We start from the raw sequence: 144,179 nt of genomic DNA on the forward strand, positions 1-144,179 counted from the left end.
ATTTAAAATGTTTAGGAATTGAGAGCATAAATAGTTGGTTTTGGGCCAAATGAAAGATATGATGTTTATGGCTCATCAGAGAGTTAGGTCAATGGAGCCATACACATTTATTTTTTTGGACATAAGTTACATACATTTATAGTCTAATAATAGGTAACATTTATAGAGTGGTTTCTGTATTCAAGGAACTCTTCTAGTTGCTTCACATATCTTATCATTTGCTCCTCATTGTAATCTTGTGATATAAATACTATCATCATCTCTATTTTACATTTAAGGAAATTGAATATGTACAAGACAAATATCCAATAACTGTTAGAATCAAGGGATTCAAATATACATAGTGTTTCTTCTTAAACCCAGTTTAAATGAGTTCACTCTCAAAGCAGACAAACTGATGTCCAAGTAAAAAAAAAATTATTATCGAAATGCTTACATATTCTAAGGACTCACTCTGAAGCATGAAAACTCGGAAATTTTCTAGGTGGGGAAACCAAAGTGGGGACCCAGACTGAGGCATTCTGAGGATCAAGTGATCTCGTTATCTGGAGGGTGGCAAGGGAGCCCAGGCCCAGGTTGGGATGTCAGTTGGTTAATAGACAGGACAGCACTGATTCCTTTGTCTTATTAATGGGCTTGATCCCTAGCAACTCTGTACCTAATATCAGATGAGCTATCCTAGTTGCAGTTGCATTTTGGGAAGAAGGAGTCACTGCTAATAAACATGTTATGACTTACCAAAGAGACTTGCTATTCAGGAACCGTGTGCATAACAACAGGCAAGAATTCTTTGGACAGTATCAATTCTACATTGTTTCAGCAGGTTGAAGGCAATGGGCCTTTATTCTCTACTCATATTGGAAAGACTTCAAAGTTCAAGAAGCAATGATAATAACTTATGGTATTCATTTGTTTTGAATTTCAAGAGCATTAGTAAGCAATTTTCTGTTTGGCATTCCCAAGAGAATCATGATAGAGACATGACTGGTACTATTACCCCCAAAAATAGAATCTGGTGGGCTAATGTGTGGAACTTTGTTTCCATAGTCATGTTTTTCTGACTTCAGTGTCTCTCATCATATGCTACAGTGATTTATAGAGATTTATCCAAAGTAGTGTCTCAACTGGTAAGGACCCTTTGAAGGAAGGTTTGAATATTTTTTGCCTGTTTTGCTCTCACCCAACATAGCAATCAGTGAAGATTTAGGCAAGAAAATATATTAAACTAGTTACAAGTAAACTTTGGAACACACATTTATTTTTCTCCATGTTTGAAAAAGCAGTAGTTGTTTTGCTCATGCTTGAAATAGAGACGCCCTTTGCATACATTTTGAAATCTCAGTAATGCAGACCAAAGCCTATTGTATGCTCTTCCTGCTTGCTAAAAGGAGATTAATATGTTAACACTAATTGCCAAATATATGATAATCACATCATATATCAAGGGAAATGGGCTCATATGAACAAAGACATCTGAGGCACAATACCTTCCATAAATTCAAAATCTAAACACTCCTACTCTTCATTACATAATTCTCACATATATTCCTCATAACAGCTCTATGAATTAAGTAGTATTATTTTCACTTTTCAGGAAAAAAAGCATATTGATATGTTAAGTAATGTGTAAGAAATTATTTTAGTAAAAACTTTATAGAGCCAGAAAATGAGACCAAATCTCTGTCTTCAGATATTTCATTACCCAAGCCTACCTTCTGTTTGTTAAGCCACAATATAAAGCTAACAAATGCTGAGGACCAAATGCATGACACAGATGAGTCGAAGTTTTATTACTAAGCTCTTGAACACTTAAAAATAGGATTAAAACGGAGAAAAAGAGGATAATACCCTAGGCAAAGTGTTAAACCACATGACAAAAGGTGTTGGGTAGGAAAGTAAAGGCAAGCCATTTTAGAATTCGCACCACATTCTTGTCTAGAATTTGAAAATGAAAAACTTGCTGGGTAGAATTCCATCTTATGACTTCAATAAAGACAGACTTGCTGCACAAAGCATTCCTCCCCACATGTCGACAATCGATTAAGAGAACATTTCCACATCACTATCCCAGAATGAAGTTTGTAGCTCCAGAGGATGTGCTAAATGTGGTTTGACTGTTTGTTTTTCTTGCTTTACCTCGTGCAATAATAGACCGTGAAAAATCACCCTAAAATTGTTGAAGCGAAAGCATTTTTCAAATTTGGTTTATAAGCTGGAGAAGATGAACAATCAATGACACCATTTCACCTTGCAATATCCAATATTCATCCACAGAAAGTGTAGCCCCCTGGAATCAATTTTATGGTCAAGACATTAACCTCTGTGGTCATTTGCCCAGCAGGAAGAGTAGGCTGTTAAAAACACAGAATCAGCCACTATTCACTTCTTTTTATGATTATGAGTGTGATAACAGCTTCCTCTTCAATTACGTGACTGGGATTATTTTTCTGGTAAAGTACCAAAAGGAGTGTGTATTTCAAAAACAAATTTAGTTATTGTCTCTTTTCAGAAATTCCCTGAAATAAGAGAAATAACTCATTACCTGGAGTTTGGATTTTGATTAAAATTAATTTTTACTAAAAATTACAATATTATCTGGACCAAAAAACTTAGGAAAACTCATGCTGTGTCTCTGCCAATTTCACCATGGAGAAGTGAGGGAAGGAAACACTAATTCTCCCTTCTTCATTTGGAAATTCACAATATGCTTAAGCATAATTAAAAACTCTGAAAGGGGAAGAAAGCAAACCTGATTAACTTGGTTAGTCCAATATTCATTGTGTAAATGCAAACACTGTATCTCATCTACTAATATCCCTTAAGAACAGTGTTCCAAGAAATAAACATTGGCAAGTGGGACTTCAGTCATTTGGGATTGATGGGAGTGGAAAGATTTGACTGATTCCATTAGGAAACAAAATAGAGATTCATGGGGAAATCTTACAAATTCTGAAATAGACACGAATGGAACATGGAAGAAAAGAAAAACTCTGGGCAATGTCTAATCCTTTCACTTTATTCCCAAGGCCCACATTCACCCTTAGCAGATTAAGAGCTCTCATACATCAGCGATAACTGCATCCTGTCACTTTAACTGACAGACTTTAGTATGCCTATATGAATCTTCCAGAAACATCCATCATACAACTTATAACACATTTTGCCAATCAATAGCCTACTTATGTTCTCAACATACAGTTAACTTTCATTAAACTTTTTTTAAATAATTAGGTTTTTATTAAAATAAATAGGCTTGCAGAAATTTGCAAAAATAGTTCATAGAATCCCTTTAAACTTCACTCTGCTTCCCCCAAAAGTGACATCTTATCCAACTGTACTACAGTACAAAACCAGGAAATTGACATCACTGAGATACTGTTAGCTAGATTACAGATCTCATTCAGTTTTACCAGTTTAAACACGCACTCATTTGTGTATGTGTATAGTTCTATATAATTATATTTCATGTCTAGATTTCCCGTAACCATGACCACAATCCAGACGAAGAACTGCTTCTTTAATGGTTAACTTTTTAATGTTAGGAAAATTAAAAAGTGTAATGAATCAGAAATATGGACCTCCATTTTGCTCTTCCATATTTAAGTATGTTATTTAAGTTAATTAAATCTGAGGTTTTTAAAGATGAGTAAAGCTGACAGTAGTAGTGTAGGGATTGAGGTGACGTGAGGGATGGAATAGGGCAAGAAGTCAAAATATTGCACCCCTATGTAATCATCTTTTCCTCCAAATTACAAGCAGATGCAGTACCACTAGAAAAGAGTACACTAATAAAATAGACTAGATCCTTCTATGATATCATGTAATTTCTTTTTTCTCCTTAGTTTCTATAATGAAGAAAAAAATGATGTTTACACTGTTGCAATACATCTATTACTATGTTTTACAGTGAGCATTACTGATTTCACATTCTGTTGTCAGACAAAAAAAAAAAAAAAAACTCTGAGACTTTGAAATAAGAGACATTGGAATGAATTACCCTGTGGCCGATCTAGTTCATGTTTTAGGGTATTGCCCCTTTTCATTGTTTTTCATCTCTTGTATAATTCTATACACTGTAGAAAATTGATAATAATGCAAATGATTCTTGTCTGTTAAAATAAAAATGGTTTCTGTCTAGTGGAGTTTTATTGATTTTTTCCTCTGTGTACAGTAACCACTTTGTTTCTGCCTTTGTAAATTTATTTCAGCATCTCTGACAGCCTATATAAGTGTGTTCTGTGAGTTCTCTTTGAACCAGTTGTGGCTTCTTAATGGTGACCCCCTCATTCATTAATGAGTTAAATAAAATATTTAATATGTGTGTTTTTCATTTGCATGAGGATCTTGATTTTACTTTTTTGAAATGTTCTGTCTTAACACTATTATGTTTTACATTGCATCACATTTTAAACATTTTCCTTCTGTTTTTCCCTCCCTGGACGACACAGAAGAATTTAAACTATTACGGGGGACATTAACAGCTCACCTCTCACATGCCACTATTAATCTACTATTATCATATAAAATATGGATATGTCAGTAATGTTGGACTATTAGGAATCACAGATCATCAAGGACCATCTCATTTTACATATAAGGAAGATGATACCCAAAGAAGTTAAGTGATGTGTGTATGATCAAAATCTTTTTTTAAAATATAATGTCTCCATTTCTTTTATTTATTTATTTATTTATGGCTGCACTGGGTCTTCATTGCTGTGTGCAGGCTTTCTCTAGCTGCAGAGATCCGAGGCTACTCTTCAAGTGGGGTCTACTTTTCATTGCGGTGTGCAGGCTTCTCATTGTGGTGGCTTCTCTCATTGCAGAGCACAGGCTCTAGGCACATGTGCTTCAGTAGTTATGACACACAGGCTCAGTAGTTGTGGCTCATGGGCTTAGTTGCTCCACAGCATGTGGGATATTCCCAGACCAGGGCTCGAACCCGTGTACCAGCATTGGCAAGCAGATTCTTAACCACTGGGCCACCAGGGATATCCCTAAGATCAAAATCTTGTTAGCAGAAGAATCAGAAATAGAGCCTAACTCCAAACATATTTTTTACTTTATTTTCCTTTATATGGCATCATAAAAAAGATAGCAAATTAAGAGATTTCAGAACTCTAATCTACCTATAGAAATCCTATATATAACCACATTCTTATAAGTTGAAAATTTAGCATATATTTCACAGGAAAAGAAATATTTATTTAAAACCCAGAGTATTCAAAGAATACACCAGAATACACACACTAATGACAGTTTTGGTGCCAATGAGATAAATCTCCACAATCTCATTTTTCTCTGTCATTTTCTACTTGCTTGTAAGGATCTAATTCATTGCAAAAATAAGCCTTGATATAAAACATTCTAAGATTTAATAATTTTAGTGGATTAATCAAATGGAAGTGTTAAAGGACAAAGGCTACTTTTCTCTAAGTACATGGCTACTTGTCCTATTATAAGGGGGGCTCTTAGAACAAGTACAGTTGATCCAGGAGAAAGACCACAGCCCAGTAAGAGAATGTTCATATTTGACAACAGTTGATTGTGTAGGAAAGGTTTAACATCATTAGAATCTTGTGTAGCCTTTGCATGAAAAATTTGTTGATGGATATATGTATATGTATAACTGATTCACTTTGATGTATAGCAGAAACTAACACAACATTGTAAATCAACTATACTCCAATAAAAATTAATTTTAAAAAATAAATAAATAAAGGGAAAGTAGGTTGGGCAGCAGAAACAGAGTCCACAACCCCCAGTTGGCAACCGTTGTGTCCTTAGACCAAAGACTCCATGTCAGGAGTTTGGTAGGGACTGTAAAATGCAGCAGTTCTCAAGTGGCATGCATGTGACAGCCAACACAGGGCATGATGAGAGAGCAGAGGTATATGCAGACAAGGACCAGGGCTAGGGTGAGGACAGTGGAGAGACTGAGGTGCAACACTGAAGGATGCCATCACTTGCACAACCCTGAAGTGAGTGTCCCCGTAAGAATGAGATGCTCCTGGAAACCAAATTGATAGGATGAGAACAAACATAGCAGGACACTAAGATATCAGAAGATCTCTAAGGGCACAGTTAGGGGAATTCCCAGAGCAGCACTATGTAAGACATCGTGAGAGGTATAATTTCCTGTTGAGTAGCTGGGTAAAGTATTTTAAACTTGAACTGTAACTCACATTCTCTTGGAGTGCACTGTCTCTCAAGTTATAGACTGCATCCCTAAACTCTGCCCTGTGTGTGTTAGCATTTTATTAGACTGCTATTTGCAACTGAATAAGTCCCCACTCACATAAATAATCACATTGATTTTGCAACCTGAGAAAAACATGAGCCCCCAAATCACTCCTTCATATTAAATCTGAAGGTTGATCATCGACTACTTGTCACCCCAGACACAAAGCTCAGGTTTTTTCAGTCATAAGTGTTGCTTCTGTCTCTTTTCCTGGACATGTAGGGTTAGGCAATCGCACTTTTAATGATTATGTAATTTCTTACCTCTCATTGTCCACATCTCACAGTTTAATGAGAAAAAGATCTTGCAGTTTTCCTCCCTAAACCCCACATCATATTCTTTCAAGCAACTGTGCCATAGCTTATGTAGTTGGCTCTTCTTAAAGGTCTCTTCACACTCACCCTTCACACACACCCTTCCCACCAAGATAATGGGAGTAAATTTGTCTCTCTCACTAGATGTGAACTAACTCTTGGAAGACAAAGGTCTTGGTTTTTTCTAAGTTCCCTTGTGCATTTTTCAGAGAAGAACTCTAGGTAAGGTTAAAGTTCAAAACATATCTAGTGAGCTGAGTTCAGAACAAAGAGCTGATGTTAAAGGGCATTAGACTTGGGGTAGTTGTGAACGACCAGAGTGAGCTGGAGAGTCAAGTGCCCTATGTCACTCTGAGCATTTTTGTAACGTCTGATAGATCCCAGTCTTCCCTTACACTCTCTGTCACCATCATCCAAGTCAGTCACCCACCTAATGTTAGCTGGTACCTAGAGGGGGAATGTGGAGAAAAACAGAGTATACATAGGTGATGGAAAATCACTGGGAGAGAGAGAGAGAGATGGGAATGGGGAGGGTGGGAGGGATAGATAAGACAAGAAAAATGGGAAATATAGAGAGATATTAGCAGTGATGTGATACTAAGAAGATATTGCAATGCAGAAAATGAAGGATGCAAAGAGTATTCATCTTGTCTGATCCCTGCAATCTTCACACTATACTTTGAAAAGTTTAAATATTGAGACATTCTAATGTATGTATTTCCTCTCCTAAGCTTTGGCTCCTTGTTTCTATTTTTGACCTCTCACCTCAAAGATTCCTTTAGAATGGGAAATTCTCCAAGTCATTCCAGAACTAGATCCTCTATGTCACTGGGTATCCCTTCCTTCCATCTTGGGTTGTTCTCAGTTTTAAACTTTCCTCTCTACTCATCACTCCTTGGTGGGCCTGGGGCCTTACTTTACTTGAAGTTAGAAGCTTCTAGTTCCATTAGGTTTGCTGAATGTGTTCCCAGGACTTTCTCATGGGCCATGCTAGTATGACCCCTTTGAATTCATTTTCCCAGTGGTTTCTTTAGTCCACATGTTACTCATTCCACATTACTTCGAGAAGAATTCTTGCTCAATGCTAATGGCAATAATGCAGACACACAGGATCTTTTCATCTTACTAATAAAAAATTTAACTGCTTATTTATACAAAAGTCAATGAGTAACTCTGCACCTAGATGACACGTTACTATTAATTATAATAATAATTATGTAATTATAATTATTACATTAAATGTATGTAACAGAAATCTTATTTTATTTTAATTAGTTTAAACCAAAAGAAGACTTTATTGGTCCATATAATCAAAGTGCATGAAGGACTAGTAAAACTGGCTTAAAGGATGCTGGGAACCAGAGACTCCTGGATCAGCAGGAACCTTTGTGTCCCTCTTCTCTATTTCTTTATTTTCTGTCTCTTGAGCAGATTTCTGTACACAGGGGACCTGGTTCCCACACCCCTATGCTGAGCCATGATTGTCTTTGAGTATAAGTGAAAAGAGGCCCTCTTTTCTCAAATTCACTTAGAAAAAGCTTGAGGACGAAGGAAGGCAAATTAATAAACATTCATAGCACATGATTGGAGCAAATGGTAATCTTTTTTGTTTGTGTGTTTTTGTTTTTGTTTTGCAGTACACGGGCCTCTCACTGTTGTGGTCTCTCCCATTGTGGAGCACAGGCTCCGGACGCGCAGGCTCAGTGGCCATGGCTTACGGGCCCAGCCGCCCACCCGCGGCATGTGGGATCCTCCTGGACCGGGGCACGAACCTGTGTCCTCTGCATCGGCAGGCGGACTCTCAACCACTGCGCCACCAGGGAAGCCCGCAAATGGTAATCTTTGATATTTATTTTCCCACTCATGAAGAGTTATTACTAAGTATGCTATGAAAAAGTTTTAATTGAATTCTGGCCACACATTTAGCTGCTGAGACAAATAACTTGTTCAAATGAAAAAAAACCCAAAGTGTATCCTGTCTCAGATCTGAATAGATCTCCCTCTCTCTCACACGCACACACACACACTTAATAATCCATTTCCTGTATATTTAAAGACAACCATAATGCCCTTCAACCCATGGTACTTCATATTTTGTCTTTTTCATACCAATATATACAATTTATACAAATATTTGTTATACTATAACTATTTCATCACCAGAAGTGACATCTTCTGCACAAACTCTAACTCAATACTGTTTTGAAAATGTAAAATCAAAATAATATATGGTTGTCGGCACAAGGTGTCCTTCTTGAAAACATAATGAGAATATTGACTTAATTATGGGCATACTCAATAATAAAAATCCTACCAGTTTTGTTGGTGGAAGACACACACACTTGTTAGCCCTTAGGCAATGGAGTGCCCAGAAAATTTCCCATACACCAGACTTGACACCATTTCCTGAAGAAATCCAAACTCATTCCTAGAAAGAAGTACTCTGAAGGCCTGTAGACTCAGAGATAGATTATAAATCAAACTTAAAACCAATAAAGAACAATGAGAACATATCAGTTGCAAGAGTGAATGAGTTTATTAGGTCAAACAAAACTGAATTTCCATGTATCTTGTAAGAAAATATTTATGTAATTCTGAACCAATTGTTTCAATAAAATTACAGACATGGACTCAATATTTTGGTCATTCATTAATCTCACTGAAAGAACTAGTCTGTCAGCCAGTGCTTGATGCTAGAGAAGGGATGAAGGCCTGATGGAGAGAGGAGTTAGCTAACATTTCTGAAAAAGGCTACGATAACAGTTTTAAATAGAGACAAACATTTTGCTCACAGGGTCTGGAAACTCAGAAAGTTGACCTACAGAAGGCTGATCTATAGGTTGCCCTATAACCAGAAGATTGAAAGCTCCTAGAAGCCAAGTATGTTGGGTAGTAAAATCTGGATCCATAGATCAGGGAAGGGAAACCATGAACTCCATAACACAGGGGTCTGAATACACTGGATCCACAGCCCAGTGAGGAGGAACTTCTGGATCCATAATCCAGGGAGTAGGAGCTTCTAGATCCATAACCCAGGGAACAGCCTCTGATGGACCCACAGTCCAGAGACCCATAATAAGTTATCTGGAAGTGTCTGCAGAGCATGGAGGTCCTCAGGCTGTAGCAGGACATCAGGCGGGGACTGAACACCACACAGGAGGGCTGGCAGGTGCTGGGGGAGCAGCAGTCAGTGCTGTACACAAGGTTGCTGGGGTAGGAAGAGCCACAGGAGGAGCCTGGGTAGCTCAGGTGGTCCCCAAGGGAGTGGGAGAAGTTTCCAGAGCAGCAGTTGTAGGACATGGTGACAAGAAATTTGAGTTCAGCTGAGTTACTCTGAGGAGACTCTCTGAGTTTTAACGTCATGATCTGGACTTCAAGTATATATTACTCTTAGACCTGGATGCATCACTGTCCAGACAGATGTTCCCTCCTCCTTGCTCACCGTTTTAGACGAGCATACCTCTCTAGGTTATTGCTTCAATTTAATTTATCACATCATCACATACTTAATTATGCTTTAAGCACTCAGATAAACTAAGAAAGAAACTACTCAGTTTCTTTTCCTTGGAATTTGCTGTGATTTGATCTTCAGAGTTATAGGTGATAACATTTTCAGATATCCTCCCCTTCTTATCCATGTGTGCAGTGTGTTCTGGTATTACCAGGTAGAGTTACATAAATTTTCCTTCACTTCCATTAGGTATTAAGAGCATCAGTAGTTATTATTCAAAATAGTTTAGTGTTTCTTCAAAAGGGTATGATAATGGATTTCTCCAAATACTAACTATATTCAGTAGTCTCAACAATCTATCAATTGAACATTTTACTCTTTTACTATTTGGATAAATTCATACAATTCCTGAGGAATCTGAAAAATTATATACATTTGTATATATATATACATATACGTACAACTGAATCACTTTTCTGCACACTTAAAACTAACAGAACATTCTGAATTAACTATGCTTCAATAAAATATCCATATAATTTTTTAACATCTTTATTGGAGTATAATTGCTTTACAATGGTGTGTTAGTTTCTGCTGTATAACAAAGGGAATCAGCTATATGTATACATATATGCCCATATCTCCTTCCTCTTGCGTCTCCCTCCCATCTTCCTTATCCCACCTCTCTAGGTGGTCACAAACCACCAAGCTGATCTCCCTGTGCTATGTGGCTGCTTCCCAGTAGCTATCGATTTTACATTTGGTAGTGTATATACGTCAATGCCACTCTTTCACTTCATCCCAGCTTACCCTTCCCTCTCCCCATGTGCTCTAGTCCATTCTCTACGTCTCTGTCTTTATTCCTGTCCTGCCCCAGCTTCTTCAGAACATTTTGGGGTGTTGTTTTTTGTTGTTGTTGTTGTTGTTGTTTTAGATTCCATATATATGTGTTAGCATACAATATTTGTTTTTCTCTTTCTGACTTACTTCATTATGTATGACAGACTCTAGGTCCATCCACCTCACTATAAATAACTCAATTTCATTTCTTTCTATGTCTGAGTAATCTTCCATTGTATATATGTGCCACATCTTCTTTATTCATTCATCTGTCAATGGATACTTAGATAGCTTCCATGTCCTGGCTATTGTAAATAGAGCTGCAAAAACATTCTGGTACATGACTCTTTTTGAATTATGGTTTTCTCAGGGTATATGCCCAGTAATGGGATTGCTGGGTCATATGGTAGTTCTATTTTTAATTTCTTAAGGAACCTCCATACTGTTTTCCATAGTGACTGTATCGATTTACATCCCCACCAACAGTGCAAGAGGGTTCCCTTTGCACCACACACTCTCCAGCATTTATTGTTTGTAGATTTTTTGATGATGGCCATTCTGACTGGTGTGAGATGATATCTCATTGTAGTTTTTTGGGGTTTGTTTTGTTTGTTTGTTTGTTTGTTTTGTGGTACACAGACCTCTCACTGTTGTGGCCTCTCCCGTTGAGGAGTACAGGCTCTGGATGCACAGGCTCAGCGGCAATGGCTCACTGGCCCAGCCACTCTGCGACATGTGGGGTATTCCCAGACCGGGGCACAAACCCGTGTCCCCTGCATCGGCAGGTGGACTCTCAACCACTGTGCCACCAGGGAAACCCTCATTGTAGTTTTGATTTGCATTTCTCTAATGATTAATGATGTTGAGCATTCTTTCATGTGTTTATTGGCAATCTATGTATATTCTTGGAGAAATGTCTATTTAGGTCTTCTGCCATTTTTTTGATTGGGTTATTTATTTCTTTGATATTGATTTGCATGAGCTGCTTGTAAATTTTGGAGATTAATCCTTTGTCAGTTGTTTCATATGCAAATATTTCCTCCCATTCTGATGGTCGGCTGTTCATCTTGTTTATGTTTTCCCTTTCTGTGCAAAAGCTTTTAAGTTTCATTAGGTTCCATTTGTTTATTTTTGCTTTTCTTTCTCTAGGAGGTGAGTCAAAAACGATCTTGTTGTGATTTATGTCATACAGTGTTCTGCCTATGTTTTCCTCTAAGTGGTTTATAGTGTCTGCCCTTACATTACAGTCTTTAATCCATTTTGAGTTTATTTTTGTGTATGGTGTTAGAGTGTTCTAATTTCATTCTTTTACATGTAGCTGTCCAGTTTTCCCAGCACCACTTACTAAAGAGGCTGTCTTTTCTCCATTGCATATTCTTGCCTTCTTTATCAATGATAAGATGACCATATGTGCGTGGGTTTATCTCGGGGCTTTCTATCCTGTTCAATTGATCTATATTTCTGTTTCTGTGCCAGTACCATATTGTCTTGATTACCGTAGCTTTGTAGTATAGTCTGAAATCAGGGAGGCTGTTCCCTCCAACTCCGTTTCTCTTTCTCAAGATTGCTTTGGCTATTTGGGATCTTTTGTGTTTCCATACAAATTGTGATTTTTTTTGTTCTAGTTCTGTGATAAATGCCAGTGGTAGTTTGATAGAGATTGCCTTGAATCTGTAGATTGCTTTGGGTAGTAGAGTCATTTTCACAATGTTGATTCTTCCAATCCAAGGACATGGTATATCTCTCCATCTGTTTGTATCATCTTTAATCTCTTTCATCAGTGTCTTAGTTTTTTGCATACAGGTCTTTTGTCTCCTTCGGTAGGTTTATTCCTAGGTATATTCTTTTTGTTGTAATGGTAAATGGGAGTGTTTCCTTAATTTCTGTTTCAGATTGTTCATCATTAGTGTGTAGGAATGCAAGAGATTTCTGTGCATTAATTTTGTATCCTGCTACTTTACCAAATTCATTGATTAGCTCTAGTAGTTTTCTGGTAGCATCTTTAGGATTCTCTATGTAGAGTATTGTGTCAGCTGCATACAGTAACAGTTTTACTTCTTCTTCTCTGATTTGGATTCCTTTTATTTCTTTTTCTTATCTGATTGCTGTGGCTAGAACTTCCAAAGCTATGTTGAGTAATAGTGGTGAGAGTGGGCAACCTTGTCTTCTTCCTAACCTTAGTGGAAATTGTTTCAGTTTTTCACCATTGAGAATGATGTTGGCTGTGGGTTTGTCATATATGGCCTTTATTCTGTTGAAGTATGTTCCCTCTATGCCTACTTTCTGGAGGGTTTTTTTGTTTTGTTTTGTTTTGTTTTATAAATGGGTGTTGTATTTTGTCAAAAGCTTTTTCTGCATCTATTGAGATTTTCATATGATTTTTCTCCTTCAATTTGTTAATATGGTTTATCACATAGATTAATTTGTGTATATTGAAGAATCCTTGCATTCCTGGGATAAACCCCACTTGATCATGGTGTATGATCCTTTTAATGTGCTGTTGGATTCTGTTTGCTAGTATTTTGTTGAGGACTTTTGCATCTATGTTCATCGTGATATTGGTCTGTAGTTTTCTTCCTTGTGATATCTTTGTCTGGTTTTGGTATCGGGGTGATGGTGGCCTCATACAATGAGTTTGGGAGTGCTCCTCTGTCTGCTATACTTTGGAAGAGTTTGAGAAGGATAGGTGTTAGCTCTTCTCTAAATGTTTGGTAGAACTCTACTGTGAAGCCATCTGGTCTTGGGCTTTTGTTTGTTGGAAGATTATTAATCACAGTCTCAATTTCAGTGCTTGTGATTTGTCTGTTTTTATTTTCTATTTCTTCCTGGGTCAGTCTTGGAAGGTTGTGCCATTCTAAGAATTTGTCCATTTCTTCCAGGTTGTCCATTTTATTGACATATAGTTGCTTGTAGTAATCTCTGATGATCCTTTGTATTTCTGCAGTGTCAGTTGTTACTTCTCCTTTTTCATATCTAATTCTGTTGATTTAATTCTTCTTTTTTTCTTGATGAGTCTGGCTGTTTATCAATTTTGTTTATCTTCTCAAAAAAAAACAGCTTTTTGTTTTATTGATCTTTGCTATTATTTCCTTCATTTCTTTTTCATTTATTTCTGATCTGATCTTTATGATCTCTTTCCTCTGCTAACTTTCAGGGTTTTTTTTTTGTTTGTTTTTCTTTCTCTAATTGCTTTAGGTATAAGGTTAGGTTGTTTATTTGAGACGTTTCTTGTTCCTTGAGGTAGGATTGTATTGCTGTAAACTTCCCTCTTAGAACTGCTTTTGCTGCATCCCACAGGTTTTGGGTCATAATTTTTTCATTGTCATTTGTTTCTAGGTATATTTTGATTCTGTCTTTGATTCCTTCAGTGATCTCCTGGTTATAAAATCCATATAATTATTGATAACCATTAATTTAGCTTAATTAAATTGTGGATTCATTGGCAGAGCACTCATCCTGCTTCTTCTATGATACACTTGGCTTTCTCATGTCTGAGCTCATGATCAGAATTAAGGGGTGCAGATAGCATACTGGAGTTCAGGTCAATGGATTGCCTTAAAAAGAATGGAAGCCTAATATGTTTCCTTGGAGGATGTTCTTTTAAGAAACAATAAATATAACTCTTTGAGAGAGATTTTGAATAGAAGTGTTTGCTAGACTTGAATATCTTCATGTATTTTCTGATACATCTGTCTTGTAGTAGGGATTATTCTCTGCTTATGCCCTAAATCAACTCATAGGTTTGTTTTGTTTTGTTTTTTGATGGAAAGACAGATTCGTAGCAGCAATTATTAATTTTTACCTTAAGAAAATTTTCAGGAATGGTTAACAGTTTCTGAAACAACTAACTTGAAATATTAGATCTACATGGGTCTTTACCATCCTCTGACGAACTTACACATAAAAAAAAAATGTCCCAGAGAATTTTAATAAATTTCCTTTAATTGTTCAGCAAGATTGAAACAAAATTGAAGCTTGAACTATGATTTCCTTATGCAGTCAAGATTCAAATACTCTGCAAAGAAAAAAGCAAATGTAACTTGTCTCAGAAATGAATCTTAAGCTTACTTATACTAAGATACAAATGCCTAATAAAGCTTTATTTACATCTCAGAATATTTGCATTGGATAGTGTTCCAGAGTAGAATTCCATGATTCCATGCATCACTGGTCTTTATACATTTAAAGTATATTTTACTTTATAACCCAAGAAAGAGAAAAAATCCTGTATAATCCATACTTAGATTAATGGGGAAAAAAAGAAGAAGAAAAAGGGCTTTCGAAATCTGGTTTTGTGGCCATCTGTCTTCTTTTATCTTTATTTTTAGTTTTTTTTTGCTGTACACGGGCCTCTCACTGTTGTGGCCTCTCCCATTGCGGAGCACAGGCTCCGGACACGCAGGCTCAGCAGCCATGGCTCATGGGCCTAGCCGCTCCGCGGCATGTGGGATCTTCCCGGACCAGGGCACGAAGCCGTGTCCCCTGCATCGGCAGGCGGACTCTCAACTACTGCGCCACCAGGGAAGCCCTGTCTTCTTTGAAATCTAACATTTTATTTGGTTTAAGTGAAATGACATTCACAATTGTTATTGGAAAGAGAGCTCCTTAACTACCTGAAAATTAAGTTGCTTTATTCCAAAGCACGCTGCTTCAGAGCACTTAGTGACTTTGTTTTATGATTATCTCTCCCATGCAGAATCCAAAGTGTGGCATGCATCACATGAAGTGCCCTTGTGCAATACTTAAACCATCATTCTGACTCACTGAAGTAAAATAAGCTATGCTTTATGAATGGATACCTATTAAATTTACTAAAGATGTATGTGTCACCCCCAGCACAGGGGATTCCTTATAGTGCCAGCTTTTAACTCCTTTAGAATGGATAATATTTATCTCTTCCTATTAATAATTGGCTTCTGCTTAAAAAAAGAAAGATGTTCTAAAATGAAGAAGTCCTTGCTTTTCCAGACCAGCACTCTGTGTCTGGGAATTAATATTAAAATAATTCAGGAATAAGTCAATTCCAATTGACATTCCCCCCAGCCTATTCCTAATAGGTGAACACTTTTCATTAGTCTTTTGTGCACTTTGTACAAATGCTAATTAATAACTTATGAATGCTAATAAATGTGTCCCTCTGAAAGGAAGAAAAAGCAAAACAAAACTAAAGTTGTTATAATAGTTCAGAAGTACATCCTGGAACTAATAAAATACTCTGTGTGCTCTGTACACACAGGCAAAGTGTTTAAGAGAAAAACATATTACTCTTTGGATAAGTCAGAGGAAAAATGCAATACTGGAAAACTTTTTCTTTGAGAAATAGAGGAATACCAACATTACGTAGGATAGAACAAATATTGGAGTACCCACTAGTCATAAGTAGCTTATGATCTGAATGACTTGAATAATGATGTTTTTTCCAGGTCACAATATTAATGTAGCTCAGTCTTAAAGATGACAATCCCCTTTGCAATGAGTTTTCAGAGATTTTTGAAACCTTTCTAATTAGGCAAATACTAGGCAGTAATAGAAAGAGTTGAAATCCATATGCTCCAACCTAGAACTTTTTCCCTTCCTGTTCACTTTTCTCCTGTGTCCTCAAAACTGCCTTGTTTAGACCTACAAAACCCTTGTATTGCCCCTTCCCCAAAGGCTCTTCTTCATAACAACTATTCTTCAATTAGATTTTTTAAAAAAATTATAAATTTTATTTTTATTTCTTTGTTTCCAGTTTTTTACTCATTTTTTTATATTTTATTATTTTTGGGCCAGATCACACAGCATGTGGAATCTTAGTTCCCCAACCAGGGATCGAACCTGGGCCCCCTGCAGTGGAAGTGTGGAGTCTTAACCACTGGGCTGCTGGGGAAATCCATTAATTAACATTTTACTTTCCAAATTTTCTTACTCAGTAGGAGATCCATCTGTTAAGCATTATTGCTAGATATGGGTTGAAAGATCATTTCTCGGTAAAGGACTTGAGATAAACCACTTGACCTTTCTGCTCTGGCCTCTCTCGCAGGCACTCATGGAAGTCTGCCCTTGGCTGCTGCTTTTCCAGAGGTCATCCTGCTTCATTGTTAGAGATTCTTCTTGATACTGGTACTCCACTTGCATAACTGCAGCTTTTTCCTGCTTCAAATTGACCCATTTTACATCTGCAGAACTGCGTCATCCAAAACTTTTATTTGAAGTGAAAAGGCCAGGATAGCTGACTTCTAAAGGGTTCTTCTTACAGACCTCTCTGATCTTACGCTTGCATTTACCCATCAAAAAATGGAAACCATCTTTAAAAAATAACATAATACTAATATACCTGCCCTCTTTCAGATGTTCATTCAAATCAAATTTTATTGCTTATCTTTATTAAAAGTTTTTTAAAGAAACCAAACATCTTTTAAATCCTATTAAATTTTATTGCTTCAAAATAGAATACACACTCCAGCTGAACAGATGCCCCAGTTGTCTTATTGCCATCATTTTTTATGGACATGCCTGGCCACTTTTCTACCTCACTTCCTCTTGCTGTCACATTTAGTGGTGTGTTACTAAGGGGCAGAAGGTGGTGATAGGTTTCACCTTGCGTTTGAAGTGAAGATCCTTTCCTGGGGGATGGATGGATCATTTAACTGGCAGAGGTTAGTGGAAGTCCTCAATCTCCAGTTTGCTGGTCAGTTAATAAACACTTCTGACTCTTCTGAGAGGATTGAAAAATATCTAACTCCTATTTCCAAAACTTAGTTTTCAAATCACCATCTTGAAAAATTTTAAAGATGTGCATAATCTGGAAAAAAATTGTTAAGGGACCAGAAAGGGAGTCCAGTATCATATTCAACTCTAAGTTTTTTTTTTTTAATTTTATTTTGTTTGTTTGAATTCAGTGTCGTGGACAAAACAGAAAAGTGCCTAACTAGGAATTGAGCAAAGCACAAACGTATTTCACAGAATTAGATATTACTGAACCTACCAAGGAAATGCTAGTGTATGAAACCATGGATTATAAAGTCTAATTTCTTACACTGACAAAGATAAGTTTTAGTGTATTGTGATGGGAACAACATTGAGTTACAGCACTGGCTATTACATACATTAGAGACAGGACTAAATGGCTGCTGAAGGTCTTGACAATGGCAAAATTCTATGACTCTAAGGTAAAATTCATGTTCTGATAATTCAATCTACACAAGTTTTTGTATGACTACATTTTGTCCTTTATTTTTTTTCCTTTTTTTTAAATTGAAGTATAGTTGATTTACAATGTTATATTTATTTTAGGTAAACACAATAAAGATTCAAAATTTTTATAAATTATACTGTATTTAAAGTTTTGAAATATTGGTTTTATTCCCTATTCTGACTGTGAAGAAAGGGTACATTCCCTCCCTAGTGAAGTTCAAGCAAGATTTGGGAAGCACATGGTCAATTTGATTAGAGAGGATAAGGATAACAAACATTAAGGAAATCATCTATTTCTTGAAGAGTATATTAGAGTTCTCCAGAGAAACAGAACCATGTGTATGATGTATGTATATAATATATTTATGAGTATATGTGTCTATATATATAATGTGTGTCTTTATACAAGATATGTATACAGTATACACACTTATCTGTAGTGTGTACATGTATGTGAGTGCATGTGGAGACAGAGGGAGGGATTTATTCTTAAAAATTGGCTCATGTGATTGAGTATGAAACCTACAAAACAGACCGAGTTAGAAATTCAGACTGATGAGGAAGTCAAGTCTGAATTCTATACAGCAGGCTGGAAGCTCAGGCAGGGTTTCAATGTTGCAACCTTGATAATTTCTTCTGAATGAAACCTCAGTGTTTGCCCTTAAGGCCTTCAATTCATTGGTCGAGGTTCATCCACATTACGAAAGGTAGTCTGCTTTACTCAGAACCTACTGATTTATATGTTAATCACAGCAATATCTAGATTGGTGTATGGCAAACAACTGGACACCATATACTAGGCAAGTGGAAACATTAAAGTTAACCACTAGAGATGGTTATTAAGGCTTTAAACAACACCTGCAAATCAAGTATTATCAGGAATTAAAGTGTTAGCAAACAATGCTTTCAACAGAAAAATGTAATTATTTGTTGCTGTACCATGTTCTCCTTTTGTTGATTTAGTATTTTTTGTTTGTTTGTTTTAATAATATTGATAATATAGAACTTGTGGAAATCTAAATATCTTTGAGTCAACAGGATGAAGTTATATTTCAAGTTGCAAGTTTTAAAACCTCAACAGCACTTAAAAAAAAATAAGAAGAAGCTCTTGATACAAGTGTTTTGTAAAACTAAAGCACCATCTGGGAAAGACGAATTCATCTTGCTTACATATATAAGAAAGAATGTTTCAGAATATTCATATACCAATGCTATTAAATGTAAACTAAATCTATATATACTCTAAACCTCATCATAAAGTTGATGCTTGTGTATTTATTTACCAAAAATTATAAATTAATTTCCCATAATATTGAAATGTTTATTATAATAGTTTTAAGAACTCTTGACTTTGAAACATGAGACTCTAAATCTTTGTTATATAGAAGACACATTTGTTAAGATATATTTATTCACTTAAAGTTGTAAACTGTATTTGCCATTTGCTGTAGGATGTGAATTTTCCCTCACTATACTTGTGATTATTAACATTTTAACTATGACATTACTGAATTAATTATCATTAACTTGTGTAAGCAGTGGGAAAGCCCTGGAGAGATTTTTGAAACTAGAAACATACAGGAAAACATCCTTAGTTCTTAAAAACAGAAAAGCAGGTAAAATAGATTGGATGGTCTAATGACTAATTTTTTAACACAATGCCTAATCTCAATTTTCTCTCTTAATAAAATAACATTAGTGAATAATATTTAATAAGTGTTTTGTATGGGCCAGACATTGTGCTAAGCATTATACATGGTGAATAAGGAATCCTATTTTACTCACAGTTGTTCTATAATGATTTATATCTTCTCACAGATGAGCAGAGACTATATACCATTATAGATTTATCTGAGTCTACACTCTTAACTGCGTACTGTCTCAATAACAAGGAAGATGGATAAGGATGGTGGGGAGGATCAAGAGTAAAAGATTGGAGGCAGGCTAAAGAATGAGAAAATATTAGAAGAATAAAGTGAGAAATGTTGGAATAATTAGGGTTGAGGAACGCTTAGGATCTATTTTGGTTGCAGTTAACCCAATTCTGTTGAAAATAAATTTTAATTAGACTGTAGTCTGTGTATGACTGAACCAAACCAGAAAAAAACAATACCTAAGATCTAAATACTACAACTTCATGCCACCCTAGGCTTCAATGACACCAAAAATGTTTTATATTCCTTAATAGAAAAAACAAAATCTTCCATCCTGATTCTCTACTTATTACAAATTCTTGAATCTTTCCTGAATATCTTCATCTTCTTTTGATTCAACTTTTGATTCAAAGAGTTGAACTTTAGATCCACTTCAAATAATGGTACTCATGAGGACTTTCTAGCTTTGCTCTGACAAGATCCCCTGGTTCAAATATATTCATCAGTGTTACCCTTTTTTGTCAACTCTGAAAACTTTAGTTTCTAATTTACATGCCATAGATTATAAGCATAGAAAAATCATAAAAAAGACAAGTTCAGGACAACTAATAATCAGAAGCAAGCTCATACAGGAGAAAGCAGAGACACAAATAATAAGAAGTCGAGAAAATTTAATGCAGAAAGTCTTTCTGGGTAGAGAGAGACTAAAAAAGGGGGATATGGAGTAGCATAGAGGTTAGATGGAAAGGAAAGAAAGTCGAAGATTCAATATGTATTAAACAAACAAATAAACAACAAAAAAAGCAACTACATACCAGGAATTTTACATATACAAACTAATTTAATTCCCTTAAGAAATACATGCCATTATAACTCACATTTTCCAGATGTAGAAGCAGAGACAAACAAAATTTAACAACTTATGTAAAGTCATTTCTTATAAGTGATAGAATTAAGATTCAAGTTCAGGTTTATTTTACTCCAAATTCCATTCTTTTCATTCATTCATTAACTTACTTTCTATTCATTTAGTTTGCTCTCATAAGTATGAGTTTCTTACACAGAATAAGTATTTTATTAATTTTGAACAGATGAGTTGATATATAGATACACAAACAATAAAGCAAATGAAGAAAGTCTGAATTATTAGTAGCAAATCCATTCCCACATTCTCCCAAACTCTGACTTTGTTAGGAGCCTGCAATATATTTCTGGATGACAAGAACTGTATTCTGAACTTAGTCTGAATTTTGATTCTACTTCTTTGAGATAACACTTAGGTCTCAAATGGAACAGGTAACATGAAATAAAGATCTTTCCTCAACACATTTCTTAAGTTGTACTCATTGCTTTACATCACAAGGGATGGGGAGAGGTTAATTATTGTTTGGACTTTTAAAAAAATATCTTGCTTGGGACTCCAAGTTTGGATAGATACCAAGAGAGGAAAATAGAGAAAAAGGAGAGATGATTAAGAATCTAACTATAACAATGACTTTAATATCTGGGACACCTGGTTTGCATATTCTTCAGAAACTCTATACCTTGCAGTTACATGGTATTGCTTAGGGGAAGCAGTACCAATGTATGTTCATGCCAAAGAAAACTGACCAAAGGCACACAGAACACACTGAAATACATAAATAGAAACATAAACCTGACTTTTTATCCTAAGTTAAGCAAATTATTGTAAAATAAGCTGGAATCTTTCTATTCTTTTGTGACATCCTAGAAAGAGATGATCCAGAAAGTAGGGAAAATAAAATGTGTTCTGGAGGAGAGGACCTTCAAGAAGGCAGAAGAGTAAGACATGGAGATCACCTTCTGCCCCACAAATACATCAAAAATGGATCTACATGTGGAACAACTGCTACAGAACACCTACTGAACACTGACAGAAGACCTCAGACTTCCCAAAAGGCAAGAAACTCCCCACGTACCGGGGTAAGGCAAAAGAAAAAAGAAAAAACAGAGACAAAAGAATAGGGATGGGACCTGCACCTCTGGGAGGGAACTGTGAAGGAGGAAAGGTTTCCACACACTAAGAAGTCCCTTCACTGGTGGAAACGGGGGGTGGGCAAGGGGGAAGCTTCGGAGCCACAGAGGAGAGCTCAGCAACAGGAGTGCAGAGGGAAAAGTACAGAGATTCTGACACAGGGGATTGGTGCCGACCAGCACTCAGCAGCCTGAGAAGCTTGGTGTGGGCTGGGAGCTGAGGCTTGGACTTTGGAGGTCAGATCCCAGGGAGAGGACTGAGATTGGCTGCATGAACACAGCCTGAAGGGGGCTAGTGCACCACAGCTAGCTGGGAGGGAGTCTGGGAAAAAGTCTGGAACTGCCTAAGAGACAAGAGACCATTGTTTCAGGATGTGCGAGGAGAAGAGATGCAGAGCACCACCTAAACAAGCTCCAGAGATGGGCACAAGATGCGGCTACCAGTGAGACACCAGAGATGGGCATGAGATGCTAAGGCTGCTACTAAAGCCACAAAGGATCCTGTGTACAAGCACAGGTCAATATCCACACCTTCCCGGGAGCCTGTGCAGCCCACTACTGCCAGGATCCCGTGATCCAGGGACAACTTCCCAGAGAGAACACATGGTGCGCCTCAGGCTGTTGCAACGTCACATAGGCCTCTGCCACCTCAGGCTCTCCCCGCATTCCATAGCCCTTCCTCCCACTGGCCTGAGTAAGCCAGAGCCCCTTAATCAGCCACTCCTTTAAAGCCCTACTATCTAGGTGAAGAACAGACGCCAGAGGACGACCTACATGCAGAGGCGAGGCCAAATCCAAAGCTGAACCTCAGGAGCTGTGCAAGCAAAGAAGAGAAAGGGAAATCTCTCCGTGCAGCCTTAGGAGCAGTGGATCAAATGTCCACAATCAACTTGATATACCCTTTCTCTGTGAAATACCTGAATAGACAATGAATCATCCCAAAATTGAGGCAGTGGACTTTGGGAGCAACTGTAGACTTGGGGTTTGCTGTATGCAACTGAATAGTTTCTGATTTATATATTTTTCTTAGTTTAGTTTTCAGTGCTTGTTATCATTGGTGGATTTGGTTATCGGTTTTTTAGCTCTCTTCTTTTTTTAAAATTACTTTTAAATTTTAATAATATATTTTATTAATTTTTATTCTAATAACTAATTTTAATTTTGTTATTCCTTTCTATTTTTCTCCCCTTTCTTCTGAGCCATGTGGCTGACAGGGTTTTTGTGCTCTGGCTGGGTGTCAGGCCTGATCCTCGGAGGTGGGAGAGCCAAGTTCTGAGTTCAGGACATTGGACCACCAGAGCCCTCCTGGCCCCATGTAATATCAGTCAGTGAGAGCTCTCACAGAGATCTCTGTCTCAACACTAAGACCCAGTTCCATTCAACGACCAGCAAGCTCCAGTGCTGGACACCTCATGCCAAACAACTAGCAAGATAGGAACACAAAACCACCCATTAGCAGAGAGGCTGACTAAAATCATAATAAGTTCACAGACACCCCAAAACACACCTCTGGGCTCAGTCCTGCCCACCAGAAAGACAAGATACAGCCTCATCCACCAAAACACAGGCATTAATCCCTCCACCAGGAAACCTACAAAGCCCACTAAATCAACCTTACCCACTGGGGGCAGAAAACAAAAACAACAGGAACTATGAACCTGCAGGCTGTGAAAAGAACACCTCAAACAGAGTAAGTTATGCAAAATGAGAAGAAGAGAAATGTGCAGCAGAAGAAGGAACAAAGTAAAAACCCACCAGACCAAGCAAATGAAGAGGAAATAGGCAGTCTACCTGAAAAAGAATTCAGAGTAATGATAGTAAAGATAACCCAAAATCTTGGAAATAGAATGGAGAAAATACAAGAAACATTTAACAAGGACCTAGAAGAACTATAGAGCAAACAAACAGTAATGAACAACACAATAAATGAAATTAAAAATTCTCTAGAAAGAATCAGTAGCAGAAAAACTGAGGCAGAAGAACAGATGAGTGAGCTGCAAGATAACATAATGGTAATAACTACCACAGAACAGAATAAAGAAGAAAGAATGAAAAGAATTGAGAACAGTCTCAGAGACGTCTGGGACAATGTTAAATGCACCAACATTTGAATTGTATGGGTCCCAGAAGAAGAAGAGAAAAGGAAAGGGACTGAGAAACTATTTGAAGAGATTATAGTTGAAACCTTCCCTAATATGGGAAAGGAAATAGTCAATCAAGTCCAGGAAGCAAAGAGAGTCCCATACAGGATAAATTTAAGGAGAAACATGCCAAGACACATATTAATCAAACTATCAAAAATTAAATACAAAGAAAATATATTAAAAGAAACATGGGAAAAACAAAAAATAGCATACAAAGGAATCCCTAAGGTTAACAGCTGATCTTTCAGCAGAAACTCTGAAAGCCAGAAGAGAGTGGTAGGAAATATTTAAAGTGATGAAAGTGAAAAAGCCTACAACCAAGATTACTCTACCCAGCAAGGATCTCATTCAGATTCGATGGAGAAATTAAAAACTTTACAGACAAGAAAAAGCTAAGAGAATTCAGCACCACCAAACCAGCTTTACAACAAATGCTACAGGAACTTCTCTAGGCAGGAAACACAAGAGAAGTAAAAGACTTACAATAACAAATCCAAAACAATTAATAAAATGGTAATGAGGACATACATACCGATAATTACCTTAAATGTAAATGGATTAAATGTTCCATCCAAAATACATAGACTAGCTGAATGGATAAAAAAAAAATACCCATATATATGCTGTCTATAAGAGACCCACTTCAGTACATAGGGACACATACAGACTGAAAGTGAGGGGATGGAATGAGATATTCCATGAAAATGGAAATCAAAAGAAAGCTGGAGTAGCAAGTCTCATATCGGACAATATAGACTTTAAAATAAAGACTATTACAAGACAGAAAGAAGGACACTACATAATGATCAGGGGATCAACCTAAGAAGAAGATATAAAAATTGTAAAAATTTATGCACCCAACATAGGAGCACCTCAATACATAAGGCAAATGTTAACAGCCATAAAAGGGAAACACAATAATAGTAGGATACTTTAACACCCCACTTTCACCAATGGACAGATCAACCAAAATGAAAATGAATAAGGAAACACAAGTTTAAATGACACATTAAACATGATGGACTTAATTGATATTTATAGGAAATTCCATCCACAAACACCAGAATACAGTTTCTTCTCAAGGACTCATGGAACATTCTCCAGGATAGATCACATCTTGGGTCACAAATCAAGTCTTGGTAAATTTAAGAAATTGAAATAGTATCAAGTATCTTTTGAGACCACAGTGCTATGAGTCTAGATATCAGTTACAGGAAAAAAAAAAAACTGTAAAATATAAAAACACATTGAGGCTAAACATTATGGTACTAAAAAACCAAGAGATCACTGAAAAAATCAAAGAGGCAATTAAAAAATACCTAGAAACAAATGACAATGAAAACATGACATGCAAAACCTATGGGATGCAGTGAAAGCAATTCTAAGAGGGAAGTTTATAACAATACAATCCTACTTCAAGAACTGAGACAAATCGCAAATAAACAACCTAACCTTATACCTAAAGTAATTAGAGAAAGAAGAACAAAAAACCTGCAAAGTTAGCAGAAGGAAAGTAATCATAAAGATCAGATCAGAAGTAAATGAAAAAGAAATGAAGGAAACGATAGTAAGGATCAATAAAACTAAAAGCTGGTTCTTTGAGAAGATAAACAAAATTGATAAAACATTAGCCAGACTCATCAAGAAAAAAAGGGAGAAGACTCAAATCAATAGAATTAGAAAGGAAAAAGAAGTAACAACTGACACTGAAGAAATACAAAGGAGAATGAGAGATTACTACAAGCAACTTTATGCCAATAAAATGGACAACCTGGAAGAAATGGACAAATTCTTAGAAGAGCACAACCTTCTGAGACTGAACCAGGAAGAAATAGAAAGTATAAATGGACCAATCACAAGCACTGAAATTGAAACTGTGATTAAAAAACTTCCAACAAACAAAATTCCAGGACCAGATGGCGTCACAGTAGAATTCTACCAAACATTTAGAGAAGAGCTAACACCAACCCTTCCCAAACTCTTCCAAACTATAGCAAAGGGAGGAGCACTCCCAAACTCATTCTACGAGACCACCATCACCCTGATACCAAAACCAGACAAAGATGTCACAAGGAAGAAAACTACAGACAAATATCACTGATGAACATAGATGCAAAAATCCTCAACAAAATACTAGCAAACAGAATCCAACAGCACATTAAAAGGATCATACACCATGATCAAGTGGCATTTATCCCAGGAATGCAAGGATTCTTCAATATAGGCTAATCAGTCAATGTGGTAAACCCTATTACTAAACTGAAGGAGAAAAACCATATGATAATCTCAATAGATGCAGAAAAAGTTTTCGACAAAATTCAACACCTATTTATGAAAAAAAAACCCTTAGAAAGTAGGCATAGAAGGAACGTACCTCAACAGAATAAAGTCTGTATATAACAAACCTACAGCCAACATCAGTCTCAATGGTGAAAAACTGAAACCATTTCCACTAAGATCAGTAAAAAGACAAGGTTGCCCACTCTCACCATTCTTACTCAACAGAGTTTTGGAAGTTTTAGCCACAGCAATCAGACAAAAAAGAAACAAAAATCATACAAATCAGAAAAGAAGAATTAAAACTGTCACTGTTTGCTGATGACATGATACTATACATAGAGAATCCTAAAGATGCTACCAGAAAACTACTAGAGCTAATCAATGAATTTGGTAAAGTAGCAGGATAAAAAATTAATGCACAGAAATCGCTTGCATTCCTATACACTAATGATGAACAATCTGAAACAGAAATTAAGGGAACACTCCTATTTACTATTACAACAAAAAGAATAAAATACCTAGGAATAAACTTACCTAAGGAGACAAAAGACCTGTATGCAGAAAATTATAAGACACACATAAAAGTAATTAAAGATGATACAAACAGATCGAGAGATATACCATGTCCTTGGATTGGAAGAATCAACATTGTGAAAATGACTCTACTACCCAAAGCAATCTACAGATTCAAGGCAATCACTATCAAACTACCACTGGCATTTTTCACAGAACTAGAACAAAAAATTTCACAATTTGTATGGAAACACAAAAGATCCCAAATAGCCAAAGCAATCTTGAGAAAGAAAAACAGAGTTGGAGGGAACAGCCTCCCTGATTTCAGACTATACTACAAAGCTACGGTAATCAAGACAATATGGTACTGGCACAAAAACAGAAATATAGATCAATGGAACAGGATAGAAAACCCCGAGATAAACCCACATACATATGGTCATCTTATCATTGATAAAGGAGGCAAGAATATGCAATGGAGAAAAGACAGCCTCTTCAGTAAGTGGTGCTGGGAAGACTGGACCACTACAGGTAAAAGAATAAAATTAGAACGTTACATAACACCATACAAAAAATAAACTCAAAATGGGTTAAAAACCTAAATGTAAGGGCAGACACTATAAAACTCTTGGAGGAAAACATAGGCAGAACACTCTATGACATAAATAACAGTAAGATTCTTTTTGACCCACCTCCTAGGGAAAAGGAAATAAAAACAAAAATAAACAAATGGGACCTAATGAAACTTAAAAGCTATTGCACAGCCAAGGAAACCATAAACAAGACAAAAAGACAACCCTCAGGATGGGAGAAAAAAATTGCAAATGAAGCCACTGACAAAGGTTTAATCTCCAAAATTTACAAGCAGGTCCTGCAGCTAAATATCAAAAAACAAACAACCCAATTCAAATATGGGCGGAAGACCTAAATAGACATTTCTCCAAAGAAGATATCCAAATTTCACAAAAATACATGAAAGGACTCTCAACATCACTAATCATTAGAGAAATGCAAATCAAAACTACAATGAGGTATCACCTCATACCTGTCAGAATGGCTATCACCAAAAAATCTACAAACAATAAATGCTGGAGAGGGTGTGGAGAAAAGGGAACCCTCTTGCACTGTTGGTGGGAATGTAAATCGATACCGCTACTATGGAGAACAATATGGAGGTTCCTTAAGAAATTAAAAATAGAACTACCATATGACCCAGCAATCCCACTACTGGGCATATACTCTGAGAAAACCATAATTCAAAAAGAGTCATGTGCCACAATGTTCATTGCAGCACTATTTACAATAACCAGGACATGGAAGCAACCCAAGTGTGCATTGACAGATGAATGGATAAAGAAGATGTGGCACATATATACAATGGAATATTACTCTGTTATATAAAGAAATGAAATTGAGTTATTTGTAGTGAGGTGGATGGACTTAGAGCCTGTCATATAGAGTGAAGTAAGTCAGAAAGAGAAAAATAAACACTGTATGCTAACACATATATATGGAATCTAAAAAAAAAAAAAAAGTTCTGAAGAACCTAGGGGTAGGGCAGGAATAAAGACACAGATGTAGAGAATGGACTTGAGGACACAGGGAGGGGGAAGGGTAAGCTGGGAAGAAGTGAGAGAGTGGCATTGACATATATACACTACCAACTGTAAAATAGATAGCTAGTGGGAAGCAATTACAAAGCACAGCGAGATCAGCTTGGTGCTTTGTGACCACCTAGAGGGGTGAGATTGGGAGGATGGGAAGGGGACGCAAGAGGTGTTATGGGGATATATTTATACGTATAACTGATTCACTTTTTTATACAGCAGAAACTAACACAAACATGTAAAGCAATTATACTCCAATAAAGATATTAAAATAACAAATGTGTTCTGACAAAGGGAGAGGAACACAAAGGGAGAGAGAGAGGTGGGGAGTGAGAAAGAAAGAGAATGAGAGAGAGAATTTCAGAAGTAATAATTTGCAGATTCCTAGTTGTAGCTTGAATTATTGGTGAATTGAAAAGTTTGAGTTAGCGATTAAAAATGGATTTTAAAAGTGTAATTTCTTGGAAATTTATAGGCAGCTCCTGAGTTAGCAGATCTGAAATTTCCTTAGTAATAAAGTTTTAAAAAATTAGTTCTTTGAGATCTTGGAATTGTGTCACATGACCTGTGTACTTCTGAACACACATGGGTTGGGAATAAGGTCAACCAACCTTTCCTGGAGAAACAACAGGACTGTCCAGGAACACCAGTCCATCCCTAGAGGTGAGGAAGTCCCTCATCCATAGCCCAGAGACTGGAAATCACAGAGTTTACAGCACCAAGCACACAGTCTCATCTTTCAGATACACTGATGTGGAAGAGCTCTCATATGTGGTCACAGGATGGCTGGAAGGTTCCCTGGTGGTCAGAAAATACTTGGTAGACACTGGGCATAGGAAGTCACTGTGTTCACTCAGTTCCTGGGAAATATTTTCTTTGTTTATTTGAGCAAAGATTTACATATATTCCTTACTAACTGCCAGGCAGTACTCTGGTTATTTTACGTGCATTATGTCCTTTAATTCTTATAATAATCCAATGAGGGAGGTACTATTATTTGCATGTCACTGGTGGGAAAAGTGGAGCATGAAGTTCTCAAGTCAATGGCACAAGATCTCAGTACTAGAAAAGGCAGTGCCAGGGTTTGCCTCAAAGGGATTCTGATGACAGAGCCTGTGCTTTCACTTCTACCTTACATTGTCCATCAATTGTGATGGGAGGCCCCCTCCCCAGAGCTTCTCACTGTGCTGGTGAGATTCTGAGATCTATGTTTTATCTCACCAGAGTTTCACTTCCTGAGTGGTATACATACACAATGGAATATTACCCAGCCATAAAAAAGAATGAAATAATGACATTGGCAGCAACATGGATGGACCTAGAAATTATCACAGTAAGTGAAGTAAGTTAAAGAAAGACAAATATCAAGCGATGATATCAAGTGATGATATCACTTATATGTGGAATCTAAGAAATAATACAAATAAACTTATTTACAAAACAGATATAGACTCACAGACATGGAAAACAAACTTAAGGCTACCAAAAGGGAAATGGGGGGAGGGATAAATTGGGAGTTTGGGATTAACGGATACACACTACTATATATAAAATAGATAAGCAACAAGGACCTACCGTATAGTACAGGGAACTATATTCAATATCTTGTAATAACCTATAATTGGAAAGAATCTGAAAAAGAATATATATAACAGAATCATTTTTTCTATATACCTGAAACATTATAAATCAACTATACTTCAATAAAAATTTAAAACATAAAAAATGAAAAGAGCGAAGAATAATATGTTATCAGTGAATGTTTTTGGGTGGTAAGATTCAAGTGTTTCTTACATATTTATTTGTTGCTTATCCTTACTTTTCAAATTTTCTGCATGAAATACTTTTGTAATAAGAAAAGCACAATAAAAACATTATAAATTTTTAAAAAATAGATAAACATCAAGGTCCTTCTATATAGCACAGGGAACTATATTCAATATCTTGTAATACCTTATAATGGAAAAGAATCTGAAAAAGAATATTTATATGCAACTGAATCACTTTGCTGTACACCTGAAACTAACACAACATTGTAAATCAACTATAGTTCCATAAAAAATATAAGATTCTGAGTGATCAAACATACTTCATTCCACAGTGCCCTATATGTTTGTTTGTTTTATTTAAATTCCAAGTTTTTAGAAATAAATCAATTAGTGATTTTAGGATAAGCTTAAAATTCAATATAAAAAAAGATAACAAGAAAGGAAGAAGGAACCCTGTGCATAACACTTCCCTAGAAATAAATGGACTAAACTATGCTTTACAGCCCTTTAACCACTCTTATCAAAACCTTAGTCTACTTCGTCTAGGACAGTACTCGTCTAGGACAGAATTCTGACAGTGATGTTGCCAGAACCAAGTTTTAGCATCATAGAATTTGAGTGCTGCAATGTGAAAATAAATAGAGTTAAGCAGCTTACCCTGCAAGTTAAGTGAGAAAACCAAAACAAAGACCCTAAATTAGAGGTTTCTCAGTTGTCAGAACTCTCTCCTGTTGTCTCCAACAGACATTGGGAAACCATGGCCTCTGCTATGTCTGTATCTCCAATCATCCAACTACTGCTGTGTTCAGCCAACCTAGCACTGCAAAACCAGTCTGCTCGAGAGAAAATGGGGCTCCATTCCTGTCTAGGGCTCCACCTAATTACAGGGGTGAACAGCCTAGGAAACAAATAAATCTCAAGTATCCTCTACTTTTAAGGCTCTGAAAATCCAGAAACATCTTGGGATAAACTTTTCCTCTTCAGCATCCTTTTTCCTGCTCTCCCCTCCAGGTATTCCCCACCCATATTCCCCCAACGCGCCTACCCCTACATCTGGAGATGAAGAGAGTTTATGAACAGGAAGCTCATCCAATCCTATGTTACCTTCCAGAGGTTAGATGACTAAATAGAGAGTAAATATGGGCCTGCCTTCTGTATGCCACTCATCATGTCTTCAATCAGCAAAGACTTTGGGCAAAAAGAAATGAGGCAGGGGATTGTGACAACCCCAGATCAGGAAGAGGTCAAACCTCCACAACGTGGCAGGAGAGGAAATGTGCTCACACACACGTCTTCTAGCATTTTCTCTTTCCCCATCTCACTACTCTCCACTAGCTCAGGACTTGATACCAGCTCGATAAATCCAAGCCTATGAGTCTTATCTGAGCATGACTTGTGAGGGGAAAAATTTCCAAATCTGTTAATAGGTATAGTCAACCTTCACTCAGCTACCCTATCAAAGAAAGAACAAACAAAAAGTAGCTAATATTTGCATAACCTTCTTACATGTTTTATTTCATTTAAGATATTTGCTATCTAAATTCCCTTTTCAGTCAATCAACATATATTTATGGAGTGTCTACTATATGCCATGGACTGTTTCAGTTCCACTCATATATTCAACATGCCATTCATCTGATTTTTAACTAAAAAGACCTTTTTAGTCCGCCTCCCAATTGTAGCTATCATAGTCTGTCAAAATTGCTCTTCTCTCCTGTATTTATAGTCAGTCATTACTAGTCATCATGAGGCCATCTGCACTGTGCCACTGGGTAGTGACACGCAGCCTTTGTTCAATCCCTAAGATGCCGCATCTTGCAGGATGGATATTAATGTTACTAAATCCATCTTCAACGTTCCCAAACAACAGTGTTCATAACAGCTATTATATTTCTTCAGTAACAAGAAGAAGGGGTACTGCATATTATTAGCAGAAACCTCCCATTACAATAGAATTATGATGTTATAAACAGAAACTAGATTTCCCTTTCTCTCTTTTTAATGTTCTGCTTTATATTCTTGGAAAGACAATTCCTATACAAAAGTGGTTACACATGTCAGGCATGTAGTATGATTTCACACAGTTACAAGCATCTCCTATGGGCTACCAGCTAGATGTTAAACCTTTAGTTTAACAATGGTTAAATTCTGATTTAACAATCAGAATCACATGTAGAGTGGTCTGGGAAGGAGTTCAATCATCTGGGTTATTTTTAATTGTTTATGTATTTTTCAGGATGGTTTGTTGCATATTCAGCAGTAATACACCACTGATTTAAGTCTTTGCCCAGTATATAAAAACCAACTCAAATTCTTCTGGCATCTGAAGAATTTAAGTCAGAGGATCATCAATGTAAGTGAGGTGGCCCAATTGGCTTGTGATTTGTTCCATAATTGATGTTTTATATTCCAGCCCATCAACACAGATACGTGGTATTTTCCTATTAAACATGGAAGAATATCCCTCAAGTGCACAAGGGAGTTGGTTTTCACAAATTGTCTTAATACCCAAAGCTTCTAATTCATCTCTCATTCTCCTATTTATGATAGAGGCATTAACTAACACAACAAAATAGTAGTGCCAGCTCAATGGCTAATGGTAACTGAAATTAGCAGCATGGTTAGAGTTGTTGGGAATTAGAAGGAAGCATACCCATACGAATGGAGCAGCTTGTATGCACTTCCAGGCAACGACAAGCAAGGGAGCCCGGTGTAGCCAGAGTTTCAGAAATTTTGGAAGTCATAAATCCACATTTTATGTGAATTCTTTTGATTTTTAAATATAGGCAACTAATTTGGAGTTTAATAAAAGCCTATGGAGACCCGCACTTGTGCAATAAACAAACCTATGTAGGTTGGATTTGATAGAGGACCTGAGAGTTTGTGATGTATTATTTCAGCTGGCATCATTGATTACCACATTGATGTAAGGATGGTTAGAGGTGTACTGAGGAGAGAAGGGCATCGTTGCAGCCAGAAGGTTGTGTCACTACAGACAAATTTTGCTGAATTTATTATTTTACTTAACACTGGTCCTGCCTTAAGCCAGTAAAAAGTCATTCTTACTTGTGATAAGGCAACTATTTTCAAGAAAGGAAACAGAGATTTGAGAAAGGCATGGTCTTCACAACATTGCATGGGCTAAGATTTTTACCCCAGTGGCTAGGAGTCCATATGAAAAAAATTAGAAAATTAAAAGATAAGCTTTTAAAAAGTAGCTGTTTGATGTGGGTGCAGCTATTTTATCTTTCCTTTGACTTATAAAAATGCTGGATAGTGCTTTCTTTTTTTAAGTGGCAATTAAACATATTTTTACACTGAGGAAAAGTTGATAATTTAAGCATATATAGTATAATTTTATTGTATTTTTATTAAATAAAGCTGCAATTCAGTGCCATAAGCCACAACATTAACTTCTTGAATTCCTGATAACACATATTTGACCATCGGTGTGTGTTACATCAGTGCGTTTCTCTTGAAATTGTCAGAAACATAGTAATATACTCAAAGAATATGATAAATCTGTCAGACATGTTCCTATGTATTTTAACTTAGAGTTAAAGAAGATCAGAGACAAATAACAAAAGCAACAATAAATTATAACAATGTAATGATCAAAGCTTTGGTTGGAGCACAGGAGAGAGACGTTGCCATGGAAGGTATCTTGGAGGGAGATTTGGGCACTCCACGTAGGTTCCTGATATTTCAAAGAGAACATCAATAGCACATATTCAGACATTTTGGGCAGGGCATCTAAGGTAAAGACAGAGACAGATTTAACCTAATGGAGCTTAAGTGTGAGGGTCCTCCTGAGGATTCTTTTGCTTAACTTTTTCCAAAACTCTCTTGGTATTCCTCCAGGGAAGCTTGGACAAAGCTGCTGCTCCAGCTGGGCTGCTATGGACTGGGTGTCACTTCTGTGTCCTTGTGGTAGTTCTGGGGCTGTGGATGAATCCAGAGAGCTGCCTCTACTACCTCTAGCCAACAGAGTCAACCTGATGAACCTCAGGACCTCAGGGAGCTTTGACCTCAAGAAGAAGGATTTGAACCAATATACTGCTTTGCTACCTGCTAGGAGGCCACTAAAGCCTAGGGTCCACAGCTATTTGCAGCTAATCTTCACACAAGTCCCCAAACCCCAGGGCCAGAAGACTTAGAGGGGAGGTGAACCAGGACACCTGGCAGAGCTAAGCATAACCCCAGGCTTGAAGCTCTGACCAAGAAGGAGTAACGGAGGATGTTACAGGTGCAGCATTAGTTATAACAAATGGCAATGTTGAAAGAAAACTTTCCATGTCATTGAAAATAATTTAAGTGTTTTTTGATATACAATTCTAGAGAAAAGCTGAATTATATTTCTATTCTTTCCAAAGAAAATCATGTTGATAAAACGATCATCCTACGTAGAGGCGATCAAGGACTGTGTAGCCAAGAAATGTTGGGGAAAGTTTATAGATGATATATTAATGTCTTGATTTTATAATATTTGTGTCTTTAGTCAACCTGTAGGTTTTTGTTGGTTAATATTCTTTATTCTAAAGTAGTATTCATATTTATATCTACTATTATATACACAGTGTTGTATTCTTTGTGCTATAAAAGGACCCTGAAGTTATAAACTTCAAGGTTTTCAAAACCTGAGTCCACGTTTAATAAGAAACCTGGGACAGAATCATGTACTTAATTAGGGCTCTACCAAGGCCTTGGAAATACTCAGAAGGCATTCAAAATTTTCTGATCAGGTTCAGAAATATCGTGGGAGGAGAAACCCTAGGACATTTTACAAATATAAATGTATCTACAAAACTCATGAATTGAGCTCATTTTGAAACAATTTTGATTTAGTTGAATTAAAAGTAGAGTATCCATAGCTCGTCCACTGGGTTAGAAGAAAATCCTGGCAGATTTGTCCCTCTTTCTACCACTGTCACTAGTTTCCTCACTTCATCCCCATAGTGTCTCCCACTTTGTTTTTCTTCACATATGTCCATAGTGGTCTGTTCTTTCTTTAGAACTGATTAACTTTTTAAACAATTTTAAAAAATTTATTCAAGATCATCCCCATTCCTAGTGATCTCTCTCAATCCCTTTGGCATATTTTATACGGCTCTTCTAGATTGGACATAGTAAGCACTGCTAATAGTTTAAGCAAATTGGAAACAGTAAGTAAGTAAGATGGAAAATTATGTTGCAGAGTGAGAATCAATGGCTTGCTATAAAGGCAATCTTTGTAAGGTTTCTCATCAAGACCTGATTTCTGCCTCTTGACAATTGGCACAAAAGGGAGATGACAGCACTGCAGTCCCCATTCTAGGAAGAAAAGCTTCCCCAGCCGAACCAGGAGTAGATATACAGGAGTTATTGCCCAAGAAAATAAGAAGGGCTTACTTGGCCATGATGAAGTAGACATTAATTCTATGCTGTCAGACCATTCGTAACATAGATATAATTCATTGACATAGAGCTATAAAAATGAGTTCACTTATAAATATAAGATGAAGGGAGTTAGTTAACTGCTATTACAAAAAGAATTACTGAGTTACATGTAAGCAAATGAGTGGGCTCAAATATGGAAAGATGTTACTGTAAGGTGCCACACCCATTACTGTGAATATATAAATATCACAGTCCAGGAGTAACATTCAAACTCAGAATCTTCTCACTGTAATTCAGCTGAACTCACATCTCCTGTCAATATGTCCTACAACCGCTGCTCTGGAAAATTCTCTCTCTTCCTTGGGGACCACCTGTGCTATTCAGGCTCCTCCTGTGGCTCTTCTTATCCAGCAACCTGGTCTACTGGTACTGGTACTGTCTCCTGCTCTCCTACTACCTGCCAGCTGGGCTCCTCTCTCTACAGTGGTTGTCAGGAGACCTGCTGTAAACCCACTAGGTATCAGACATTCTATGTGCTGTCTAGACCTAGCCAGATATCCTGCTACCACTCAAGAACCTCCACACTCTGCAGGCCCTCTCAGACAACTTATTCTAGGTCTCTAGGCTTTGGGTCCAGCAACAGCTGCTCCCTGGGCTATGGATCTGGAAGCTCCTACTTACCAGGCTGTGGTTCCAGTAGCTTCAGACCCGTGGCTTACAGAGTCCGTGGTTTCCCTTCTCTAAACTATGGATCTAGATTCTGCTACCCATCCTACTTCACTTCTGGGAACTTCCAGTCTTGTTACAGACCAACCTGTGGATCTGGCTCCTACTGATCATCGTACATAATTTTTAATCTTGTCCAATGTCTTCAATGACTCTATTCATAACCTTTATTGTTTTCATCATCTACAGGAAGAATTACCCTCTTATTTCTAATTATCAAATTGTCACCTTATCTCTGGTCCTGAACGTTGGCTGACAAACTTTATCTAACAATTTTTATTATTAAAGTACTAACTCAAAATAAAGTCTAAAGTCTGCATTGCAGATAGAATTGACATTGTATTTTCTTCCAAAATTGTGTGAAAAGTCATTATAATCTAATAAATTAATTGATTCTGATATCCAGCTATGTTTATTATTGTTAGTTGTTTATTATTATTGTTTATGTGATTGTAATAGATAAAAGTGTTTATTGACTAGGGTTTGATTGTGATAGATAAAAAAGATAATATGAAAAGATCAGGGCTTCCCTGGTGGCGCAGTTGTTGAGAGTCCACCTGCCGATGCAGGGGACACGGGTTCGTGCCCCGGTCTGGGAAGATCCCACATGCTGCGGAGCGGCTGGGACCGTGAGCCATGGCCGCTGAAACTGCATGTCCAGAGCCTGTGTTCCACAACGGGAGAGGCCACAACAGTGAGAGGCCCGCGCACCGCAAAAAAAAGAAAAAGATCAATATGCACATGGGAATAGGTTCTGAAATCCTACAAAGTTGGGGATTTGAACAAATTTTAGAGGACCTCAGATATTTTTCTTACTCAGACTATAACTGGTGGAAGAGTATTGTTTGAATAGAATATCTCAGAATCAGAAATTAGATTGATTCCCTTGTAGGATGTGGATCCTCACATAGATACAGTTATAGATATAGTTTTATATAGCTATAATTACCAATGAATATATAGCTATAAATGAATATGTAAATATAGATGAATATATAGGTGATACAGTTATAGTTTGATATCCAAGGAAAATTTATCAGACTTCAAGAAGTTAAGAAATTATTAAAACCAAAATATGTGTTATGTGGTATAAACAGACTTACAAGGGATTCAGTAAATAGAAAGGTAAGACATAGATCTTATAATAACTATAATCCATATGCTTAAGAAATAGAGATAGAAAATTTTGGCAGAACATTGAAACATATTAAAAGAATCAAGTAGAAATTCTAATATTAAAAAATGCAATAAATTAAATGTAGAATTGGTTACAATTGGATTAAAAATAAATTAGACATAGCTGAAGAAACTATTAGAGATTGTTCAGAAGAGTATGTTCAAACTAAAAAGTTAAGAAAGCATAAAAATATTGAACAGCATTCCAGAGCATATGGAACATGGAGAATATGGAAAGGTCTAAAAATTTCAACTGGAGTCCTAAAACAAGTTGTGTGTGTATGTATACATATATATATATATATATATATATATACACACACACACACACACACAGACACATGTATATATACATATATATAAATATATATATACACGTTCATATTCAATGAAAAATTAACAGCCATTGACAAGTCAAGACATCACCAAATCTAAGAGACGAAGCATAGAATAGAAACAGATCCAGAGAGAATTTTCCAAATAGAGGAAAATCAATTCACAAATTCAAGAAATGTTACAAATCCCATGTATGACAAATATGAAGAAAGGCCCACACCTAGGCACAATGGAGTCAAACTGATGAACAAGAAAAAGAAAAAAAAATGTAAAACAACCTATGGGGAAAAAATCAAGTTACCTTCAAAAAAAAGCAACAATAGGGCTTTCCTGGTGGCGCAGTGGTTTAGAGTCCGCCTGCCGATGCAGGGCACACAGGTTCGTGCCCCGGTCTGGGAAGATCCCACATGCCACGGAGTGTCTGGAGCCTATGCTCCACAACGGGAGAGGCCACAACAGTGAGAGGCCTGTGTACCACAAAAACAACAACAACAACAATAAAATTGACAACTGAACTCTAAACATATAGAAAGGGGAAGGTAGGAAAAAAATTAAATAGCCTCAAATTTGTGAAGAAAGAACAATTTAAAACTAGAATACATCACTAGTGAGTATCTGTTTCAAAAAGGAAATAGAAATACAGATATTTTCAGACAATTGAAAACTTCGAGAACTTGTCACTAGCCTTCCAGCACAAAATATATAGATAAAAGTTATACATAGTCAAAAGCAAAATGATCCTAGCCTATAGCAAAAAAATGTAGGAAAGAATAAAGAGTAAATAAAAAATATATATTGGGTACATTTAAGCAAATATTGCCTGTAAAAACATGGGGACCAATATTTATCAATATGCATAAGCATACATAAAATGAAAATACTAACATAATAATACATGAATTGGTGTAAGGATAAATGGCCTTAAGATTTCTCACATTCTTGCATTGTACAGAAAACAGTAAAAATATGAATTTATATTAACAAATCAACAAATCGGCTGTGATCCCTAAGGCAGCACTGCCTAAGAGAATTTTCTTTGATGCTGAAAATATTTTTTATCTGCAATTTCCAATATTTGGTATCCATTAGCCACACGTTATCTGTTGTGCACTTGAAATGTGATGAATATGACTGAGGAACTGAATTTTAATTTAATTTAATTTAATGTATGCAAATTGAATTTGATATATGTGGCTAGTGCCTACTCTATTGGATGGTGTGGTCTTAGTGTAACATTTAAATAACTAATGAAGTAATATGTATCCTCCTGGTAGTCCGACAGATTGATTGTTAAGAAATATCTTGATTAATATACAATAAACTTCTTAACATATAGCAAACTTTGAAATTAATAAAGTAGAACTAGCATTTTTGTTTCTTTTGCCAGATATATCTTTTCTGTTTCCTTTTCTGTTTCCTCATATTTAAGAAAATCTCTTTTATGTAGAAAATAGTTTTGATTTTCATTCCAGTCTGATATTCTAAGTCTTTTATATGGACTATTTGTCATATTATATTTAACTTAATTATTGATACAGTCAGATTTCTACCTTCATATTTACTATTTTATTGTTATTTAATCCATCTTTTATGTTTCTTTTTGTCTCCTTTCATGCATTTGAGGAGTAATAAAATGGTTTAATGCTATAATTTTACTCTTTTGTTATTTTTTCCAGGCTTTTAATTTTTAAGCAAAATCTTAGATTTTAATGATCATTCTTAATTTATTACTGTTTACTTCTTCTTATATATTAAGAACCACTTAATTAGTGCTGTGTACAATGTGTATTTAGACATAATTTACTCATATTTCAGTCTTCTTTTCCCCTCCTGCAATTCCAAATTTCCCCCTGAGATTATTGTCTTTTTAATTTGAGAAAATTCTTCAATATTCATTTTAGTTCAGGTTTACCTGTTATGGAAAGCTCTATAAAAAGAAGATATTTGGATATTTTACAGTGGAAAAATAATCTTAAAGGAATAGAGTAGATAAAAAGTATGTTTTAAAGTGAAAAAGAAAATCATATGAAAGAATCTGAAGGTAGAAATGTTCAGAAGGTATTACTTGGGAGTTGTTCTAGAGAAGAAAGACCTCTAGAAAATTTTAAATATAGATGACAAAAGGGACAATATATATATGAAAAGCCATAAACTATACTCATATTGAACTTTTTAATTTAAACTACAGAGAAAGAAAACCCCATAAAGTCACTACTTATCTCCAATTGACTCTAAAATATTTGACTCTGAGTCATTTCACATGTGCACATGTTGGCATCCCCTGAGTTTCTGCTTCAAAGTAGACTTCTTTAGTCATTTTTGCCTCTAAACATTTGTTCTGGTTTATCTCTGTAATCCACCATATTTCTTATTCAGTTTATCTGATCTATTTTCTCTTTCTAAAGAATTTGAGAAGCAATTTTATAATAAAATATATAAAAATAATTTTAGGCAATGAAATAAAGTTAGGGAAAGAAAATCATTGGTGGCAAATAGGGTACCTTTATTCCACTGACAAAAAAAAATTACTTCATCTTAATCTCTTCCCTTAGAGGTAAGAAGCCTCCAGCCAATATACAGTCAAATGAACAAAGAATCTTGGCCAGCGAGAAGAGTAGGGGATTTTCTGGTCATGATGAGATGGCATCAAAGACATGTAGTCATAGAATTTCTGACTTTGGAACAGGTCATTAGCTTAGTGCTTTAACAACATGGTGAATTCACCCATGAATATGAGATGAAAGGAATTTTTCATCTGCAATTACAGAAGATATTATTGAATTACACATACAGAGATGAGAGATTACAAGCATGAGAAAGGTGACTGTGTAGAATGCCACACCCATGGCTAAGAGTATAAAAACACCCCAGTCCAGGAGGTGACATTAAACCTCAGAATCTTCTCATTGTCACTCATTGGAACTCACATCTCTTGTCAACATGTCCTACTATCACTGCTCAGGAAACTTCTCCTCCCGCTCCCTTGGGGACCACCTGTGCTACTCAGGCTCCTCCTGTGGCTCTTCCTACCCCAGCAACCTGGTCTACAGCACTGACCGCTGCTCTCCCAGCTCCTGCCGTCTGGGCTCCTCTCTCCAGAGTGGCTGCTATGAGCCCATCAGGTGCCTTACAACCTGTGTGCTATCCAGTCCCTGCCAGACATTCTGCTACCGCCCAAGGACCTGCATGCTCTACAGTCCTTGCTGGACAGCTTATCCCGGGTCTCTGGGCTCTTGGTCCAGCAGAAGCTTCTCCCTGGGCTATGGATCCAGAAGCTGCTACACACTGGGCTTTGGATCCCATGGCTTCAGACCCCTGGGTTATGAAGTCTATGCCTTCGCTTAGTTGAGCCATAGATCTGGGTTCTGCCGTCCATCCTACTTTGCCTCTAGGAGTTGCCAATCACTGTGTTACAGACCAATCTGTGGATCTGCCTTCTATTGATCAGCTTGTGGAACATTCAGATGTGAGCAATGTGTCCAACCTCTATACAGAGCTTCTATCATCTTCATGATCTTCGGGAATATCACCTGTTCTTCATCTTTTTTCCATTCGTAAAATACTGACCAAAAAACTGTCTGCCACATATACTGAACTTAATGATTAATTTTATGGAATAAATTAACGGAATTAGTAAAATGAATGAAATATATTACTAAATCAATTAATGAAATTCATGTTAACAAACAATGAATTAATGTTAATAAATTAATGGGATCATTGTTCATGAATTTTATTCACAAAATGGATAAAAATCTAAATGAATATAATCTAATAAACTCATTCAATCTGGCTTGCAAATATGCTACTAATTTTATTGTTAGTTTTAACTAGTTAAGTGGGGTTTTTTTCCTTTTGCTTTTTTTGGAGGCTGTTTTTGAGTTAACGTTTACTATACCTCTAGAAGCAAACTTTGAAAAACTAATATTGAGAGATTTGAACTAATTTATTTCAGGGTTTAAACATTTTCTTCTTCAAAACTTCTGTTTTCTGAAATCCTTACATTGCATGTATAAACTTCACGTGAATAATAATCTCAGGAGTGGCATAGAGCACATTTTCTTCAAAGAATATGGGGCCTTGATGTTTGCTGACTGAAGGAGAAAAGCAAGCAATTTGGAAAATACAACTGAATGGGGAAAAATTTTAGGTTATATGAAAAGTTTTGTACATTAGTTTAGAGAGCTTTCTTTGATTCAGTCAATGTTGGGTGGCAAAAAAACCATATCCCTTCATCTCATTGAGTATCTTTGTATGTAATTGATTTCTTCACAGGTGTAAAGAGGAAACCAATTATATTTGGTGAGAATTAATTAGGTTCATGAGGTGTAGATTTTCACCTATTGTATCCAAGATCCAAATTAAACATGGCTGGAAAAACAAGGCTTTCAAACCATCAGAAGTCGCTATTTCATTCATATTGCAACACACGTTTACACACTCCTTGTTTTTATGTTTTATGTTGCAATTCTGACATTTTATAGGTCACATATTTCAGAAAACAGCATAGTGCTAGTATAGATAACATATTGATAAGGTCTAAAGAAAATAGCCAAAAGACAGTATCTTTATACAGAGATAAAGAACAAGGTTCAAAGAATTTTCCTATTCATCATTTTTCAGATCACTATAAGAATTATGAGAAACACACATTTTATGAACTAGTTAATTTACACAGAAGGAAATGAAGACTCAAAGCAGATTACAATAAAACCAGTCTTACAATAAAACCAAATAAAACCATCTATCTATATGATAGATGAGGACTAATATAAGAAGTGAAGACGCAAGCAACATGGGAGAGAATAAAGAGAATTCTGAGAAGGTGAAATAAAATGATCAAAGCAGAGAGGTACAAAGGTACTTGTGTTCAGGAAATTATTGAAAATCAAGTTACAATTTGTATGGATTAGTAATGGAAAATCAGCTAGAGAGGTATAATTGGTCTCTTTCACTTCATTGTTTTGGATATCTTGAGTTTTGGATCACATTAATCTTAGGATTCATCTTCTCTTATTCATACTGTTAAAATAGCTTTCTGCCTGCTCATTTTCATTTTATTTTCTACTTATTTAAACATTTTAAAATACTTTATAAAATAAAACTTTTGTCAAATATTATGTAAAATAGTATGTCATTATATTTCCTTATTTTATATATATTCATATTAAATATATAAAATAATATAAAAAATATAAAAAATATAACAAACAGTTAAATCTCTTAAATCCCCAACTACAAATAAAGTAGCAGAGCATCTGGTAGGCTTTTTGGGGTTCTGGAACAAACATACTCCCCAAGTAGAAGTACCTCTCTGGCCTAATACAAATCTTCCTTTAGATCAGGAGCAGGAAAAGATTCTGTAGGTCTAGTCTCAGATGCAAGCAACCCTACTGGTTGGGTCAAACAATCTGGCAGACCATATGGTGTTGGTGGCATCTGTGGTATTGAAAAAAATAAAAATACAATAAAACTGCAATGTGAAGTTTACAGCACACCTCAGTGGGAAAATCACAATGCAGGCAAATAAAGTTGTAGAACAAGGTCTTATAATCTGTAGTTGAAAATTAACATATCTTTGGATAATCAGATCCTTGGAAACTACTTGGACCTGGTAGAGGTACAAAACTTGACTGTGGGACAAGTGATCATGCATCTGTAGCTTCCATCGTGAGCTGCGTTCTGTTGAAACTTCCAAGTCATGAAGTCAGGTGGACTCAGTAGCAATCCATTGTAAGACAGAAATAGCTCATAGAGGAATGAACACTAGCAGAACAAGAAAGCAGGCTCCATGAGCAGAAGCCCAGACCTCCATGTCACCGACCAGCACTGCACCACCACCTCTTTCTCAGATCACATATGTGGTCACATTTGGTGCCTCAAATGACCAGCTGAAGGAGGAAGGGAAAAGCCCAAGCAAGGCTTGCAGATGGATTGGCTCATTGCATGGATGCCTTTAAACACCATGATGAGAAAAATATGCTTTCTCTATGTGTAGAATCATATGTCTAGCACCTGGTTATCCACTTTGTATAAAAGAGAAAAGTGGTCCCAGTTGATGATACATCTAGATTCCTGGACAGTTGCAATTGACCTGAGCAGCTAGTTAAAAACCTGGAAGGGAGAATATATAATATTCAGACAATAAAATCTGGTATAGAGACATATGGATAGATATATGCAAGTTGGTCCAAAGTGTCAAGATCTTTGTATTTCTTCTCAATGCCCACCAGAATGCATCTATCATGGAAGAGGAACTAAAAAATCAAGTTGACAAAATGACTGTCAGTCGAGCTAGCTTGCCTTTGCCAGAAGTCCTCACCATGCTGGCAAGATGAGCATGTGAATAAGTGACCAAAGAGGCTATGAATGGGTCCAACAGCATAAGCTCCCACTTACAAATCTGATATAATTAATGCCACTACAAATGTCCAATCTGTCAGCAATGGAGGCTAATGCTAAACTCCCAGTATGGCACTATTCCTCAAGGAAGCCAACCGGTCACTTGGTTGCAAGTTAACATGGCCCCCTTGTGCCCTGAAAGGATCAGTGGTTCATCCTCAAACACATAACTACCTATTCAGAGTAAGCCTCTGCTTTTTGTGCTTATCTCAGCAGCAATATTATTCAGGAGCTGATGAAAAACTTGATCCACCAGCATGGAATTCCTCACAAGGCAGCATCTAATCAGGAAATCCACTTCATAGTAGAGACAGCAAGAAATGGGATCCACAAGTTATATCAAAAACCACAGGACCCTGAAGCTGTCTGCCTGATAGTGCATTAAATAGCCCCACTGACGGCAAAGCTGAAGTTTGCTTGGAGCATGGAAGCAATGTCCTCAAAGATTGGGTCCCAAATATCCACTTACTGTCATCCCCAATGACCCGTTTAAGAACTTTGTGCTTCCTATTTCTGCAACTGGAATTTCCAAGGATAGAAGACCTGTTCCCAAAGATAAACTTTCTAACGGACATACCAAGGGTCTCACTGAACTACAATTATGACTGCTGGCTGAGCACTTCGAGTTCCTTGTTTCAGGTACCAGCAAGCAAAAAAAAAAGAGTTACCATCTAATCCAAGGGTAGATGATCCTGTTTAGTAGAAAATAGTAGGGTTACTGTTACACAGTGAAGGTAAGAGGGAGTATGTGTGGAGCTCAGTCGATCTACTTGGATGGCCCTTGAAAATTCCCGCCCAATTGATGTGATTTGTCATATGCAGTAACTATAGCAAGAAAAGGGTATGATTATCAGTGTTCATACTTCTTAGGAAAGGGCATAGGTAATACCACCAAGAAATCCACTGAGACCAATAGAAGTGGTAGCTGAGGGTGAAGCAAATTTCTAATGGATTGTGAAGGAGGGAAATAATGAGTATCCATCTCAGCTCCAAGATCAAATGCAGTGACAGAGTGCGTTTCATCCCACCCAGTCACTCTTGAACATTTCCCCTCAGGAAGAGAGGCCAACCAGAGCTACGGAGAATCTCTCTCCTGATAAGTTGACCCTCAAGGTGAAAATGGTGGACTGTGACAGGTACAGATCTGCACTGGAACTCACTTCACATCACTTCAAAAAAGGAATAGCTATCCAGATGTGACAAGTGAGGTTAGTTGACAGCCTTTCTCTGTTGGCTTCCTTGGAATCTGCCTCGGATTTCAAGCCAAAGTCAGGTTTTTCTCATGGCAGCCCCTTGTCAATGACTGAACAAGGTGGTATAATGGCTTTTTTTTCTTTCACAAGTGTTACTCTCTTACAAACTTTTTGTTCTTCCATTCCTGTCTCAGTGTCTGCTTCCTGGAGAATCCAACTAGCAAATATTCTATTCTTTCTTGAAACTTAATGTTTCCTTTTAAGATTATTTTCCTTCATCCTAAAGAATTTCTGTGTTTATTTCAGTGCAAGTTTATCTGATATAATTAGCCCACTGGAAATTAGCACTCAGCTATTATATTATACAACAGAAAAAATAAAATGGAGAACAGGGGTGACAAAGGGAAAATATTTTATATTTTTGAAAGAAATTACAGAAAAGGAACTGACTTTGAAAAATGCACAAAAATCATTCACAGTATGAGCAGAGAAAAGCCTGAGTTGTTCTAGGATGCAGAACCCAGGTTCTTTTAAAATTTTTATGAGGTAAATAAAAATATATGAAAATATATAAATTATATTCATTTTTGAAGTGTTTTTTTGTAATGGCATTTAGATCCATAGTCTCAAAGCAAGTAGAAGAGATACCTGAAATCCCTGTCTCTTCATCCCTTTTCCCAGTTTCTCAAACTACCATCATTATCCCCACTCCCTCTTCACATGCCACAAATCAGTTTCTTCCTGTGGTTCCATCTTAATTCAGTCTTCTGGAGTAACTTTGTCTTTAAATGTTTGCCTGATTCCTTTCTGTTTCTAACCATTTCTCATTATGTGTTATTTTTCTTCCCTCCATTGGATATGAGGAGCACTGTATAATAATATGTGATAGATGGAAAATAAATTTGAAGAATGTGAATCAGTAGTGACAAGTAGAATCAATCATTAGAAGCATCCTTATAAAAGACAAAGTTATGCCACTGATCACTTGACATGGTAGAAAAGTGACAGAAGAAATCCCAGAGCAAAGCAGGAGTAGATATACATGGAGTCATGGCCAGGAAGTAAAAAATGGGCTTTCCTGTCCTTAATAGGATGAAGATAACTGACAAATTGTCCTAGAATTTCTGTACAGGAATGGTCATTGGCTTTGTGTTATAAAAAATCATGGCACCAGTAAATAGAATAAGTAGGAAACTAGTCAACTGCAATTACAGAGACGATTAATGAATTACACACATGCAGAAGAGGAGTGAAAAATGTGAGAGGATTGCACCAGTACTGTGCCAAACCATTGACAAGAGTATATAATTACCCAGTCCACAAGATGACCTTAGACCTCAGAATATTCTCAGTGTATTTCTGCTGAACTCATATCTCCCGTCAAGATGTCCTACAATTGCTGCTCTGGAAACTTCTCCTCCCACTCCCTTGGGGGTTACCAGTGCTAGCCAGGCTTCTCCCGTGGCTCCTTCTACCCCAGCAACCTGGTCTACAGCACTGACCTCTACTCTCCCAACACCTGCCAGCTGGACTCCTCTCTTTACAGTCAGGAGACCTGCTGTGAGCCCACCAGGTGCCAGACATCCTGTGTGGTGTCCAGTCACTGCCAGACATCCTGCTACCACCCAAGGACCTCCACACTCTGCTGGAAAACTTACCCTGGGTCTCTGGGATTTAGGTTCAGCAGCTGCAACTTCCTGAGCTCTGGATCTGGAAACTGCTACTCATTGGGTTGTGGATCCAATGGCTTTAGACCCAGGGTTCCCTCTGTTAGTAGCTCTCCTCCATTCCATTTGTAACATTGCTGGGCTTTCTCCATTGGATATATCTGCATTAATATTTAATACTTGGAAATTAATTTTGGAGAAAAAAATGAATAGTCACAAGTAGTTTCAATCTTTAGAAGGCTTTTTAGAAGGCCAAAGCTATGCCTCTAACCAAATAAAAAAGGAAGATGGTACCATTTTGATCTCCATCCTTAGAAGGAATGCATACCCCAGCAAAGCCAGACTCAGATACACATGCAGCGTATACCAGGAAGGAGGGACATTCTTGGCTGTGATGGGATGGTCATTAATATAAAACGGTCATGCCATTTGTGACATGACTAGCTTATTGGCTTTGTGTTGTAACCAAAACTATTATAGCACCCATAAATACAATGTGTAGGGAACTATGCAGCTGCAATTACAGAAATGATGATTGAGGTAATACTATGCACATGAGGGAGCAGACATGTAGGAATGGTGACCTTGTAGCTGTAAACACCTATTTCTGAGAGTATATAAATACCACAGAATATTCTCAGTCTAATGCCACAAAATACTGTCAGTCTAATTCAGCTGAACTCACATCCCCTGTCAACATGTCCTACAACTGCTGTTCTGGAAACTTCTCCTCCAGCTCTCTTGGGAGTCATCTGCAGTACCCAGACTCCTTCTACTCCAGCAACCTGGTCTATAGCACTGACCTCTACTCTCCCAGCACCTGCCAGCTGGACTCCTCTCTCTACAGTAGCTGTCAGGAAACCTGCTATGAGCCCACAATGTGCCAGGCATTCAGTGCGGTGTCCAGTCCTTGCCAGACATCCTGCTACTGTCCGAGGACCTCCACTCTCTACCATCCCTGTTAGACAATATATGCTGGGTCTCTGGGCTTTAGGTCCAGCAGAGGCTGCTCCCTGAGCTCTGGATCCAGAAGCTGCTACCCACTGGGCTGTGGATCCAGTGGCTTCAGACACCTGGGTTATAGAGTCCAGGGCTCTCCTACCTTGGGCTATGGATCCAGATTCTGCCACCCAACCTATTTTGATTTTCGGCCTATCTGTGGATCTGGCTTCTAAAGACCAATTTATTGGATGTCTAGATCTTTTGGCAGAATGACAACTTTTTTTTTTTTTTTTTTTTTGCAGTACGCGGGCCTCTCACTGTTGCGGCCTCTCCGGTTGCGGAGCACAGGCTCCGGACACGCAGGCTCAGTGGCCATGGCTCACGGGCCCAGCCGCTCCACGGCATGTGGGATCTTCCCAGACCGGGGCACGAACTCGTGTCCCTTGCATCAGCAGGCGGACTCTCAACCACTGCGCCACCAGGGAAACCCCAAATGACAACTATTTTATTCTCACAAGAAACAACCCTCTTCATGGTCCCCAAAGACTGGCTGTTCACTCACTCTGCAGCCAGCCACCCAACCTAACTTACAGATTTGGTCTTGTAGAATGTAAAACTAAGTAACAAACCTAAACTTTAAATCATATACCTGCATTGGTGATGGAAATCATCCAATTATTAGATATCCTTCAAAATTTAACAGTATCTAATTATCTTAAGTAAATAAACACATTTATTCTGGCATCCATATATGTTATTATTATTAGACAGTACAAATAAACATCTCAAGAGCTATAAAAGCCTTGTTCTTTAAATCATGTGTCCTTATACCTCTCTTCACAGGAGAAGAAAAGCACAAAAGTTAATGGATATGTATGGAATGCAGAGAGAAAGAATAAAATTTAGGTATAGTTCTAGGTTTGCACATAAAACAAAAATTAAATATAAATCTAACTTGTGTCTGTATATTTTCAGAAAATACTAAATATAAAGCTTAAATAACTTCTATTAAGTTCGTCCAAAGTTGGTTGGTAAAAGTGACCGACTTTTTGAATCTCAGTAAGTACTTTTCCATGAAAGTCATTTTTTTACAGCATGTAAGAAGGAAGCCAATTATTCTTGTTGTGAAGAATTTTGATTCAGGATGTGTGAGTTTTTATCTCTATGCTTTCCAGTGGCTCAGGCTATATATGGCTGAGAACCACAACCTTTATGTCAGCAAAAAATGGGTATCCTTTACTTTTACTTTTTTATAGTCATGTGCTAATCTTTTTTATAGGACACAGATTTCAGAAAATGGTACATTGCTGTTGGACACATTTTGAAAAGGAGACAAATCTAATAATAAAAGGGCATTATCTTTGTGTTGAGCTAAATAAACGTTCAAAGAGATTTTCAAGTCATTATTTCTTTAGAACTTTAAATAGCACTCAGAGGAACATAACTTTTGTGTGCTACATGTTTGTTTGTTTGTTTGTTTTTTAAACATGAGCAATGGAAGTTCAAAGGGACTCAAGATCCAGCCAAAGATCCCAGTCTTACAGAGAAATTGATGTTCACAATTTTCCTAAAAGATGGAACCTCCTATTAAAAGCAAAAACAGAAGTAGTATAGGATAGAATCGAAAAAGTTTGGAAAAATAAAATGGAATGGACAAAGCAGAGAGATATAAAGTTACCTGGTATGTTCAGGGAATATATGGGCAATTAATTTACAATGGGCAATTAAGTCATTTGGTAAATAGGTTTAGATAGCATTTCTAATGGCTGCACATTACTCCATCATTTTGAAGTTTGAATTTTGAATGACATTAATGACATTAATCCTAGGTTTCCTCTCCACCTATTAAATTTACTGGAACCGACTTCCAGTGATAATTCTCACACCAGATTTCTTGTCTATTCTAAATAATTTTGCATATATTGTAAAATAAATATTTTTACCAACCATCCTTATATATAGAAGTGTAACATGATATCATTTACCAAGTATAACTTTTGTCAGCATCAGAGTGGGTAGTTCAAATCACTACTAGAACGCTAGTAAAACTGGATAAAATAATCTGTGCACAAACACTGGAGCATTACCAGGCTAAGAACTGCTAGATCAAAATTAGGAGAGGTTTTAAGTCAAAAGAAATGTTGGTATTTGGGCTGATTTCTTCCTAGAATTGCCCACTAAATCCAAAAACGTCAATGGGCTCATAGTGTGAATGAACAGAATTAGACTCCCATGGCATTGTAAGGAACTGGGGATATTGGTAAACATTCTAGGATTTTGAAACATTATAGGATTTTAAAACTCCACTAGAATTTTAAGGGTATACAAACAGAATATGTTTCACAGGAACTGAAGTCAACCTTTGAATTACATCCATCTTGATGATATGACAATATTACTAATCTTACCCCAGCTTGGTACTTCCAGAGTAAATTCTGCAAATAGACCTCTAATTACCTATAGTAATTGATTAAAAACTATCAATACTGCAAAAAAAAGCAAGACAAGAACAGAGACAACATAGAGTACAAACAAGTCTACAGGAGATCCAGATAATGAACATATTAGAAATATACACAAAAATAATTGTGGTTATTTTTCTTAAGAAATTAAAGACGAGTTTAAGAATTTTGACAGAGTGCTTGAATATATAAAGATGAAAATGAAAAATGCAAAAACTGTAAAATACAGTAACTAAAATGTACAAAACTCAAATGACTTCAAAGGCAAACTAAAACAGTCTGAAACTATGGGCCAATATCCCTCCCAGCTGAAATAAAATATAATAATGAGCTCAGATAAGGGAGTATCAGAATACCTGGTCAAAGTATAGGCAAACTAGAGGTTCAATCAAGCTGATTAAAATCAGATGACACATATACACTAATATGCATAAAATGGATAACTAATAAGAACCTGCTGTATAAAAAATAAATTAAATTAAATTAAAAAATTAAAAAAAATAGAGACGGTGCCTGCCTAACTCAGTTATTAGAAGAACATTACTGATAAGCCCTTGACCCATCTAACATGCAGAAAAAAGGACTTACATTCTCTTGAAAACATTAAATCAAAATATTTTCATATATATATTTGTGTGTATATATGTGTATCAATTACATAATTATATAATCATATGTGTACAAAAATATAAATATTTATACTACAAGATACACTGTTCTTTTATATACAATGTCATAATGCAATAAAACATTACAAAAAAATGTCAGAAAGTATGTAAGTGTTACTGCCCCCATCAAAAGAATAACAATCAATAAGAGGAAATTCACATTTAACACACTTATTAGAATTAGTTGGCTAAAATGCTCATGATGGATATGTGAATAATTTAAGAAAAAGATGGATATAACTAATAAATATATAGGGAATTTTAAGAGATATGTACATTTAAAAACAACAACAACAACCTAATGGATATTCTCAAACAGAAAGTTAAAGATTTAAGTTTTTTTAAAAAAGTCAGCCTATATCAGTTCAAAATATCCTTCAAAAATAAAGAAAAAATAAAAATTTTCAGAAAAATTTTATCCTCAAAAATTTTCTGTAAAATAATTAATTTGACCCTGCCTGATTTGATCAACAATTTCCAGAAGTGGGTGCAGTTGAAAAAGTACTATAATCTATCAATAACACTTCTCATATCAGAAAGAATTGGATCCATATCTAAGGAATACAGACTCACAAACAAAAAAACTTGCAAGTCAATATTTCCACGGTAAAGACCACACATATTTTGGAAATGCCCAGTTTTATAATTACGTTTTTTTCTTAAAAAAAAAAAAGCTGCCCCTGGAAACCTACACTGTACAGAATAATCAATACAAGACTGGAGCTGGGTTGACCAGGTTCTGAGTTCCTGGGAAGTCTCCTTCAACTGATAACCCTCATCATTCACTTTAATACAAATGTAGAATTAAAGATGAAAATAAACTAGTAAAGAATGAGGCCATGAGCCTCTTTGATTGGTGCAGAGGTTATGAACTAAGATTCTATACCCTTTGAAAACAAATGGATTAACTTTCCACTTTGTCTAAGAGTAGTTCTGCTCCCTGCTCATCCTGTGGTTACTCTTAAGTTTGCCAACAGGGCTATTTTGAGGAAGTGTTTGGAAAAGAGGGAGAATGAGGAAGGCTAAGATATTTACCTTGCCTACTGGAAAAAATGAAAAAAAAATTAATTCTGCTTTGGAATATAGAAAAATAAATATTTTTCCAAATAATTATTTAAATTTTGTGAAGCTGTTGGTTACTTCTTTTCTTATATGATGTTTCTTTTAAAAATTAAAATAATTGATTTTCTCAAAATCTAAATTTTGACCTTGTTTTTTTTCTCTGTTTTATATTTGACTTCTATTTCATTGATTTCTGTTCTTTCCTTTCTTATTTTTATCTTAAATTTACTTTTGGTTTAAATTGCTATTTTTTTCTAAGTTCCTCATATAAAGTACTAAAATAATTGATTTCAAGCTTTCTTGAATTGTTATATATACTTTAAAATCTAAAATTTTCCTTCTAAACAGCTGTACCTCTCAAATTTTACTGGGTTATATCATCATTATGCATTTTAAAATATTTCCAAATTTTCATCCATTTTTTTCTTTGATGTTTGAATTTTTATGAATGGTGTTAATTTACAGCCATATGAGGTTCTTTTTATTTAAAATTTGTAGTTTATTTTTATCTGATATCTACTGATTTCTCACCTTTTAAAAATGTATTGCCAGCAGTAAACTGAACAATAAACCAAATTTAACGTCTAATGTCACCATTTGTGATAGAATTTATTTCAATAGATTTTCTCCTCAAAATGAAATTCACATGAATTAAATGTAATAAACCCCTTAATTCAAAAACAATGTGGTGGTTTGTTATCTGTTTATTTTCTAATTTTGTTCTCTTGTCCATTTGTGGGATTAAAACAAAAGATCAATATTCCCCTGTGAATGGGCTTTGAAATCCTAACTCTGTGCAAGGTCTAAACTAATGTCTTCAGAATTTTAAGTGTCTTAATATGGTAATTTCCTGGAATTTCACTAAAGGCACAACTTTCTCTGACTATAAATCTCCGAAGCAGAGGAGAGCTGAATTCACTCATGAACAATTGACCATGTGTTTGTATCTGGAGAAGGACAGAATTAGGAAAAACAAGGAAATAATTTAGTTCATATGTTCCAGTTCATATGAAAAAAAAGTAAATGAAGGACTAGTATACATTTGTAAACTTGAAAAAATGCCTATGATCTTTCATTAACTATCATTGAATTAGCCTCATTTTGGTTGGCAAAAGTATCTGAATTTTGCATTTCAACAACCAGTTTCTAGTCTGATTCATTTCTCTTAAGTGTATGTAAGGAGGTTATGCCTAAACCTAGGTGAGATAAAACCAAAACAGATACATGGGCTGCTCTAGAAGCTCTAGAAGGGTCAGGTTCAGAAGGCATTTGTTTCATCTCAATGCCTTCCCAAGTCTCAAACTCAAAGCAGCTGAAAATGAGCTTCTATGTCCGTTTGGTTGCCTCTCACCATGAAATTGGTTACTGTTTGATTTTTTATGGTAATTTTCTAAGTTTTTATAAATATACATATAATTTCAGGAAATAATAAGTTGCTAAAAATATAACTTGCTGTAAATGAGCCAAACATAAAAATAAAATGCTATCTTTGTGTAGAGCCAAGGAATCTAAAGAAATTTCCTAAGCGTTAGTATTTCATTATACCCTCAAGCAGACCTGTGAGGAATTTGCTCATTATATTTTAAGGTCCTTTTAGCATTTAAGAAGAGAGTGGCTCAAAGAGAACCAGACTTGCCAAAGATGGCATTTCTTTAAGGAAATGAAAATGTCTCACTCTCTTCCTAAGTACATTAAATATGAGTGACACAAGTAACTGTATAGATCCCCAAGCTGAACTTACTTATTGTACAGATGTAGAACTTGAGAACTAGAAGCATTCGTTTCTTGGTCTCTCAGGAAGTTAATGGTAAGGCTAACAACAGAACTCCTAATTCCTATTTCATTTTTTTTTTCTTTTGCAGTACGCGGGCCTCTCGCTGTTGTGGCCTCCGCGGCATGTGGGATCTTGCCGGACCGGGGCACGAACCCGTGTCCCCTGCATCGGCAGGCGGACTCTCAACCACTGCCCCACCAGGGAAGTCCAGATTGACAAAATCTTTAAGGGGCGATATCAATTCATTTTGTTTTGTTTTGTTTTGTTTTGTTTTGAGGTACATGGGCCTCTCACTGTTGTGGCCTCTCCCGTTGTGGAGCACAGGCTCCAGACGCCCAGGCTCAGCGGCCATGGCCAACGGGCCCAGCCGCTCTGCGGCATGTGGGATCCTCCCGGACCGGAGCACGAACCCGTGTCCCCTGCATCGGCAGGCGGACTCTCAATCACTGCGCCACCAGGGAATCCCTCTTATTTCATTTTAATGTAATTTCAGTTGTGCCACGCGATCTCATCTTCTCTCCCCTTCAGTCATTTCTCTCTCTTCTTCTCCTCCACATCATCATCACCATCATCATCGCTATTAGAATGCTTGGGAAATATTCATGGTTTTTAGACTAGTACTGGGAAATCTAAAGGGATCAAAATAATGAGAGAAAATATAGAAATTTTATTTGACATCCCTGACAGAAATTGAAATAGTAATATTGGGTTGCTCCCCTATGAACATAATCATATTTTGTTTATAACTTCCATAAGTTTTGAAAATGTGATAATCCAAGTTATCCCCTTATGCAAATGCCCACTTTGGTTAAGTCGGAGCAGCCTCTGATGATTAAAAATTACCTGCATATTTCAGATGTGAAAGTGGTTCTCTGGCCTCCGGAAGTACTCTAGTTAAAAAGCAAACTTACTTTTAAAGAAGAATCAGAGATAGTTTCAATAATATTTATACAGCCATAAAGTGAAGTACTCACACACAACTAGTAATTATAATGTTGGAAAGAATAAATTTGTAATATCACAACTGGTGCTGAAGTTAAATATAATAAAGTCTCATTTAAATATATAAGTATCAAAGTATAAAAACTTTTATCATTATTTCTCAAGAAACTGTCCCAATCCCATACAACAATCTAGAAACAGTCAACCCCTACCTCTGAAACTGAGCAGGGCCCTGTGGAGTTCCTGGGCACAAAAGCCTTTCTGTGTCCCCTTTCCTGAGTTCCAAAGGGCAGGTTCAAACCGTTGCTAATCAGGAAAGGGAGGGGATGCAGAGATAAGGGAAGAGCAGTCAAGAAACACCGGGTACAGACTTGGGGCAGAGTCCTGGTTCCCCCTCAAGGGAAACACATAACAATATATTTGAGCTCTTCTGCAGAACTAAAACCACCACCAAATGGAAGATGTTAACTACTTGATGAAGCATTCTTCCTTCCAGAGAAGGTCACAGTTCAACCCTCATCACCTGACACCAGATGATCTCTGGATTGAGGGAATGTGGGCCCTGCATGCACCACGGTCCCTATTAGTAACCCTGCCCCTTGATTATAAAACTCCTTACAGCCACTCCCCTCCCCCCTAGTTCTTGGGACACACAGTTTTGAGGGCACTAGCCTCCTGTGTCCCCCTTTGCCTGGCAAAGCAATAAAGCTATTCTTTTCTACTTCACCCAAAACTGTCTCTGAGATTTAATTTGGTGTTGGGATACAGAGGCCGGATTCAAAGCTTTTTTTTTTTTTAACATCCTTATTGGAGTATAATTGTTTTACCACGGTGTGTTAGTTTCTGCTTTATAACAAAGTGAATCAGCTATACATAAACATATATCCCCATATCCCTTCCCTCTTGCGTCTCCCTCCCACCCTCCCTATCCCACCCCTCTAGGTGGTCACAAAGCATGGAGCTGATTGATCTCCCTGTGCTATGCGGCTACTTCCCACTAGCTATCGATTTTACATTTGGTAGTGTATCTATATCCATGCCACTCTGAATTTATCAGGATCAAGATAAGGTTCTCCCTATATTCCAGCAACAGGGATTCTGGGTCTTCAGTTCCTTACAAAAGCAGCCCTACTTTCTACCAGATTCCCATTATCTCCTTCTTAGATCCTGCCCCAACTAGATTTCTGATTTCCTCCTGCTGCATTCCTTGTCCCTCTGTTACACTCAATGTCCCTATGAAATTTGAACTCAGGGGTTCAGCTCCCAACCTCCTGCTGCCAAAGCAACTTTATTTCCAGGAATTGCCAGTCATCTTTTTACCAGCCAGCATGTGGTTCTTACTTCTGGGGATGAATGTATTTAGTTTCCCAGGAAACTCATCATGAGTCATTTCCATGCAATTGATTTCACCAATTTCTATTTATTTATTCTTGTCACATTAGTGATTATAGGTAACAGCTTTGTTCTCCCCCCCCCCCAACCCGGCCTTAACTCCCATATTTTTTATTAGTCATGCCTCAGTAGTACCTTGTCAAACATCTTGTCAGCACCAGTCCTCAAAATAATATTCATTTAGCTCTGTTCTTAGGGAATGCAGGATGAACAAATGTTCTATTACATTTTTTTTTTCAGGGAGAATGCATTCATTCATATACTTCTCTATATTAAGAAAAATTTAAAACTGGTTTTTAAGTGGGATTCCCATTTCTCTGAACTTACCAACTAGCAAGGTTAACCAAATAATAATTTAATTACAACAGTAAGTAAAGCTGTAAAAGAGCTGTTCTTCAACATATAAGTACATTTGACAATGAGACCTTAATAACAATCTGAGATGTTAACAAAGCTTCCCAGAGAAAGTATTTTAGAAGCTAAGTCTGGAGAATGAGTAAAAATGGCTTGATCCAGGTAGAAGCTGGAGCAAAGGTACCCAATTAGATGATTGTACCAATCTGAACAGAAATAATAAAACCTATCATTAATGAAGTCAGCATATCCACATGTACCCATCCTACATTGCTATCTCTGTCTCTCATTTCTACATAGATTTCTCCTTTTAGTATAAACCAACTGAACTTCAATTCTTCCCTGAACACGTGTGTATTTTTCCCCTCTGCTTTGGTCATTTCACTTCATCTTCATATATTTTCCCTTATCTATTCTCATAGCTTTTGTGTTTTCGATATTTAAGAGAGTCTCAACTTTTAGATTCATTTTTAAATGCCATTTCCTTTATAATTCTTACATCATCGAATAAAAGTTTTCTTTCCATCTTCTGATATTGGAACTGAACTGAGTTACAGTGAAATTTAAAGAGTGAGGTAATAGGGATAATATGGTAGAGTGAGTCTGGCAATCTTGAATTAGACGTTTAATTAGTCAATTACTATGTGTAAAGACCCCATTTCCTGATCTCAGGAGAGTTTGAAAATGGAACTCCCAGGCTCATGGGGATAACAGAGCAGGGATTTTGTTGCAAATGCCTTCTAAATGAACTAGATTAATAATATCCGTCATTTTTCACTCACTCCCTTGGTCAGATATACTTAGATACTATAAACAACAGGCTCGTAAAACTAAAAAGATACACATTTATCAATTGTGAAAAGAGAAGGTAGCACACTACTTACTCATATAAACACACACAAAATCAGCCACATTACCATATTCCCACAACATTTCCAGTCATCGTTGTACTATCGGTCTTAGCCAGAGCAGTAAACAAGAAAAACAAATAAAAGGCATAAATATCAGCAAGTGAATAAGAAAGTTGTCTTTGTTCACAGGTATAATGATTGTCTACATAAAAAAATCCTAGGAATGTACAAAATTACTACAGAAAACTCTATTTTACTTCAATATACAAACCAAAAGTACATGAAAAATTAAGTCTAAAATATGTTGTAATGACAACAAAACATACAATCTAAAAATACATTTCAAGATTCTAGATTCCCATATTAATACTTATAAAATACTGCAGAAAGAAATTAAATAAGACTCAAATAAATAGAGATATATCACAGATTGAAAGCTGTTCAATATCCCTAATTTACAGATTCAATATTCTTTTTTTAAATTAATTAATTTTTTTTTTATATCTTTATTGGAGTATAATTGCTTTACAATGGTGTGTTAGTTTCTGCTTTATAACAAAGTGAGTCAGCTATACATATACATATATCCCCATAACTCTTCCCTCTTGCATCTCCCTCCCACCCTCCCTATCCCACCCCTCTAAGTGGTCACAAAGCATGGAGCTGATCTCCCTGTGGTATGCAGCTGCTTCCCACTAGCCATCCATTTTACATTTTGATTCAATATATTCTGAACAACAATGCCAGCAGGCATTTTAATAGAAATTGAAAACCTGATTCTAAAATTTCTATGAGAGCAGGGAGAGGCAAAATAATATTTAAAAAGAGAATTAAATGTGGAAGTCTTTTATTATCTCATTTCAGGACTTAATATACAGATATATTAAGAAATTATGGTACAGCAAAAAGTATAGGTGATTATTCAGGGGAACAGAATAGAATTCTGAAATAGATTCACAAGTATACTGTCGATTTCTTTTTACAAAGATGCCAAATCAATTCAAATGCAGAAAAATGTATTTTCAACACATGGTATTAAAATCACTGGATACATTTAAAGAACTAAAAAAAAAAAAAAAAGGAAAAATGTGTTGTGCAACAATCTTATACCTCTGCTTAAAACCATTCAACAGCTCTTGTTGCTTTTAGAAGAAAGTGCAATGCTGAATTAGCACTAAAGACATAGGGAAAAATGGCCCCCAAATTTTTCTGGTCTAATTTCAAGTCATTCCTTCCTTTCCCCTCAATGACCAGACAAAATGGCTTTTAGTTTTATAATGTACATATCAAGACTCTGGTCCTAAAAACACTTCTGCAAGCCCCATCTATCTATGCCCTACTTATTCCTTAGACCTGTTTCAAATGCAGTTCCTCTGGGAATCTTTTCTTGACTTCTAAGACTAGATGAGGTGTCCTTGATGTATGTTATTGTAGCATCAAGGACTCATTCACAGCTCATTATTTTATATTTGCTTTCTCTGTTAGACTTTCAGTCCTGTTAGAACAAAGAGCACACATTTTCTTACTTTATTTTTCATTATGGAGTAATACACAAAACAATTTTATTTTAAAAGATATATTCAACAATATATTCCCATAGCAGAGATTTTGGCTCATGGTAGAGGTTTAATGAAAACATTGTGAAAATAGTAATACTGGCAAAATGTTTGACAATGTGTTCTGAGGTGTGACTAATTAAGAAAACAAAAACAAAAACATGGGTATAGGGAGTTGGGAAGGATAAAGCTGTTCTCTGTAATTACTAATGAGATAAACATTGATAAATAGAAATTGTTATCTCAAGTGCCTAGAAATGATTCATGAGAGAATTTCCTGGGAAACTGGGTATATTTATTCTTGGAAATCAGAACTGGAAGCAAGTTGATAGACAGATAATCAGCAGCTTCTGGAAATTTAGTTGTGTGGACAGCAGCTTGGGACTCAAACCCCTGGGCTCACAGTCCATGGTGTTATGCACCTGTGGAAGCATGCACCAGGAGGAATTCAGAAGCTAGAAGCCAGATAAGTGCCAGCTGGTGTCCTCTTAGTTGTGCAGAGTGGGATTAAGTTAATGAAATCTGGATGACCACTATATTATTCACTATACTATAATTAATTGATGAAATAGAGAAAGAATAAAATCTTTACTCTGGGAAATTTATAATGTGTCAGAGACTTGGAACAGAGGAAGATGCAGTTTTCTGAGTGGTAAAGGCAAGACATCAGTTCAGGAGTTGTGTTTCTTGTTGTAAAAATAATACAGTTTTCTTATTTTGACTATCTACCTGAAGTGGGATATTATATTTAATTTCAGACATAATTGTAGTATTATAAATTCATTGTCTCCACCATTGAATTTTAGTGTTTATTTGTGATCACTTCATTATACTGCTAGTTACACTTAATAAATCTTTGAGCTGTTTTTATAAATTTGCTTGTTTACTAGTTTTGGTAGGGAGAATAATGGCCCCTTAAAGTTATTTATATACCTTTTGAATATGTTATGTTATGTGACAAAGGTAATGAAAGTAGCAGATGTAATTAAAGTTGCTAACCAGTTGATGTTAAAATAGAGATTGCCAGGTGGACCCAACATGATTATAAGCATCCTTAAAAATGGAAGAGAGAGGCAGAAGAGTAGGTCAGAGTCATACACTGTAAGAAGGATTTGACCCAGCATTGATGGCTTTGAAGACGGAAGAAGTGGGACATTGGCTAAGGAATTCAGATGGCGTCTAGAAAACAAAAAAAAGGTAAGTAAATAGGTTTTCCCCTAGATCCTCTGGAAAGAAATGTAGTCCTTCCAGCACCATGATATTAGTCCAGTGAGACTGCCTGAATTTTGTCCTACAGAATTATAATAAATTGTTGTTTAAGCTATTATGTGTATATGTATATGTACATATATATATATATATGTATGGCTTATTTGATATAATTTGTTATAGCAATAATTTAAAAACTAAGATATTAGTATATTCCTAAAGTCAGAAAACTTTCCACTCCTGCATCTCAAATTGAGAGACATTAATAGATGAGGCATCAGCTTGGCCAACAACTTCAGTTGTTCCCCATGAGTGTTCTGCAGTTGCTAATGTTTTGAAGTTTAAAATTTGATTATTTCTTTGGTTGGAGATTATGCACATGAGATGACCTTGAATCATTAAGATTCATAAGCAGGACACTTTACAGAGGATTTACTGTTTATCATTTAAATTTTTATAATGCAGTGGCTGATAAATTTTTTTCCAATTATTTTTCATTATTCTTTTATTTTTTTCCTTCTAACTATACAGTCACCATAACTAGTTCCTAAACATGGGGGAGGAGAAGGAAGAGGGATAAGAAGGTGAGGCAGAGAAGGAGCATATGAGGGAAGAGAAAAGAGAGAATGGTACAGTTGGATGGAATAAAATCATTCTACTTCGTCACTCTACTATAACTTGCTGTGTAATCTTGTAAAATTCTATTTAACTCCTTTATGTTTTATATTTTATCACGTTGGTCGTAAAGGAAGAAGTAAAGAGAACGTGATGAGAAGACTGAGAAATACTTATAAGACTAGATTTTGCTAAGCCTCTCATACCCTGCAACCCATTTTCTAATTTCAGGGATGTTTGAGAATCTTATAAAATAAAGATAAGAAAAATAATTGAACATTACTTGTTTTATATGGATATTAAGTTTCCAGTTATTATTATATTATGTCAGTATGTTACTTTGTGTAACACTTGGATGTCAGAAGAATGGCATAAAATAAAGAATATCCAATTTTATTTCAATATACAATTGAAACATTCATTTTTGATAATATTAAAGCTTTCTTGTTTGCAGTTAGATTCAGTTTCTATGTTGGCTAAGAACCCAGGTGCAACCTCACACCTGCTGAGCCTAGTTCCTTCCTATCTAAGTTTGTTGCCTGCCTTCTTATACAAATGTTGATAATTAGAGCAGACTGAAAATAGTAACTGGGGTACAGGGATTTAGTCAATTAAAAAATGAGAAAATTTCCACCACTGTGATTATCTAAAGCTCAGAGATGCTCCTAGTCTAAAAATGTACACCCACACACTAGTCTTCCATTTTAATACCCTTTATGCACATGCCTCATCATAGAAGTCTAAATTTTCTTCCTACACCCTTAAAACCATTCTCATACATAATATCTTTAGAGATGCATGGTCCGTGTTTATTGTGTGAATAAAGGTATTCAAATCACTTGGATTTTCTTTTAGAGAAAGTCTGTACCAAGAAACTGTGGGCATCCGGGGAAAACTCTTGCTTAAAAAAAAGAAAAATATCTAAGCCTAATCAAAATTAGTGCATAGTCCCCCAAATCTGACCTTACCAAAGCCCATTAAAAGAAGCAATGACAATACAAATCCTAGCTGACACATTACTTGTAAATAACAATATTCACAGCATATTTGGATAGCAGAATAAAGAGTTTATTAAAATCAAATTATTTGATTTTCCATCTATCTTTGGGAGAAGTACAAAACCATAAATTCTATCAACAATACAATTTGAATTTCTCATTAATTTTGTAGGTTGACAGAGTTAATCTATCACCCAGTGTTCGAGGGCTGGAGAGGTAAAGAGTTGCCGGTTATCAGGGAACATTAGAATACTTTTCAATGGAGGAAATTAAGATAATAGATAATCACAGTACAGAATCTAAATTTCTTAATGGATTTGACTCTTCTACAAATTAATCAGTAGAAACCAGATCTACAGATTGGCCAGTAACAAGATGAACGGAAACTCCGTGATTGGGTGCCAGAATCTGGATCCACAGCCCAGAGAAGGGAAGCCACAGACTCCATAACCCAGGGGTCTGAAGCCATGGGATCCAAAGCCCATTGAGTAGCAGCTTCTGTATCCAGAGCTCAGGGAGAGGCAACTGCTGGACTTAAAGCCCAGACACCCAGCATAAGTTGTCCAGCAGGAACTGCAGAGCCTGGAGGTCCTGGGGCGGTAGCAGGATGTCTGGCAGGGAAAGGACATCACACGAGATGTCTGGAACCTGATGGGCTCATAGCAGATCTCCTGACAGCTTCGTAATAGAGAGGAGCCCAGCAGGCAGGTGCTAGGAGAGCAGAGGTCAGTGCTGTAGACCAGGTTGCTGGGCTGGAAGGAGCCTGGGCAGCGCAGATAGCCTCCAAGGGAGCAGGAGGGGAAGTTTCCAGGGCAGCCATTGTAGGACGTGCTGACAGGAGGTATGAGCTCAGTTGAGTTACAGGGAGAAGATTCTGAGTTTGAATTTAACCTTCTGGACAGGTGTGTATATATATACTCTCAGTAGTAGGTGTGGTAACCTACAGGGTCATTTTTTACATATTTGTGCTCCCTCGTTTACATGTGTGTAATTCAGTAATCTTCTCTGTAATTGCAGTTGGAATCGTTTTCTCCATATTGTATTTATGGGTGCTATAATTTTGGTGTTATAGCCCAGGCCAATGAACTACACTATGTCAGAAATGCTATGACTGTTTCACACTAATGCTTATCCCATCATAGTCAGGAAATGGTGAGATAAGCATCATTTTCCTTTTCCTCTTGTCATAATCCTTGTGTGTTTTATGTCTGGCAATGATGAGAAAACACTTTTCTCAAATGGTGGTTAAATAAGATAAAATTATATCTCTTCTTTGTCAATGGATCAAAGGTGCAACTTTGGCTTGAATGAGGAATCTACTAAATACTGACCTTACTTGTCCCTATGTTTTCTCATTCTCCAAAATTATTGCACATCTATTACATTCTATTACACATGTGTCTCAGATACAATGGAGAGGAAAAAATATCAACCAGGACAAATTTAATATCACTGATGGCTACAACCAGAGAGAAACTTGGACAATTATTTGGAGACATAGTGACAGTGAGGGACAGAACCAAGACAGAGTCACAAATGCAGGCCAGTTTGGACCCTTATGAAGAGAATCAAAGAGCTAAGAAATATTGAGATGAGGGAAGGAAAAATTGAGTTTTAGATTCAGTGTATCTGATATGAGACCTGTAGTCTTAACAGATTCTCATCTGTATGTGTAGCAGCCCTGAGAATTTACTTCTCAGATCTTCATCTGCAGGAGGCTTGATTGACCAAGGGCCCCCCCCTCCATGCTATGGTCTGAAATCTAGCACTTCATTGGCATGGAAGCCTTCCTATTCATGTGACTGCTGCCAGGCAATGACTGAGCATAGCAGAGACACATGGAATCCTCTGATGGCCAACAACTGAGGATTCTCCAATGGCCTTGAGGAACTACCTTTAATCTGTGGCTACCTGGGGCATGTCCTTCCCTCTCTTCTTCACTCTGGTCAGACTCGTATGGAAGTCTGACATCTCCTAGCCTTCTTCACTCCCTCTCCCAGCTCTTTTCTCCCACAGACATTTCCCAGTACAATCCTTGTACCTTTAATTCCATCTTGGTGTCTGCTTCATGAATGACCTGTACTAACACAGTAAGTTATGGAGTGACTTTTGCCAGCCCAACTATGTCTCTTCCAGGCCTTACGGATTTGTTGCCAAGAATCTATCTGGTGTTACTGATTCTCCATTTCCTTATTTTTTTAACAGTAAATTCTGCCCTTTTGTTAGTTCACTCTTTTGCTTAGTCTGGGATTAATGTACTTTCCAATTTTCACTCCTTAGTGTGGATATGGATTCAGTGATTTTCAGCCATTATTCTAAAATGTATGCATTTAAGGCTATAACTTTCCTACAAAGCACAGTTTAATTTTGATATTTTATATTTTATTGTGTTTTCTTCTTTGAGGATGGATTGTTTATAAGCATAATGCTTAATTTCCAAATATATGAGGATTTACTAGTTAATTCTGTTGTTCTAGTTGCTATTTCTTCTTAGCTTATACCACTATGATAAGCATATGATCTATTTTGGTAAATGCTTTGTGGACATTTGAACATAACTGATATTCTGAAGTTTTGACCGCAATGTTTTATGCATGTTACTTAGGCCATATTTGCTAATCATGTCGTTAATATTTTCTATGCCCTTATTGTTTGTTTGTCTGTCATCTGCTTCAGAAGTGAAAGAAGAGTATTAAATTTCTAGTTGTGATTGTGGATTTGTATATTTCTCTTTGTAGATTGTCATTTTTTTTTGGTGTGACAGTGTGAGCCATCTTTTTCTTTGTATTTATTGTGTTTGAAATTTGTGATGGTTCCTTAATCTGTGTGTCAAAGAATTCCCAGATGCATTTCTCTGTTTTGCATGTTAAACATTCTAAATGCTTACTTTAAATGTAAGGAAGACAGTCATTAAACTTTGTCTTAAAGAAGCAAAGGCAAGATAAGATTTAAAATACAAAGGGTAGATTCTAGTGAGGGAAAAATGCAGGTAATCTGAGTATGTTGAATCTTGTTTACACATTTTTGGAATTAAACTAATTGGTTGGTGGGTAGTAAAACATTCAGACTGAACATTCTGTCTTGTACATGCCAACCCAGGTTAACAAATAAAATTATTTCAGTTATTTAATAATTAAAGAAAACTGTTTGGAAGTTCAGCTTTGGAGCATTTGTTGCAGGCTGTCTCTGGGTAACGTTTGCTAAAGCCCATCATCTTTCAGCCATCTCAACCTTAGGCCAGTTCTTCTTATTTTCCTCATTACTATTTCACATGTGAGATGATGTCTTTCATCAATTTTGATAAATTGTCAACTATAGTCTCTTCAAGTATTTTTTCTGTCCCATTCTTATTTCCTTTTTTCCCTGAGATTCTAATTATAAGCAAAATACACTATTAAACTATGTTATATATGCCTCTTACAGTCTTTTCTCTATTTTCAATCTTTTTGTTTTTTTATGCTTTACTTTGGGAATCTCCTTCTACTCCATCTTCTAATTCACTAATTGTCTATTCAGCAATGTTTAATCCCCTGATAAAACATATAAATTAGGTTTTCCAAATGTTATTATTTTGTAAATTTCTAAAAATTTCAATTAGTTTCTGTTGTTTAGTTTTCAGTTTTCTGTCAAAATCTTCAATCTTATCTTTAATTCTTTAAACATAACTATTCCTTGATAATAGTATTTTCCTATTTCCTATTGTTAAATTCTTTACATAGGTATTTTAATGTCTGATTTTGACATGTCCATTATATGGATTGTGTATTTCAGATTCTATTTTCTCCTGTTCTGTTTTGTTCCAGTCTTATTTTCTCATATTCCTGCTATATTTTTAGAGTAATAGATATTTCATATATATTTTAAAAACCTGGGTGACTTTATCTCCCTCCAGAAAGATTTGCTTATATTTTTGGAAGGCTGCTAGGATAAAGATGTCAGAATTCTAGATTATTTTAATCCAAAGAGGGATTGAGAGAATTCAAACCTGGGCTTCAGTTCTTATAGGAAGCTGTCTATTAGCAACTCAGTTTTACTTCCATGAACTGGTTCTCCATGGTCTGGGATATTTTCCATGGTCCCAACTCTTTGGTAAGTCCAAAATTCTAATTTTATTTCTCTAGTCCTGTTAGTTTATGAAAATTCTCTCAGCTTCTTAGTCACTACTTCCAAAATCAACATATAATTTGAAGGGAATAGCAAACTCCAGATATAGGCTCGTTTCTTTTGATTTCAGTTCTGACCCATATAGTATCCCTGTGACTCTGGAACATTTTGATATGTCTCTGAAGTTTTCAAACACAGATTTTTTTTTTTTTAATTTCTCCAGCTTTTCTATTCTCATTGAAAGGAATTGTTCAATGTTTTAAACAATGTTAGCTTGCTAATTTTATGTAATTTTGAAAGGTTTATTTATGTTTAGAATACATAAGAGCATTTCAAATAAGGGAGTAGCTACAGTGAAGGTGACCATTTAAAAGTCTGTTACAGCAGTTTAAGTAGTAATAGATGACACCAGAAGTCATGGAATTTAAAGCTGCTGTTGTGAGTATCAACCTTTCTTTCTAACCCTGTCTCCCACCCCCGTACCACTTCCCGTGCCTTACACTGTTACAATATGGCCTACACTCACCACGTGCCTTCATACCTTTCTGATTTTCTCATCCCGTTTTAACCTTCCAGACCTTATCTTGTTCTGTTCCATATTTATTGCATCTTTGCTTTTCTAAGTGACACCCCACCCCCAACGGAAGCTGTCCACACCCTGCCTATGTCTCCTGGGTAATCATCTGTATATTCTGAAGGCTGATTCTTCAGCGCATCTGTAAAGCTCTGTCTAAGGACCTTTTCACTTCCCAGGGCATGCTGAGCCCCTGCACAGGGAATCCTCCACTAGAACTGAGCTCCAGATGTCTACAGTGGTGCCTGGCTTAGTAATGCACACTGTACTGCTTTCCTTCCATTCCCTGTTAATCTTCCCACCCCCTGCAGGTGTTTACTGTGATCACTTCCCAAGTAAAAAACTTGCCCTTGAATCCATGTTCTCAAGCTTTGTTTCCAGATAATTTATAGAAAAATACTTGGATGCCTCATTAATACATTTACTGAAAAATCTTCGACGTTTCTCCACCTTGTAAAATTGTAATTATAACAACAAGGAACTATACTCAATATTTTATAACTTATAAGAGAAAAAATCTGAAAAGGAATATATATATAATATGTACATTATAAGTGAATCTGTGCTGTACACCTGAAACTAATGCAGTATTCTAAATCAACCATAATTTAATAAAAATAAATAAATTGTAATTTTAAAGTCCTAGGGAAAAATACCAAGAATATATTACAAAGGGAAATGTGCTTTAGTATTGCATGTGACACATTTAAGAAAGGCAGCCATGATATCTTTGTTCAATGAATATATTTTTAAGAACACAGAATTCAAAAGACTTCTAATCTATGTTGGATAATAATAAAGAACATATTTTGTGGCTAATAGGTAATAATAGATAGTGATTAAAGGGGATCTTTATATAAGAAGTATTGGCTTTTGTTTATTGTTTCAAACCTAGATGATTAATAAAAGAAAGATCCCCAGCAGGTTAGTGACAAGTTGACTGGTCATTTGGAGAAGAGTAGTAGCTGGGTGCCGACCATTGTAACTTTTAACTATGGATGAGATTCTGCTGGAAACACACCTCACATATCAAAACAACTTTGTTCATAACATAAGCGTTTAGACTCTGCAATTAAAAAATCAGAAGTCACAGGATCACAGCTCAAAGTGTTAAATTTTACATGAAATATATATCTCATTTTTTGTTATAAATAACTCAGTGTAAAAAAAAGAACAAAAATAATGGTGGAGGTTTATGGTACGTAGAACAAACAATATAATCTCTGGGCTTAATTTCGTCCACGATTAGGGAGTTTACAAATTCTTCTTGAATTTATATTAATTTAAGGTAGATGAAAATTTAGCAATTTAGAGCAAAGGGAAGAGAAGACTACCTCTTCTCAGGGAATAGTCCTTGAACAAGGAAACTGGAGTAACTGAAGACAAATTCACTCAATTTCCCAGTTTTGCCAGATAAATTTATGCTCCCCTTTTAACTCAGGTATTTTATATTCAAACATTTTAAAAATTTTGTCCAGCTTTATTGAAGTATAAATGACAAATGACAGTTGATATATATAGTGTACAATGTGGTGTTTTGCTATAGGTATATATTGTGAAATGATTACTGAAATCAAACTAACATATCCATCACTTCATGTGGTTACAATTTGTGTGTGTACGTGTGGTGAGAACACTTAAGATCATCTCTCTTAGGAAATATCAAGTATACAAAATAGTATTAGTGTTATCATTAACTATAGTTACCAGGCTGTACATCAGATCTGCAGAATGTGTTCATCCTGTATAATTAACATCTTGTACCCTTTGGCCAATATCAGAATACTTTTAGAGTTATGTTTGAAAACAGAAAAAATGGGGAAGGAATAGTGTCCACAGTATTGTATCAATTAGACATTTTACCTACTTGTTGAGGCACAAAGCAAGGAGAAATGAATTCTGGTCTTGAAGAACAGAAAATAAAGGACTCACCAAGTAACTATTTGAATTGGGTGTATTTACTTCTTTCCTCAGTCCTCTTCCTTCTATAAGGTCTACATTATGTTACTTTTAAAGTTGCCATAGTTTTTTTGTTTTTTTTTTTTTTTTTTTGCGGTATGCGGGCCTCTCACTGTTGTGGTCTCTCCCGTCGCGGAGCACAGGCTCCGGACGCGCAGGCTCAGCGGCCATGGCTCACGGGCCCAACCGCTCCGCGACATGTGGGATCTTCCCGGACCGGGGCACGAACCCGTGTGCCCTGCATCGGCAGGCGGACTCTCAACCACTGCGCCACCAGGGAAGCCCAGTTGCCATAGATTTTATTGATAAACTTCAATATTTTTAACATTATTATTTTTTGTAAGTTTATAACAGTTTTATTAGAAAATAAAATAAGAAAATATTGCCATCAACCATAACACTATATTTCCTTGAGTCTGGAATATAATTTAACTGGTTTTATTCTAACATTAAATATTTTGTGAATGAACTAGAAAGTATCTGTTTATACTCTCAGAATATGAAAAATCTAGCAAATTTTGTTTTTAAGCTTATAATCTGTAGTTAAGTAGAGGCTATATATATATACACATATATGTATATATATATATACATATATGTGTGTGTGTATATATATATATATATATATATATATATATATGAAAAAACAGAAGAGAAAGTCTAAGTTAAGCACAGAAAAAGGAGGAAAGAAAAATGCTACTGTGGGAACAGAAAGAGAGAAGAGAGAGAGATTCATACGTTCTGCAGAGGAAAAAAGAACTGGAAAGAAAAAAAAAAAACTTCAAACTGAGCTTCCCTGGTGGCACAGTGGTTGAGAGTCCACCTGCCGATGCAGGGGACACGGGTTCATGCCACAATCTGGGAGGATCATGCCGCGGAGTGGCTGGGCCCGTGAGCCATGACCTCTGAGCCTGCGCGTCCGGAGCCTGTACTCCGCAACGGAAGAGGCCACAACAGTGAGAGGCCCACGTATCGCAAAAAAAAAAAACCTTCAAACTGCAGCTCTGCAAAGGAACAACATATGAAAATTCATAAAATATACTAATTTTGAAAATTTTAATTAAAAAGACATTAGGAAACAGATAGTAATTTTAGTGCAATAGAAAAAAAAACAATCCTGAGCCTTCTCTGTTTCACTTTCATTTGTTTCCTCCCCTCATCAGACTATTCCTTCCTGGCTGAATAGAGATGGGCCCAGATTGATCTTCCCTGGTACTATTTCAACTGAGCCGTTTTTTGTTTTTTTGTTTGTTTGTTTTGTTTTTGTCATCTTATCTTTACATACACAGCAAAGTGTCTTTCAGTTTCTAGCCATTTCTCTCTCAGTCTCTGTTTTATTTATTTTTGGTCTCTCTTCATCAGATTAAAGACACAATGTAACTGTGATACTTGGTGTATTAGTTTTCTATTGCTGCCATAACAGATTACCACCAAGTGATTTTGGAGAATGGGAATGAATGTTGACAAGGCGGATCATTCCAGGAAGGATTCTATCCAGCTAGAAACTGTGCCTCTGATCCATTGTACCAGAAGAAAATTGATTTTGTCTCACTCCCCACTCTTAGGAGGAAAGCATCTACCAGCAAAACCAGATGTGGATACACAGGAATCAGATTAGCATAAACCAGAGGAAAAGCTTTCCTAGTCTTGTTGCTTTCCTGGCCATGATGGGATGTGCATTAATGTAAAAGAGTCAGCATTTCTGACACAGCAGTAGTCCATTGGCTTTGGCTATAACAACAAAATACAGCACCCATAAAAACAAATGCGGAAAACTATTCGAATGCAACTGCAATTACAGAGAAGACTATTGAATTACACATATGAAAAAGAGGAAATCTAACGTAGGGCCCATGACCCCATAGGTGTCACACCTATTGCTGAAAGTATATAAATGCCATAGTGCAGGAGTGACATTCAAACTTAGAATCTTCTCACAGTAACTCAGCTGAACTCACATCTCCTGTCAACATGTCCCATAATTGCCTCTCTGGAAATTTCTCCTTCCACTCCCTTGGGGGTCACTTGTGCTACCTAGTCTCCTTCCACCCCAGCAACCTGGTCTACAGCACTGACCTCTGCTCTCCCAGCACCTGACAGCTGGGCTCCTCTTTCTACAGTCAGGAGACCTGTTATGAGCCCATCAGGTGCCAGATGTCCCTTGTGGTGTCCAGTCCCTGCCAGACATCCTGCTACTGCCCCAGGCCCTCCAGTCTCTGCAGTCCTTGTTGGACAACTTATGCTGGGTGTCTGGGCTTTAGGTCCAGCAGCTGAAGTTCCCTGAGCTCTGGACCCAGAAGCTGCTACTCACTGGGCTATGGATTCCATGGCCTCAAACCCCGGGGTCATGGAGTCTGTGGCTTCCCTTCCCTGGGCTGTGGATCCAGATTCTTCCATCCAACCAACTTTGCCTCCAGTAGCTGCCGATCATCGTGTTACAGAACAACACGTGGATTTGCTTTCTATCGTTCAACTTGTTGAGGGTCTAGATCCTTTCGAGTATTGAGATCAAAGTCTCTACTCAGTACAGCCATCATTTTCATTCTCACCATTTACCACAGTTCTTTTATTCTAAAATCATCAGTTTCTTGCATCATCAACTTTTGAGAGACTCTGAATTTAATGAATAACCCAGTATGAAGTCCTAATATCTGTACTATTGATAGAAAATATGCTATTGGATTTTCTTGGAAGGGCAATTGAAAATGAAAACCTTAATCTGATAAACTTATATTGTCATCTAGCACCTAAATATATTGTTCGGCTTATTATTATTTGCCTATAGTTTATTTAGGATTTGGGAATTTAAAATAAAGACCAATATGACTCTGAAACTGGGTTTGGGAACACACATTTTGATAGATTTGAGCAAATTTCTTTTGTCAGTGCATATGTTCCCTACTGGGAGTATTTATTTCCTGGAGGTCCATATTTTGTATGTCTCAATATCAGTGACACTTGCCTGAGAATGGAGGCATGGATTTCTGCTGATAAAGGAAAACAGAGAAATTGGCACAAAACTAGAAATGCAGGCAACAAGAATACAATATAACTTATAAGATAAGGTTACACATAGACCAAAAACGTATCTGAAAGTCTAGTATCTGAGTGTGGATTTTCAGCTAAGAGAAAAATGAGCCTTAAACAACTGCTAAGTTAGATGTTTTGCTCCCTGTTTCTTGGCATAAGTGCCATGATCCTTCCCTGAGCCTGGTCCCTGAGCATGATCCATTCGTGAGCCGTCCCTATGAACATATGTAAAGAGATGCACAGTGACCTTAAGTGGGGAGTAACTGGGTTAAGGCGGTGTGGGAAAACCTCCTGATGCTTCTCCAAGGTTCAAACTGCATCAACTAAGAGCAACACACCTGAGCAATGCTGAACAAACATTTGTATCCATTAGTTTTAGCCTGAACCCCTCTCTCCCAGAAAGCAGAGCTGAAGTCAAAACCTTGGGTGCAGACAGGGTATTTGCCACGAGACCCCAAGGAGCTAGTCTGGGAGACCATGGAAGGTGAAAGAATGAAAGACGAAAATTTCACAAAGGGACATAATTTTTGGTTGACTTTATGGTGGGCACTGGGGACTCAATCGTTCAGGGCCTTTTTAGGAATGTATAGAATGACTTTTGGAATTGTCCACCCCAGGATCTTATCAACAGGGGGAAGTATTTATGCATCAGCTTCTGTTTCCCATTGCTAGAATGTTGTCCCTGATGTTTGTCACTTTTCTGGAACGTCATTACCTGTGCAAAGAGGATTCATAGTGTGTTCCTTTTGTTTTCCTGGCTGTGCCCTCTGAGAAACCCAGGTAGAGAGTGAAAGAAAAGTTGTCTATGCATGAAGGGAGAGACTGTCTGTGCAAAGAGGGTTGAAACCTGCATGAAATTGCTCACCATAGCTGTGCCTGGGATCATAGGTGAGAAAATAAGGATGTAACAGAGAATACAAAGATACCAGATATACCACTTGCATTTAATGCTCAAACATCCTTGTGAGAAAGACAGATATTGTGTCATATAGATCTTTCTAGGCATGAAGGAATGAAAAGTCATAAAGAATTAGAATCTTGCCCAAGGTTATACATCAAAGATCTAGTAGAATCCAATCTCTTGAATTAATCTTTTCTTGTTCTTTCCTGACGCGCAGGCTCAGCGGCCGTGGCTCACGGGCCCAGCCGCTCTGCGGCATGTGGGATCTTCCCCGACTGGGGCACGAACCCATGTCCCCTGCATCGGCAGGCGGATTCTCAACCACTGTGCCACCAGGGAAGCCCTGTTTGTTTTTACTTCCACAAGAAAACTTAGGATTTAACACGAGTGAAAATGATTTAGAATAGTTATGTGACCTAAATGAAATGTATGCATCAGAGTGATATATTAACACAGCTTTTGCAACTACTAGTGATAAATAATTATCTTTGGAAATAATCGTCTTAAAATTTCTATCTTTTGAAATAGATACTGATGCTTCTTCAGCAAAATTGCCTCTTTTATTTTTCATGTGGTAAGTGATATTTCTGACCCCAGTGGTGGAGAGTTAATGTTATTGAATTGCTGTACAAGTCATATATTCACCATCAATTTGCTTTAGTAATAGATATTAAGTATTCACATTTTTAAATTAAATATGAACTTTTAGCTTTAGCTCTTTGTTCCTAAAAAGATATTTTTTTTGCAAAGGTTAAAGAAGAAAGATGCTCCCAAACAATTAAATGAATAGTTGTAGATTTAAACAATATGACATGTGGCCAAGCCACTGTAGCAAGAGCATTTAGATTAATACTTATATGCTGTGTGCCACCCTCAATTTTAGGCCCATATTTTATGTACACCTAATCAGTAATTCTAAATTCCCCACTATCTCCACCAACTGGTAGTTTGGGGTGTATTATTGCATCTTGCAGGCTGTGGAAAGAGCCGTAGCAGTACTGACTAGGTTAGAATGACAAATGACCCTCCAGCAAGATTTGAACATGTGAGCTGTCCTACCGCTTGTATCTGAGTGTAATTTGTTTTCCATGGTCCCTCTGCAATAAAAGGAGTAGTTCCATTTTGTTCAGGCAGGATGACCAAAGAAAGGATAGGATATGGCTTGTCTTCTTTCAGATTTAACACTGGTTAAAGTGAAAACTCTGTACACTATACATGTATGTCATACTCCACTAGATGAAACCATAGGAAAAGCAAAGTGGTTTCCTAAACTGATCATCACTTATGTTAACTCAATTATTCATTATAAATAAAAAGTGAAAAATCTAAGACAATTACCAAATGAGACTGGATGCTGAGACAAATGGAATAAACCAAGACATATGGTTACCCTGTGGGTGAGAATCTAGGTCATCTGTATCTTTCAGTAATGTTGTCCTTGACATAATGGATAAAAGTTTGGAGCATAACTGCTGATTCAGGAGTGATCAGCTCCTTAAACATTTAGTTGAATGTTGTAACAAGAGAATATTTGCATTGTTTTTGAATTTCATTTTCTTTTTGTTTGTTTTTTTCTAAACAAATGTTATCAACAGAACTAAAAAAATAGTAGCAATTGGGACTCCATCAAACTTGTATAACAGATTGTATGGAAAATGTTGGGCTTACTTGCTAATAAGTGCTGGAATGTGTTAGATGTTTCATTTATAAATCAATTAGAAATTTCATTTGATTTCTTATATGCCTGTAAAGCTGGGAGAACTGGAATTCTCACCAAATCTAACTCACTAAAATCTAAGTTCTTACTGAATATCCCCATTTCAATTTCTCAAATATTTTAGAATGTATTTATGATTAACTTTCCTTCCGGAATTATATGATGTAGTCAATTTAATACACCTTACAATTTGTAACTATTATATATAAAAATATTCATTTCTAACCAACGACAAAACCAAAGGTCACAGTTATTTGTTTGTAGTCTTAAAAATGTATTTTCAGGTTTTATCATATAAAGATATTAACAGATGGAGTAAACATAAAAGATGAAATAATTTCTTCCAAACCTAAAGGACACTGGGCAATTTTACATTTTAAAGTAAAGATTTTTTAAATGATGAATACAAGATACAGAAATATTCAGCCAGATATTTAGAAGTAGTTTTGAAGACAAAAAGTAAACAAATAATGTTAAAGCCAATATGTGGATGTCATATACCACATTTTTATTTTTTCGGTATGCGGTCCTCTCACTGTTGTGGCCTCTCCCGTTGTGGAACACAGGCTCTGGACGCACAGGCTCAGCAGCCATGGCTCACGGGTCCAGCCGCTCTGCGGCATGTGGGATCTTCCTGGACAGGGGCACGAACCTGTGTCCCCTGCATTGGCAGGCAGACTCTCAACAACTGCGCCACCAGGGAAGCCCTACCATATTTTTATTTAAACTTACAACATTTTTTTCTACTAGTAATACCAGTTAGTGGTATTCAAATTACCCCTAAGCCATAGTAGGTAACAGTAGAAGTCAAATTTATAAGCTAAATGTACAACAAAAGGTCAATAAATAGTATAGATATTGATATAGCAGGTATTGCATTAAATTTCTAGATGTAGTAGGTATTGTGTTCACGCATAATATTAGTAGAAGCCGGGTCCACAGGTTGGTTGGAAAGAAAGAGACTGGCAGCTCCTAGAAGAGAAGTAGGTCAGAAGGTAAAAGCTGGATCTACAACTTAGGGATGAGAAAGCACTGGGACCACAAACCGCTGATTGGAAACCACTGGATCCAAAGCCCAGAGATGGGATGCCACAATCAAAAGATTGAAAGTTACTTGGAGCCAAAGCCCAGAGGCCCAGAGACACAGAGTAAATCATCTGGCAGGGAATGAAGAACATGGAGGTCCTCCGGTGGTAGCAGGACGTCTGGCAGGGACCGGACACAACATGGAATGTCTGGCACCTGATGGGATCACAGCAAGTCTCCTGACAGCCAGTGTAGAGAGAGGAGTGCAGACGGTAGGAGCTGGGAGAGCAGCGAGTGTTTTAGACTAGGTCTCTGGGGTAAGAAGAGCCACAGGAGAAGCCTGAGTAGCGCAGGTGGTCCCCAAGGGAGCGGGAGGAGAAGTTTCCAGAGCAGCGGTAGTAGGACATGTTGACAGGACATGTAACTTACAATGGGAATACTCTAAGTTTGAATGTCGCTTTTTCAACAGGGGCATTTATATAATCTTATCATTGACTGTGTCATCCACATGGTTTATAAAAACAAGTCACCTTCCTCTTTTTAAATGAATTGGAAAAGATCAGCATAGTTACACATATGTAGTATTTGTGTTTTTACAACTGGAAAGTGCAGTCATGTTTGTGCCTTGGAATTCAGGTAATTGGAATCAGGTAATATTATTGAATTTTCAAAGCTCTTAGTCATCCTTCTCTACCAAAGGTCACTGAGCAGATCACTCAGAAAACTTTAGATGTAGTGTCTGGGCTGAGGGAAGCGGGCTTAATTAAAAATAATTGATACCCCTTTCAAAGTCTGTCTCAAAATCGTTGCCATCTGGATAACAAAGTTGCTAACTGATCTACTCAAAGTCATTTTTTCAAAAGCAAAAACATACATTGACTGTTACCAGGAAGTAGAAAGTTTACCTAATGGACAGTGCCATCAGGAAGCAGCAATGGTAACATGCAGATGTATGAGGATTATTTTTTTACATCAGATCTTGATTTTAATGGCTTTAGTGAAATATTAACTGAGAGATCCCCTTATTTCTGATGTCCCTGCTTAAAATTGTATGCAAACTAATGAGTCAGTCTTAGTTTTTCTGTCTTCTGTGTGTGTCTTTACTGTAGAATGAGTTAAGTATTAAATATAAATTTCTTTATATTAGTTTGGAATGTTAGAGGTTATTTATCTAAGATGCTGGAAAAAAGAAACATTAAAAATGTGGCAAAAATGCCTAGTATTTCTCTCTCTAATCAGAGGCAATGTTTACCACTAAAAGGATTCTCCAGAATCTGAAAAATGCCCCTGTTCTATAGAAAGTTTATAAGGTAATTGCCTTGAACTTTTGGAGCAAAGGAGTCATCTTAAGCATATTTTTCCTTTGCCTCAGAAAGCGACATATATCACTTTGACTTAAATTGTTTTCAGGTGTTTCTGACAAGTATTAGAAAATTTCTAAAATAATCGTCATTTTTTTTTTGTTGTTATTGTTCTATGACTTGTATTCCACCTCTGTGTAGTAGGCTAATGAAGACTGACAACCTTGAAGAAGAGGAGAGATTAAGAAAGTTTATCTTTCTGTGGCTTCTGTGCTGTTTGATTTGTTCATTTCATAGAAAAACATTTCTCTTCTACTTTTGAACAAAAGTGCTTGGGTACACAAACCTCCATTTTGTTGAGAAAAGGATGTTCAAAATTACTTAATATCTGATCTCATAGAATATTCTTCCACAGAAATAGCTTATATAAGAGTGGATGACATTGAAGCAAGCAAATTCAATTTAGCTGAGTTAACTATTTATATGGATATTTTGATGTTCAATAATTTATTAACAAATAAAACAGGAAGGTTTGGAATCTACTAGAATGTTTTTTTCTATTCATAATTAAGAAGCCTAATAAATAAGAATTGTTTATTACAGTAGTGGAGCACGTATTATGTTACCTAGTATACGCAACATGATTGAAGACCAATTTGTCTACTCAAAATGTTCAGACTCATAAAATCTACAGTTTGGAAGGGAGTTTTGCAATTACCTTCAGTACTCTACCATGTTGGAATCCCATTTACAATGCCTCTTTAGGTGGATATCTAATAAGTGCCCCCAAGATGGAAATCTCACTTACCTGCAAAAGTACCTTGTTTTAGATTTTTAGCTGAATCTTTCCTCAAAACTTCCACTTAGTAATTTCAAGTCTTCATAGAATGAGTCTCAGCTCATTTCCATTGGACAATACATCAATTTTTGAGGATAGATGTCTTAAGAGATTTGCCTATACCCACAGGTTATCTTAAGCCATCCCCTGTACCAGGCACTACTCTATTTACAGTTAGCAATGATGAACTTTATGAGTCTAGAAAAATACTTATACTAGTCCTCTAGGCAGAATATATATACGTCATTTGATATATTTACCACATCAGAGGTCCCAAAAGGATTCATTCTCTTTTTTACATTATCATACATTTTGATAACCTCCACTCTCAGTTCAATTTATAAAGATCATTTGTAACTATGAATTTTTCTAACTTGATCTTTCGGTGAAGTTTACCCGGGGTAGACACTTTCCTAATTTCTTGATTTTACTTACCTTCTGTAATAAAAATCCCACTCTATGAGTGAAAACTAAGGGAATAAAAGCCCATTTTTAATGTATACTGCTTATCATTTACTTCTCAGTAACATCAACACCACCAAAAGTTACTTAAACTTTATGGGGATAGAGATTTTTTTGAGAATTAAATTTATTGATGAGTTCTTTCAAGAAGCAAATCAACTTCAGAACAAAAATTTCTTGACTTAAGTATTTTTATAATGTAATCTTCAAAGCACTCCTGCAAATACTGAACCCTTACTTTTAAATCAAAAACTCATGCACACAAGAGCAGCTTGGGTACCTGTGCTATAAGAAAACTAGAATGTAAATGTGTTTAAACACTCATCTAATGTTTGTACCAATTGAGGATTGTAAGTAGGTTATTTCTTCTATAAGGTACACAAAATTTGGGAGATGGAGCAGATACTGAGGGTTTCTTTTTCTCAATCTGGTTGCTAAACTTTGAACTAAATAAATGTCCCCTCCAGAATACAAAGTATTTTTTAGAGCCTTAAACACAACAAAATTCTCACTGTGTTACCCATTCAATACAATATCTTTAAGGATACGATGAATAAAATACCAATCTTATAGGTACAATTATAGTACAGTAACATTTTTGCTTCATGAACAATTACTTTAAAAAACGAATGCAATTCTTTCATTTAAAAGTCCACATTCATAAAAAAAGGTCTTTGAAGGTTAATGTATTTCATTTGGACTAGAACCTAATTAAGCGTTCTTATTAAAATGGGCACATGCTATTACACCCATTGCTAGAGTACAGTATATAACTGTCCACTATAGAAGGTAATGTTCACACTCACAAACTTCCCTCTGCAACTCAGTTGAACTTAGAATTCCTGACAACATGTCTTTCAACTGCAGCTCCGGAAACTTCTCCTCCCTCTCCCTCGGAGGTTACCTGGGGTACCCAGTTTCCACCTATGATTCTTTCTACCCCATCAATATAATCTACCCCCACCCCAACACTTTCCAGCTGGGCTCCTCTCTCCACGGTGGTTGTCATGAGAACTTCTTTAAGCCCACCAGCTTCCAGACACCCTGAACTGTGACCAGATCCTACCAGAAATCCTACTTCCATCCAAAAAAATATCATCTTCCACAGTCCCTGCCAAACAAATTACACTGGATCTCTAGGTTTTGGAAATACTCGCCTTGGATCTTTTGGTTATGGAAATACTGGCTTCCAGTCTCTGGGGTGTGGATCCAGCTTCTGCTGCCCAGCTTACTTTTCTTCCAGGAATTGCCAGTCATCTTGTTACCAACCAGCCTTTAGCTCTCGCTTTTTTGCATAAATTTACTGAATGTCTCCCGTTACCTCATGGTTATATCTGCACTTTATGAAACTTTAACACTCAGCCTCTCCAACATCTTTGACTACTGACCATCTTCAACACTAGGACTCGCTATCACAGTCCTCCCAGAAGTAACAAAGTAACCTTGGCCTGTAACCTTTTCTAAATCAGACATGTGAGATATATCTTGAATTTTCATTCCTATACCAATGTTCTGAATCATTTCTGTTACTATCTTAATAAGATTCTTATTTTCCTCCTGAGACTCTTTCACTTAAGTGTACTTCAAATAGATATGGCATTTAAAATAAACTTATTTATCTAGCATGAATTATGGCATTCCATTTTTTTATCCATATGGTACATTTAGTGAATGCATCCAGTATCTTCAACTGTCTTCATTAGCTAAACATCTTGTTGTTGTTGTTTTCTTTGTTTCGTATGTTTCATTAATATTTTGCTGGGTAGAAAAGAGGAAGTTTAGAGAATCTAAATATATGGCATATCTTATGTCTTAACAGGTTTATATTCCTCAATGGGTGCATTTGTTCACCTAATTGCTTTAGAAAATTTTGTTTTTAGGTAGGCATTCGTTGAAAAATATTTATTGTGTTCTGGTGCTAGACCAGGCATTTATGCTGAATGAAGACATAAATTCCCTGCCTTCACGGAATTCACACACACACTATTTTAACTCACTGCCATGTAGCAAGTGCAAAATGGTGATAAAAACGTGTTTCAAAGGGAACACAAAGAACAGAAACTTCAAAGAATGGTGAGAATATCACACAAAACTCATTATTGACAATAGTAAATGTAAATTACCAGTTCATATAAAAATATAAATCTTGCTGTTCTAATGTGTTAGTTGTGGTCCTTTGAGAAATAGCTGCTCTCTAGGATTTGACATGACAGATATTTATTGGGAAAAATACCTGTCAGTGAAAATGGGGAGGTAGCTGGAGAATTCTGGGAGATCCAGCAGACAACAATGCAGGTCTGAACTCAGTGAAGGAAAGAGGGAAGGAAGGAAGGAAGTTTGTATTAGAATAATCTTCTTCAGGCAGTTCCAAGAAAGTTTTGGTAAGTCACCCGCAAGTCACAGAGATGGGCCTGCCTGAGTATCCCTGCCAAGCTCAGTCACTGGCCAAGGACAGGGCACAGCATGACCTTGGCATAAACGTGGGGGTAGATTCAGAGACTGGTAGCTGGGACTGTAAGTCAGTTATGCTCCCTGAAGTGGGAGATATGAGAGCTACATTTTTTTTTTAATTTATTTATTTTTGGTTGTGTTGGGTCTTTGCTGCTGCCCGCGGGCTTTCTCTAGTTGCAGCGAGCGGCGACTGCTCTTCGTTGTGGTGCACAGGCTTCTCATTGCAGTGGCTTCTCTTACTGCAGAGCACAGGCTCTAGGTGCACAGACTTCAGTAGTTGTGGTACGTGGGCTCAGTAGTTGTGGTGCATGGGCTTAATTGCTCCACAGCATTTGGGATCTTCCTGGACCAGGGCTCGAACCCATGTCTCCTGCATTGGCAGGCAGATTCTTAACCACTGTGCCACCAGGGAAGTTCTGAGAGCTACATTTTCATAGTTTCCATGTTCATGAAATTTATTCTGATTTCAAATAAGCCGAAATAATGACAAATAGTATAATAATAACTGAAAAAAAGACTTTTCCATGAATTAAGTTCAATATACTTTATTTTACTTTCATCAATCAAAAAAATTAATTCCTATATTAGACCCTATATGGGACTCACTGAGTGAAAGTCAAACCTTACAACTGAATGTGAGAAACAATTCAGAATTATTGGATGGCCATCTTTGATTTTAAATGCAAGTGATGTATTAAACAGATTGGACCCAGTAGGGCATCATTAGGAAAGTGCTTCATTTTTCTCCTGCTATGGAACTTCACTCTTGACCTGCAGACTCTAACTTCCCTGAATTTCTGAATAATACCTTGTGCAGATCTATGATCACATTAAGATATTAAGAAACATTTTATTCCATATTAGTAGTTAAGTTTACTCCAGTATAAATTAAGAACCAGTCTTACAGCCATGTTAAAGCCTCCTCCCTTTATCTTGAGTTCAAGCCTGTCATGTGATTACGTAGGCCGCCTGTGACTTGGAGGGGCCCAATCATTTTATTTACCTGCTTTGATCTCCCTTGTCTTCCATTAATGTGCTCCTCCTGGCTTCTCCTCTTCAAGCCAAAAAGAAAGGATGGGAGGAAAGGAAATGACAGCTGAGACCATCTGTCTCAATCTGCTTTAGACCAACTGTGTCAGCATGAGCTAGTTGATTCAGGAAACTTTTCCTGGGAAAAGATGAGACTAAACCAATAAATCATTTCACTGTATGCTTCAGGAAACTCCTGTAATATGAATACAACAGTCTGCAGACCTGAAAAATAGCTCTCTAATTAAGCAACAGTTAACTTTTCAAGAGACTCATGTTGGTACCCCCTCTTTGCCATGCCCATCAATTCTAAACTATCAACTAATAAATTTGCCCAGTGCTGATCAATTCTGTGCCTTGAAACCATCTGAGCCCAAGATCTCACTTCTAATGTCTGTCTATAGAGACGCAGCCAAATGCCTCCATGCAACGGTGTTCCCTTTTCTGCAGGAAGTTTGAATACACTTCATTTTGCTTAGTTAACAGATTGTCTGGTGATATTCTGAGATGTTCAAAAGGGACATCAAAAGTCTTTCCACTTAGCCAGTGCTAAGTGTCCCCTATGGTTCTGTCTTTGCTGTTGAATATCCTCACTTATCACTCATGTCTGAATACTAGCTCTTTTCTGGTGGTATGTTTTCCAGAAACCACCGTCTTACCACCCGCCCCACTCCATGGGACCCTCTGCACTGAACCGTTACCCTGACAGCACACACACTTCCATAACTTCTCTGTAGGTCCTCACCCTCAGTTCCTGCCCACCACCAGTGCTGCACCTACCCAGCTTTCCTCTGCTAGGATCCACCTGTTGTGGAGCCAACCCTCTTAGCCTAAAGGAAACACACACACACACTTGCTACACTACTCATGCAAGCAGAGTCTGGCAGCATGCTTTCGATGGGCAGAATGTCTTCTTCTCTGAAGGTCTTAATTGGTTGAATGAGCCTGCCCACATTAGTGAGAGCAATCACCTTAAAGTCAATGGATTATAAATGACAAATTCATCTGGAAAATGCCTTTACAAGAGCAAGACTAGTATTTGACCAAACAACTGGGCACCATAGCCTAGCCAAACTGACACATAAAATTAACCGTCAAAGTCTCTGTTTCCAAGAAAATCTGGGCTCACAGTTTCTGTTTCATAAAAAAATATAGTTTAAATTACTGCACAAGACTGAAAGTGAGAGTAAATCAAAATTTTACTTATAAGCAATCTTCCTCTCAGTTTACAAAATTATTTTCATACTTTTTAATAATCAATTTTTCATACTTTTTAATAATCAATTTTTTAATAATCAATCAATTTAATAATCAATCGATTTAATAATCAATTTTTCTTCCTCTCAGTTTACAAAATTATTTTCATACTTTTTAATAATCAATTTTTCAGATTCTTATGTCTAATTTGTAAGAGAGATTTCTAGCACAATTTCATGATCACTCACTAGAATAACTAAGTCTCAATAAAATGTCTATATTTGTTCACAAAAATTATTTCTTTTCTGCTAATGAGCCCTCTGGCCTCTTTAGTGTGGTTCTGCTAAGAACACAACTATGACCCAGCTGTGCACAAGAGACTTATTAGGGCAGAGGGCAATGTTCAGAGAATTTATTTCCAAGATCATTTTTAATCTATTTGCTCAACTTATGCTATTTCTGTCATCATATTTCTCATATTTGCTTCATTAACTTCTTTCATGCCCCCATTGTTTGTCATGCCCTTCTTTTATCATTTTCTACTTTCCTGCTTTGTTTCCTGTACTTTATACATGTATTCATTCTCTTCACAGTTTCCATAACTTTTGGTACTATCAACATTTAGGATGGATACTATTTTGTTAGGATAGGGCTGTTCTGTGCATTGTATGATGTTTAATAGCATCCCTGGTCTCTTCTCACTACCATCCCCTCTTCACCCCGGTTGTGACAAACAAGTATGTCTTCAGATATTACCAAATGTCCCCTGGAAGTGAAATTATCCCTTGTTTAGAACCACTGATTTAGATGGGTATTCTGAGAATGAGATGTTTGGGATAGGGCTAGAACAGTAAAAATGCAATAGTACTTTATTCCATGGATTAATGAGGTGTTATGAATGATGACTACCCAATAAATATATTTATACTTCATAAATCTAAAATAATGTTGAATACTTACTTGGCAAATATTATTCCACTGTTGCACATAAATATAGTAGTTGTGATTATGTTTACAACTATCACAATTATAATGATCTGTTCAAATGCAATTAGAGAAAAGAAAATGGTATGTTTGTGACAAGCTTCTCAGCTCTAGAATGTCTAAGTTGTCTGTTGGGATCACACCTATTCTGATCATCCCAGACCAAAAAGTAATAGTAAGACTTAATTATCTTCCCACTCTGTTTCAAATAGTCAAGACCAATTGAGGCCAATTTCTGGTTTATAGACTCTGCTGCAATATCTCTTGGACATTCTGAGAGCTTTCTTCAATTTATCTGACTCATTCTGTGTACTCCACAAAAAAGACTTCAACTCTTTTAGTATGTGCCAGCAGTGATGGAGTTGATCATAAACTACATTTCTTCAATTTGAGGCTTTGAAGCTGACATCACAAGTTTTACTCTCTAAGTATCTCAACATTTCAATTCAATTCATCATATGGGTACTTTACTATGAACTTCTTCAGTTGTATCTACCAAATATTTCATGCTAAATATTTCATCTACTCAAAGAGATTAATATTTCAAATACAAGAAAACAAGTTTATTTAAACAAACAGTTATTTGTTCCTGCTATATGCCAGGGTTTATGCTAGGTCCTGGAGAATACAAGTTTAGGTAATAATGTAATGAAACTGACACACAGCTATCAACAATACTGTAAACTAACTATAATTTTAGTTAGACTGATTTAATCTCACAAGACAAGACATGAAGATTGGAAGATATTTCCCGGAAAAAGTAAAGCTCAAGGTAGGACTTAGAAGATAATACATTTGAACAGGCAGATTAAAGTCACAGGAAATAGGACAAGTGAAATAGGCAAAGAGTATCTATGAGGATACTCCCTTGCCTTTGTGTGTGGAAAAGAAGCTTCAGCTTGAAGTAGAAAGGTTATTTGGCCATGGGTATCATAGTTACAAATTTAGATTATATTATATAAGAAACTGGAGATCAATAGAAATTTCTGAGTAATAATTTTAGAATTTCATTCTGTCATCTCAATTTAATGTGCATTTTGGGGGGCAGATTTTTAAATGAGTTAAATGAGAACTTTCATTTGATTATTTTAGTCAATAGATTTTTTGCAATATATTTGCAATTCACTTTTTTTTTTCATGTTTTATCATTTGGAATCATTCTGGCCAGAAAGGTATTAGAAATATTTTGTAGTTAGAGGGTTATATCCTTTTTTTCCAACTCTTGCCCACTTGCCTGAAAGGAAGCCCCAAGACAAGAACTATATCTTCTTCATAATTTGTTACCTTCAGAGTATCATTTAATAAAATGCTAACAATTGAGTCACTCTTCTTTTAAGGGAGCATAGCACTTTAGTTATAAATTATTTATTAAATGTAGAAAACTACCTTGATATCTTCTGTCCCTCAGAAGTTGTCTTGATTGACAAAAATCTCTGTTATTTCCTGATGTTTCTGACATGTATCTTATTATGTTGCAGACAGGTCATGTTTCCTGATGAACAGTAGAAAATTTTGGAGACAGAGCAATCCTCTCAAAGGAGCTGAATGTTCCATCTCAGAAGCAGCACATATTTCTTATTAATGACAATTTCAAACATGCTTGTGTGTAAGGACGTTTTGAACAATGTCGCTCCATTAATACCAAATTATATTGTTAGGCTTTTATTGCTGGCTGAAAAAAAGATCACAACATTTAAAAATTTTCATTGTAGACAAAAATAAAAATTAGTTATCACAATTACAGTCATTAATTCATCTACTTTTATGTTACTTTTAAAAGCAGTAGTCTAAATTTTGAGGGCTTCCATTTTTAATAATATATGTTATAACAATATACTCTTATAATCCATAAAACAAGACAATGAGTTCAGTTTTTTTGTTTGTTTGTCTGTTTGTTTTTGTTTTGTTTTTAAATAATGTACAAAGAAGTCAATTTGTCCAAGATCATACAGCTAGTTAGTGATGTATTATAAACTCAGCTTTACTTTTAAACCTTTATCTTTTTAACATATCACCCAATGCAAGGAGTAATAATTAATTAATTAATTTAAAAAGAGCACATCCTGATGATGGTGAACCATCACAGTCTTCTAGATAATAAAGTATCTATTTTCCTTATTAATATTTTCTAAGCTTTTGACATCAAGGAAATATTGAGCATTACTTTTTCAAAGGCCTTGAAAAATGTAGCATTTTGTTATTAAGAATCTATACCATTAACAAATTGCATTTCTTCAAATTTATTTTGTAAAGGCCAGTAAAAGGTAAAATGAATGCTGAAAAACACTCTGAAAAATTATAGCCATATGCATGATGGGTATCTAAGAATATTTTTTGAGCAAGTGAAGTACAAATTGAGAAATGATGACATGAAAGAAATAGTGTGGAGAATTGGACAAAATTGTCTGCAATTGAAGAGAGGTTCTATTTTACGTAAATTGTGACACCTCTACACAAAGACAAGAGTGTTCATGCAGAAGACCCAAGCAAAGAGCAGGCTTTCTTATATATTGCACAATGCAGTCTCATTAAACACATGTGGCTACCACGTTCTCATAACAACTAAATTAGAGATTTCCAACTATTATGAGATCGACTTAAGTAATCAGATTTCACATTAATATAGAAGGAACACAAAAAGTACCAACAAGAAAATTAAAATTATGAAACATTTTAATTTGCTCTTTTGTATGTCATGCACGGAATATGTTTTGCTGCCTTTTGAAACAGAGGAATGCAAGTCTGTAATGATAAATTCTAAATTGCTTAAGTTCATAGTACCAGGCTTCTGTGAAGCAGTGGTCAAGTGAATGCAAATTCATTCTAGCCCCTTAAAAATTATGAAATAGGCCATTTTTGTACAAATTCTATTATGAGGAATTAGGATTTATTTAGTTTGTTGATTCTTCAGCTCAACCCCCAAAGATGCCTTATATTTCAATGAGTACACATAACTATTCATTATTTGTCTATGGTTCTTATTCTGTTGCATATACAACAATTTAATATATACAACCATTTTATATTTATATATAAAATGAGCTCTATTAAGAATAAAAGTGTTTTCCTTTTTTTTAAGTGTTTTCTGAAACTAATAACACTAAGTAATAGAGAGAGGCTGTTTTTATTGAGAAACTGAGATCCTGAATATCCTCTGAGCTCAGTTATGGTGGAAATATGACCCATCTCAGTTTCCACATCTTCTTCTTGAGAAATCTGCTTAATTTTTTTTTTTTTCCTTTTAAACTTAGTTATCAGGGGTGACTTTTTCCTGACATACAAACTGGTGACTCTTGGTGACTTACCTCCTAACCTCAATTTCTTCATTTTTATAATTGAATAAAATCTTATATTTGGCAGGTTTAGACTAGGAATTAGAGACATTATATAAAAAAACACTTGTTATCTAATGGAAGGTGGCCACAAATGTGAGGTCCTTTGATGTATTATTTTTACTAGTTTTAATTTATATGTCCTAAAGCATGGAGATTTCTTCAGTGGATACTTAACCCTGAATGTCAACAGTGTAGCAGTCGCGGTTCTGGCCTTGGGTTTACAAAATGAAGAAACATAGTTCTTACCCTCAAACAACTTACATGGCAGTTAGAAAAACTGTAGCAGAAAGAAAGAAAATCCCCATGTGTATTTAAGTGCATTAGAAACAATAGACTCCATCTAGCACAAGAAGAAAATTGTTTTCAAGTGCTGGAAGAGTAAAATGGACACTTTGCATAGGAATTTTACTATTTCTCTTTCTATGTATGAGTCTTTAAAACTGTATCCAGAACAGTATCCAGAACTGTATCTGCTCTTCTACTAGAAGATTTTCCACACCATCCCTGACACAGTGGCCTTCACTATGCAGGCAGGGCAATGGGAGACAGGGAAAGTTCTTGTAATATCAGAGCCTTTCAAATATGTGTAACCCTGACCGATACTGAGAAACACATTTTACTTCAGAACCTATTTCTCCTACTATCTTTCTCTCTCTCTCTCTCTGTATGTGTCTCTGTGTGTGTGTGTGTGTGTGTGTGTGTGTGTGTGTGTGTCTTACTTTCTCTTAAAAACCAAACTTTCAGAAAAAAATGTGTGAGATAACTCTGAAATTTTTTCCCATCCCATCCCATCCCATCCTATCCTATTCTATTATTCCTCACTAGAAGAAGTACTGGTCACCATCAAGAAATAGATTTTGTGACCCATTAATGATACAAAACTCACATATAGAAACTTTTGCTAAGGATATTACCCACATGGGAGTTACTGAAGCAGCTAATTCCATGTCCTTCTACTTAACCTTATCTCGAACATTTTCCATTATTTTATATAACACTGCACTATCTCTCTCTCAGTAAGTGGAACAAAATTCCTATTAAACAATGGTTCTACCATGGGTCACTAGATGGTCATAGAAGAAATCTTAGATTTCTAGACATGTTTTTTCAGTTGAAATTACAAAACCTTAGAAGGAAAGATGATTTAGGACAAAATCAGAGTTGCTATTCTAAAAGGAATAAATAACAATTAGGAAAGTATGTTGATGCAAATTTAAATCAATTAAAAAATAACTCACATATATCTCTGCTTATATTTGTAATCAAAACATATTAATCAAGTACCTATTCAAGTTTGAATTATTTCAAGTAAAACTCTTAACAAATTTTAATGTTCCTTAATTTTCATATAGTGTTTTACAGTTTATATGGTATTTTAATACATTACATGTGAACACCATCTATTGTACTATAGAAGATACAGGTATTTACTACTTTCTCAAAGGTATTGTATTACAATGTCCTCATAATAGAGAATTTGCAGATTGCTAATATTCAAAACCAGAAGAATCCCAACAAAAGGGCCAGCACATTGATTGATAAGTCCCACACATTCAGCCATAGGTCCTGGACACTCATGTATCAGTTGCAAGGTGACCAGTTTCTCCACCTGGTGAGATATCACAAGGGATCATAACTTAAAGATGGAAATCCAGGGAATTCTCTGCTCAGATGGTAAACTCCATTTCTGTAATCCCACTATCTGGTATAAATTCTTTGTCAAGAATGAGACAGGGAGAAAGTTTTGGCTGGATACACAGGGGTGGAGCACAGATAGTGAATGGCATTGCATAAAGAATCATGGCAACCTTCATGGATTTGAGAGCCATCTTGAAAAGCATGAAGAAGAGAATTAAGTAGCTTGGGTAGGAAGAATGAAGGAGAGAAGTTAAAGGTATGAGGAAGAGAATAAAGTGACTTGGATAGGAAGAATGAAGGAGAGATGCTAAAAGGAACCCTAAGGACCTGACTGAAGTTTCCAGAATGTCAGTTGATAATGGTTCTGATGCATTCATTTTTAGGGAGTGGTCTGAGAAAGTATTGCACCCAGTATTCTAACCTTTGTGCCTTACTAATGGTTGTGATGTCCAACCATGATATTTGGATGAATCTATCACCTTAATGAAACTGCAGGCAGAAATGTCATGATCATTAATATTTAGTTGAATTTCCTAGGAGTTGGTGGTGGGAGAGATTTATTTATATATTATAAATCTAATAAAATACTTCATTTTCAGAAATCTTTTATCTTTTTAAAGTAATTATTTCACATAATTTTAGACATTAATTCTCAAAACACTGAATTAGAGTATGTGCCATGACTAAGCATCTAGGACAACCTGAGCTAACTGGATGCCTAAAAAGTAGGCCTTTAAAAATAGTCTGATAATACAGTTTATCAGATATTTTTCACCTTATAATTTAATCTAATTGCCACCCACCCTTCTGGAAACCATTTAAGAATATCACATATCTTCAAAGTAACTGTGGGAAACCAAAAGAATTAAAAACTGACACCTCTCGCCATTAAGATACTTAGAATCCAATTAAGGAAGTAGATATGCATGTAAAACATTAGAGCAAGTGAGTCAGAAAGGGTTTCTACATCAATCAGTCAATCAGTCAACATCCTTTGACCCATTATGTGTCAAACATGCTGGGTATAGAGTGTTGAACAAGATAGGGAAGATTCCTGACTTCGGAGAGCTTACATTCCACTGACATTACCAGGTCTAGTCACTAGAACAATAATAATTCAAGGCGCTCATGCAAATGCTGAGTTTACAATCTAGACTGACTCAAAACAATCACAATACAACTCATCAACTTGTAACAAATAAAAAGTGTAACGTTAAATACACATATCATGAGAACAGAGAAAAAATGAACAAGTTGGTGAAATCTGATTGCCTGACGCAGCCCCTTCCCCTGCCTCCATACTACTTACATGTCCCATCCCCATTTTTCACCTCCATGACCCTTACCGACATCTACAAACAAACTTTCTTTTTATTTTATTTTTTAATATTTTCTTATTTATTTGGCTGTGCCAAGTCTTAGTTGCGGCACGTGGAATCTTTGCTGCCGTGTGCAGGAATCTTTAGTCGTGGCATGTGTGCTCTTAGTTGTGGCATGCACGCGAGATCTAGTTCCCCGACCAGGAATCGAACCTGGGCCCCCTGCATTGGGAGCACAGAGTCTTAACCACTGGACCACCAGGGAAGTCCCTACAAATAAACTTCATATTTGATGTCTCTTCTTTTTCTTACCTGTTCACTCTTTGTTGGCCACCACCACTTCCTCTCAGCTGAAATGCTGAGTTAGTGGTCACCAATGCCCTGCTAGTGATCAAACTCAGTACTTTTCTTCTCATTCTTAACCTTACCTGCCCTTCCTAAACTGTGTCATAGGACTATTTTTCTACGTTCTCTTGAAATTCTCTCTTCCTTTGAACTTCTCGTGAAACTATTTATTTGATTCTGTGTCATTCAGATCTCTCACCATGCACCTCACCATAAGTTCTCCATTCCCATGTCCTCCTATCCAGTCCTCAAATGTAGGAATCTTGCAAGATGGAGTACCATGCTCTCTCTTTTTTTAAGCTCCATATTCCCTCCCAGGACAATTGCATCTTCTTTCATGTTTTCCACTATCAAAGTTGCAGATAATTTTAAAATTTGCGTTCAAAATCTTAACTACTTTCCTAAGAAAGTCTTGAAAGTCAACTAATTCCTAGATATCTCTTATACCTCTTGCCATGTAGTTTTATATATATATATATATCTTTTGATGTGGACCTTTTTTTTTAAGTCTTTATTGAATTTGTTACAATATTGCTTCTGTTTTATGTTTTTGTTTTTATGGCCCCGAGGCATGTGGGATCTTAGCTCCTCAACCAGTGATGGAACCCACACCTCCTGCACTGGAAGGTGAAGTCTTAACCACTGGACCACCAGGGAAGTTCTGTCTTGCCATGTATGTTAACCATCACTATCTCGGATGCAGCTTGTTAAATTTGAACTCATTGTTATATCTTATTTCTATTAAGATAAACCATTACTTCTGTAACCGAGTCTCAAAAATCTTGATATTCGTTTGATTTTTATCTTTCTCTTAACCTTCATTCACAACAAATCGGATTAGTCTGTACTTTAAAATGTTCTGAATAGCTACCATTTCTTCTCATTTCTGTCCTACTCTCTTATGGAGGCCTGTGTGACCTCTTGTCAGACAATATTGCAAGAACTTCCCTGCGTCTGGTTACTTTCCACATAAATCTAGTCTCTGCATTGAATAAAACAGAATTTAATTGATAAAACAGAGTTGAATAATAAGACAGAGTTGTCTTCTTAAATCAGTTCAGATAATATCATTTCTTCCCTTAAAGATGTTCAGTGGTTTGCCAATGATAATAACAAGAATAAAGATTTATTGAGAACTATCTGTTGGCATATATGATACATACTTTACTTCAGAGTTCAAAAACTGTGGGCCACATTGGTCCTGCATTCATTTATTCAATCAATCATTCATTCAGTCAGTCATCATTCATTCATTCAATAAGTAGTTATAGAGAATCTCTGTATGCCAATGATTCTTCCAAGTTTTGTTCAACTGACATATGTTGATTGCCCTAGTGTTTTTTTTTTTTAATTTGAATAGGTTTTCAAGGTTTTAAAAGGGAGAAATTAAAAGATATCTTGCTACTCGGATTTTTTATTTTTAATCTGGTAAGTCTCAGACTGACTCCTACAGGACAATAGATTAAAACTGTAGATATATTTCCTTTTATCCTGGGATATGATCCTCACTTTGCAGAAGTTCACCTCTTTCTTTTAAACTGAGAACCAATGTGATTAGAATTTTTTAATGTACTTGCACTGTTTTCTATCATACAGTAAAATTTTAAAAGCGGTGAAATATTTCTTGAACCTTAGTCTCTATCAAAAGTGAAAAAAATACTGAGAGGTTTCTATGTTTTTAAAAATATTAAAGCACATACTTCTTTGTGAAAGATTATTTCTACATACTGAATACACTAACCACACTAACCAAGTTTGTTTGTGAGAAAAAAAAAAGGAAGCTAAGATACCATTTGAAAAACGATATACTGAATCCTTATGTGTGGCTCTCTTGTACTTATTTATATAAAGTGCCTGGCTCTCATTGCTGTTTAAATATGAGGTCTCATCTTGCCATGAGGTACCTTAATTCTCACAACTCTGTGTGGTTGGTACTAGAAGTCAGGGAAAACAAATAATATGCCCCAGGGCACACAGGGTTAATAACTTTTGGAGCCAGGATTCTTAGCTCAGTCTGAATCCAAACTCATCTTTTCAGTACAGTTCTTTCACATAATAATCTATGATTTGGTTCCAACCCACTGTTTCCAGTTTATTTCTTGACACACTTCAAATTATTCATCAGTTCCTCTTATACTATGCTTTTATATACATTTGCTTTTGTTTTTGACCTTGCTCTGTTTTTTATATATTGAAATACTCGACTCTTTCTAAGCCTGTTCTTACTTTCACCCTCTCAGAAGTGTTCCTCTGTTCTATGATATTGCTACTTATGACAACCATTTTTCTCTTTGTATTGGGAAATTTATGTATGTTTGTTTCCTACCATTTGAGTACATACTTCATTAAAAATCTAATACAGCATCCAACCCAGGTTTCTATTTTTTATTGTTATATACTAGAAATTTCATTTTTATTTATTTCATTGGACTTAATGTAATTAGAGAAGGCTACCTAGACAAACAATGTTTTAAACAGTCTTAAACAATGACCCCTACAATATTGCTCTTCTTTCCAATTTTATGGCCATTAAAAAATATGGAAGTACTATGAAATGGTAATCATTTTATTTGTAATCTGCTACTTCTTTAAGAGATGGTGGATGTTGTTCTGATGAGGTGAGACATTGACATCACATTTGGAGTGCACACTTAGCTTGTAGCAGATGTTCCCCAAAATGTGAATTCTTGCATGAGTAAATAAATATTGGAACTTACACATAAACATCACTAGTTTAGCATCAACAGTGAGGTCAAAAGTGTTTGTACCTTTTTCCAATTTTCTCACCTTTTCACTAAAGGCACTGGAATATGGTATACTCACAGTGATGACTTTCTGAAAGGTTCAACAATTGCTTTTTCCTTACGAAAACCATGTTGCTAAGCAACACTTGTGCATTGGTATATTTATTTCCACAACCTTCTATCATGAGAACAGTCCAGGGTTTTTTCACTTGTAATTACCAGAGTCCCTTGAGAAATAAACCACAACACAGCCACTAAGCTTTGCTTCACATTTTGCATTGATTTAATAGGAGATGAGTATTCCACTTGATCCCCGAATGCAAAGGTTGTTGCCAGCAGAGACATTTCCAAATTGAAATAGAATATGATTTATGGCATGCCTCAGAAACCACGTCAGATGCTGTTCTCCATTATGTTGCTTAACTCTGATCTGTATGAGGGATTCACCTTACAGAGACTGTGCCTTGCAAGGCAAATTGAAAATCATGTTTTCTATTATTGATACACAGCCTCTGTTTCCTTCAGGTTCAAGTGTTAAAAATCAATTGGCTGAGAATGCTCGGTTTTTATATTCTATTTTACATTTGCATTTCAATTTGTCCTGAAATTGTAATAAAGGGGTGTGTGTGTGTGTGTGTGTGTGTGTGTGTGTGTGTGTGTGTGTACAGAGAAAGAGCAAGTGAGAGAGAGAGAGAGAAATCTCCTTTTCTTTTTGTTGACAAAGGCAAAAAGGCTGCAGTAGTACCTTCTGTACACCAAGGATTATGGTTCAGTAGTTTCAAAAATCTATATACTCTTTAATAACTAAAAATAAAGGATTTTTGCTAATGAATATTTTTTCTTTAAGAAGCATTAGACAGTATTCTAGGGCTTTTTCTATGTGTCCTTAAGTATCACTAATTTTTCATTGATTTTCATGGGAATTGTTCTAAGTAAGGTCAGAAAGATCCTCAGCAAACTAGCAATGGAGTACAACCATCCAAAGCATGTAAAACTAGGTCGTGCTCTTCCTAATTTGCAGCAGTTTCTACCTCAACAGAAGTGTCAGTCTTAATAGAACAAAGAATTTAGGCTTTGAAATAAAGAAAGTTTGAAGAGATTTATTCCAATCTTAAAATGTCTCTCAGTCGGCCTATAAACGACACTTGCAGTAGAAACTCCCAGCCAACTTCAAGGTCTTCAGACTCCAGGATAAAATTAGAAGAGACCAAAGGCAGTCTTGAAAGATAATCAAATGATCAATGAGCTGATGAGCAAGAGAGGGAGTGAATGAAAGTTCTGAAAATTACTTCCGAAATTTCCTAAGTGGAAAGTGGAGAGTAAACAATGGTGACATGCCCCCTGGTGGACAGAGGTACCTCTGCAGCCGTTTGCCTTGCTTAAAGAAAAAGATGTCTGCCTGTATCAGGGATTTTTAGAGGCTCTTCAATCTTGAGAAAATCAAATACAGTCTTTCCACAACCATGATTTTTTGTTTTTACTTTCAAATATTACTTTATTTACAACTACATTTAATTAATGCTTCATTTATATGACCTCTGCTGTTCAAACCATCTGCCCTCTAATAATAATCCAACGACTCTTAGCACAGAGAAGCTAGACTTTATGTGTTAGGCAACATTGCACATTAGGAAAATGTTCCATGAAGAGGAATCCATCTTCCCTTTTCTTGAGAATCTGTGCTCCATTTGGATTATTCTTTCAAAAATTCTCCTTCCAAATACCTAGGCTACCTCCCACAAAATGTCTTATTCCACCTGGGAGAATATTTGCAAAGTTTCCCTTCCTTAAAAGTTAGGGTTTGAGACATTATATATCCCATGGTGAAAAAGAGAGAGTAACAGGAGGATGAAGAAAGATTAGAATCTGCTGCTTACATGACTATTCTTCCTTCACCCATATCCCACTAGACCGAGACCCACTGTTGTGATCCTGAGCCTTATGAATTTTCCTCTATTTAAGTGATTTTCTGTCCATCCTCTACTTAAAATTATAGGTCTTGTTCAACAGCTATACACAAAGTATTTATTAATATCTATTTCAATTTATGTAAAATTTGATATGCTAAAACAAAACACTATAGAAAATTACTCACAGTTGGCTTATACTAAAGTTTCCTAAATTTTTCCCAGGTATATGCCAATGAAAAACTTATGATCTTAAGCAAAATTCATTTTCTCTATTCTTTTCTGGTTTCTAAAACTATTGAGTTTTACCAATTAATACTCAATATAAATTAACCAGTGAAGACTACAAAATCAATATCATCTCTCGCAGTCCACATTTTATCCCAAATATCACCACTGATGCCTCTCTCTGGCAACAGCAGGGTGTAGCATAAAGAAAAAACATGGGTTTTGAATCCAGATTCAAATCCTAACTTTACCACCTACCAGCTGCTTGGTCTTGGACAAGTCACTTCCACTGTCTGATCCAATTCCCTTATCTTTACAATGGGGATAGTAATTTTTTCAGAGTTTATGTAAGGTATTCAAAATGCCTGACTTAAATTAGGTAATTAATAAGTGATGTCTATAATATTTTTGTATATTATATTTCTCCTATTGTACTTGTCTCTTCTAAAGTTCTTAGTATCTTTAACGCTAGCTAATCATATCTTTTCTTCTCTGCAACTACATTTTTCTCCATATTAATTTTTTTATAAGGTCAATGCTTTATAAAGTCACCCATGGAAACTTCAGTACCTTTCACTCAAAATAGAAACAGCAGTATCTGCACTCCCATGTTTATTAAGCATTATTCAAGACAGAAGCAAACTAAACATCCATCTCCAGATGAATGGGTTAAGAAAATGTGGTATATTCATACAATGATACTACTATAATACTGTTTCTCAATCTTTGTATGACAAGAACTAAAGCAATTTAGCAAAACATTTCTTCTCTTTTCTCTGCACTTCTCATTTTGATTTCTGAAGACTCAATTCTCTTCCTTAAGAGACTCATAGAAAAGATATGGAAGGTGATGTGTTTAAAATTATGTCTTCACAGTTCAGTAACACTAGCTGATGAACACTCAGACTGAAACAGCCAACTTTAATATTTTATCAACTTATATTAAAAGTACTTTCTCTTTTTTTTCTGCTTGGAGGTTAGATGCTCAAAAACCTTTCAGTCATATTCAAAATTGAATGTATTCCTCTTATAATTGATGCAGATAAAGATTAATACAAATTTCATTTTAAATAGTCTTCAAGACGGTCCTCACATATAGAAAGTTCAAAATCTACATATGCATTTGTTCAAATGCAAACACATACTTGATATTTACCCCAAAAAGGGAGCTGTTTTTGATATTTATAGTTTCTGTCTAATCTGTCAAGGGATGATTTAGTTGATTCTGTACGTTTTTCTATTATTTCCTTTTAATTTAGAGATATAATGTAGGAAGAATTTAAGGAGATAAACATGTTGGAAAGGAATTATTTTTTGTCTTTTGCAGTAAAGGAAATGTTTGGAGAAAAGAATGGGAAATTTGGACAAAGGAGATTAAAAGTGACCTAAAGAAAATATAATAAAGGAAGAAATTGAACAAATAAAAATAAGTTGATGAGTCCAAACATACTTTTGACAACTATTGCCTTGTAAGGAAAGGAATAAAACCTTAGTGAATTTTATGAAAGAGAGGGGTTTTCTTTCTTCCTCTTCCCCATCTATAGATATATGAGGAGGATAGAATGTTTAGTGTGAAATGGCACATTTAAATGGCAACTTTTTTCTAGTTTTATAGAGGTATTATTAACAAATAAAGACTGTATACATTTAAGGTGTACAACATGCTGTTGTAATATACATATACATTGTGAAATGATTACCATAATCAGGTGAACTAACATATCCATCATTTCACATAGTTAACTTCTTTTTTGCACTTGAAATTTACTCTCCTGAAAATTTTCAGGTATAAAATACATTATTATTAGCCACAGTCCTCATGCTATATATTAGGTCTCCAGAACTTATTCACCTCATAACTGAATGTTTATACCATTTGACCAACATCTGCTCACTTCCCCCAGCCCGAAAACCCTGGAACCACCATTCTATTCTCTGTTACTATGAGTTTGACGTTTTTAGATTCCACATGTAAGTAATATCACACAGTATTTGTCTTTCTGTGTCTGGCTTACTTCACTTAGCAAAATATCCTCCAGGTTCATCCATGTTGTTGCAAATTATTCAGCTTTAAATGGTTGATTTTTTATTAAATTAAATTCAATTGATCCCAGGTGATTAAATTTGAGGCCAGCCAGACTAACTGCTAAGCACTGTAGCTCAAACTCATCAAAAAGCATATGCTTACTTGTTTTATTTTTAGCAGTAAAAATCAATTCGTGAAGGGTAAGAAAATATCTTGAAAATAAAAATCAGTTAACCCAAGTTATTTCAAGTCATGAATTTAAATTCTCAGTAGATTCTTTAGTAAACACTAAAGAGCAGTTATCTTTTATGCCTTTGTACATTAGGTAAAGCTGGAAACATATTTGGCTTGAATGTTGTAGCACTTTCCTTGCAGATTTTATAGGCTACCTATTAGATAATCAGACAACTAATAGAGACAAGGAATCTCAACTTGGTAATAATAATAGTAAAAATAGTGTCTATTCATATTTATTATGTGCCAGAAACTTTAGATGTATTAATTCATTTAAGACAATCATCCTGTGAGGTAGATACTATTATTACCCCCATTCCACAGATGTCACAGAGCACTTAAGTAATAACATGCCCCAAGGCATCACAGCTATTAACTGCATAAGTTGGTTTTGAATTTAGCTAAGAGGCTTGAGAGCTTATCTGGTTTTCACTTGCCTGAACTGCTGATTTAGAGAGCCCCCAGAAGAGAAATAAGATAGACACTTCTTGATGGTGTTTCTACAACACACTTAGAACAAGTAAAAGCTTGGGGCATAATTGTTGTAGAGGTGATTGATCTTTGGTGACTTCTCTTCCTTTTGGTCACTGTCTCTCACCCCTGTCACATCTGTTCTTAGGATCTCCCTCACCAAATGCTTTTCCCTGAGTTTGTCGACTGAAAAAAAAAGCACAACCTAAAAATTGAGAACTATGTTTTATTTGGAGGACTTTCTGAAGACTTCAAGCTGGGGAGACAGCCTCTCAGAAGAACTCTGAGGGACTGCTCTGAAGAGGTAAGGGAGGATCCAGGATGTATAGGAGTTTTTGCAACAAAGGCCAGGTAGTCGGAACAGCAAAAGATTACTATTAATTAAAGAAAACCAGATACCTCAAGTTAATGAATTTAGCACTTTTCTATGTATGGGAAGACGCAAGAGTCTGGGCTCATTGAAATTATCCCTTTAATATACACCTTAGCTATCCAGGGTCAGTATCCTGTGCTTTCTCATCCTGAGTCCCCTTGGGGTGCACTGCTGGGGAGCTGCAGTGGCTGAGAGCTTGCTGGTGGGCAGCCCATTTGTCTCCATCCTGAGTTCCCTCAGGGCTCACTGCTGGGGATGACTGTAGTGGTTTGATGGCTGCAACCTCCTTTGTTTACTAATATGGAGGGCAACATTTTTCATTCACAGGTTCCAAGGCTCTCACTGTGTCACTCCACATGAGTCTGCCCTCTTGACACCATATCTCTTGCTCCAGATTTATCTCTTTGTTTTCTTCTTTCCTTTTCCTCCCAATATTTTTGTGTCTAGTGTTTCAGGGACAGGTGGGGAGTAATGTACCACCTGTGCACTCAAACCCTAGGAAATAAATTGACAGTTCTAACCATGATCACATGTCATAACCTTAAGTGCTAAGTGGTGATTTGATTTGATTTAGGGAAATTTTCACCACCTATAGAAAACTGGAGGAATTGTTTGGAAGGTGCATCTTTGGGGCCTCCAGATAAACTGAAGCAATAGTGTATATATATATATACACACACACACACACACACACACACACACTGAGGCTGGAAATTCAGGCAGGACTTGCTACTGCAGTCTTAAAAGCATTCCAAGTCCTTCTTTGGGAAACCTTAGTTTTTGCTTTTAAGGTTTCCAATTGATTGGTTTAGATCCACCCACATTACACAGGTAATCTCTTTTACTTAAAGCGGACTATTTGTAGATGTTAACCACATCTCAAAAATACTCATGGACTTGAGGACACGAGGAGGGGGAGGGGTGGGCTGGGACGAGGTGAGAGAGTGGCATGGACATATATACACTACCAAATGTAGAATGGATGGCTGGTGGGAAGCAGCCGCATAGCACAGGGAGATCAGCTAGGTGCTCTGTGGACACCTAGAGGGGTGGGATAGGGAGGGTGGGAGGGAGATGCAAAAGGGAAGGGATATGGGGATATGTGTATACATATGGCTGATTCACTTTGTTATACAGCAGAAGCTAAGGCACCATTGTAGGGCAATTCTACTCCAATAAAGATGTTGGAAAAAAAAAAAAAAGAAGAAGAAATACTCTCACCATGTAGTGTAAACCCTTGACATTTGTCTTGTTTTACTTTTTTCTTTTTGTAAGTCAAGTGCCTGACTTAAGCTTTGATTACCCAGGCATCCACTTCAAAGAGACATCCACTTCAAAGAAGATATCTCAAATAAACACATTTCCAGCCATATGATTAGATAAAGAGAGTCAAGCCACCTTTGTTTTAGAGCTCTTGGTTGATTTCAATAACTGACCATTTGGGCCATTTGTTTCTTTTTCTCTTCCTGCACTGTAAATTCTCACTCTTATGTATTAATTCACCAATAAAGAGTAAGACCATGAAACCCTAGGTCTTCACCCTCAACCTCAATAAAGCAGAACCTCAGACCCATGCATTCCCTCTCTCTCCCCTTGACCTCGCTGTGTGACCCCAGGTGTGTTGTGTAATTTCCAGGTCCTGTAAGTAATAAACCTTTTCTTTTTTCCCCAAAGTTTCCTGATTATTGCTAATAGTTTCTAACAATTATAAAAACCACAGGGCAGGTCCCACCACATCAGTCCAACTGTGACAGTAATGGATAAAGTGATATTGTAACAAGACTATTGCTGTAGCATTGGTTTGGTTGCTATTCCAGCCATCTTTACATCCCTGGATCCTGTATGGTTTGTTAAATTAATCTCCCAGCTTACCAACAGGTTCTTTGAGTTACCTGTACTATCAATAAATTTATTTTTTAAGTGGTTTCCATCTCTTCCAATCAAGAACTATGTTATATATATCCAATTTCTCCTTACATTCTTTACTTCTGGAAGAAAAGTACATGATGAAGACAATGATAATGACTTGGTAATCTTTCTTTTAACTACTTCCTTGCTTAGTAAATAGTGCTTTCCTAAGATCTCTGAACAGAACCTTGGAGTAGACAGGCGGATAGAAGAAGTAGACTGGTGGAGAGAACGTGGGTTTGAGCCTCTTCATATGGTACAAATGACTGTTGGAATGTGGGTTCTGATAATTTAATTGTGCATTTACTGTCTACCTAGGAAGCAATGCAGTGTTTTATATGGGCTGTTTAAATCTTTTTAGCAAATTATTTCAGTTCTCATTTTAGCATAAAAATATAGCATAAAAGAAATTCAACTTATAATTAGATCATATCAAGTTTAACTTATAATAAGATCATATCAAGTTTAAGAACCATCTGGTATTACAGTCTTAATAGGAATCTAGTATTACAGCAATGAATGAAAAAAGAAAGACATCTCACTGTATGAGTCTGTAATGAATTTCAATGTAGCTGCATTAAACTTGAGTAAATCTAGACTTCAGTGAAGGAGCTCACTATTGAGCAGGGGAGAAAGAAAAGCAAACATCACATTATAAAATAAAGGTTGTTGTGAAAAAATAAAACACATGAAAAGAATATAGTTGAGGACAGATTTTTTATTTTTATTTTTTCAGGACCATGATGTAAGAATAGTTTTTATATGCTAAGCCTTACAGGATAAGGAGGTGCTTCTATGGAATGAAATAGAGGAAAAAGGTATTATACAGCAATGAAAGTATTAGAGTAATAATTATACCTATAGCTCAAGTCTATTGTTTACTCTGGCCATTCTTTGGGCTTTACAAACATTAGCTCATTTAATCCTCACAACATTACAGGGAAAACAATGAAATCATCTTCAATTTTCAGATAACAAAAATGAGACTTAATGAGGTAAAATAAATTGCCCAAGGTAATAGAGTTATTCGACATTGACATTGTAACCCAAGCGGTCTGACTTCAATGGATGTAAAAGAGAATGTCATCTTAAGATGTGAATGGAGTAAAAGTTGATTTAAGAAGACTCTTAATGGAGAATATTGTGATGAAGAGATGAAAAGATGTCAAGTAAAGGAGAAGAATTGGTGATGAAGAAGATGAGATCTCTTTTAGGAAGATTTAAATGGCAGAATTAAAGATAAATCAATGAATGAGGAGAGGAGACAAATTGAGAATTATTTTCGTGATTGATTTTTCAGTCTTGTAGTATTAGGTGGATGGAAATACCAGAACAAAGGGTCTGGAGGCAGAAAGGGTACATGTGTAAGAATAAACTATTAGACCATGTTGAGGTTCAGTTGCCTACATAGACACACATTTGGAAACATTCTCCAAGCAGAAAAATATCAGAAGAAAGGCTAGATTAAGACAGATACAATATAGTGCAAATAAAAACACATAGTAATGGGCTTCCCTGGTGGCGCAGTGGTTGAGAGTCCGCCTGCCAATGCAGGGAACACGGGTTCGTGCCCTGGTCCGGGAAGATCCCACATGCCACGGAGCGGCTGGACCCGTGAGCGTGGCCGCTGAGCCTGTGCGTCCGGAGCCTGTGCTCCGTGACGGGAGAGGCCACAACAGTGAGAGGCCTGCGTACCGCAAAAAAAAACAAAACACAAAAAAAACAAAACAACATAGTGCCAGTTAAATTTGAATTTCAGGCAAATGATTTTTTTTTTAGTACAAGTACGTTCCTTTTGATATTTTGCACATTGCTATTTTTAAAATGTATTTTTTGTTTATCTGAAATTTAAATTTCACAGGTTGTCCTGTTTTTAATTTGGCATCCCTACAAACTGGAGATATAGATTTGAGAGTCATCAGCTTGCAGAGAAGAGATCACCGATTGCCTTGAGTAATGACATTACCTAAGAAAAGAATTCTCAAAGGTGAGGGTAGACAATGATGTCCTTGATAATATACAAAGTTTTGCCCATTTTCTCATCGACTCTCTTTGCCTTATGACTTTTTAGTGTTCTCCCAGTCTGACCCCTAGTTCAGCCATATAAGATGCTTTGACCAAGAAAATGAGATAGAATTAATGGTGTGTCAGTTCTGGGTTTGGGTATCCAATATCCTTGCAGGTATTTATTTTGCTCTCATACCCCCAACATTTGCATGAAAAAACATCTGGTCTAGCCTATTGGAGTATGAAAGATGTGTGGTGCAGAGCCAAGTACCCACACCAACCCCCAGTCATGTTAGTGAACCCAGAAAATCTATCTCATTTCCCCCAGCTCTCGGATGAGCGTTAGACTTATTTTTGTATACAGTTGAGGTTTGTAGTCATTAACCAGCAATGTGATGGCAGCATGAAGGTACATTCTTATAACCGACCATCTTTACTACATGTATACGAACTTGTGCTGAGGTTGAAAATCTTTTACTTTTTAATTTATCATTGATTATTATTATCTCACAACTCACTATTGTGTGATTTGGGATAAGTAATTTAGCCTCTCAAACTATCATTCCCTCACTTATTACCCTAGAATAGCAACAATCTCTTAAAATTCTGAAGTTTAGGTGTGACAATGACAGGCAAAGTAAGAACACAATAAATATGTTATTATTACTAGTAGTTATATTGACGTTGGCTTATGATTATGCCTTTGTACCAAGCAGAGTGCTTAGCATATTGTAAACGGTTAATAAATATCTGTGAAAAAGATGATGAAGCATGATGTTTAAAATAAAAATAAAAGTTTATTTTTCATTTTCATCAATAGAATCATATTATTATAATAAATGCCTTCTAATTTAATGAAGAATGTGACATAAAAAAATAATTAATAGATTAGTGCTAGCAGAGATTTATTCAGTACATACTTTATGAAATACTTTAAATGGATCAAACATTGCTCTAGACACTGAAGATTCAGCAGTAAGTAAAACATATTAAGTCTCTGCTCATATGGAGTTTACACTTCCTGGGGAAGACAAACCATATATGTGAATAAATAAGCAAATATATAATATCCATTGGTGATAAGTGTTATGAGGAAAAAGCTACATAGTGGAGTAGAGGCCAATAAGGTAGTCAGGAACGGGCATTTGTACGTGATGTTGTTGGGTGCCTTGTGGAATACAAGAAGGCATCCCAACAGAGATAATAATTAGATTGATATTTGAAGATGAGTAGGAGCTCATCATGAAAAGAGAAGACCATATCATCTGAGGTGAGGAAGGAGCTAGGACAAAGGCAATTATTTGAGAAAGATTATGGATTATTTAGGTAATTACACATATTCATTCAGTCAGTGTTTACTGAGCTTCATATCTGGTGGACCAAATTTATGATCCATGTTTTTCTGCAAATTGATTTTTAATTGAATTCTTTCCATATCAGCACATTGGGAGCTGAATTATTCTCTTCATAATAGCAGCATAATGTGTCATCCCAAGACAGATAAGAAACCATTTTAAACAAAGGGCTTTCAACAAAGGGACCAAAGGATGAAAGGAGGCTTTGAGGGCTTTCCTGGTGGTGCAGTGGTTAAGAATCTGCCTGCCGATGCAGGGGACACGGGTTCGAGCCCTGGTCCAGGAAGATCCCACATGCCAGGGAGCAACTAAGCCCGTATGCCACAACTACTGAGCCTGCGCTCTAGAGCACGTGAGCCACAACTACTGAAGCCCGCGCGCCTAGAGCCCATGCTCTGCAACAAGAGAAGTCACCACAATGAGAAACCTGTGCACCACAAGGAAGAGTAGCTCCTGCTCGCCACAACTAGAGAAAAGCCCGCACGCAGAAACGAAGACTCAATGCAGCCAAAATAAATAAATTAAATTAAATTAAAAAAAAAAAAAAGAAAAGAAAGGAGGCTTTGAGTCCTGGAAACCAGACCTAGAGACTGGTCATACAGTCATACAGAGTGAAGTAAGTCAGAGAAAATCAAGTATCATATAATATTGCTTATATGTGGAATCTAGAAAAATGGTACAGATGAACTTATTTGCAAAACAGAAATAGAGACACAGATGTCGAGAACAAACTTATGGTTACCAAGGGGGGAAGGAGGTGGGATGAACTGGGAGATTGGGATTGACATATATACACTACTATGTATAAAATAGGTAACTATTATCTATAGAGAACCTACTATATAGCACAGGGAACTATACTCAATGCTTTGTGATGACCTAAATGGGTAGGAAATCTAAAAAAGAGGGGCTATATGTACGTATAACTGATTCACTTTGCTGTACAGCAAAAACCAACACAACATTGTAAAGCAACTATACTCCAATAAAAATTAAATTTATAAAAAGAAAAAGAAAAAATGAATAGATGAGAATGTATAGCCATAGCCCAAGAGATAAACGATAACTATAGACTTTAAAAAATTAGTAAACTGAAATACATACATTAAGTAGGCAGCACAAAATGGTTACCAATTGGATATGGATGAGAGAAAAGACATGTGAAGCCTCTCCAAATTCTGACCAGAGTGGCTGTATGGATCACTGTGCCATTATCAACAAACTGGACAATAGAATTCACATGGTTTCTACAGCCCATAGCAAGGTGTTTGGCAAGAACATAACTAAATATATGCCAATATTAAGCCTCAGAATCTCCAAGTTCATAGCTATAGTTATAGGCGGATTCATAGATTTAGCCTAGGCCCCTTCATTTGGAGACCAGCAATTATATTTGTTAAATATATTTAAAAAAAAATAAACTTTGATTCAGACTTGGAAAATGGACTAGGTATACTGAATTTTTATTCTATACATACATATGATAAAATATTTACTAAACTGCCCTTTCATATTAATAGAGTACTTTTCATTGATTAAAGAGTTTTTATATTTATTTTTATCATTAGATTTCCTGTGACCAATTTAAGCTGTAATGAGTTGTGATTATGAATGTTATGTCTCTAAAACCCTTTTTAGTGGGGGTAAGAAATTTTACTTTTTGTATCCACATTTCAAGAAATTACTCTCCCTCCACTCTATCCTTTAACATTAATCTTGGATCCTAAATTATGCAACCTTTATTTACTAGCATACCAGGGATAAAACTAACACTATTATGCTTTCTTCAAAATTAGGACCTTATTTTTAATCAAGAGATTTCTCCCCTACTTATTTTCTAACGTATTACTGACATAATAGATATAAACAAAATTCTCTCAACAGAACTATTTAGTGATCGCAATTTTAAAATGTTTCATGTTCCTGGCTTCCAATTCTTTTACAAGCAAACCAAGGACATAAACATCACTTTTGCAATATGCTTCTAAAAGATATGACACTCAGGAGAATCACTAATTATGTTTGGGCACAAATCCAATTTAATAGCATCTAGACAGTTCAAAAAATCAGAAACACCTTCAAATAAGGCCAATATTTAAACATAACATACATGGTATACAAGGTCATACTTAGTAGGAGGTACTATCTGTCTGGAGAAAATTAAGTTGAGCAATCACATACTATATATTCCAAGTAATAGTCCTCTAGAAGGCTCATATGTTTTGTATGTTTATCAGAGTACATGCAAATCAATTCACATATTGTTAAATTTTAGACAATAGAAAATGAAAATCAAAGATATGAATCATACAGAACAAGAACTACAATTATCATCATTATTAATCTACAAGTATCATTCCATTGTCCTTTTTAGTTAAAGGACAAAATAATTATCTGAAGAACTCTTCTATTTTATCCAAGGGATTTAGAACATACTAAGCTTTATGCATGAAAATACAAAGCTTATATATCACTAGCAAGGTTAAATGCATACAAAGGGATCTTCTGGAGATTCTTTGAGTTGACGCCTTCCAGCTAATAGCACTGGGTGTGTGTTCACTCTGAGCTTCATGTCATCCCCATGATGTAAGCTATCTTCTATGTAAGCCACTGAGCCCTTGATCTATGAATTCTTCTTTTTCATTTATTTTTTTTTCTTTTGCTTCTCATGTTTGTTTTTTTTTTTTTTTTTAATTTGAAATCTAAACTGCAGTGTAGGTTAAAAAGTAATACTTTTTCATTGGGAAATTTTTCATATAGTAATGCTCTTCCTTTAGATTTACAAAAGGATAAAAAGAATTTCTCAAGAGGTAAGCAATAGTGGTCCAAGTATGAATTTAAGTGGATTCAGACATGTCTGGTCATGTCGGACAAACTGGTGAAACAGGCTGCTCTGGCCTGTTGGCTAAGAAACCTTCTAGAGGAGGATTCAATCTGTGTTCACTGTTTTTGTTCCAAAAAGCTTGTTCCAAGTGGTGAATGATGAAATAACCTAAAAAGAAAGTCCCTCTAGAGAAACTGAGGAATTTTCTGGGAGAGAATAAATCTTGAAAGAAGAAAGAGCCAACAAATTTTCTTGACCTTGACAGAGTAATGGAGCCAGAGTTGACAGCCATGAGAAACTCTTATCAGCAAAGCATCTTTTGTGTTACTCAGGTTTGACTTGTACCATCATCCATTCATGAGAAAATGTATAGAATATTAAGAACACTCTAATAGAATGCAAAAAGAAATGAGAAAAGATCCCCCACCCCTATTTTCCATAGAACACTGTACCTCTATGATCCAGTGCATCCTGGCAGTGCTAGGTGGATCAGCCTTGTAAGGGACAATGGCCTTCAGTAGATGCCAACTATAGAAAAGTAGTTCCTTCCCAGGAAATGAGTGATACTTCCCCATCACCTCCCCTTGTCCAAGAGAAAGTTTGGAAATAAAGCAAAGGCACGTCTGGCCAGTGGTACCAAGAAGATATTCAGTGGGAGAAAGGATGAATAAGAGTAGCATAGAAGAGATTTAGGAGAGTGAAAATATTTTGTATGATATTATAATGATGGATACATGCCATTGTATATTTGTCCAAACCCATAGAATGTACAACACCAAGAATGAACCCTAAGGTAAACTATGGACTTTGAGTGATTATGATATGTCAATGCAGGTTCTTCAGTTGTAATCAGTATACCACTCTAGGGAGATACTGGTAGTGTGTGGGAGCAGAGAGTATGTGGGAAATCATAATACCTACTTTTCAATTTTGCTGCGAGCCTAAAATTGCTCTAAGAAAAAAGTCTTAAAAAAAGAAGATATTTAGCTAACAGCAATGTCACACAGAAGAATGCACTTGAATGCAAATATGAGAACCCCAGAATCCTTAGTCATTCTAGAAACATTTGAGGGACATTTGAGGGACATTTGAGGGGGCTGATATCCTAAGTGAGTAAACAGGGACACGTTAATTTCATTTAGTGTTAACTGACACCCTAGGTGTTCTCAAGCTTATATAATGTGGTGAACTAGAAACATTTGCATCATACTATAACATGTAAACACAGCTCTCACTGCTTCACAAGTAAATTTTTTAGATTAGTTTCAAAAGAAGGAGATAAAAAGATAAAAGCATCAGAAAGAAACATTTATATTTTATTAAAGTATCAGTTTATTAGACAAAAGCAAAATACAAGTTTTCTCTGTGGTCTTGCTAGAAAGAGAACATCATGGTAATGGTGGCAAGAAGAGTAAACCAAAATGAGGATATCAAACTAGAATGGTGATACCTATTGACTATGCATTTAGATGGCAGCTTTGGAGGTAAAAAGTCACCAAATATTCATAAGGGCACTGTAACCATTGATAAATGCTATTAATTGATCCTGGATAAAATAGGGTGGATGTTTTGGGGATGAAAGCACAAAATAGGACCAAACAAATTTGGAGGTTTTCCCTCTGCATCCAATTTCCATTTTCTTTAGTAAAAACTAAGGAATCCATATCCTCTGTAGCACGATGGATGGTGACAGCAGCTGTAACTGTAGCTTCCATAACCAGAGCCATATCCATAGCCTCTGAAGCCACAGCCATGGCCCAGTCTTCGGAAGCTTCCATGTCCACAGCCATGGTCATGGCCCAGGCCAACAAAGCCTCCATAGCTGAAGCCCAAGCCTCCATATAGTTGCTGTAATGACTCATGGTATCAGAGGTGGTGAGTTAGTTTGCTGTTCCATGCAAGACATAGAGTGTGAATGTCAACATCTTTACAGGGAGGCTTATATACCCTGGTCAGAGAATGTGATAAAACAGGTGCCCATCCTTTGGTTTCATTCATGAATTATACTTGCCTAAGAAAACTCCTAAATCTATGATGCTCTGACCATATTCGTTAAGAATGTGTTAACCAGCTTGGCTCCCTAGTTAGGTTGTTCCTGAGATAGGTGCATTAATTTTCTTAAAATGAATTGCTCTTTCTTTAAAATATAGACATACCAAACCTTAAATTGAATTCTTTATCACCAGTCACTTAACATCAGTTATATTAAATGTTGTTGAATTTCTAGTTATCTTCTCATCACAGGCATTTGAGGGTTGTCATAACTGATTCTAGGAAATATCAAGACATTTAAATTGATCAATTTTGTCAAAAGGCACACATATTTTGCAGCATGAGACACAAAGGATGCACCTTTCTTCAGAAGATAAAAAATATTCTAATTCCAGAAAGATTTGGTTCGCTTGCTGTGTATACCAGAAAGCGACAACAAAAGCTCACTTGATTTCTAGAGTTTTAGAACTTTGACCATGTACTATGATAGATTTATTTTTGGTTTTACACACCAGCATACTTGTTTTGGCTTAAAAACTAGCAGAATTGGACTCAGAAATGGAGAGACTATCACAGTGATCAAAACTCCATCTTGTGAAAAACCTTCATGCACAGTTATTTTTTTTTAATATCCTGAACAGTTTCCCCAGAATAAGTTCTAGTCTCACTGCTGCTCCAAATGCAGATTATACTCACCTCCACACATTTTCTCTCTTTCTCTACTCTTCATCATTTATCCATGTACTTTACATCTTTTTCGAATTCCATTTTGAACATCATCCAACTTCCTCCCTCCATGATTCATTATGCATCCAGGTAAAAGTGTGAATAGAGAAAAATGGTTTGGGCTCTAACCTACATACTCAAATCAACACTGCATTCCTTCCATCTAGATCTCATAGGCAATATATTACATTTGCCTTTGTCTTCTCTTTACCTAGTCTGTGCCAATTTTTTGTTACTAGTCTTTTCTAAAATATCAACTAGACCCTTCTATAAGATATTGATACTTGTTTAAAACATATTTCAACTCCTAAAATCATCTGAATTTTAAAAGGACTTGTACAATATGGAATACTTAAATTATCTAAATATGCAGCATAATTGTAAAAATGGACAGAGAATAAGGAGACACTCTTTGGAAATGTTTGGCCTGATATTCATAGAGTTCCTCACCTCAGCCCAGAGAGGTAGTTACTAATACCCAAAGTTGATCCCATACCTGAATAAGCCCTAAGTAAGTGTGCCCATATCTTGAAACTTGAGACTCACAAAACATGTCTTATATGACTATAACCATATTGCTAAACTTTTGCTAAGATCTATAAGTAATATTTGGATGACATATTTTTTGACAGGTTTGTTCACTAAGCTGACCCTAGTATCTAAATAAAGCATAGCAACAGTTATTTTTTAAAGAATTATAAGACTTTAATATTAAAACAAGGAACATGCATATCATAACCTGAGCAATTCACTGGCTATTCTAGAAATATTTTAAGTTTGACATGAGTTCCAACAGGCTTTCTGGTTACAGACTAGCATTTAATTCAGTATAAGGATTTAAATTCCATACTACTCTAACCCTACTTTATTCCATTTTTATTCCTCATTTCAGAAAATCAGCGAATTGAAAATAAGAATCTTTTTATTTTTAATGAATAATTTACAAATATGAATAAATTACATAACATTAAGTATTTCACATTCTTCTTGAGTAACTCTGTCAGAGCATGAGACCATGATTAAGAGCTATTTTTCTAAATGTATAAGACTGTCTCTACTTTATATATGGAAAGAATATGGGATACAAATGAAAATCTTCAATAACAATAATGCTAAATGTGTTTTCAAAAAAGAAAACATGTGACAAAGGTATGCATATTTCATAAATGTCCATTAGTTGCAAAAGCAAGAAAAAACAATTTGAAAAATATGGAACAAATCTGTATTTTTTTCCTCCACATGCACAAGAGAAAAAGTCATGTTGGAAATTTCTTTGGGGAGTTTTATTTTTCTGTCCAATCAGTGGAGCAAAAGCAGATTTGGATTGTCATTATATTTTTTAAAGTTTTAACTCATGACCTAAGTTTCTGTTCATGGAGTGAAAAATGTTCTCACACTTTCCCTGGAAGTAAAGAAGTCTTTTGTTATAAATTCAAAACATTTTTCTCTCACCTAAGACATGTATCAATGCAATCTTAGCACAGAATTATGATAATATTGATTATACTAAGAATGTCAGCAACAATAATAATATTGTTTGATTGTATTGATTATTTACTCCTTGTCAGCTCCATGGATACTGTCCCTAGAGTTATTAACCAAATGAAAGGAAAATAGAAATTTTGTCCTCCTGGGTCAAAGTACATAGTCTGATCCTTCAGTAGAGTAACTTGTCTTTATTTCTCCTGCTCAGCCCACTGTGAAGCTACATACAACTTTTAGGTAGCAATGACTAAAAGAAGAAGTCATGGGTTTTTTGTTTTGTTGTGTCTTGTTTTTACTTAGACTTGAGTTTTAACATTGCTCATTGTTTAGTTACATTCAACAGCAGATAGACTAGAAAATTATAAGTACAATCTCTATCTCAGAACAATAAAAATGTTAAAGAAGCACAGGTGTTAATCAAGGTAAAGGGACCAATCTTCAAAAATCAGTTGTCATAATTTAGCTCTTCTTGTAACCATGAACAGAACATTTTAAATGGTCTATTTGACAACCTTCAAAGAGAAAATACATAAAGAGAGAGTCAACATAGTATAGTTGTCCTGGGACTCAGGAAAACAGGGTTCAGACCCTAGTCTTACCACTAATTTTCAAGGGAAAATCATTTATTCTGAGATACCCTGCCTGCAAGATTATGAGGCTGCATTATAGAGTTCTAACATCCCTTTCAGTTTTTTAACTCTATGATTTAATTTTAGTCCTTTTTTAAAGTTATATTTGCCCAGTTTATACCAAATATTATTTGGTTTATATCATTACCTGAAGATATCATTCAGTTTTAGGAAAACTAGTTAGGAAATCTTGTATTTTACCTATTCTATTCCTTATTTCTTATGTTGCAATTAAATGATTGTTTTTGAAGAGATAATGTTTGACTGAAATTCGTCTTTATATAAATTAAAAAAAATTATTGAATGGTAATTTTGGTCAGTTGAAGGTAAACAATGTTTTGCTCCTTGATGATATTTCCGTTCATTTATTGTTCTTACTGGATTACAAATACTTCAGTGTAGTAATGATGATGAAGATGAAGGACAGTGTTCCCATAAAAGAATAAATGAGATGAGTTGCATGTCCAAGTTCACATTTTTATTATCCAATTTGTCAATGACTTTTAAGTAATTTAAGTCAGTCTTATCTTACATGCATAACAAACTAGATGAAAGCAGATTATGAATAAAGGAAGATAACATATAATTCAAAGATTCACAGAAAAGCAGAGCTTACATTCTCTAAAAATTTAGAAATATGGATTATAATATTTGTGAAATGCAAGTATGCTCTGACTACAGTTTTAATAATATGGATGGCTAGCAACTATAAATAGGTGTGTCTAACATGACTTGTTTTTATAAAAAAAAATTAAATGAGATAATCCTTGTATTTATAATTGACAAATAGCAAAAATACATATAGGTATGTACACATAACTGAGTTAAATGAACCCCAAAGAGCTATATTTTCTATTTCAAATTAGGTCATTTATTGGTAGTCAACATACATCATCTGTTAGTGCCCAAGCTAACAGATGCCAGAAGACATAAGGCAGACATGCTTATAAATAATAAATTCTCTGAAATTCTTGTTTCTCTTGCTAAATAGGTCTAGGGTAATCTCAATTCATTGACTGAATAATGTTGTGTCAAATCCACTCATGGTACCAGGTACTGGGTTACTAGGGCCATAGTTCAGTAGAAGCTAGATAATCCATAACCTCCATAGCACAATGGACCACAATGGCAGCCAGATCTGAAGCTTCTATAACCAGAGCCATGTCCGTAGTCTCTGAAGCCACAACCATAGCCCAACCTGCAGAAGCTGCCACATCCACAGCCATAGCCATAGCCCAGACCACTGAAGCCTCCATAGCCACAGCCCAGGCCTCCATAGTAGTTCCTGTCAGGGGTGGTGAGTTTGGTTTGCTGTTCAAAGCAAGAACCTAAGTGTGAACATCAGCATGTATAGAGGGATGCTTATATACCCTGGTCAGAACATGTGGTAAAACATGTGGCCATTCTTTTGTATCATTCCAGATTATTCATTTACTTGAGGCAAATTGTTCATCTGTTTGCTGACACAAGGAAAGGCACACACTCATTAAAATATTTGAGCTTGGTTAGCTGCCTGGTCAAAAGGCCCTTGAACTCATTACAGTCTTTTTTAATGAGAAAAAAAAAATCTGTTTTCAAAGTCACAAAATAAAACTTCCCTGAATAGAATTCTTCATTACTAAGCATATTACATCATTCATATTTGATGGAGTTTTCTCATTAAATATTTTCTCATTTTCATAGCATTTTTTGGATTGTTGTGTATTAATTCCACCTAGATTTAAATACGCTGATCAAGATTGAAGTTTTTTGTTTTTTTGCAGTACGCGGGCCTCTCACTGTTGTGGCCTCTCCTGTTGCGGAGCACAGGCTCCGGACGTGCAGGCTCAGCGGCCATGGCTCACGGGCCCAGCCGCTCCGTGGCATGTGGGATCTTCCCGGACCGGGGCACGAACCCATGTCCCCTGCATCGGCAGGCGGACTCTCAACCACTGCACCACCAGGGAAGCCCAAGATTAAAGTTTTTAAATCTATAAAATTCTCCAAATAAATATCAAATTTATTTCCCATTTGTATATACATATAAAATATATATACATATACATATATATCATATATATATACACACACAAGACAAACTCACTTTCAAAACCAGTCTGAAAACCATTAAAAAATATTCCCTTTACACAATTACCCACTTTTCCAGAATGGACAATACCCAAAATATGATCTAAAAATGCAGATGATCTTGGCTCTATGCTACACAGTTACCATTTTTCTTCTCTTCTCTATGCTTCTTTATAATCCATATAACATTCTCTTATTAAACATCTCTTTAAATCTCATTCTACGTTCATTCCCAATACATGCTTGCACCAGCTAGGTCTTTTGTTCTTACCCACTTTTTCCAATCAATATTTTATCCCTCTACTCACGTCTCTAATTTTATCATAATAATTTTGCTCTTAAATTTTTCTTTTCCAATTCTGTGTATACCAGACCCTTACTTTTTCTCAGGTAATCAGCAAATTTGTTTTTCATAGTTACTTATTCATTAAGGTTTTAAATTTAAGATATATATATATATATTTTGTATGCTCTTAAAATCATACAATATTTTTTAACAGGGCTTCTTAAAATCCTCTTGCCTTGAAATCTCCAAAAATGAATGTGCAGTGATGAAATGACTGAGACAGGAATCAGGTATATAAAGTAGTGGGCCAGTCTTCTGCTGTTTCTCAGTTTGCTCTGTGAAGATAGTAAACCCATTCCAAGTTTAAGCCCCACTAGATGTGCCCATATCTTGGACACACATATATATGTAACACATTTTCTTTATCCATTTATCCATCACTTGTCTCTTAGGTTGATTCTATACTTGGGCTATTGTAAATAATGCTGCAGTGAACATGGGAGTGCAAATGTCTTTTTTTTTTTTTTATCCTGCTGCACAGCTTGCAGGATCTCAGTTCCCTGACTAAAGGTTGAAACCGGGCCCCAGCAGTGAAAGCCCAGAATCCTAACCACTAGCCCACCAGGGAACTCCCTGCAAATATCTTTTAGTTAGTGTTTTTAAAACATTTTTGATAATACATTTCCCTAACTGGATTTGTTTACTGTTTTTCCAAACAAAAAATATTTGTTGAATTAATGAAAAAATAAATTCTGCATGACACACAACTTGTAATAATTCTCTAAGTTGAATTATGGACTCAAATAGCTTTCAGGTTTTAAAGGAATATTTAACTCAAAGGAATAATTAATCCTACTGTTAAATCCTGTTTTTTCCTTTAGCAAACGTTATTCCATCTTTATTTTTTATTCTGAAAAAGAAAACAGTTGGCAAAAACTATCTTTTTTCCTCAGTGAGTCATTTTGAAGCCAAATGATCACAAATAAATCTAACAAGTTTAAGAATCCCATGAATGATTAAGTAAATTTGCTAGATTGTCTGTGATGAGGGCTAATTTATGTTCTTATTTCCAATGAAAATAGCTATGCTCACACGAGATAAAATCCAATAGATTTTACAAATTTTTAAAAAATCTCAATAATGAAATATACCATGACTTATTTGTGTATTTTCAAAGAAAATAATATTATGTCAATATATAATTAAGAACAAAAAATTGTGAAACAATGCTGTGAAATATATGAGCCAAATATTTTTTATTGACTTTTTTCTGGGTTAAAAAATAAAACAATTATAATATCCTTTAGATACTAATTATCTTTGAAAACTGAAAAATGTTTATTTCTTTTGAGATTTTTTTGTGTTTTTTTTGTTGTTGTTGTTAGTTCAGTGGACTCAAAGACTTGCACAATTCTTTGTTAATCTTTTTGGGAGTTTTCTACAAGAAGACAATCAGTTGATTGTGAAGCTCAGATCCTGTGTTGATGTGTTAAATGATGAAAATATATTCTTCCACTGGCCAAATTGTAGCTTTTATTAGGAAGCTAAGGGCACTTCTACCATGAATTCAAAATGTGTTTCTCAGACATAATTAATTAAATCATAAAATAGGATGTAATAAAATATGATAATGTATTTCACTAGGAGTATCATGCACACTAGATTGTTTCCCAGTCTAATGACGTTGATGGCTATTTTTATTTTTAGACCTATAAGGCATGTCCATAGACTGTGGAACTATTACCTCATTAAGTGTGCAAAATGGAGCCACACAACTCTATCTCAACTGCTCTGTACACTGAGACTCTACAACACCCAGACTGAATTGATTGAAAGGATAGGTGATAACTATGCCTGAGCAAATTTCTCTTTATGTAGGTTAAGTATGTACCGTTCAAATGAAGACTTTGATCTTGTATAAATATAGGTATACATGTATAAATATAATAGATATAGATATAGGTGAAATCTAGATAAAGCTAACATTGAAATTGAGTTTTATTTTTTATATGTTCTATAAGAATAAAATGTTATAAAAATGGTAATTCTATCTAAGAAGGTGAATCCTCTTTCACATCCCCCATAAATTCAGCTAAGTTCATGGAAGCTGAGCAAAGCTTTCAAGATACTCCATTTGCTTGTATGAATGGGGAAAATACACTGAAGAAGGCAGCTGCATTCTGGCACCTAGATTCGGAAGATCTTGGCCTTGGTCCTGATGCTATCACTAGAGCTAATATATAATTCTATAGAAGCCAATTACTTTTCTGAGATTTTTTTAAGCTGAGAAATGCAGTACAAAGCACTGCTGACATTTAATGTTTGTTTATGATGCTGCTATCTGACTGAATCAAATATATTTGACCAGTTTAAACAAAATATCCCCTCATAGATACAGAGAATAGATTGGTGGTTGCCAGAGTGAGGGGGTTGGGAGTGGGCAAAATGAGTGAAGGAGGTCAAAAGCTGCAAACTTTTACTTACAAACTAAGTAAATCACGGTGATATAATGTACAGCATAGTCATTATAGTTAATAATACTATATCGCATATTTGAAAGTTACTAAGAGAGCAATGTTAAAAGTTCTTATCACAGGAAAAGAAAATGAAACTGTGTGTGCTGATGGATCCTAACTAGAATTATTGTGGTGTATACAAATATTGTATACAAATATTGAATCATTATGTTGTTTACCTGAAACTGGTAGAATGTTATATGTCAAGTATACCTCAATAAAAAAATCTTAATTTTATATTACCTGAATATATCATTTTAGTTTAGGAAAAAATTGGTATTTGCTTACATATTTTTCTTATTTCACCAATGAAATGTCCCCTCCTGTCCATTTTTATAAGGGGAAATTCAGATTTAACTGAAATTCAGATTTATAGGAAAGCTCTTTGGATATAGCTGTGCTTGTTATCAGCTTAAGCTAAAAAATAAATTAGTTCACGATTATGTCTTGTTGTTTTTTTCCCTTCTTAGGTTGAAAAAATGGCCAATATAATGATGGTAGTAAAGAAGAATACCATGTCAAGTCATGAAGATTCAGTAAGAATATAGGAAAGCTAACAGAAAAGTCTTAGTTAAAATGTTTTCAGTTAAATGACCTCATATGAAAAACGTTACTCTAATTCATTATTTACTTATAGATCAGCTGCTTGATGAAAATATCAAAGAAAATAATGTGTAGAAGACTATGATACACAGGGTGGATTATACTAAATATAAAAAATTTGGAAAGGTGGTTTACTTTCATAGCCTAGTGATGGTTTGATCTATTACCATGTATTTGCATTTACAATAAAAAGCCAAATAGATTTTGAATAAATGGAAGGATTCATTATGCATTTGTACTGAATTGAGAAATGTGAGTTAAGTTAAATAAAACACATGTATTTGATAAATAAATATATAGATATGTTAAATCGGCATTGCTTTTTGTTGTTGACTTAAATCTGAATACTATCTAAAAAAAGCAAGAGATGTAAAAATATTAAATCACTAACAGTTTTGAAAAAATCTTTTCATATTAGTCTAGAATTAGTCTTTATATCAGTCTTTCTATCTGTATGGATATTTGTGAGGTATATGGAAAAAAAATGATTCTAAGACAAGGAGATACCATCCCTTACTGACAATTGAGTAGAATGGAACCATCATCACTTCCATATAATTGAGTTTCATGAACAAGACAAAAAACATATTTTGTTTTCAAATTTAATGTTTTACTGAAAGGTAAGCAGATAATCCAGTTAGCTTTAAAAAAATATTAGAGGAGTCTAGGATTATGGTGGAGGTATAGGAGTGTACTGAAAAATTGTCCAAAATTATGAGAAGCTAGATACTTCTGTGCAGATAACTCCAGTATGATCTTTGTGGTCCAATTTTTTAGATCAGATTTGGAAAGCCCCCTGTAATTTCAGATATAGGGTTCCTAGAGTAAGATTTCAGTGGAAGCTAGAAAATCCAAATCTATCTTCCACAGAATGATGGGTAGTGATGGCAGCCATATCCAAAACTTCCATAACCAGAGCCATATCCATAGCCTCTGAAGCCACAGCCATAGCCCAGTCTGCGGAAGCTGCCACATCCACAACCGTAGCCATAGCCCAGACCACCAAAGCCTCCATAGCCATAGCCCAGGCCTCCGTAATTGTTGCTGTAATGGCTCTTGGTGTCAGGGGTGGTGAGTTTGGTTTGCTATTCAAAGCAAGAACCTGAGTATGAATGTCAGCATGTGTAGAAATATGCTTATATACCCTGGTCAGAGCATGTGATAAATCATGTGTATACCCTCCTTTTATGTCATGTTTACATTATATATATACTTGGAATAACTCATTAATTCTTTGTCCTCTGACACAGGGAGAAGGCCTCACACTCATTAAAATATTTGGGATCACTTTGTTACCTAGTTAGGGTGTCTCTTAAAAGTTATTGCATCACTTTATTAAATCATCACTTGGCACACTTTAAATATACACAATTATATTTGTCAATTATACCTCAAGAAAGCAGGTGAAAAAAGTTATTGAACCACTTTATAAGAAGGAATGCTGTATCTTCAAAGTCTAGACATATCAGACCCCAAATACTATTCTTCATAGCCAGGCATACCAATCAGGTTTGATCGTGTTGTGGTTTTCAATTAAATATTTCATCATCTCTGGTTTTCTTTAGGTACTTCACTTAAGAAAATTAAACCAAAGAAATTGGTCAAAGTTCTGTAATCAATAATATCCTTTTAAAGCATATTTTCCTCTGTCCCAAAACTGAATTATTTATTTATTTCAGAAATAAGAAAACAGAAACATTTGAGAGCTGGAAAGAACCAGTTTGACTGTTGTGAACACTAGTAAGGAACTTTAGAAAAATAAATCTACTTTTTATTTAGTTTTAGAACATTGACCATCATAACTGACATACTTTTTACTTTTCATGCTACTTTAAAAAATAAAAAAACATTTTTGCTTTTTATGTTGATGAGCCAATAATGACATAATTATTAATTAAAATCCATAGTTTACTCTTCATTCTTTGTGTTGTACCCTTCTATGGGCTTTGACAACCATGGGATAAAATTGTTCAGAAACTGATGGCAAATCACTGTAATCAAAAATTTATTTCAAAAGTAGCTTTAAAAGCATATTAAAAGTTATTTTCTCAAATCCTGACCCTATTGTCTGGCATGTCATCTATCCAAGTTGCCTCCAAAGTGTACATATTCCTCCCTGTCTTTACATTCACCATTTCCTCCTGTTTATTCACCCATATATCTATCTTATACAATATCCTTTTTTTAATTAAGAAATTTTATTTGAAGAATAGTTTTAAGTTTTCAGATTAATTGAGCAGGAAATACAGAATTCCTATATGCCACCCCTTATACACACACATACACACCAATATTAATACATTAATAATTAAAATCTGTAGTTTAGATTAGTGTTCACTCTGTGTTGTACTGTTCTGTGGGTTTTGACAAATGCATAATGTCATTAACCTCTATTACAGTACCATACAGAATAGTTTCACTGCCCTAAAAATCCCCTTTGCCCCCTCTATTCTTCCCTCCCTCCTTCCAAACTCCTGCAAATACTAATCTTCTGACTGTCTTCATAGTTTTTTCTTTTCCAGAATGTCATAGTGGAATCATACAGTATTTTGCCTTTTCACATTGACTTCTTTCACTTAGCAATAAGCCTTTATGATTCCTTCTTATCCTTCTGTGGCTTGATAGCTCATTTCTTTTTATCCCTGAATAATATTCCATTGTCTGGATGTACCACAATTTATTTATCCATTCACCTCTTGAAGGACATCTTGATTACTTCCAAGCTTTGGCAAATAGGAATAAAACTTCTATAAACATCTTTGTTCAGGTTTTTGTGTGGACATAAATTTTCAAGCCATTTGAGTAAACACCAGGGAAAATGATTACCGAATCTTTCCCATAAGACCATTTTTAGCTTTGTGAAAAACTGCCAGACTGTCTTCCAAAGTTGCTGTACCATTTTTCATTCCCATCAGCAATGAATGATAGTTTCTGTTGCTCCACAATCAAGCCAGCATTAATTGTTTTTAGTGCTTTAAATTTTAGCCATTCTAACATATACGTTACTATCTCTTTTTACATATCATCTAGGCTCTGTCCTCCAATTAGCCATTAGGCTATGGTGGCTAGGTAAAATTGTGATGTACATAAAATTTCTCTCTGGCACCCATCAATTTTCACTCAGTCTATAGTTTCTTAGTTAATCTCTTCCTTTTCCTTCTTCTTGTATCTTTACTTTTATGAAAGCTGTTTTCCCTTTTATTCCCTTTGCTTTTTCTGTGCTTTATTTATTTATTTTTTTATTTTTTTGGTCCCTTTATTCTCAGGAAACACCATACTAGTCTCACTAAGATATTAAATGTTTGTTAAGGTTTCTGATGTTAAAAAAATAATACAAATCCAAGGTCTCTATCAAATTCAATAAGATACCATTAACATTGGAAATGTCTTCAGCATCTCCAAATTGTAGATGTTATGTTAAAAGATAAGGGGTGGAAAAAGACAATTGAGAGCAAAAGTCCCTCAGCTGACTCTAAAGTTAGTCACTTATAGCTGAAGCTTATCCCAAACCTGGTTAAATTTATCTAGTTTTGCGTTTAACATTTGGCTCTAGTCCTTAAGTTCATGTGAACTTTATATAACATCAAATGTATTGTTCAGGTTCTTTTAGTCTTTTAAGTAATTTTCAAATGATGAATTCTCCCAACTGGATTTATTTACCTCTCTTAATAGCTACCATGTAATAAGAACACAACAAATATGTGTTGAAAGAATGAATGAATTCTAAGGTCTTTAAAATTAAGCATCACGCTTCTGACAGGCATGGGTAACTCTGTGATGGCATCTAAACAATAAAGATTTAAAGGAGGAATAAGCTCAAATGGCTTTCTGAATTTAGAGGAACATATAACCATCATTTTATTTGCACTGGGTTTTTTTTAAAGCATAATAATGAATTATATATTATATATAAATTTCAGTGTAAAATTTGATGAATTCTTACAAATAGGCATACACTACCCATACTAAGCATGCCCTAATGCCTAAAGTGTCTCTATGCTCCTTTTTTTTTGTCCTCACTGTCTAGAGATAACCACCGTTCTAGATTTTGACAGCAGTTTTTTTAGATCGTATCAATAATTTTCCAAAATGATTTTCAGGTTTACAGTCCCACCAACAATGTAAGAGAGCTCCACTTGCTCTAAATCTTTGAGAACACTTGCTATTTTCAGACTATTTAATTTTGATCATTCTTGTAGGAAAGTAGTAGTAGCTGAGCATTGTTTTAATTTGGCTTTTACCTGATGAGTAATAACACTAGGGACCATTATGTACATTTATTGATCAGCTAGATAAGCTTTTGGAAGTGGCTGTTCAATTATTTTGTTTATTTTAAATTGAGTTTGTAATATTTTAGTATTGATTTGTAGAGTACTTGGGTAAAAGTATTTTGTCAAATTTGTTTTAAAAGTATTTTCTCTATATATGTGGCTTGTTTTTGCACTTTAAAGTGATGTCTATGTATGAACAGAATTTCTTAATAGAATGAGTCCAGTTTATTAATTTTTAAATTTTATGTTTAATGCTTTTTTGTCTTAAAAAACTCTTGGCTACCTCACCTCTTATTTTTTAATTCCTTTGTCTTCTCTCTTCAGAACTTGTTCCATTTCCAAAAGTAGAGTTGGCTTTAACACTATTTACTAGAACCTATTTTTACAAAGAAGCTCAATTAGAAATTGATAGTTCGGAGGAGGAGCTTCAAGATGGCGGAAGAGTAAGATGCAGAGATCACCTTCCTCCCCACAGATACACCAGAAATACATCTACATGTGGAACAACTCTTACAGAACACCTACTGAATGCAGGCAGAAGACCTCAGACCTCCCCAAAGGCAAGAAACTCCCCACATACCTGGGTAAGGAAAAAGAAAAAAGAATAAACAGAGACAAAAGAATAGGGATGGGACCTGCACCTCGGGGAGGGAGCCGTGAAGAAGGAAAGGTTTCCACACACTAGGAAGCCCCTTTGCGGGCGGAGACTGTGGGTGGCAGAGGGGGAAAGCTTCGGAGCTGTGAAGGAGAACACAGCAACAGGGGTGCAGAGGGCAAAGCGGAGAGATTTCTGCACAGAGGATGGGTACCAACCAACACCCACCAGCCCGAGAGGCTTGTCTGCTCACCTGCCGGGGCAGGAGGGGGCTGCGAGCTGAGGCTTGGGCTTCAGAGGTCGGATCCCAGGGAGAGGACTGGCGGTGTGAACACAGCCTGAAAGGGTTAGTGTGCCACAGCTAGCCAGCAGGGAGTCCAGGAAAAGGTTTGGAACTGCCACAGAGGTAAGAGACGTTTACTCCCCTCTTTGTTTCCTGGTGCACGAGGAGAGGGGATTAAGAGCGCTGCTTAAAGGAGTTCCACATAAGGGCACGAGCCGCGGCTAACAGCACGGACCACAGAGATGGGCATGAGACACTAAGGCTGCTGCTGCAGCCACCAAGAAGCCTGTGTGCGAGCACAGGTCACTGTCCACACCTCCCTTCCGGGGAGCCTGTGCAGCCCACCACTGCCAGGGTCCCGGAATCCAGGGACAACTTCCCCAGGAGAACGCACGGCACGCCTCAGGCTGGTGCAACGTCACGCTGGCCTCTGCCACCGCAGGCTCGCCCGGCATCAGTACCCCTCCCTCCCCCCGGCTTGAGTGAGCCAGAGCCCCCGAATCAGCTGCTCCTTTAACCCCGTCCTGTCTGAGCAAAGAACAGACGCCCTCAGGCGACCTACATACAGAGACGAGGACCAAATCCAAAGCTGAATCCCAGGAGCTGTGGGAACACAGAAGAGAAAGGGAAACTCTCCCAGCAGCCTCAGGAGCAGCGGATTAAATCTCCACAATCAACCTGATGTGCCCTGCATCTGTGGAATACCTGAATACACAACGAAACATCCCAAATTGAGGAGGTGGACTTTGGGTGCAATGATATATATTTTTTCTTCCTTTTACTCTTTTTGTGAGTGTGTATGTGTATGCTTCGTTGTGTGATTTTGTCTGTATAGCTTTGCTTTTAACATTTGTCCTAGGGTTCTGTCTGTCCGTTTTTTTTGTTTGTTTGTTTTTTATTACTTACAAAATATTTTTTCTTAAAAATTATTTTTTATTTCAATAACTTATTTTATTTTATCTTCTTCTTTCTTTCTTTTTTCTCCATTTTTTTGTTTTGTTTTGTTTTGTTTTTGTGTGTGTGTCGTACGTGGGCCTCTCAATGTTGTGGCCTCTCCTGTTGCGGAGCACAGGCTCCGGACACACAGGCTCAGTGGCCATGGCTCCCTGGCCCAGCCACTTCACAGCATGTGGGATCTTCCCGGACTGGGGCACGAACCTGTGTCCCCTCTATTGGCAGGCGGACTCTCAACCACTGCACCACCAGGGAAGCCCTTTTCCTCCCTTTTATTCTGAGCCATGTGGAGGACAGGCTCTTGGTGCTCCAGCCAGGCATCAGGGCTGTGCCACTGAGGTGGGAGAGCCAAGTTCAGGAAACTGATCCACAAGAGACCTACCAGATCCACATAATATCAAATGGCAAAACTCTCCCAGACATCTCTATCTCAACGACCTTGGAGTTGAGAGTTGGAGTTGCCAAGACCCAACTCCACTCAACAACCAGCAAGGTACAGTGCTGGACACCATATGCCAAACAACTAGCAAGACAGGAACACAACCTCATCCATTAGCACAGAGGCTGCCTAAAATCACAATAAGGCCACAGACACCCCAAAACATACCATCAGATGTGGACCTGCCCACCAGAAAGACAAGATCCAACCTCATCCACCAGAACACAGGCACTAGTCCCCTCGACCAGGAAGCCTACACAACCCATTGAACCAACCTTAGCCACTAGGGACAGACACCAAAAATAATGGAAACTACGAACCTGCAGCCTGCGAAAAGGAGACCCCAAACACAGTAAGTTAAGCAAAATGAGAAGACAGAAAATCACATGGCAAATGAAGGAGGAAGGCAAAAACCCACCAGACCTAACAAATGAAGAAGAAATAGTCAGTCTACCTGAAAAAGAATTCAGAATAATGATAGTAAAGATGATCCAATATCTTGGAAATAGAATGCAGAAAATAGAAGAATAGTTTAACAAGGACCTAGAAGAACTAAAGAGCAAACAAACAGTGATGAACAACAAAATAAATGAAATTTAAAATTCTCTAGAAGGAATCAATAGCACAATAGCTGAGGCAGAAGAATGGATAAGTGACCTGGAAGGTAAAATAGTGGAAATAACTACTGCAGAGCAGAATAGAGAATGAAAAGAATTGAGGACAGTCTCAGAGACCTCTGGGACAATATTAAACACACCAACATTCGAATTATAGGGGTCCCAGAAGAAGAAGAGAAAATGAAAGGGACTGAGTAAATATTTGAAGAGATTATAGTTGAAAACTTCCCTAATATGGGAAAGGAAATAGTTAATCAAGTCCAGGAAGCACAGAGAGTCCCATACAGGATAAATCCAAGGAGAAACATGCCAAGACACATATTAATCATGGTATCAAAAATTATATACAAAGAAAAAATATTAAAAGCAGCAAGGGAAAAACAACAAATAACACATAAAGAAATCTCCATAAGGTTAACAGCTGATCTTTCAGCAGAAACTCTGCAAGCCAGAAGGGACTGGCAGGACATATTTAAGGTGATGAAGTAGAAAAATCTACAACCAAGATTACTCTACCCAGCAAGATCTCATTCAGATTTGATGGAGAAATTAAAAGCTTTACAGACATGCAAAAGCTAAGAGAATTCAGCACCGCCAAACCAGCTTTACAGAAAATGTTAAGGGAATTTCTCTAGGCAAGAAACACAAGAGAAGGAAAAGACCTACAATAATAAACCCAAAACAGTTAAGAAACTGGTAGTAGGGATATACATATAGATAATTACCTTAAATGTAAATGGATAAAAGGCTCCAACCAAAAGACATAGACTGGCTGAGTGGATACAAAAACAAGACCCATATATATGCTGTCTACAAGAGACCCACTACAGACCTAGGGACACATACAGACTGAAAGTGAGGGGATGGAAAAAGATATTCCATGCAAATGGAAATCAAAAGAAAGCTGGAGTAGCAATTCTCATATCAGACAAAATAGACGTTAAAACAAAAACTATTACAAGAGTCAAAGAAGGACACTACATAATGATCGAGGGATCAATCCAAGAAGAAGATATAACAATTGTAAATATTTATGAAGCCAATATAGGAGCACCTCAATACATAAGGCAAATACTAACAGTCATAAAAGGGGAAATACAGTAACACAATCATTATAGGGGAGTTTAACACCCCACTTTCACCAATGGACAGATCATCCAAAATGAAAATAAAAAGGAAACACAAGCTTTAAATGATACATTAAACAAGATGGACTTAATTGATATTTATAGGACATGCCATCCAAAAACAACAGAATACACATTCCTCTCAAGTGCTCATGGAACATTCTCCAGGATAGGTCCTATCTTGGGTCACAAATCAAGCCTTGGTAAATTTAAGAAAGTTGAAATTGTATCAAGTATCATTTCTGACTGCAATGTTATAAGACAAGATATCAATTATAGTAAAAAAAAATGTAAGAAATACAAACACATGGAGGCTAAACAACACACTACTTAATAACCAGAGATGACTGAAGAAATCAAAGAGGAAATCAAAAAATACTTAGAAAAAACTGGCAATGAAAACCAAACAACCCAAAACCTATGGGATGTGGCAAAAGCAGTTCTAAGAAGGAAGTTTACAGCAATACAATCCTACCTTAAGAAACAAGAAACATCTCAAATAAACAACCTAACCTTACAACTAAATCAATTAGAGAAAGAAGAGCAAAAGAACCCCAAAGTTAGCAGAACAAAAGAAATCATAAAGACCATATCAGAAATAAATGAAAAAGAAATGAAGGAAAGAATAGCAAAGATCAATAAAACCAAAAGCTTGTTCTTTAAGAAGATAAACAAAATTGATAAACCATTAGCCAGACTTATCAAGAAAAAAAGGAAGAAGACTCAATTCAATAGAATTAGAAATGAAAAAGGAGAAGTAACAACTGACACTGCAGAAATACAAAGGATCATGAGAGATTACTACAAGAAACTCTATGCCAATAAAATGGACAGCCTGGAAGAAATGGATAAATTCTTAGAAATGCATAACCTTCTGAGACTAAACCAGGAAGAAATAGAAAATATGAACAGACCAATCACAAGCAATGAAATTGAAACTGAGATTAAAAATCTTCCAACAAACAAAAGCCCAGGACCAGATGGCCTCACAGGCGAATTCCATCAAACATTTAGAGAAGAACTAACACCTATCCTTCTCAAACTCCTCCAAACAATAGCAGAAGGAGGAACACTCTGAAACTCATTCTACGAGGCCACCATCAACCTGATACCAAAACCAGACAAAGATGTTACAAAGAAAGAAGACTACAGGCCAATATCACTGATGAACATAGATGCAAAAATCCTCAACAAAATACTAGCAAACAGAATCCAACAGCACATTAAAAGGATCATACGCTATGATCAAGTGGGTTTTATCCCAGGAATGCAAGGATTCTTCAATATAGGCAAATCAATAAATTTGATACACCATATTAATAAATTGAAGGAGGAAAAACATATGATCATCTCAATAGATGCAGTGAAAGCGTTCGGCAAAATTCAACACTCATTTATGATAAAATTCCTCCAGAAAGTAGGCATAGAGGGAACTTTCCTCAACATAATAAAGGCCATATATGACAAACCCACAGCCAACATCATCCTCAATGGTGAAAAACTGAAACTATGTCCACTAAGGTCAGGAACAAGACAAGGTTGCCCACTCTCACCACTATTATTCAACATAGTTTTGGAAGTTTTAGCCACAACAATCAGAGAAGAAAAAGAAATAAAAGGAAACCAAATTGGAAAAGAAGAAGTAAATCTGTCCCTGTTTGCAGATGACATGATACTATACATAGAGAATCCTAAAGATGCTACCAGAAAACTACTAGAGCTAAACAGAGAATTTGATAAAGTAGCAGGATACAAAATTAATGCCCAGAAATCTCTTGCATTACTATGCACTAATGATGAAAAATCTGAAAGTGAAATTAAGAAAACACTCGATTAACCATTGCAACAAAAAGAATAAAATATCTAGAAATAAAACCTACCTAAGGAGACAAAACACCTGTATGCAGAAAATTACAAGATACTGATGAAATAAATTAAAGTTGATACAAATAGATGGAGAGATATACCATGTTCTTTGTTTGGAAGAATCAACATTGTGAAAATGACTCTACCTACCCAAAGCAATCTACAGATTCAATGCAATCCGTATAAAAGTACCACTGGCATTTTTCACAGAACTAGAACAAAAATTTTCAAAATATGTATGGAAACACAAAAGACCCTGAATAGCAAAAGCAATCTTGAGAAAGAAAAATGGAGCTGGAGGAATCAGGCTCCCTGACTTCAGACAATACTACAAAGCTACAGTAATCAAGACGGTATGGTACTGGCACAAAAACAGAAATTTAGATCAATGGAACAGGATAGAAAGCCCAGAGATAAACCCACGTACATATGGTCACCTTATCTTTGATAAAGGAGGCAAGAATATACAATGGAGAAAAGACAGCCTCTTCAATAAGTGGTGCTGGGAAAACTGGATAGCTACATGTAAAATAATGAAATTAGAGCACTCCCTAACACCATACACAAAAGTAAACTCAAAATGGATTAAAGACCTAAATGTAAGGCCAGACACCATTAAACTCTTGGAGGAAAACATAGGCAGAACACTCTATGACATAAATCACAAGATCCTTTTTGATCCACCTTGTAGAGAAATGGAAAAAAAAATAAACAAATTAGACCTAATGAAACTTCAAAGCTTTTGCACAGCAAAGGAAACCATAAACAAGACCAAAAGACAACCCTCAGAATGGGAGAAAATATTTGCAAATGAAGCAACAGACAAAGGATTAATCTCCAAAATTTACAAGCAGCTCATGCAACTCAATAACAAAAAAGCAAACAACCCAATCCAAAAATGGACAGAAGACCTTATAAGACCTTCCAAAGAAGATATACAGACTGCCAACAAACACATGAAAGAATGCTCAACATCATTAATCATTAGAGAAATGCAAATCAAAACTACAGTGAGATATCATCTCACACCGGTCAGAATGGCCATCATCAAAAACTCTACAGACTATAAATGCTGGAGGGGGTGTGGAGAAAAGGGTACCCTCTTGCACTGTTGGTGGGAATGTAAGTTGATAAAGCCACTATGGAGAACAGTATGAAGGTTCCTTAAAAAACTAAAATAGAACTATCATACGACCCAGCAATCCCACTACTGGGCATATACCCTGAGAAAAGCATAATTCAAAAAGAGTCATGTACCAAAATGTTCATTGCAGCTCTATTTACAATAGCCAGGACATGGAAGCTACCTAAGTGTCCATTGACAGATGAATGGATAAAGAAGATGTGGCATATATATACAGTGGAATATTAGTCAGCCATAAAAAGAATGAAATTGAGTTACTTGTAGTGAGGTTGTTGGACCTAGAGACTGTCATACAGCATGAAGTAAGTCAGAAAGAGAAAAACAAATACTGTATGCTAACACATATATATGGAATCTAAAAAAAAAATAAAAAATGGTCATGAAGGACCTATTGGCAAGACGGGAATAAAGACGCAGACCTACTAGAGAGTGGATTTGAGGTTACAGAGAGGGGGAAGGGAGAGGTGGAAGTGTAAGCTGGGACAAAGTGAGAGAGTGTCAAGGACATATATACAACTACCAAATGTAAAATAGATAGCTAGTGGGAAGCAGACGCATAGCACAGGGAGATAAGCTCCATGCTTTGTGACCACCTAGAGGGGTGGGATAAGGAGGGTGGGAGGGAGAGAGATGCAAGAGGGGAGAGGTATGGGGACATGTATATGTATAACTGATTCACTTTGTTGTAAAGCAGAAACTAACACACAATTGTAAAACAATTATATTCCAATAAAGATGTTTAAAAAAAAAAGAAATTGGTAGTTCAACATTCTGTGTCAGAATATTTGCAAATCAAAATAAATAGAGGTGGTCTACCAGCTGTGATAATTTATCTCTTCAAAGACACATGGCCAGAACTTTCAAGATGTTTTATTTGATAGCACTTAAAAGGGAAGTGCTCAAGGAATGGGATAGGAAGCATGGTGAAGCAGACTGTCTAGTATTCAGTAAAACTGGTTCTCGTCTTAGTCTGTCCTGCTCATGCCATTTTTGATCATTAGCAATTCATTTTACTTTTTGGAGGTACTTTCCCATCTAAGATGCTGTTTTGTTAAGTTTTACAGTGCCCCAGCCAGCTTCACAATTCTGTCATTATATTATTGCCTTGGTTTTATTGAATTTAATAACTCAAACAAAAGATATTCACTTTTATTTCACTACCTAAATATATAACATATTTTTGGCAAAATGCTGACATTTTGTTATGTGTTTTTCACGGTCAAATATTTATTTGAAGTACTAACAAGAAGTGACCCACTTTTTGAAGGTCAGCATTTTAAGACACTTGCTAGAATGTATAAAGCTTCAGATCAGCCATAACCTCAATACAGATTTTAAAAAAAGGACCTATATACACTACCAAATGTAAAATATGTCCTGATCAAATGTCATTCCCAAGGAATGACAGTGATTTTTAAGTTTCCCTGATGAAGTGCAAAATATTTCAATGTGCTGATAATACTGAAGAACAATGTCATGTCACACCATGGCAGACCATGAGGAAAACATGATAGAGATTCACAAAAAGAAGTTCATTTTTCAATGTATATTTAGAGAGAAGTTTTATTCTATCATCATGCTTTCTTATCACTGAAAGAGCTAAATAAATATCAATTTTGGACAAAACAGAAGAACACTTATTCTTCATGTTAGCTTCACTTTAAATATGAAAATATATAAAGTTGATATTTCAGTGCTGGTTTTAAATACCAATGTTATCTAAATAAAAGCATTGAATAAGATCTGGTTTAGCATTCAGAGAAAAAGATCTTTATTTCAACTGAGAGTTATGGTTTATGTGTATCTATCTAGCCATATGGGTGAATGTAAGATCTCCTATTACCTTAGCTCTTCATGGAGTAGTTTATTTTTTTCATTGTCAATTAGATGCAATTACAAATAATCATATTGATATTGTGAGTTAAATAAAAAAATAACAGCCATGTATGCTGTCTTAACTTAGGAAAATTTATTGCAAAAGGATTAGATAAATCCCACAGTTAAGAAAGCATGAATAAGAGACAACAAGAAACATGAAGCAAACAATTATGAAATGATAAATATTCCTAAAATCTTAGACACTAAATACTTTTGATCTTGGCTTGGGTCCTGGTCCTGATCTTGCTTGGTATAGTTATTTTAGTCAGACTTAGATAATTCTTTTATGGCCTCAAATATTGGGCTCCTGGGGAAGGATTTCAACAGAAGCTAGAAAATCCATATCATCCATAGAAGAATGGGTAGCGATGGCAGCCATATCCAAAGCTTCTATAACCAGAGTCATAGCCATAGCCTCTGAAGCCACAGACATAGCCCAGTCTGCAGAAGCTGCCACATCCACAAACATAGCTATACCCCAGTCCACCAAAGCCACTATAGCCATTGCTCAGGCTATGGCTATAGTATTTGCTGTAGTAGATCATGGTGTCAGGGGTGGTGAGGTTTGTTTGCTGTTCAAGACAAGATCCTGAGTGTGGATCTCAACATGTGTAGAGGGAAGCTTATATACCCTGGTTAGAGCATGTGATAAATCATGTGTCATTCTACATATTACTTGTATAGCCTTCCTATGTGTCATTCTGCATATTACCTGTAATGTTATAACTCATTAATCTGCTGTCTCCTGACACAGAGAGAGGTCCTCATTCTCATTAAAATATTTCAGGTTACTTAGCTTCTTATTTAAGATGTCCTTGAGCCTGTTGCTTTGATTTTATGGGAAGAAATGTCTGACTCTTCAAAATTTGTGCATTCCAAACTCTAAGCTGAATTGTTTATTATCAGGTATACTACACCATTTACATTTGATGGCATTTCCTTTATAATTAAACATTTCCTCTGTTCTGTCATCTCCTGAATGAATAACTCCATATCCAACTAAAGTCACAGATATTTGTTCAATTTACAGACGTTAAATCTATATTTTTTAGAAAGCAAACTTATGGGGTGAGGACTGAAGAAAGTGCCTCTATTTAGAATATATGAAAACATTTTATTTTTTTAAAAAAAAGCCATATGTTGATTTTTAACATTTAACTCATAATAACCTTCATAATTTTTGGCTTTACAGACCATCTTCAGAACATTTTGGTTGCAAAACATGGAACAATTAATTTCAGAAATTGAGGGCACAAAATCCAGCTTTTAGCTGGCTTATCGGAGTAGCAGTTCAATTTTCATTTCAAATCCTAAAACCTTCCTCCATAATTGGTTCTATTCAAAGTCCTACTAAAATTGCAGATTGCATCTGCGTCTATGTTTTTGCACAAGCCAGCTTATTTCTCCCTTTCTTTACCCTTCTTCAGTTATCCATATATGATCTCTATTTTCATTCTCACTTTAGCTCTCATTCTTCTTCCCTTCCTCTCAATACTCACGAGGAACAACCAGGTAAATTTTTAAAGTTGACAATGTTTCCCCCTACCCCAGTCTTCCACTTGCTATTCCAATAAATGTCTTTCTTTCTATCTCTTCTTTATATTTACCGTAATATCTTTCCATTTGTTTAGATGTGTGTCCTATACCCATTCATCTTCAGGCGATTTCTTACCACTCACTACTAATCTGTTAATTGTTCATTAAGGTCTTATCTTTTAAAACATACAACAAACTCTTAGGTCCTTCTGAATGTTAAAGTAGTATCTTAATATTGAAAATATCTTCAAATTTTTGAAAATGAGAACACAATGTCAAAATAACACAGAACCAAGAAACAAGAAATATATGTGAGGACTTTCGTCTTGGACTTCATGGAGTTCCTCTGCTAATTTCACTGAGTTAGTCAATGAGGTCCAAGGTTGACCCTATACTGGATTAATCTCCATGTAGCACCTGACTCTTGACTTGGGTCAGTAAAAAGTTATTTATTTTACACGGTCTTGAACATGTAGTTGAACTTTTGTAAGATTTCCAAGTATTTTATCGAAGATTAATTTCTTCAAATGGATGTTTTCAATTCTAAACAACAGAGTATGGAATTAAGAATTGTTTATAGAACTAATAAATAAAGTATAAGTAAATTACATTTACTATCATGGCTACCACAATCTGTGCAACTCTCTGACTGCACCTTAGCAAGCTACCTTTTGAAGCCACAATATGACTCGGTATGCCATAATCCATTTGCCATGTGTCTTTTATCCAAATACTGTTTCATGATTTCTCATTCTGAACTAGAAAGAGTTGATAAGCTCAATTTTCATTCTCAGTGAGTCCTTTTGAAGACATAGAATCACAACTAATTCAGACTGAGTTAAGGATATCACATTTTGCCCATATAACTCAGCCATATTGTGTGAGAGTGATTAATGGAGAGTCTTGTTTGTTTGGAATAAAAAGGATGCATCGTTCTGAGATAAAACACTAAACAAAACATAAATGGAAAACTTCAACAGTCAAATAAAAATCAAAATAGTTTCAAGGAATAAAATGTGAGAGTTTTGCCCAAAACCAATTCGATTCATGATCATTGGCAATAAAATATCAACACTAAAATATTATAGACTCTATGGAACAAATATTTGCCTTGTTTTTTTCCTAAGTGAAAAAAATGATCAAAATGAAAGTATCCATTGGAAAATGAGCGATATATATTTCTTTAGAGAAATATTGTTTTATGCTTCGTTGTTAGGCCCTAAATAGACTGAATGATGATCTTTTTTTTTTCCTTCATTTCACTTTTAGGAAGTTTCCTTTGAAATTTATGTTAAACAATTCTATGATAATGGATGGCAAAGAAGAAAATGTGTTTGCTTTTGGGGTAAGTAATGGTCTTTACTTATATGTAATGGAAACTTTTGTTATACGTTCCATAGTTTTCCTTAAAATTCAGACACAAATCAATAAAGTATGAAAATGTAGGTTACAAAAATATTATATTATACTAGGAGTGCCACACATGCATATTTCTCATTCTAATTTTTTTTATAATTATTTCTCTTTGCAACTTTGCAACAGCTTCCTCAGGCTGTGAAGATACTGACCTGTGTGAGAATAGAATAGTTTCAAATGAAATTTGGTTATATGGGTCAAAGTTCCTTTAATGGAATGACCAAAATTTAACTAGCATAACCTCTCCTATGAAAGCATAACATATGATTGGACAAGTGACCAGAACTGGCCGAGTTTTATTTTTTTCTATCTTCATATAGTTTAAACAAATTTAAATCTAATAAAAAGTCATGATCTTGAGAACTGAGCTTTAAAATTATTCATTCTTCATTTGCCTCGAAGCAAAACTAAATTAGAAATTGAGAAGTAGGAGATTACATACAATAAAATAAAATTGTAACAATAAAAATGTAAAAGGAAACACAATAAGAGGTAATCTAAGAGGAGATTAATCCCCATAAATTTAGCTATAAAATTATAGCTGTTCATGAAAACATGATTAGAACTTTCCAGATGGTATTCAAATTTTTAAAATATACAATGAAAAAGAATCAGCATGATGGAGCAGAACACCAGAATTCAGGCGAACTGTTTTCTGATCTTGGTTCTGACACTTGGGTTTGTGACTCTAGGCAAGCCATTGAACCATTTGCAGTTTCCCTAGTTGCACTATAGGGAGCAGCACTATACAACCTTAATTATAGGTCCAGTTCCTATTTCTGTTGTTGTCCTTGTTAGATTTCACCAACTTAAACAACAAAAACAAACTTCACTGTACATGAATTATTCATATTCATATTATTCATATTACCTGAAAATGACATTCAAATTTGAAACAATATATTTATATTGTATCATTTATATACCCAATTATGTGAAACACCAGCAATAAAATGTTTGCTTTTTGGTGTGTGTTAATTGGTTGAAATTCCACTTAAAAAAAAAAAACTCTTTCGATGATTCTCTTCAAGTAAAGCTGCAGAATAATATATTTATTGGTTATAACTAGGTGTTTGCATTCATTTACAGTTGCAAAAGAATTTAATGTCATGATGATGGTGATGATAGTGAAAAAGAATATTGTTGCATGCCACAGAAAAACAGTAACAATAAAAATCTAAACCAATTATATTTTTAATACTACATATATTTTAATTAATTAGCTTGTAACACTTTTAGTAAGATTATAAAATAACTATTTTCATGAGAATACCAAGTGAAATAACAGCAAATAGAGAAAGGTGATATATATAATCAAGAAATTCATTTAACAAATATTTTTCTTTCCTAGAAGTTTGGAGTCTACCACTGTTCTTTAATTACCACAAAAGGACATATTTTGAAAGAAGGGATGGATTATTTACATATTTTGGACTGCATTGATAAATAAAATTGCATCAAATGTAAAACATATAAATCATTTTTTATTTGTTACCATAGATATGTTACTCAAAATTGTTAAAGTTGAATTTTTTATTGTTGTTGAAATAAACTCTAAGTATTATCTGATTAAAGTCAAGGAAATAAAAATTCAAGAAAGTATATTAAAATATTCCTTCAATGTTGACTAATATTTATACTGAGTTATATGTATATATAATTGAGAATAAATGAATTAAACCAAAGCTATATTTGCTGTTTCAAATTAAGAGTGCTTATTAAGGAAATTGAGGAGACCTGATGTAATTATAAATGTACTAAAAGTCTTTGGCACTAATTATATTGAACAAATGGACTGAGCATAATCTTGATTGGCCCATGATTGAAATCAGATTAAGCAAGTCTACTTATGGAGCCAGATATTAGATTCATAAAGAAGAATTTTAATACAAGCTAGAGAATCCATATGTTCCACAGAAAAATGGGTAGTGATGGCAGCCATATCTGAAGCTTTCATAACCAGAGTCATATCCATAGACTCTGAAGCCATAGCCCAGTCTGAGGAAGCTGCCACATCCACAACCCTATCCATAGCCATAGCCCAGGCCTCTGTAGTAGTTGCAGTAGTAGCTCATGGTGTCAGGGGCTGAAGTCTTGGTTTGCTATTGAAGGTGTGTTTCCTGTGTATGGATCTCAACACCTGCGCTGAAGTTCTTATACCCTAAGTTACAGGTGTAGTAAATCATTCAGAACTACCTCATTTTCATTCCTCAGAAGAAATTTTATGAAACTAATGTTATTGGCTATTTGTTTTGTTTAATATGCACGGAGTCATCGCCCATCATAGTAAAACTTTTAAATTAACTCTTTAGGATTAGGATTCCTCTGATTAAATTGTGTCTATAATAAGAATTATTATTTGCAACTTCAAGACTGTTCTAACATAAGGACTGGCATAACCTCCACCTCATTTAGACTTTTGAGAATCTCTCCAGTCCAGTTTAGTGGCTGACAACACCGTGAAGATGACTCTCCTTTGCTCTGAAGGCTCTCTGTCTTTATTTTTCCATAATAATGACTAGTTCTTATCATTTGAGGTAATCAAGGCACTAATTATACTCCTAAATCCATGTCTCATTTGAAATTAAAATCACTTAGATGTCAAATATCTAAAAATACTGATATACAAACAAGTTCTACTTGATTGTGTGCAGTTTGAAGCCAACTTAGAACCAATCTTGTTTAAAGTGTCCAGCATAGACCTATTTCTTAATTTTTAATGGACAATATTTAAAACCTTGATGCCTTCTTAAAGAAGGCATTTCCAAACCTGAGAAGAGATAGAAAGAAGAGAGAGAAAACAAAGCAAATAAATGTTCCTTTTCCCCTATATTTAAGCCTAGTCAAAACCGATAGTGCCCCAGTTAAATAAATGTTGACAATCCTTTGCAATAATAACCTCAAAAAACTCAAGAGGGCATTCTGGAAATTTAGGACTAGTTTCTGGAATCCAGGATTATGATAACATGCTGAAAATAGGTAAATGGCTCTATTGATCTTGTGCAGAAACTGGGAAGAGGAACAGAGTAGTAGACAATGTAAGCCTACAATAGTGATTTCTTTCAGAGATTAATTATGGATATCTTTAATATTACAGATCTTTTAAAAATTTGGACACATTTTAAAAATTCATCACCATCAAAGGATGAACAAATGAAGGAAATATTTATTAAGGTTTACACATAATGTTAATGGGATATTTGATATTCCACTGCCTGATATCCATGTGATTCATTTTTGAGAACCTGCTACTAAATGACTAGAAACATATTTGAAGTTCTCTGAGGTGAGATTACCACAGAGCTTCAAGATAATTATGGTGACTTAAAAAGTCACAAAATACTTCATGCCATTGCTTTATTCTACTGTCTCAATTTTGGATTTTATTAATCTATATCAATATTATGATTATATATATAATGACCAATTGCTCAAAACTGGTTCCACCCAGGACAGGACTAATACAATAGAAAACAAACTAACCGATTTTCCAAAGACTTTCTTTTTTTTAAATTAATTAATTAATTTATTTATTTTTGACTGTGTTGGTTCTTCATTGCTGTGCACTGGCTTTCTCTAGTTGCGGCAAGCAGGGCTACTCTTTGTTGTGGTGTGTGGGCTTCTCATTGCAGTGGCTTCTCTTGTTGCAGAGCATGGGCTCTAGGTGCATGGGCTTCAGTAGTTGTGGCACACGGCCTCAGTAGTTGTGGCTCATGTGCTCTAGAGCACAAGTTCTGTAGTTGTGACTCATGGGCTTAGTTGCTCCATGGCATGTGGGATCTTCCTGGACTAGGGTTCAAACCCAAGTCCCCTGCATTTGCAGGCAGATTCTTAACCACTGTGCCACAAGGGAAGTCATCCAAAGGCTTTCTTAATACCAAATAAGATAAAAATCAAGCGCTCTGTACTGATTTCTAAACTGCATACTGCTTGGAAAAAGTTAAAACATTCTTCAAAATAAAAAGTTTCCTAAAACTGAAACAAGAAAAAATAAAAACTTTAAAGATTATATTTCTTAAGAAAATAAATTTGTAGGATAAAAAAATAGACTTCTAATAAGAAAACACTAAGCCCATATTGCTTTAATGATGAATGTTAGCAACTATCTAAATAATTCTAATTAGTGCAATAAATAATATTAATTTTACACTAATTCTTTTATAAAATAAGCCCAAGTTTAATTATATACAAATTAATAATACAATTATACATGAAAAATTGGAAAATAAAATGTAAAAATATCTTTGAAAAAATAAACTCAATCTACAAATCCAGTATGAAATTATAAATTAAAAATAAAATGCAAAAATTCATTTAAAATATTATCAGAACACATAAAATAGTTAGAGATTATTTTAAAGAGAGATGTGCAAGACCTAGTCCTTGATAGTTACAAATTAATGTTGGAATAAGTTAATAAATATATATATGTTTATATATAATGTTTGTGTATTGACAATAAATTGAATACCTCAAAATTATATATTAAATAAAATCTTAATCAAAAAGCCTGTACAAAATATGTATTTACAAAGTATTCTAAAACATATAAGGAAATCCTAGGGACCTAGAATATCCAACACAATCTTAAAAAAATTGCCTTAACTGATTTTAAGACATTAAACTAGTATAATCAAGAATGTGTGATATTCAAGTGAGGATACACCAAAAAGACTCTGTGAACATGCTTCTAAAAGGTGGAAATAGCAAAGATTTGGAGAAAGAAAATCAAACTTTCTAGCTGATGAGCAGCTTAAGTAGTCCTCACCCTAGAAATAAGTCGTGAGTCAGCTAATTAAAAGACAAATAACAGGGTCTGTGTGATAGGATGGGTAGACTCTTTGATTCAGTGGTTCAGTATAAAGCTTTCACACAGCTCATTGATATCAATTTCCCTTTGGTGATTCAGAATACTATCTGTAGATATAACCAGAGTTGGCTAAAGAAATTAAAATCAAGAATGTTTATAACCAGAATCTCAACCCAGGGATTTTAGCACACAAGCTCATTGCCATAAATTGCAGTTAACACCAATATGAATTTTGATTAAAAATTCAAAAAGCCATTGAGGCCGTATTTACTGTCTAATAAGTACTTCAGTGATGACTGATGACACTACTTAGGACTGGAAATCTGGATTATCATCCACAAACAGAATAGAGAAGAAAAAAAGCAAACCAGGAAAGATCAGCAATCTCTCCCTCTCAAACTTAATTTGTGCTATTTGTATTCCACTGACTTAATAATAGGAATAAATGTTGTCTTCAGGAAGAGAAACAGTTGCCTTCATTTCAAATACCATAAAACAAAGGAAACTTATTAAGATAAATGACTAAAGTTAAAACCATACTATAATGCCATCTTAAACACATGTATTGAAAAGTGATTATAGAGATCTCTCCCAGTGTAAAATACACAAAAGAAATTTCAGATGAAAAATCATTATCTTGAGAGTGCAAGGAGAGATAACTGTTGTGGTAAAATATCCAATATTTATAGAATAAGTCCAAATTGCTATTGAACAGCTGTACATATACAGACAGCTCTTAAATCTTATGCCAACAAGTTGTAAGCTTGCAATTCATCTTCTCGTTTGTTACAAGCTGGAAATAGAATTGATAGGATGAAACACTTGAAAAGTTTGATGTTGTTGTTGGATCATTCCCCCAAGAATCTTAGGTCCTAAAACTTAGTAGAAACCAGAGGTGTCTTCCATGACAAGCTGGATGGAAGCATTCATATCCACCACCACCTATTCTCAAAAGCTGCCACATCCACAGATTAGCAACACCCCTGGTCACAGAAGCCACAGCCCAATCTATTTTATTGGCCATTAATTTTTCATCATATTAAATGATGCAAATGATTTCTATCTCTTCAATGTTCAAGACATCTCTTAGACCTGTTAGTCACTGAAATTGCAATGCTAATAAAATTATAATTAATTTAACATGACAAGAGGGCAATTATTTAGTAATACATATTTTTTTTAATATTTATTTCATTCAAATTTTGTAAACTATCTGATGCTACATTTTACCATTTATTTTCTGCATCATGTTTTAATCTTTTGATAACACAAAAGTATTTCATGGGTGAGAATTTTGATCTTGGCATTTTAGTAGGCAATCAACAAGACCAGCATTTAATATTTACAATTATGTTCCGGTAATAGCAAGAAATAGTATATTTTCATATTCTTCTGTCAATACTACTTCAATTTCTTATATCAAAAAGTAATAACAAGTAATTAAAGATTACTTGTAATCCTAATTACAAATAATTACAAGTAATTAAAGATTTCTACCAAAATCTATCTTTACATTTGTAAGGCTAAATAATTTTATAATTGTATTGTGGTTTCTTGGTTATTAAAGAAAAAGTTACTTTTTAATGTATACTTTATTTACACAGAGCTATCCCTTCCTTCCTTCCTTTTTTCTTTTTCTTCCTCTTTTCTTCTTTCCACTTTCTATTAACCTCATTCTAATATATATATATATATATATAGTCATGCAATATTTAAGAACTATATGATATTTTTGGACAATAAATGATGAATAGTACCTAGTTTTTACTGTAGTTATAAAATTCACTATTATGGAAAATAAATAGAAAATGAAATATATGTTTTATAATTCAATATTGTCATAGTTGTGGTAGAATATAAAATCTCTTAAATTTAATAAGAGTATTAAATTTAAATATTTAAGAGAGCAGAACATGGAAACAGCTGGGGTGACCAGTTGTCCTTGTTTTCCTGGGACTGTACCAGTTTGGGCACTGAAAACCCTTAGTCCCAAGTAAATTGGGATGGTTGGTCACCCCAGAAGTAATTCATGTCTAAAGAAGCTCAAACCAGCAAACCTCCTATAAACATGATTGCATATGTATAAGTTTTTTCAGAAAGAGAAACTAAGAATTTAACAGGTAGAAGAACAAAGGAAATATAACCTTTTATACTGAAGGAACTTTAAGTAGCATACTATAGAACCACAATACTTCATAATTTGTATGTAGAATAAAGTTTAATGATGTTGGAATAAAAAGCGGCAGGGGGTGGGGAGGTATTGATATAACATAAGGTAAAAAAAAGAAAACCTTTATTTCTAAAAACTTTACATGCCCAATAAAGTATTTTTATTTTATCTTTTAGGTCTGATAATATAAAAACTATAGCCCATGGGCTAAATCCTGCCAATGTTTGTAATTGTAAATAAAGTTTTATCAAACAAGTACACTCTTCATTTGTATATTTTTTGTGACTACTTTCCTACTACAACAACAGAATTGTGTAGTTGTGTTAGAGAATATTTGACCAGAAAGCCTAAAATATTTACTGTCTGGCCCTTTACAGAAAAAGTTTGTCACTGAGTCCTGCTGTAGATATGGGAAAGCCCACAGAGGTATCCAAGAAGAAGGGATGTGATCAGCCTTACCCAATCTTTGTATTTAAGTAAAGATACTGCCAATACACCAGGAGGTTATCTCCCAATGAAATATTTAAGGAGAATATGGATTATTTGTCCTTTTAATCCTTGAAGTGAGAGTCATCCTAGTAATAACTTATTCCCTCTAAATTACTATTCCATTTTGTAACTTATTCCATACTCCTGTGAAATGAATGAAAGTAAGATCAGAATTGGTGGGGAATGGGAGAAACATGTCTCTTTGAGATATCACAAGAAATTTAACAAAGTCTGTTTGTTTGTTTAAGCTTAGGGGAAATAGCAGTAGTTTAATAACATACTTCGAGTCTGTAATTTAGAACCAACATGAATGAGGATAACTCATTTGAACAAAGGCAATTTTGAAAGTATCTCAAAACTCTTATCAAAGTTAATTGCTGTAGGAAAAAAGCATGTGAATATTCATACCTAATGTGGGATCCATTTGATCTCCTAAAGGGAAAACAACTGAGTCAACCTGTATAAAATAACCCAATCTTAGAATTAATATATTGAGAAATGGAATATCGCCTGCCATATGATAGGTACAGAGTAAAGGGACAAAGTAGGTATTTAAATAGTTAATCCCACTAGGGGATTATAAGTAAAGAAGAACGTGTAGGAGACCCCTGTAATTGATGATTACTCAAGAAAACAGGTTTACTTAACCACAAAACAAAGAAAGCTTGCTTAGCAACAAAAATCATGTGACAGAGACACGAGACATGCTCACAAGCAATAAAACAATGGTGGCATGAGACCCACATCCTTCCCAGTAAGCTCAGTAATTTAATGACCCCTAGGACATGCTCTCTGCACACATAAAAAAATAATAATTTCCATAGTGCCATGACAGTCCTGGCATGACCATGTAGGGACAAGAAACCCAATCTAGAGGAGGAGCTAATGATGAAAGCATGATGCCTACTCAAGAGTGAAGAAGAAAATGGTCTTTGCCCCATTTCCTCTCTTCCTTTGATTATAAAATTGTAGCCCACTAAGTTTTCTGGGGGCAGCACCTTCTCGCCCGCCCACTTGTGAGACTCACAAGCATCCTATTCTAATAAATCACTTATCTATCATTTTGCCACTCACTGAATTCTTTCTGCACTGAGGCATAAAGGACAAAGCTCCTCCAAGCGACACCTAACCATTTCAATATCAGTAAACAAAGGATGTCACAGTCATTAGAGATTGCAGCCACCACCCGAAGGTGAGCTGGTGAGCCTGAGGGAACTCAGGATGTGAAAACACAGGATACTGGTCCCAGATAGCTGAGGTACATATCAAACGAATGATTTCAGTGAACCCAGACTCTTGAATCTTTCCATACAAAGTGCTAAATTCCTTAACTTGACGCATCTGGTTTTCTTTAATTAACAACAATATTTTGATGTTCAGACTACCTGCCCTTTGTTGCAAAACTCCTATATATCCTGGCTCTCCCCTTCGTCTCCTCAGAGCAGTTCTCTCAGGCTTACTTGAGATGCTGTGCCTCAGGCTTGAAGCCTTAAAAATTCCAGCTGAATAAAGCATAACTCAGTTTCTAGGTTGTGAATAATTTTTTAGTTGACAGTCTCTAGTTTCTAATGATTAAGTTAGCAATAGAGGATTTTTTTCTTACTTGTTATTTATCAAGTTGAAGAAGTTCTACTCTGTTCCTAGTTGGAGGTGAGTTTTTAAACATAATAGAGAATTGCATGCCCCACATCCATTTACATGACCATGTGGTTTTTCTTCTTTGTTTATTTGTTTTCGCCTTGATGACAGATTGAAATCATAGTGGGATAATCATAGTTCAGGCATACAAAATGGAGTCGGGCAGCCACTGAGTTTCTGGTCTCAGATACGTTTCTGCACCACTGAGAACTTGAACTTTCTGAACTATACCAAACCCAAGGCAACCACCAGCCATTTTTAGTACAACATCTGTTAGTTATAACCTTGTTGCAAATATGCAACCATTTCAGACCGCAACTAATCCTTGCTTAACAAGCACTCTTACTTCTTGCCTCTCCAATCATAATTCTGGACAAATAACATGTAACTGGAGCCTTGCAGTCTTTGCCCTTATAAGCTTCCTCTATTTTGTAGTCCAGTGAACCACAATTCAAGTGCTTCTTGAACCTATGCTACCGGGCTGCAGTCTTAACAAACCCCAAATAAATGTCTCTTTATTTCAATCAAGTCTTTTTTTCTGAAATTTTGTTTAACAGTTCATTGATATAGTGGACTACATAAACTGATTTTCAAATGTTAAACCAGCCTTACATACTTAGAATGAATTCTACCTCATTCATTTTTTTAAAATAAATTGTTAGATTAGATTTTCTTGAGGATTCTTGCAACAAATTCCATGAGACATTGTTTTATAATTTTCTTTTCTGCTAATATTCTTCTCTGATTTTGATATTAGGATAATGTCCCAGCAGAATGAGTTTGTAAATGTTTTCTCAGATACTATTTTCTGGAAGTGATTGTGCAGAATTTGTAATAATTTTTTCCTTATGTGTTTGTTAGAATACCCTAGTGAAACTGGAAAAGCACTGGGCCAGGTGTTTTCCCTTTTGGAAGGTCTTTAATTATTGCTTTAATTAATTTAATAGATATAGGGCTATTTAATTACCTATTTCTCCTTGTGTGAGTTTTGATAGTTTGTGTCTTAATTTGTCCATTTTATATAAATTTATGGGTGTAGAATTGTTTGTAGAAACATTATTATCATTTTAATATCCATTGGATCTGTGGTCATGACCCCTATTTCATTTCTAACGTTAGCAATATGTGTCTTATCTTTTTTTGTCTTGGCTAGAAATCTATTAATTATTGAACTTTTCAAAAAATTAGCTTTTGGATTTGTTGATCTCCATTTTCAAGTTTATTGATTTCTGCTCTAATGTTATTCTATATTTTCTTTTGCTTACTTTGGCCTTAAGTTGCTCTTCTTTCCCTAGTTTCCTAAGGTAGAAGTAAGGTTATTGATTTAGACCTTTCTTGTCCTCTGTCATATACATTTAATGCTATAAATTTCCCTCTAAGTACTGCTTTTGCTGATTTTGCACCTTTTAATAAGTTGCATTTTCATTTTCATTAAGTTAAAATATCTTTTCAACTTCTCTTGAGACATATTTTTAATTTATGTGTATTTAGAAGTATGCTGTTTACTTTCCAAACATGTGGGATTTTCCAGTTATCTTTCTGTTATTGATTTTTAGTTTAATTCCTTTTGGTCCAAGAACATAATTTTTTATGATTTCTATCCTTTTAAATGTATTAAAGTGTGTTTAATGGCCCAGAATATGGTCTATCTTGATGAATGCACCTAGCAAGCTTTAAAAGAATATATATTCTGCTTTTAATGGATGGAATATTTTGTGAATATGAATTGTATCAAACTGATTATGAAAAGATATGAACATATGTCATCTATATCCTTATTGATTTTTTTGGTTTGATTTATCTATCAGTTATTGACAGAAGGGTGTTAAGTTCTCAGCTACATTACTTAATTTGTCTATTTCCCTTTTAAGTTTTATTGTTTTTTGCCTCATATATTTTCACATTCTTTTGTTAAGTGCATACAGTTTAGAATTATGCCTTCTTTGTTCTTGATCATTTTCCTTGTTCTGAAGTATTTTTGCCTGAAATTAATACAGGAACCCCAATATTCTTTAGATTTGTGTTTGCATAGTGTATTTTCTCCATACTTTTACTATATCTGAGTCTTGATACTGAAAGTGGGTTTTTCTTTGCCGATAACATGTAGTTGAGTCTTGGGTGGTGTTTTTTATTTTTTTGTTTGCTTTTAATCTGTGTTGACAATCTTTGTCTTTTCATTGGTGCATTTATATCATTCACATTAAAAGTACTGTCATCCTTCTAGACCTTGGTTTTCCCTATGTACCCCTCCTCAGAGAGAATCTGTGTATTACACCCCTTTCAGTTTGAATCCATTTTAATTTATTACACTGAAGCCCTTCAATGTATTGCATTGGCCAAAAGTTTTGTTTGTTTTCTGTAACATCTTACAGAAAAACCCGAACAAACCTTTTTGGTCAACCCAATAATAGTTTGGTGACAAGATGTGGGGAAAAGGATCATTCTACAAT

General features: G+C 35.7%; 6 protein-coding genes and 3 pseudogenes across 6 annotated transcripts; 6 read left to right on the forward strand and 3 right to left on the reverse strand.

Annotated features, from left to right (window-relative positions):
• Positions 1–9,360: 9,360 nt before the first annotated feature.
• On the reverse strand, positions 9,361–9,855 carry LOC137224328 (keratin-associated protein 13-2-like). The gene has a single exon (XM_067737176.1). The coding sequence runs from the start codon at positions 9,853–9,855 to the stop codon at positions 9,361–9,363; it is 495 nt and encodes a 164-aa protein (XP_067593277.1).
• A 25,994-nt stretch (positions 9,856–35,849) lies between these two features.
• On the forward strand, positions 35,850–36,416 carry LOC137224329 (keratin-associated protein 13-1-like; the record flags this gene model as incomplete). Its single annotated transcript, XM_067737177.1, has 1 exon — positions 35,850–36,416. A coding segment is annotated over one exon (567 nt), but the record flags the coding sequence as incomplete, so codon positions are not given.
• Positions 36,417–40,758: 4,342 nt separating this feature from the next.
• Positions 40,759–41,262, forward strand: LOC137224569 (keratin-associated protein 13-1-like; annotated as a pseudogene).
• Positions 41,263–46,798: 5,536 nt separating this feature from the next.
• Positions 46,799–46,977, forward strand: KRTAP23-1 (keratin associated protein 23-1). Its single transcript, XM_067737178.1, is given in 2 exon segments — positions 46,799–46,910; positions 46,913–46,977. Coding segments are annotated over 2 exon segments (177 nt in total).
• An 801-nt stretch (positions 46,978–47,778) lies between these two features.
• Positions 47,779–56,283, forward strand: LOC137224331 (keratin-associated protein 13-1-like). Its single transcript, XM_067737179.1, is given in 2 exon segments — positions 47,779–48,230; positions 56,229–56,283. Coding segments are annotated over 2 exon segments (507 nt in total).
• Positions 56,284–62,242: 5,959 nt separating this feature from the next.
• On the reverse strand, positions 62,243–66,567 carry LOC137224332 (keratin-associated protein 13-1-like; annotated as a pseudogene).
• Positions 66,568–70,513: 3,946 nt separating this feature from the next.
• Positions 70,514–71,023, forward strand: LOC137224570 (keratin-associated protein 13-2-like; annotated as a pseudogene).
• Positions 71,024–75,110: 4,087 nt separating this feature from the next.
• LOC137224571 (keratin-associated protein 14-like) lies at positions 75,111–75,623 on the reverse strand. Its single transcript, XM_067737297.1, is given in 1 exon segment — positions 75,111–75,623. A coding segment is annotated over 1 exon segment (513 nt).
• Positions 75,624–78,667: 3,044 nt separating this feature from the next.
• On the forward strand, positions 78,668–79,115 carry KRTAP15-1 (keratin associated protein 15-1). Its single transcript, XM_067737181.1, is given in 2 exon segments — positions 78,668–78,904; positions 78,906–79,115. Coding segments are annotated over 2 exon segments (447 nt in total).
• The last annotated feature ends 65,064 nt before the right edge of the window (positions 79,116–144,179 follow it).

Source organism: Pseudorca crassidens, chromosome 5, assembly GCF_039906515.1.
Source record: "Pseudorca crassidens isolate mPseCra1 chromosome 5, mPseCra1.hap1, whole genome shotgun sequence".
Classification (NCBI taxonomy): Eukaryota; Metazoa; Chordata; class Mammalia; order Artiodactyla; family Delphinidae; genus Pseudorca; species Pseudorca crassidens.

Excerpts from the sequence above, each read along its gene's own strand:
- LOC137224328 (XM_067737176.1), bottom strand. The coding sequence starts at position 9,855 with ATGTCCTACAACTGCTGCTCTGGAAACTTCTCCCACTCCCTTGGGGAC.